Consider the following 103,990-nt stretch of genomic DNA (forward strand, 5'->3'; position numbering starts at 1 on the left):
AATTCAGAACTTCTTCCCTCATGCTATAATAAGTAAAACAACAAGTTCTTCTTGACTAGCTCAAATAAAGTAAATTTAATATGGAAAACATATATTTATTCATTCATACAGACATATATCTATTTACTCATTTGGTCAAATATTCAGTAATTCAACAGGAAAGAGAATAAATAAAAGCCATCAAAAATAAACAAAAAGTCGACTAATGGATAAAACTTTATATATATTATATATAATATACTTAGAACTTTATGATACACTATGTTATTCACTAATTTTGCTGTGTCACTTATGTGACACATCCATCCCAGTTATACAGCATTTCTAGAAAATTGTTTCTTTTTAAAAAAAATATTTATGTATTGGCTGCGTCAAGTCCTAGTTACGGCACGCATGCTCAGTAGTTGTGGTTCACGGGCTTAGTTGCCCTGCAGCATGTGGGATCTTCGTTCCCTGACCAGGGATCGAACCCATGTCCCCTGCACTGGAAGGTGGTTTTTTAACCAAACCCAGGGAAGTCCCAGAAAACTAGTTCTTAAAACTCAAATTGACTGATGCTGCCCAGTACTGGTTAGATGGACTGGCTGGGAATTAGAAAGGAGAGATGTTCAAAGTCTCTCCTAGACTGGGCTGGTGACAGAAGAAATCCTGGCTTTTGTCCCTTTGTTTACCACAGTGTACCAGTGAGCCCTTGGATATGCAAAGGCAGCTAACCAAGGGCTGAAAAGCTAAATTTTTCTTCACCGTAAAGTGTGGGCTTTGAGTTGGTGTAGGAAAGATGAATGGAGAAGGAAATGGCAACTCACTCCAGTATTCCTGCCTAACGAATCCTGTGGACAGAGAAGCCTGGTGGGCTGCTGTACATAGGGTCACATAGAATCAGACACGACTGAAGCGACAGCATGCATGCATGCATTGGAGAAGGAACTGGCAACACACTCCAGTATCCTTGCCTGGAGAATCTCGGACGGAGGAGCCTGGTGGGCTGCCATCTATGGGGTCACACAGAGTCAGACATGACTGAAGCGACTTAGCAGCAGCAGCAGGAAAGGTGAAAGAGAGTCCTGAAAAACAGAGGAGATAGGAGGTTTGAGGAGTTTCTACGAATGCCAAACGACATTTTGGGAACCTGAAGTACAGATATAAAGAGGCTAATGAGAAATTCCCAGAGATAGGGTAGGTGTTTAAGAACAGGGATGCCAAACAAGTAACATTTGTTGTTGGCATTTTTGTGAGGTAAAATCAGCCTATTATTTCAAACAGTTAATAAAATATGCCACATGTTCTGAAGGTGGGAGGATTAAAGGAGGTGATAAGTTCCACTGGTATATGGGCGTGGAGCAAAGGGAAGAAAACAGTATAGGGTGAAGAAATAAGACTCTGCTGCTCTTAATTCTCAATTGTATTGTCACGCTGCCCTCTAATGGTCTGTCAGTACTTCACTATTTAGCAGATTCAATTGTTAGCTTCTGAGCCACCTGACTGACTACCGTCTGCAGACAATTTCCCCATTCAGTTCAGTTCAGTAGCTCAGTCCTGTCCGACTCTTTGCGACCCCATGGATATATTATAATATTACCTCATATTATATTATATTATATATTATACATGCCTGCTCTTTAAATTTTGCCATTAACAAATAAAAAAGACTATGTCCTTTGAGGTCACAAATAAAGGAAAAGCAGTTGCATAGTTGTTGCCCAGGGCACCTTGCCCCTATGAAGCAGTTACTGGTTATGCCCATGGAGCTTCACTGTGAGCCTACCTTCCCCTTTTGTCTGTCTTTTCATCTCAGACAAAATATAGACTGCTCAGAGATAAAGAAGAGACCAAAAGCTCCATCAACAGAATTCTGAGAAACAAAGTGGGTAACATCTGACTGTTATATAATACTATCTTTGGTAGAAAATAAATACTATCTTTGGTCTGCTTTCTGTTTTTGGAATTCTCAAGTTGTTTGTCTCATTTTGACTCTGAAATAAGAAAAAAAAAATAGAAGGAAATGTTCATAAAACTTGATGCCAAAACACCACTAATGGACCTTCAGGTCTTAGCTTAGATGAAATTTAATTCATTTGTTCAGAAGTATTTATTGAGTATCTCTCATGTGTCTTGCTGAACAAATCAAGCATATTCCCCACAGCCAACGTGTATGGGGGGCTTCCCAGGTGGTGCTAGTAGTAAGGAAGTAGTAGTAAAGCCAATGCAAGAGACATAAGAAATGTGGGTTTGATACCTGGGTCGGGAAGATACCCTGGAGGAGGGCATGGCAACCCACTACAGTGTTCTTGCTTGAAAAATCCCATGGACAGAGAAGGCTGGTGGGCTACACTCCATGGGGTCGCAGGGCTGGACACAACTGAAATGACTTAGCACATGATATTGTATGGCTGTGCGGGTGATGGTACTCAGTAAAGCTGTGCAGTGGTCCTTACTTTCAAGGGGGTGGTCCTTACTCTCAAGGAGATTGTACCTAGTAATTTCTAGGAAGTCTTGCTTGAACTTTCACTCCTATCTTGGATTAGAAAAAGGACTCCATAATAAACGCAGTCATAGCACTTCACGCATTTGTCTATTATGGTGTCATCCTCTGTTAGATTGCAAACTCAGAGGATAATGAGTTTGGGACTATCTTGTTTGTCCCTTTCCAGGGGTTAGGGATGCATCAGTGAATTAAACAGTCAAAAATCCCTGGCGTCTACAAGCTGGTAATCTAGAAGAGAGAGATAGTTAACAAGTTCAGTATGTACCATGTTACATGGAGATACACCATGGAAAAAGTCAAGTAGGGGAGGGGTCTTTTTCCTCCCCTACTTTGGCTCTTTGCTCAGATATCACCTTTTTTTATTGTGAGAGAGGAAAGCTTTGGAGGTTCACAGTAGAGGAGAGATACTGTCCATCTAAAAAAGAAAAACATTTAGGAATAAAACAGTAGGCACACTTAGCAAACAGCTAGTAAGGCAGTTATCAGCTTTCCACTTTGCCAGAAATCAGGCCACAGTGAATACATATTTATACAAAATATAGAGAATGAGGGCCCAGCCCTAGCCCTTCTCTTGAAAATCTGGCACTTTCATAGTTTTTCTGAATACATTTTAACATTCTAGAGAGCCCTCGTGTTCTAATCTGAGCTGGTTTTGCATTTTTTGTTGCAGAATAGCACCTCGCATCTTCTAGTATCAGCCTGCATACCATTTGTACTTGGCTGGGGTGTCTGAGGCTACGATTTTTAAGCCTTTCCAACCAGCTCTACTTGACAGTGTCCTTTTCAGGAAATGACGTCCTGGATAATTAACAGACTCCGCTATATTTAACACATATTCCTATCCGAAATTTTCACACTTATTTTGCCTCGCGGACAAATATAAATGTATCTCTTCCTTCTGACTCTCTGGGCCTCGCTCCCTATTCTTTTGACAGCAGCCCAATCCCAAGCATCCTTCCCTCCACGTTGGCGAGCCGCCTGCACGGAACAGCCTTCCGGAAGCTGTAGGCCCGGCGGTCCGCCTCGCCAGAACTACAACTCCCGGCAGCGACTGTTTTCCAGCGCCTCCGTCTTGGCGCATGGCCCGTCGGGAGGGGGCAGGTAGCGGGCGGGGTCCAATGGGTGCCGGCTCCCGAGGAGAGGGCGGGGGAGAGGAGGAAGGAGGCTGACTCTGGGCCCCGGCCCCATTCATTGCCGCGGCCGGCACGGCTGGGGTCTTGTGTGTTACGAGTTATGGAGGCGCTAATTCCTGTTATTAACAAACTCCAGGACGTCTTCAACACGGTGGGCGCCGACATCATCCAGCTGCCTCAGATCGTGGTGGTGGGAACGCAGGTGAGAGAGGAGGGCGGCTTCCGTCCAGGCCGGAGCCTGGGGCGCAGGCCTGGATGAGGCTGCGGCAGCGCTTGCTCCCCGACCGGCCTTCGCGGCCTGTGGGAGGAGGGCGCTGCCGCGCCTGGGCGCCTGGGGCTGCGTTGCACCCGGGCTGGTAGTCCGGGGCCTGGCGGGGAGGCGAGGGGCGGAGCCGGCGCCGCGGTCCCGCGGGTCCCGGGGGCGGGGTGGGAGAGGGACGGGCGGGCGGAACTGGAGTCCGCGGGGACCGGGCGCGGCTTCGCCCGCGGGCCGCTGCTTCCAAGGGCACCTGGGGGACGCGTGGGGCACGCGGGGCCGGGTAGCCCCTTCTAGGTTGGTTTCAGGGCGGCGGGGTGTTTGTTTCCCTCCTTGCCTTGCTCAGGGGCTGCGGAATCAGTATTGGAACTTCGGTGTCGGGGCCCAGGAGGGCCCCTATTTGGGTGCACCTGAGTGTTTTCCTGCCGTGTGATTCCCGTTTCGAAAACACCGAAGCAGTTAAAAACAAACAAAAAAACCCAGACCAACTTGTACTTGGAGTTTGTGGATATAAGGAAGAGATAGTCAATTTTTCTGCGTAGGCAGTGGTTTTTGACTTCCATCTAAATTGGGCATCAAGGTTCTCTGATCTTTTCATGTTGACATCTCTTGTAGATAATACATTTTTACATGTGGAAATGTTGAAGAAGTAACTTAGTATGACAGAGAAGTATACATTTCATTTTTTCTGCCTGCTGCTTTTCTTGGTTGAAGAGAATCAACCACAGGGTTTTTAAAATGATGTTTTCTGTTGGAAAGGGGACGGTTTCCTCACTTTCCATCAGGTTCATCGCTGCTGCTGCTGCTAAGTCGCTTCAGTCGTGTCCGACTCTGTGCGACCCCATAGACGGCAGCCCACCAGGCTCCTCTGTCCATGGGATTCTCCAGGCAAGAATACTGGAGTGGGTTGCCATTTCCTTCTCCAATGCATGAAAGTGAAAAGTGAAAGTGAAGTCACTCAGTTGTGTCCGACTCTTAGCGACCCCATGGACTGCAGCCCACCAGGCTCCTCGGTCCATGGGATTCTCGAGGCAAGAGTATTGGAGTGGGGTGCCATTGCCTTCTCCGAATATAGAGTACAGGGTATAAATATTTTAAGAGGGAACTCAAAATAGAGTATTTCCAGACACTAGTAACCCTGGAAACCATAGACATCCTGTCTAGGGTGGGCGAGAGGGGCTTCTTAGAAATTATTTCAGAAACACATTTCCTTGGTTGATTATAGGATTGATATAGATCCTATACCAATATGTGCTCAATTCTGCCTTCACATATTATGGTACTTGTAACTTAATGTTTGCAATAGCTAGATACTCTGGTTCATTAATATAGTAAATTATGAGAATATTTTTTTTGAGTTTATTTTGTTTACTGCTGTGTTCCTATTCCTAGCTCTTGGTACAGTCTCTGTGTATGTAGTAGATGCTTCAAAGATAAATACTTTGAGTTACTGGATAATATTTTTTAAACACTTGGGCTTTTATTATCAAAATCAATCGGTTTTGTAAATAAAAATAGAGAAGAAATTAAATCTTCTTTGATAGTAATTTGTGTTTCCTAGCTGTAGATCAGAAACTTTGCATATACTTTTAATAGGGTCTCAATGCTTTAAAAAGCCTGAAGCAGTAAAAGAATCAGAGCTATAGGGTGTTAGCATAAATAGTTTAAAATCAAGAAAGATTTTCCTTGCATGAGATAGAATTTATTTCAGTGAGTAAATCTGTTGGCAAAATTAGGGAGGGAACAGGGTAGAAAAGTAAAGATCTCAGCATTGTGAAAGTCATTATTAACATATGTCAGCAAAAACCATCCTAATAGTGATAGTTATATGCTATATATGTGTATGCCATATTTGCATGTTAATGTTTAGGATTAATGCAGGAGTCTAAAAAAATATTCAGTTTTTAGACTTGATTTAATGGGGGTTATCTCCATTCATGCCCTTAATAACTGAAATTCAATCCTTTATTAATCAGTTATAGAAGAACTACATAAGAATAGAAGCAATGTATTTTTTTCTCATATTTTCCTCAATATGTTGGAAAAAAACTTTTCTTGATTTGAATATAAGTACACCATTACTTTGTCATCTAAGCCATTTAATGACTGAAGCGACTTAGCAGTAGCAGCAGCAGCAGCATATATACAGCACCTCACATTCACATTTAATGGAGTAGTGTACAGTGAGTGAGTTACAGATGTAGTAAATGCTCTGTAGTTAGTTCGAGTGGTAAACTTCGCAGTGGCAGTAATGTCTCTGTCTTACACTTTACCTACATGGCAAAGACATTGCTTTGCCAACAAAGGTCCGTCTAGTCAAGGCTATGGTTTTTCCAGTGGTCATGTATGGATGTGAGAGTTGGACTACAAAGAAAGCTGAGCGCCGAAGAATTGAAGCTTTTGAACTGTGGTGTTGGAGAAGACTCTCTTTTTTTTTTTTTTTAATTTTTATTTTATTTAACTTTACAATATTGTATTGGTTTTGCCATATATCAAAATGAATCTGCCACAGGTATACGTGTGTTCCCCATCCTGAACCCTCCTCCTTCGTCCATCCCCATACCATCCCTCTGGGTCGTCCCAGTGCACCAGCCCCAAGCATCCAGTATCATGCATCGAACCTGGACTGGCGACTCGTTTCATATATGATATTATACATATTTCAATGCCATTCTCCCATGGAGAAGACTCTTGAGAGTCCCTTGGACTGCAAGGAGATCCAACCAGTCCATCCTAAAGGAGATCAGTCCTGGGTATTCATTGGAAGGACTGATGTTGAAGCTGAAACTCTAATACTTTGGCCACCTCATGTGAAGAGCTGACTCATTGGAAAAGACCCTGATGCTGGGAGGGATTGGGGGCAGGAGGAGAAGGGGATGACAGAGGATGAGATGGTTGGATGGCATCACCGACTCAGTGGACATGAGTTTGGGTGAACTCCAGTAGTTGGTGATGGACAGGGAAGCCTGGCGTGCTGTGGTTCATGGGGTCGCAAAGAGTTGGACACGACTGAGTGACTGAACTGAACTGTAGAGATGATGGCTTCACTAAGTTTAGTAATTTGGTGCCAAATATTGATCTTAGTTTCATTCCTTCAGTGTTTAATTCCTAAAATGAGTACTCTTAAGTAAACTCATGTTTTTCCCTTTCCGTTTCTTTTTCCCTAGTTTCTCTTTGTAAACCTTAAAAGATCAGATCTCTGTGCTGATTACTTAAAAAAAATGTTTCTTAAATCATTGAGGTGAAATGTGTGTAGCATAAAAATTAGCTATTTTAAAGTGTACAATTCAGTGGCATTTAGTACATTCATAATGTTGTGTAACCACCACCTCTGTCTAGGTCCAAAATATTTTCATCACCCCAAAAGAAAACTTTGTATCCATAGCAGTCATTTTGTAATTCTCTTTCCCCTGAGTCCCTGACAACCACCTTTTTTTTTTTCCCCTTCTTAATAGAGTTACTTTTTCTGGAAATTTTATAGAAAGAGAATCATACAATATGTGGCCATTTAAGTTTAGCTTCTTTCACTTAGTATAACATGATACATTCACATTGTAGCATGTACCAGTGCTTCCCTTTAATTGGTGACTAATCTTCTATTGTGTGTATTTACCATATTTGTTATTATTCATCTATTGATGGATATTTGGAATGTTTCTATCTTTTGGTTGTTGTGAATGGTGCTGCTATGAATATTTGTGTACAAATATTTGAATGCCTGTTTTTAGTTCTTTTTGGTATATATCTACAAATAAAATGAGGTCGTATGGTAATTCTACATTTTAAGTTTCTGAGGAGCCACCAAACTGTTTCTACACTGTGTGTGTGTGTGTGTTAGTCACTCGTTGTGTCTGACTGTTAGCCCACTAGGCTCCTCTGTCCACGGAATTCTCCAGGCAAGAATACTGCAGTGGGTTGCCATTCCCTTCTCTAGTCGATCTTCCCAATCCAGGGATTGAACTTGGGTCTCCTGCATTGCAGGAGGAGTCTTAACAATCTGAGCCACCAGGGAAGCCCCAGATTATTTATGGTAGCAAACTACCAGGGTCCCAATTTGTTTACAAACTTGTCAAAACTTGTTATTGTGTCTTTTTATTATTCTGATGAGAATGTGAAGTGGTATCTCATTGTGGTTTCAATTTGTATTTCCCTAGTGACTAATGAAATATATATCTTTTTAGGTGCTTGTTGGGATTATTTGTCTTCTTATTGTTGAGTTGCCAGAGTTCTTTATGTATTTTGGATACAAGATCATTATCAGTATGTGATTTGCACATATTTTCTCCCATTCTGAAGGTTATCTTTTTACTTTCATGATCATTCTTTTGAGGCACAAAAGTTTTCAATTTTGATAAAGTCTAACTTATCTATTTTTTCTTTTGTTGCGTGTGATTTTAGTGTCATATATAACATTGCCAAGTCCAGAGTAATGAAAATTTATTATTTTATTATTATTTTGTATTTTCTTTTAAGTGTTTTATAGTTTCAGCTCTTACATTTAGGTTTTGATCCATTTTGAGTAAATTTTTGTGTTCAGTATGAAGTATGGGTTCACCACTACAGATGGTGACTGCAGCCATGAAATTAAAAGACACTTACTCCTTGGAAGGAAAGTTATGACCAACCTAGATAGCATATTCAAAAGCAGAGACATTACTTTGCCAACAAAGGTTCTTCTAGTCAAGGCTATGGTTTTTCCTGTGGTCATGTATGGATGTGAGAGTTAGACTGTGAAGAAGGCTGAGCACCGAAGAATTGATGCTTTTGAACTGTGGTGTTGGAGAAGACTCTTAAGAATCCCTTGGACTGCAAGGAGATCTAACCAGTCCATTCTGAAGGAGATCGGCCCTGGGATTTCTTTGGAAGGAATGATGCTAAAGCTGAAACTCCAGTACTTTGGCCACCCCATGCGAAGAGTTGATTCATTGGAAAGGACCCTGATGCTGGGAGGGATTGGGGGCAGGAGGAGAAGGGGACAATAGAGGATGAGATGGCTGGATGGCATCACTGACTCGATGGACGTGAGTCTGAGTGAACTCCGGGAGTTGATGATGGACAGGGAGGCCTGGCCTGCTTCGATTCATGGGGTCACAAAGAGTTGAACACAACTGAGCGACTGATCTGATCTGATCTGATGGGTTCACCTTCATTCCTTTCCATGTGCCTGTCCAGTTGATCCAGGGCTATTTGTTGGAGACTATCCTTGCCCACTTTAGGGCTCAGCACTATTGTTGAAAATCAATTGACTATAGATGTATAGGCTTATTTCTGGACTCTCAATTATTTTCTGTTGGTCTTTAGGTCTCCTCTTAAGTCAGTATCACACACAGTTTTGATTACTGTAACTTTGTAGTATATTTTGAAAACAAAAAGTATGAGCCTCCCAACTTTGTTCTTTTTTTTTTTTTTTTCCCAAGATTGTTTTGCAGTGAGGAGTCCCTTGCCATTCATTCCATAGAAGTTTTAGAACTGGTATTTCCATTTCTGCAGACAAGATTGTTTGGATTTTGATAGGGGTTGTGTTGAATCTGCATTGCTTTGGGGAGTATTGCCCTCAAAGTATTAAATTAGATCTAGAATTCTTGGTTGATGGATTTTTTTGTCTCACATCTTTAAATGTCATACTATTACCTCTGGCATCCAAGATGTCTAGTGATAAATTTATTGTATTATTAATCTTATTGAGGATCCCCTGTATTTGAGTTGATTCTCTGCTTCTCTCTTGGTGCTTTCAATATTTGTCTTTCACCAGTTTGACTATAATTTGTCCCCATGTGGATCTCTTTGTGTTTTATGGTGGAGTTTCACTGAGTTCTTTAATATGTAGATTCATGCCACATTCCCCAAGTTTTCCTGCTTTTATGAAAAAAGTAGGGATTTTTCTGAATATTACTCTTGCTTTTCAGATATCTATATTTCACTCTTACCATTTATGTTCCAGACAGCACTGGGTCTGTATTTTATAACCAGGAAAAAAACTGCTCCCTAAGGTCTTTAGCATTTTAGCAAGTTTGGATCTGGGATAATTGAAGTGGTGTAAATTTTAGATTTATATTTTGCCAGTGTGTGTGTGTGCTGTGTACTTAGTCACTCAGTTGTGTCCGACTTTTTGCGACGTCATCGACTGTAGCCCTCCAGGCTCTTCTGTCCATGGAATTCTCCAGACAAGAATACTGAAGTGGTAATCATTCCCTTCTCCAGGGGATCTTCCTGACCTAGGGATCGAACCTGGGTCTTCTGCATTGCAGGTGAATTCTTTACTGTCTGAAGTACACTGGGGAAGCCCATTTTCTCAATAGGTGGAGTGTTTGAGCTTTGTGGTAAAAACATGTTAGTTTATTTATTTAAATACTCCAAAAGTTAATATTTCTAAGGATACTCAGAAATATTTTATTTAAAATAAATGAGACAGGACTTCCCTGGTGGTTCAGTGCTTAACAATCCGCCTGCCAATCAAAGAACATTAGTTTGATCCCTGGGCAGGGAAGATTCCATATGCCTTGGGGCAGCTAAGCCCATGTGCCGCAACTGAGCCTGCAAGCTGCAAGTGCTGAAGCCTGTGCCTTGGGGTCTATGGTCTGTAACAAGAGAAGCCACTGCAATAAGAAGCCTGCACACTGCAACTGGAGAGTAGCCCCTGCTGGCTGCAACTAGAGAAAGCTTGCATGCAGCAACCAAGACCCAGTGCAGCCCAAAATAAAACATTTAAAAAGAACTCTAAAAATAAACATGAAAAATATTAAGGAAACCTTCTGTAAAACTAAAACTACTTCAAAATAAAAAGTTAAAAACTTAGTAAATGTACATTTTTATCTGTTATATTAATATCAAAATAAACAATTGAGAGGTCTGCTTTATGCAATGAAAAGTAAAAACTTAGAAGTTAAAAACTAAATCAGCTTTGCTTAATGTGGCATGAATGAATATTTACAACAATTCTATTTTCAGTTGCATGAAAAGAATACAACTTCCTGTTCCCAGTTGATGATAGTTATCAGAAAGAGCTAAAGCTATGACAAAACGTTAAGGGTCCGTCTCAAAATATAAATCCAGGACATTATAAATCTCAATACAGTGCAGTTTGGAAGAAACTAAAAATTACACTGAGACCATATACACAAATTTTTAGCCCCTAAGTATACAGGATATTGAGTCAGTTTGGGGACTATGAGAGATGTAAAGAGCAGAAGACACTGCAGTGCCAAGTGAGCCCTATTTTCACAGCAAGCTGGCTGTGGCTTTTGCCACTTTGAAGCTCCCGTAGCTGCTTACCTTTGTGGAGGAAAGAGGGCAGACTTGGGAGTGTTTATATCACCAGGGGGAAACAAGCCCTGATCTAACCAATTGTTGAAGAAACTGATGGCATTTAGAATACTGAGGTAAAAATTGGGAGTGCCCAGACATGTTTTGTTCTGTGTATGTGTGTTGACACATAAATTTTTAAAAATTGTGATATGATTGACATGTAAACATTATATTAATTTCAGTTGTGTAACATATGATCTGACATGTGTATACATTGGGAAACAATCACTCCAATAATTCTAGTTAACATGTCACCACACAGTTACAATTCTTTATTATGATGAGAACTATTAAGATTTCCTATTAAGATTTTTTCCATTCCCTGGAGAAGGGAATGGCAACCCACTCCAGTATTCTTGCCTGGAGAATCCCATGGACAGAGGAGCCTGGCGAGCTACAGTCCAGGGGATTGCAAAGAGTCAACACAACTGAGCAGCTAACACTTTCTTTCACTTAGTAACCCTCACACTCTATAAATATACACTATAGTATATTATTACCTATAATCACTGTGTTGTACTTAACATCCCCGTGATTGATTTTTAACTGGAAGTTTGTACCTTTTGATCACATTTACCGATTTCACCTACCCCCCATCACTGGTCTGTTTTCTATGACTTGTTTGTTTTTGTTTTAGATTCCACATACAAATGAGATCATGCGCTGTTTGCTTTTTCTCTGACTTATTTTACTTAGTAAAGTTCATTCATGTTGTTGCAAATAGCAGGATTTCCTTCTTTTTTTTAATGGCTAAATTTCTGTGTGTGTGTGTACGTGTGTATACATACACACATTTATTTTATCTGTTCATACACTTGTGGGCATTTAGGTTATTTCCATTTCTTGGCTGTTTGAAATAATGCTGCAGTGAACAGGGTGATGCATATATCTTCTCAGTTCAGTGTTTTTGTTTCCTTTAGATAAATACCCAGAAGTAGAATTGCTGGATCATAGCTCTATTTTTAACTTCTAGAGGAATTTCCATACTGTTTTTTAAAATAGTGGCTGCACTCATTTATGGAGAAGGCAATGGCACCCTACTCCAGTACTCTTGCCTGGAAAATCCCATGGGTGGAGGAACCTGGTAGGCTGCAGTCCATGGGGTCGCTAGGAGTTGGACACGACTGAGAGACTTCGGTTTTCACTTTCATGCATTGGAGAAGGAAATGGCAACACACTCCAGTATTCTTGCCTGGAGAATCCCAGGGATGGGGGAGCCTGGTGGGCTGCCGTCTCTGGGGTCGCACAGAGTCGGACACGACTGAAGCGACTTAGCAGCAGCAGCAGCCAGTGTTGCTGCCCATGAGGTCATAGAGAGTCAGACACTACTAAGCACACACAAGACACTGATTAGTGATGTTGAGCCTTTTTTCATGTCCTTATTGTCCATTTGTATGTCTTCTTTGGAAAAATGTCTACTTGGCTTCTAAGTTCATTTTTATTTATTTTTGTTCATGTCATGTGGCTTGTGGGATCTTAGTTGCCCCACGAGGAATGAGACCTGGCCCTTGGCAGTGTACGCCTGGAGTCTTAATCATTTGACTGCCAGGGAATCCCCCAAAGTTCATTTTTAAATCAGGTTATTTGTGTGTGTGTGTGTGTGTCTTTCTTTTGTTGTTTGTTATTGAGTTGTCTGAGTTCTTTGTATATTTTGTATGTTAGCCTCTTATTGGTTAAGTGGTTTGAAAATATATTTTCCCATTCCATAGGTTCCTTTTTCACTTTATTGATGGTTTCCTTTGCAGTGCAGAAGCTTTTTAGTTTTTTTGTACTCCTCCTTGTTTATTTTTGTTTTAGTTGGCTTTGATTTGGTGTCAAATCCAAAAAAAATCATCACCCATACCAGTGTCAAGGAGCTTACAGCCTATGTGTTTTCTTCTAGGAGTTTTACATTTTCAGGGCTTATATTCAAGTCTTTAACCCATTTTTCTGCTGATTTTTGTTTGTTTGTTTAGTGTAAGATAGTAGTCCAGTTTCATGCTTTTGCATGTGGCTGTTGTGTTTCCCAACACCATTTATTGAAGAGACTATCCTTTCCTCATTATATATTCTTGTTGTCTTTGTAAATTAATTGTTCATATATGCGTAAGTTTATTTCTGAGCTCTCTGTTCCATTTATCTGTGTGTCTGTTTTTAAAACAGTGGCTGCACCAATTTACATTCCCACCAACAGCATATGAGGGTTTCCTTTCTTCTACATCCTGCACAACATTTATTTCTTCCCTTTTTGGTAATAGCCATTCTAAGAGGTATGAGGTGGTATCTTTTATGGCATCATCTTATTGTGACTTGAAGGATCTCAGTTGCTCCTTGACCATGGGGATTGAACCAGGGCCATGGTGGTGAAAGCTCAGAATCCTAATCACTAGGCTGCCTGGGAACTCCCAGATTATTACAACTTTTAAACATAGTTGGAAATCAGGAAGCATGTTATGATGACTCTCCTGTAGTTTTGTTCTTTGTCACGATTGCTTTGGCTATCCTATTTATAAATTTTAGGATTATTTACTCTGTTTCTTTGAAAAATGTTATTGGAATTTTGATAGGGATTGTATTGAATTTGTAGATTACTTTGGGTAGTATGGATATTTTAGCAATCTTGATTCTTTTAATCCATGAGCACAGAATATCTTTCTATTTGTATCTTCAATTATTTCATCAGTGTTCTATAGTTTTTAATGTACAGGTCTTTTAAATAAACTTCTTGGTTAAGTTTATTCTTAGGTATTTTATTCTTTTGAAGCAATTGTAAATGGGATTTTTTTCTTAATTTCTCTTTCTGATAGTTCATTATTATGGTATAGAAACAAAACCTATTTTGCATATTGACTTTGTATCCTACAACTTTACTGAATTCATTGATTAGTTCTAACAATTCTTTGTGGAGTCTTTAGGGTTTCTACATAAATATCATGGCAAATAGTAACAGTTTTACTTTACTTTCTGACTTAGATGCCTTTTTCTTACCTAATGGTCTGGCTGGAACTTCCAATACTTTGTCGAGTAGAAGTGTCAGGAGTAGGCACCCTTGTCTTGTTTCTGATCTTAGAGGGAAAGCTTTTAGCATTTTACCATCAAGTATGTTAGTTGTGAGCTTATCATATATGGCCTTTATTAAGTTGAGGTATGCTCCCTCTTTTATTCACTTTGTTGAGTTTTTTTTTTTTAATCATGAATGGATATTGAATTTGGTCAAATGTATTGCATGTATTGAGATAGTCATCTGATTTTTATCCTTCATTTTGTTAATGCGTTGTGTGTAACAGAGCCGTCCTTGCATCCCTGGAATAAATCCCATTGATCATGGTATATGATCCTTTTAATGAATTACAGAATTCAGTTTGCTGTAATTTTGTTGAGGATTTTTGCATCTCTGATTTTGTGGGATAAAGGCCTGCAATTTTCTTCTCTTGTGGTGGTCCTGCCTTGGTTTTGGTATCAGGTAATGCTGGCCTTATAACATGAATTTTGAATTATTCCCTCCTCTTCTTTCTTCAAAGGGTTTGGGAAATTCAGTTCAGTCGCTCAGTCGTGTCCAACAACTCTTTGTGACCCCATGAACCTCAGCACGCCAGGCCTTCCTGTCCATCACCAACTCCCGGTGTTTACCCAAACTCATGTCCATTGAGTCGGTGATGCCATCCAACCATCTCATCCTCTGTCGTCCCCTTCTCTTCCTGCCTTCAATCTTTCCCAGCATCAGGATTTTTCAAATGAGTCAGCTCTTTGCATCAGGTGGCCAAAGTATTGGAGTTTTAGCTTCTGCATCAGTCCTTCCAGTGAACACCCAGGACTGATCTCTTTTGGGATGGGCTGGTTGGATCTCCTTGCAGTCCAAGGGACTCACAAGAGTCTTCTCCAACACCACAGTTCAAAAGCATCAATTCTTCGGCCCTTACCTTTCTTCACAGTTCAACTCTCACATCCATACATGACCACTGGAAAAACTATAGCCTTGACTAGACACACCTTTGTTGACAAAGTAATGTCTCTGCTTTTTAATATGCTGTCTAGGTTGGTCATAACTTTCCTTCCAACAACATTCAAGAGGCTCTTTAGTTCTTCTTCACTATCTGCCATAAGGGTGGTGTCATCTGCATATCTGAGGTTATTGATATTTCTCCCAGCAATCTTGATTCCAGCTTGTGCTTCCTCCAGCCCAGCATTTCTCATGACGTACTCTGCATATAAGTTAAATAATCAGGGTGACAATATACAGCCTTGATGTACTCCTTTTCCTATTTGGAACCGGTCTGTTGTTCCATGTCCAGTTCTAACTGTTGCTTCCTGACCTGCATTCAGGTTTCTCAAGAGGCAGGACAGGTGGTCTGGTATTCCCATCTCTTTCAGAATTTTCCACAATTTATTGCGATCCACACAGTCAAATATAGCTTTGGCATAGTCAGTGAAGCAGAAATATATGTTTTTTTTGAACTCTTTTGCTTTTTCGATGATCCAGCGGATGTTGGCAATTTGATCTCTGGTTCCTCTGCCTTTTCTAAATCCAGCTTGAACATCTGGAAGTTCACGGTTCACGTACTGTTGAAGGCTGGCTTCTAGAATTTTGAGCATTACTTTGCTAGCATGTGGAATGAGTGCAATTATATGGTAGTTTGAGCATTCTTTGGCATTGCCTTTCTTTGGGATTGGAATGAAAACTGACCTTTTCCAGTCCTGTGGCCACTGCTGAGTTTTCCAAATTTGCTGACATATTGAGGGCAGCACTTTCACAGCGTCATCTTTCAGGATTTGAAATAGCTCAGCTGGAATTCTATCACCTTCCACTAGCTTTGTTTGTAGTGATGCTTCCTAAGGCCCACTTGACTTCACATTCCAGGATGTCTGGCTCTAGTTTGAGAAGGAGGAGTGTTAATTCTTTGATTGTTTGGATTCACCGGTGAAGCTCTCAGCACCTAGACTTTTGTTGGGTGGTTTTAATTATTGATTCAGTCTCCTTACTAGTAACTGATACGTTTAGGTTTTCTTTTTCTTTATGAATCAATCTCGTTAGATTTTTGATAGGAATTTGTCTGTTTCTTCTGGAATGTTCAACTTTTTCATGTATAATTGTTTATACTAATCTCTCATGATCTTATATCTCTGTGATATTCATTGTGACCTCTCTATCATTTCTCATTTATTTGAGTCCTCTCTCTGTTTTCCTTGGTGAGGCTAGCTAAATGTGTGTCCATTTTGTTTATCATTTTAAAGAGCTGGCTGTTAGTTTTTCTTTTCTTTTTTTTTTTTGTTAGTCCCTATTTCATTATCTGATTTGATCTTTGATAAATCCTTCCCTTTACTACTAACTTTGGGCTTTGTTTTTTAATAGTTCCTTGAGGTGTAAAATTAGATTTTTTTATTAGAGATCCTTATTGTTTCTAAATAACAGATATTTATTGCTGTGAACTACCCTCTAAAAACTGCTTTTGCTGCATTCTAAGAGGTCTGGTATCCATATTTCTATTTTCATTTGTCTCAACATATTCTTTGATTTCTCTTGACTTTTTTCATCTGTTAGCTGTTCAGTAGTGAAGTGAAGTAAAAGTAGTTCAGTTGTGTCCAACTCTTTGCAACCTCATGGACTGTGTCCATGGAATTCTCCAGGCCAGAATATTGGAGTGGGTAGCCTTGGAGAAGGAAATGGCAACCTACTCCAGTGTTCTTGCCTGGAGAACCCCAGGGATGGGGGAGCCTAGTGGGCTGCCGTCTCTGGGGTCGCATAGAGTCATAACGACTAAAGCAACTTAGCAGCAGGAGGAGCAGCAGCCTTTCCCTTCTCCAGGAATCTTCCCAACCCAGGTCTCCTGCGTTGCAGGTGAATTCTTTACCAGCTGAGCCACAAGGGAAGCCCAGTACAGTTGTTCAGTAGCATATTTAATCTCCACGATTTGTGAATTTTCCAATTTTCTTCTTAAAATTGATTTCTAGTTTTATACCATGATCATTGGGAAAGACACTTTATATAATTTCAGTTTTTAAAAATTTATTTTTAAGACTTGTCCTGTGGCCTATCCTGAAGAATATTCCTTATGTGCTTGAGAAGAATGTGTATTCTGTTGTTTTCTATATGTGTATAGTCCACATGGAGAAGGCAATGGCACCCCAACCCACTCCAGTACTCTTGCCTGGAAAATCCCACGGACGGAGGAGCCTGGTAGGCTGCAGTCGATGGGGTCTCGAAGAGTTGGACACGACTGAGCAACTTCACTTTCACCTTTCACTTTCATGCATTGGAGAAGGAAATGGCAACCCACTCCAGTGTTCTTGCCTGGAGAATCCCATGGGCAGAGAAGCCTGGTGGGCTACAGTCCATGGGGTTGCAAAGAGTCGGACAGGACTTAAGTGACTACCACACAATACTGAACAGGAGTACCAGAAACTGGCTCATTGGAAACAAGAACTATTCACATTAAATAAAAACCCAGTTGCAGGCTGCAGCTGCACATTTACAGCATGGTGAAGCACACTGTGACCAACCATGGAGACAGCTTCTGGCACTCACATCATAGGGGCACGTTTGCCACGTGAGAGTAAAACAAGGGTAGAACGAGGGAATGAGAGGGGAGGAGGGAGTAAGAGGGGAGGAGAGAAGACTATAGCTCATTTCTGGTTCTGGAGCTGATTGGACAGCCAGTCCAGTCCCTCATAGACCCATCCCCACTGGAGACACAGGTGGCCTGAATGTACCAATTCCTGTGGCGCAGAGTGTGCAGACCTAGCGTGTCTGTGATCTTGGCTGCATCGTGGCATTGGGAAGGTCCTATTTGTTAGCAAACACGAGCAGAACAGTGTCCCTGAGCTTGTCTTCTGCTAGCATCCTCATGAGCTCCTTGTGGACCTCATTCACATGCTCTGTGTCACTGCTGTCGACCACAAAGATGAGACGTTGTGTGATTTGGAAGTAGTGGTACCACAGAGGCCAGGTCTTGTCCTGGCCCCCCATGTCCCATGCAGTGAAGCTGATGTTCTTGTATTCCACGGTCTCCACATTGAAGCCTATTAGTGGGAATGGTGGTCACCATTTAACCCAGCTTTAGTTTGTACAGGATGGTGGTCTTTCCGGCAGCATCTAGGCCCACCATGAGAATGCACATTTCTTTTTTGCCAAAAAGGCCCTTAAATAGGTTTGCAAAGATATTCCCCGTGCTGTAGACTGGTGGGAGCAACACTGGCCAGAGAAACCCTCCTCGGCTGCAGGGCAGCTGCTGCTTGGAGGTGTTGGTTTCACTCACATGGGCTTCTCTTTGTGCTGGCTTTTCTTGTTGCTTAGCACAGGCTCTAGTGTGTGGGTATCAGTTGGTGTGGCACACAGGCTTAGTAGTTGTGGCTCATGGGCTCAAGAGCACGGGCTGAGTAGTTGTGGTGCAGGGACTTAGCTGGTCTCAGCATGTGGGATCTTGCCAGGCCAGGGATAGAATCCATGTCCCCTGCATTGGCAGACGGATTCTAATCCACTGTGCCACCAGGGAAGCCCCTTGTGGCATTTCTAAAAGAGCTTCCTGCAAAGATCCACCTTGTCAACTACCAGGTAAAATAAAAGAATGTATTCTAGAGGAAATAATACCTACAGGACTGAGGAAAAAAATGCCGCCAGAAAGTGTAGAGTCTGCTCTTTCAGGGCAAGATGCAGTGAACCATGGTGTATTTGTACTGGGTGTTCTGTTCCCCTGCACAGAGGTGCCTGCTATATGTGCCTGCTATACTGCCTATCACACTCTAATGAAATACTAAAATGCTTTAGTGAGGCACTTCAGTTCAGTTCAGTTCAGTCGCTCAGTCGTGTCCGACTCTTTGCGACCCCATGAATCGAAGTACACCAGGCCTTCCTGTCCATCACCAACTCCCGGAGTTCACTCAGACTCACGTCCATCGAGTCAGTGATGCCATCCAGCCATCTCATCCTCTGTCGTCCCCTTCTCCTCCTGCCCCCAATCCCTCCCAGCATCAGAGTCTTTTCCAATGAGTCAACTCTTCGCACGAGGTGGCCAAAGTACTGGAGTTTCAGCTTTAGCATCATTCCTTCCAAAGAAATCCCAGGGCTGATCTTCAGAATGGACTGGTTGGATCTCCTTGCAGTCCAAGGGACTCTCAAGAGTCTTCTCCAACACCACAGTTCAAAAGCATCAATTCTTCGGTGCTCAGCCTTCTTCACAACTCTTACACCCATACATGACCACAGGAAAAACCATAGCCTTGACTAGACGAACCTTTGTTGGCAAAGTAATGTCTCTGCTTTTGAATATGCTATCTAGGTTGGTCATAACTTTCCTTCCAAGGAGTAAGCGTCTTTTAATTTCATGGCTGCAGTCACCATCTGCAGTGATTTTTGGAGCCCCCCAAAATAGTCTGACCCTGTTTCCACTGTTTCCCCATCTATTTCCCATGAAGTGATGGGACTGGATGCCATGATCTTCGTTTTCTGAATGTTGAGCTTTCAGCCAACTTTTTCACTCTCCTCTTTCACCTTCATCAAGAGGCTTTTTAGTTCCTCTTCACTTTCTGCCATAAGGGTGGTGTCATCTGCATATCTGAGGTTATTGATATTTCTCCCGGCAATCTTGATTCCAGCTTGTGTTTCTTCCAGTCCAGCGTTTCTCAGGCTTCAAATAAGTACATGAAGTACAATAAAAGTTGGTGATATTTACTCAAATGGAGATGTTTCAATATTCTCTTACATAACAAATCATGGGCCACGGACTTTAGTTTCTACCAAAATCCCCCAGTGAATCATGTGTTAAAGTCTATTTTGTCTGATATAAGTATGGCCACCCCAGCTTTCTTTGGTTTCCATTTGAATGTGAATATCTCTTTCCATCCTTTCACTTTCAGTGTGTGTTATGTTACATCTGAAGTGAGTCTCTTATAGGCTGTGTATAGATGGGTCCTTTTTTTTTTTTAAATGCCTCTAGGCACTCTTTTATTTGGAGAATTTAGCCCATTTAACATTTAAAGTAACTTTTTTTTCATTGAAAGTAATTTTTGATAGATAATGTACTTGTTGACATTTTGTTAATTGTTTTCTGACTTTAATCATTCCTTTTCTTTTTTCCTTTTCTTATTCTCATCCTGTGTGATTTGATGATTTTTCTATAGTGGTATGTTTAGATGCCTTTTCTTTATCTTTTACATTTCTACTATAAGTTTTTGATTTGTGGTTACCAAGAAGCTTATTTAAAACTTATTTATAAGTCTGTTTTAAATTGATAATATGGTCTGTTTTAAATTGATAACATCAGTATAGTGTATTCTATTCTAAAACTCTTATATAAAGCTTTGACTCCCCTCCCTTGCTAATTATTTTTATTTCTTTTGTCTTTTACCCTAGATTTACAAGTGATTAATCTACCATCTTTACATTAGATTATTCTGAATTTTACTATATATTTATTTTTATCATTGAAATTCATACTTTGTTTCCCTGTTACTAACTCACTCCTTTTTGTTTCAACTTGCAGGAATCCCTTTAACATTTAAGGCCAGTCTAGTGGTGATGAACTCTTTCAACTTATCCTTGTCTGGAAACTCTTACCTCTTCTTCCATAATGAAAGACAGCTTTGCTGGGTAGAGATTTCTTGGTTGGCAGTTGTTTTCTTTCAGCACTTTGAATATGTTGTGCCACTCACTCCTTTCTGACCTGCAGTGTTTCTATTCAAAAATCTACTGATTTTGTGGGAGATTTTCCTTATACATAATAAGTCATTTTGTACTGCTATTTTGAAAATTCTCTCCTTGTCTTTTAACTTTTGACATTTTAATTATAAATGGTTTGGGTCTCTTTCGGTTCATCTTATACAAACTCTCTGAACTTCTTGGATCTGAATGTCTCTTATCGTCCCCAGTTTAGTTGCAGTGATTATCAGCCGTTATTTTTTCAAGTTTTTTGCCCCTTTCTCTCTTTTTCTTCTGAGTCTCCTATAATGTGAATGTTGGTCCACTTAATGTTGCCCTATAAGTCCCTTAAATTGTCTTTTTGCTGCTGATTAGAGTCAGACACGACTGAGCAACTTCACTTTCACTTTTCACTTTCATGCATTGGAAAAGGAAATGGCAACCCACTCCAGTATTCTTGCTTGGAGAATCCCAGGGACGGCAGAGCCTAGTGGGCTGCCATCTGTGGGGTCGCACAGAGTCGGACACGACTAAAGCAACTTAGCAGCAGCAGCAGATGAGTTCCACTGCTCTTTGTTCAAGTTTACTGATTCTTCTGCTTCATGTAGTCTGTTGTTGAACTCTGTTTGGTACTTTCTTGTATTTTCTTTCTGTTGAAAATCTCTTTGTTCATCTTAGCTATTTTAGCATTTTTATGACTGTTAATTTGAACTTTATCAGCTATATCACTGATCTCCATCTCAGTAAGGCTATTTTCCTGACGTTTTATCTTGTTCTTTTGTTTGGAACATACTCCTCTGTTTCTTTGTTTTCCTTGAGTCTCTGTGGTGGTTTGGGTGCATTAGAATAAACAGCAACCTCTCCAAGTCTTGAAGAGTGGCCTTGTGTAGGAGATGCATCTTATTGTTCAACCTTGCCCTAGATCTTGGTTGTCTCTCGAACCTTTGTGATTGTCCAAATAGCCTACCTTATTCTTAGTGGGTCCCATTAGTTTAGGTTGTCTAAGATCTATCAGTATCCCTAGAGGAGGTTCTTAGTATTTAGGTTCAGCCCAGTTGGAAGCTGGAGGCTCAGGGAGCAGCTTTTGAAGTTCATGCAAAAATACCTTTTTCAAGGGGAAACTGGAACATAGGTATTTTTTTCTGCTCGCTCTGCACTGTAACCTGGGAGGTTAGCCACAGTGAACCTGTACAATCCCTTCAAGAACTCTTAGTTCACTCTGCCTTGTTCTCATGAATACAAGCCCTGTTTGCTTTAAAGCTAGATGTTTTGGTGGCCTGTCTTGCAGGTGCAGCTCTTAGAAGCTGGGGCTGCCAGAAGTAGGGCCCAAACCCTTTGCTCCTCACAGAGAAGCTGAATGTTGTGAGTTCCCTCACAGCTGTGGGTCACTACCCCTGGGTGAGGTTTATGGTGAGACTGTGTCTCAGCCTCTCCAGCCTGTTTCAGTGTGGGTTTTTGTCATTTGCCTGATATGTAGGAGTTGCTCATCTAATTTTTTAGTTTCTTTCAGAGGGAATTGTTCTATCTGTGTCTGTAAATTCCGTGTGCCCATGATAGGAGGTGAGTTCAGGATCCTCCCATGTTGCTGTCTTGAATTGATATATACAACATACAGAAAGCGAAGAAGAACTAAAGAGCCTCTTGATGAAAGTGAAAGAGGAGAGTGAAAAAGTTGGGTTAAAACAAACATTCAGAAAACTAAGATCATGGCATCTGGTCCCATCACTTCATGGCAAATAAATGGGGAAATTGTGGAAACAGTGACAGACTTTATTATCTTGGGCTCCAAAATCAGTGCAGATGGTGATTGCAGCCATGAAATTAAAAGACACTTGCTCTTTGGAAGGAAAGTTATGACCAACCCAGACAGCATAGTAAAAAGCAGAGACATTACTTTGCCAACAAAGGCCCGTCTAGTCAAAGCTATGGTTTTTCTAGTAGTCATGTATGGATGTGAGAGGTGGACTATAAAGAAAGCTGAGTGCTGAAGAATTGATGCTTTTGAACTGTGGTGTTGGAGAAGACTCTTGAGAGTCCCTTGGACTGCAAGGAGATCCAACCAGTCCATCCTAATGGAAATCAGTCCTGAATATTCATTGGAAGGACTGATGCTGAATCTGAAACTCCAATACTTTGGCCACCTGACATGAAGAACTGACTCTTTGGAAAAGACCTTGATGCTGGGAAAAATTGAAGGCAGGAGGAGAAGGGGACAATAGAGGATGAGATGGTTGGATGGCATCACTGACTCAATGGACATGAGTTTGAGTAAGCTCCAGGAGTTGGTGATGGACAGGGAGGCCTGGCTTGCCGCAGTCCATGGGGTTGCAAAGAGTCGGACACGACTGAGCAACTGAACTGAACTGAAAAAAAAAAAAGTTGGCAATGTTTAAAATTTGGTAGATTTGGTAGAAAAGCAGTAGCCGCAAAGGAGGAGACTAAAGTAGATAATCAGAGTAACAAAATGAGTTTGATACAGAATTTAGGAGAGACATTAAAGAAGTATTTTTTGTGACATATTTAAGAAGGAAGAATAAAATGGCATAGTGGGTGATGGGGAACAACAGTCACATTGATATTGTTGAGAATCTAATTTATGAAATAGAAAAATAACTTTAGAAATTCTATTAAAAGACAAATCAAAATCATATATTATGAAATTAATTAGAGAAGAGACTTGTTGGTGAGAGCTAAGAGAGCCAAAATCCTTGTCATAGTTAATTGAGAAAGAACACTTGGAACAGAGGGACAAAGAATAATCAAACAGTAAGCCAAAGTTCCCCACATCTTCATATTTCAGTTGCTGGGCACAAATATTGAAAGGATTGACATAACCTGGGTAAATTTCTGAAATTTAAACTTTTACAAAACCCTAGAATTCTCCCAAGTGTCAAAATAGAAGAAAGGAGGACAAAAAGATTTCCTGAAAGGGAAACAGACTCAGATTGGCATCATACTTTCAATCTGCATCAGTAAATAATATTAGATGATGTGGAGAAATCTTTAAAATTTAGAGTTCCTGGGGGAATTAATTGTGATTATAAAATTCTGTATCCATTTCTACTATAACCATTCATCAAATGTAGTGAAGCATAAATATCTGGACAATAAGAACAGAAAAAAATTTTAAAAATTCTTTTATTTCCCATCTATGATATTGTGACATAAAATTGGAATATTACTTGAATTGCTTCCAGGTATCTGTTGTAGCTTGACTAATACTTTGTACTTTCTAGCAGAGTTAGGCACTTAAGCTAGTATAGATCACTTGCACAGAAGGACATAGTGGACAAAGGGACTAGTCTGTGACCTATATCCAAGCTGTGTGTGGCTGTACCAAATATCTGCTTAAGGTATGGGAGGGAGGTGGAAATGTAACTTCTTTAATTTCCTTATCAGTATAAAATCATGTGCCACATTTGAAAGATTAAAAAATTGTTTCAAAATACTGAAAACATCAAAAAGATACAAAGAATATTAGGACACCATTGTGTCTACTTCCAGTTAAATAAATAAAATATTAACTACCCAGATGAATGTTCATTTTTCCCACAGAGACATAAACAATTTTTTGTATTCGGGGATTCTGGGAGCATGACAGCAATGGTAGAATAGTTTCTTAATCTTGTATGACTTTACCATAAAAACAGAACATATAGGAAAACCCCAGATCCATGAACATTGATGAGAAAATTAATTGACCTTGTTTCTCTCTACAAACCCTCACATGCTAGTGGTTTGGGAGTAGACCACTAAAAGCTCCAAGACCTGTGTATTAATTTCTACTTAAGAAGAAGAAGAAGGAAGCCATGGAATATCAAATGAATGTGAGAATCAAAAAATAGCCAATCACTGGAAAGTCTGGAGGACCTTTTAAGAATACCAGCTGAAACTGGGAGGTGTTTTGCACACACTGACAGAACAAATTAACAGTATTAAAAATAAATAATAATTACAAAGTGAAATCAAAAAAATACAGATTTGATGCAAAAAATCAATGTCATAGTCAACTGGGAAATTTGGTCAGAAAAAAGAACATAAAGGTAAAATATTAGAAAGAAATGAACAGTTTAAGTAGCTACATTAAGATTTTTAGTTGGAGTTTCAATGTCAGACTCTCAAAAATTAATAGAATGAATATACAGAGAAGTAGAAGGATATAGTAGACCTGAAAATCATGGTGAACCAATTCAACATAATAAAGATTTATATAGTTTTGTCACAACGCAAATTCCTATTCACCTTCCCATAGACTGTAAACTAGGAGACACTGAAACATATCCAGGAACGTAAAACAAGGTGCAAAAATTTTGTGGTCTAAAGGTATTGAATAGAGATAGTGAAGGACAGGGAAGCCTGGTGTGCTGCTTCCATGGGGTCACAGAGTCAGAAATGACTTAGTGACTAAACAACAAAGGTATTGAGATCATACAGAGTCTGTTCCCTTATCATTGTGGCATTATGTTAGAGATCAGTATCAAAAGATAGTTGAAAATGACACGCACATTTTCAAGTGCAATGTGACATTTACCAGGAGAGATTTTTGACTTAGCCATCGAAAACCATCACATTTTAAATTGGACCCACTTTATACACTCAACATTACTGTTCTCCATCATAGGGAACCTTTCTGGACAACAGGAATGGGCCCTTAACATTTTCTTACTTTTGATTGGATTTGGAAATGGGGAGCCTCGACAGGACTTGGGAAAAGGAGGGGACTAAAGTCTGGGTATATTCTCCCCTGACTCGACTTCCTATGTGTAGGTGTTGGCTCTCCCTGAAAATCCTCATCCTTCTCTTGGAGCTTGTGGGTGGTAGGAGCTGCTGTGTTGCTACTAGCCTGGGTTATTCCACTATCTCTTGTGATCCCCCTCATCCAAAACTTTGTAAATAGTCTGCTTGTAAATAAACTGTCCTTAAATTAATCTAACTTGAGTGGGCCATCTGTTTCCTAAAAACCCTTTCTGATACAGTAGATGAGCTTAGGGTTTTTGCCTTTGTAGAGAATAAGAAATTAGAAGATGTACTGGTTTTGATTAAGAAAAAATACAGTACAGAAAAATACTGTTACAGAAAAACATATGAATTGCCAAGTTGAAAAAATAGCAATTTTTTCAAATTTATGTATTATATAAAAATGTATAATAGAGACAATGGAGATAATTTATTGTTCATTAGTATTGTGTTGGTTAAATTTCCTCAGTGAGATCATTATAGTGTGATTATATAGAAGAATGCTGTTTTCTTAGAGCTATGCCACAATATTTAGGGATGAAATGTCAAGACATATTAACTAACACAAAAGAGACAGCAAAAGAAAAAAGTATGTGCATGTGTAAGAAGAGATATAAAGCAAATATGTCAAAATGTTAATAATTGGTTAAGATATAGGGTATCTTTGTTAAGATATATGAGTATTCACTGTTAGCTATTCTTCCAACTCTTGTGGCTTTGAAATTTTCAAAATAAAAAGTTAAGGGAAATTATTCAACATAACAAAAGATATATACTTATATGGGTAAAGATCTTTAATGAGAAACATAATATACCAACATTTGAACAAGCAGATCACCAAAGGAGATACACAAAAGGTCCTTAAAGAAAGTGATACTTGACTGAATAATAAATAAATGCAAATATAAATAAACTGTCAGTGTTTATCCAAAAAAAGTAGTTAAGATTCAAAAAAGTGGTAATGCCCAGTGTTGATGTGGATGTAGCAGATTGAATATGAAGCACAGCGTGGTGCCTCCTATCTTGTAGTGTGTAGTCAGTCTGGCAGTATCTGTGGAAGTATAAAATCTGTATGTTCTTTAATCACAGCAGTTTCACTTAATGAGCTAAATAAATAAGTCTAAGGAAAGAATAAGTGAGTATGGTTGTATGTACAAATCATGTTCATTGCAACATTGTAGCAAGGCCCATTTACATGTCCATCGGTTAGAGTTTGGTTTACATGCAGAATACTATTTAACTGTTAAGCACAGAAGTTAATATATTGATATGGAATGATATCCCTGATTGTTACAATAAAAATAAAAGTGAGTTAGAGAAAAATACACATAATACTACCTCATTTAGAGTAAAATATCTCCATGTTATGGGCATAATTTATGTATACCAATATTATATGGGTTTTGAAAATACTTTATATATACACACATACACATACACACACACACACACACACACACATATATATATATATATATACACACCAATACTATATGGTTGGGAGAGTATCAGAAAAGGTAGGAAAATTATGGGCAAGTGGAACTTTTATATTCTTCTTTTTTGAATTACAGATTTTATTTTGTACTAGCATTTATATTCTTTTTGTACCTTTCTATTTTAAAGAAATAAAGATCATGTAATCGAAAATACAACTAATTTTATTTCATTTTAAAAGACTTTGCAATAATTTTTAAAAATTATATAGTATAGTCTTACTGAGTTGCAAAAAAAATCTGTTAAGAAACTCATTTTGCTCTTGTGTATTCCATTTTCAGAGCAGTGGAAAGAGCTCAGTGCTAGAAAGCCTAGTGGGGAGGGACCTGCTTCCCAGAGGCACTGGTATTGTCACCCGGAGACCTCTCATTCTGCAGCTAGTCCATGTTGCACCTGAAGATAAACGAAAAACAACAGGAGAAGAAAATGGTAAATTTTAGAATTGGAATAAAAATTATTTAAAGTTCCTTCATTTTTGGTCAATCTTAAAAAGATATGAGTTAATTAGAAATTAGTGGCTATAGCGAAGTCAGAAGTCCTGTAAAGAAAGTGATATATGTCTTTTCTCATGTAAAAAGGGAGTAATTTTCTTCTTTGTTTTTGAGGACTATGAGTCAACTTTTTTGAAAGAATCTCTTTGGTAATGTAGTTCAGTAAACCTGTTAACACTATTTAGTGGAGGATCTAGTGAGATACTTAGTAAACAGAATCAATTATTTTGAAAAGTTTTTGTATCTTTTGGAATGTTTTAAACTTTTTTCCTAGTGTTTAAAGCAATGTTTTTTTCACTTTGTTTCAGAATTTAAATATTTTAGATTCTAGTTTATTTTAGATTATTTAAGTTTATTTTAGTTTATTTAAGATTTTATTTAAATAAAATGATTCAGCTTTTCAGCATAACAGTGCTATCTCACCTTCACTTTTCTGTCTCGCCATGTGCCTGTGAATTTTGAATCTTTGGCCCTTCGATCCAAGATAAATATTATTTGTAGAAATAATTTTTTGAAAAAAAAATTATTATTATTTTTGCCACACTGCACAGCATGTGCAATCTTATTTAGTTCCCTGACTAGGGATCCAACCTGTGTCCCCTACAGTGGAAGCATGGAGTCTTTTTAACCACTGGACTGCCAAGAAAGTTCCTAATTATTATTATTATTTTTACTATGCTTATTTTGCTAAGACTTACATATAGCACGTATTACTTTGGTTCTTTAGATTCCTCCCTCACCCAAATAGTAAATGTGGAGTATCAGGATTAGAAGACATGCATCATCCTTTCTTCTTTGGTTACACTGAAAATATTTTAAGAAATGCTCTCTTTATCAACATATTTGAGTTTGTTTATTAAATATGTACCCTATTATATACTGTACATTTACATTAGTGAAGTTTGGAATGTTTGATGAGAGTAATATATTTGATCTTCAGTGTTTGGCTCAGACTCTGTCTTATTTGTGCATTAGTTGTGTCATGTCCAACTCTTTGTGACCCCATGGACTGTAGCCCACCAGGCTCCTCTGTCTGTGGAATTCTCCAGGCAAGAATACTGAAGTGGGTTGCCATTCCCTTCTCCAGGGAATCTTCCCAACCCAGGGGTTGAACCCTTATCTCTCATATTGTGGGCAGCTTCTTTTACTGTCTGAGCCATCAGGGAAGCCATCTGTCTTACTTAGAAAAGCCTGTAGAATGTTCTAGTTATTAAATAACATTTGCAGCAGAGTAACACGATTGTTTCTCATTCTGCCAGAGATCTGTTTTAAATGCAGTTTCATTGCTGCTGCTGCCGCCGCTAAGTTGGTTCAGTTGTGTCTGACTCTGTGCGACCCCATAGATGGCAGCCCACCAGGCTCTTCTGTCCCTGGAGTTTTCCAGGCAAGAATTCTGGAGTGGGTTGCTATTTCCTTCTCCAATGCATGAAAGTGAAAAGTGAAAATGAAGTTGCTCAGTGGTGTCCGACTCTTTGCGACCCCATGGACTGTACCCTACCAGGCCCCTCCGTCCATGGGATTTTCCAGGCAAGAGTACTGGACTGGGTTGCCATGTCCTTCTCCAGCAGTTTCATTAGTTTGATGCAGTGAAGTTACTTTAATTTCTGCATCTGATCGTTTCCTTCACTTTCTGGGTGGTGATAGCTTGATTTTTATTTTAAAGGGATTTTAAAAAAGACATGTCATGAGCATCTACAAGGACTATAGAAAGTTAATCACTAAAGCAGATTAATGAAGTTGTAGATGTTACAAGTAATATTTTTGGATAGGATGTCAGAGGATATGTAAAAGTCATTTGATTATATTAGCTAGCTTCTTGGTATGTTACTTATCATTTTGCATTTCTGTAATATTTCTTTATTATTGAAATTCTGAATCTTGAATTTAATCATTTTGGGCTAATTTGTGGTCCAATTTCAAATGTATAGAATAATTATTCAAAAATTTCAATCTTGTTAATATCATCAAATTTACCAAATACCTTAAACTAAAACTTCAAGAAACTGTATGATGATGTCTGTTTCTTTCAACTCTTAATTTTCTTCAGTCACCTTGGAGAGGGCAGATGATATCTTTTCTCTCAGAGTACGTGGGCAGTATTTCTAGAAAGGGTGTACATTTCACAACTGTAGAGGTGTCGGTTCTTGTTATCTGTCTGTATTGTTCACTTTGTTTTGTTGACGTCTCTTATTGGTGGTGGTGGGTCAGTAAATCTGCATGTCTTTACCTATATATATATATATATTTTCCCCCTCAAGCTTAATGCTTATTTTTTATATTAAAAAACATAATACTTAAAATGACAACTTAGCCACCCAGAACACAAAATAGATTCTGTAAATTTTGAGTACTAAATATCATGTATGTTGTTAATAGGATAGTTCTTTAACTTATCATTAAAGCCTGTTTATCCTCAGGATAAACAATTCTACCTTAACACAAATCACTCTATTCTAGAGGAAATTAGAAACAATGAAGCAAGAGATAGCCAGAAAAGTATGAACTTTTGCCAGTTGGCAGCCTGGCAACCATAGAGGAGAAAGGGGAGGAAAACAGGAGAATTTCAAAAAAGAAAAAATTAGTCTCTAACCATTTCGTATAGGGATTTGTAGTCTATACATAAATGGCTTTATTATGTAACGAAGACCAAAGTTACCATTGATAGGTAAGTTTAAGAGCAGTGGATTCTAACATAACATGGATAGGTCCATCAAAACTGGCTAAACTCTTATAAAATATTTACATATTTACCATGTATAATTTAATTATCAGGAAAATTTATTTAACATGAGCTCATTCTGCCAACTACATAATATAATTTAGGTGTCAGTATATAGATTTATAGTATTTCTCATCTTGCTCCCCACTTCTGCCAATGTAAAAGAATTTTCTGATAAAATCTTATTAAAAACAAAAACTGTTTTCAAGTGGTTTAATTTGAACTTCATGAATACCTTTCATATATGTCCTCAGATCTCCTTTTAGACTAAATCCAAAGGTGGCATGCTGACTGAATACCAAAACTATTGTTAAATTTATTATATATTTCAAAAAAAATAAACCCCTATTAAATTCAGTCTTAGCAATTAGGGTAAAAACTTTCAAGGTTTTATTACTTTCAAGATGTATTTGATATATTTTGTAGTTTTTTTTTATTAGGTAATTTATCTTTTCCTGTAGTTATCAGATAGCAAATTTCTGAATAGTAAATTAATTTCAATCCACTTATATTAGAATTAGAAACCAGAGGTGATAAAATTAATGTAGTGGAAAATAAAAATAAATATGACACTCAATATACTTCATTTATGCCATTTAAAATATACACATCCCTCTAATTATAACTAATTGCAATGGACAATTTACAGTTGTAAATTTGGAATAACTGAATGCATTTGGAATGTGCATTTGAAATGTGTTCAGGTTCTTGCACATTTGATTTTTTAGAAAGGTTTGAAATATTAGGGATAAGCACTAAACTTCTCACTCTGTGCTATTTCTCTTTGACTACAGACCCTGCTACATGGAAAAACTCAAGACACCTTTCTAAAGGTTTCCTTTATCCATTTGTTTTGGCCCTTCTTTTCCTATTATGCCTGCATGTGTGCTTTTGTACTCGTACAGGCTGTGTGCATTTTTTTCCTTCCATTTTTATTTGCTTATCCACATTGACTGATTGCAGGTGTTAGTGGTTCTTGTTACTTTTTGGCATTGCATCACAATGCAGGCTTTTTTTGGTGAATGTAATTTATTTTATTTTTATTTTAAAAAACATGCTTGTGAAGCCAGACCTCTTCTATATGATAATGTAAATTAAAAAAAAAACCCTTTGGTATATAGTACTTGCCTCTGAGTTCTGTTCACTTAGATTATTCCAATCCTCCAATGAGACTTCTTGGAAGAAGGTACTAAGCTTCAAGTAGGTGAGCATTTTATGTGCAAAAAGGATCCAGTTTTGTTACCGTTATCCACCAAAGAAACTGCTCCACCTTTTCCTCTGTATTATTTGAATATCTTACAGTCATTTTTATTTTGATAACAGGTAGCTGATATGTGTTAATCATTAAGACATTTAAAACTGTGAATTTGACAAAAGCAGAATAGCTATGCTTGGAGAAGGCGAAGTTAATTTTTCTACATTCTAGCTTGTCTGGAAAAATTAGAGCAAAACTTGCTCTCCAAGTCTTAGGCCACTCAAAATAGTACCTAAAATGAATAATTTTTTCCTTTTTTCAGCAAGTGCAAGAGGAACAGACCTATTATTGGAAACCACTGGCGAGTAGCAATTCCATACAGTATACATGCCAGGTTCCCCCAGCCTCCCACCCCTTGCCATTTCACTTCTTTCCTACCTTCAATTCCAAGGCAAAACATAATCTTGTTCCTAGAGGAAAAAATCACCTTGAAAATGCATACAGAATACCTTCATGCTACTGAGAGCACTTTAAAGTAACAGCAAATTGTGACTTTATGGGTTGCCAACAGTAAACTGAATTAAAATGAAAAATGAGAAAACAGAACAAAAAGTTAGCTATTTTGTTGACATATTGCAAATTTTTACCTTGAGTTATGTGTGTAAGTCTACAATATATGCTTTTTGCATTATTATTCAGTATGATTCATAAGTGTTCTTTTAGCCACTAGCTTGAGTATTTTCATCAGATAAAATTGCTTTTATATGTAAGATATTTAAAAATAAAGTATACAGTATATGTATGGCTGAGTCCCTTTTCTCTTTACCTGAAAACATCACAACATTGTTAACCGGCTGTACTCTAATACAAAATAAAAAGTTCAAAAGAAAAAACGACAAGTCCCAGATTGGATGAAAATGAATAGTTAAATATAATCTAATACTTAATTGGCCATTGCTCTAAATTATACTAAATACAGAACCAGGGACTATTGAACTACATATGAAGGATTCTTGGAAGGAACAATTTTAACTAAACACATGGTGGATTAGAAGGAGTTATTCACTTTATATAATTGTAGTGAGTCATTTAATACATAGTTAAGGTCTTTTTAAAATACCCATTATATCTACTTGCTCAAATACAAAGTTTTAGATACCAAAAAAAAAAATACATATTTTATTATAATATGAGGAGAGGTGAACAGTTTTATTAGTTAAAATCTAGATTTCAAATATAAGTTAGCTTATAGTTAGTGGCAAAGTAGGAACAAATAATATTGTACTGTCTTTTTGAATTCCTAATTTCCATAGTTTTCAATAAGTGAAGTTTCTCTTTTTCCAGGGGTTGAAGCAGAAGAATGGGGTAAATTTCTTCACACCAAAAATAAGGTAATCATACAAAAATATGTTGAAGAAGTAACATGTTGAAAACTTTTTTTTTTGGTACAGGTAACTGATAATTTAGTTTTCTTATGATTGGCAATGTAGCACTGTTATCTTGAAGCAGTTGTTCTTATAAAATAAAACTTATCTTAGTAACATTTCTAACCATAGTAGTTTATTTAGAAAACATTTTAAATTGAGCCTTATTCTCTCTAATTTGGAGACTCTTAACTGTTGTAGACTCAAGCAGCTTTGAAAACTCATATAAACTGACTCTCTGGCTCAGAATGATGTTTGTGTATATTAGAATTTGTTTATTAATTCTCTGAAGCAGATCCATAGACATCTGTGAAATTTATCAAAGCCCTCTTAGGAACTTTTTAAATCTTATTTTGAATACTTTTTTTTGTTTCAATAATTTTTAGCTTTACACAGATTTTGATGAAATTCGACAAGAAATTGAAAATGAAACAGAAAGGATTTCAGGAAATAATAAGGTAGGCATCTTTTTAGAGCTGAAAAGTATAACCGTCAGTAAATTTATCATTAAGAGTATTCTGGTCTTTTAAACTAATGGAGTATTTTCTCAAATATATAAAAACTTCATATAAAACCACTTTTGTTTCTTAGAGCTTTCATATACAAACAGGTATTTCATTTAGATGTTTATTCTTGATCTTGTATATATCACTTTATTATATAGCTTTTCTATTTAATACTTCTTACAGTGTTATTTTTTCCAGTGAATTGATTGTACTGTAACTCAAGAAGCAATATATAACTTACAAGATACATTTATTTTGAAGAGCTCTTTTTCTTACCTGAGTAAATTGAGATTTACTTATGAAAGCAAAGAGAGGCAAAGCAAGGTGGTTTTTTTCTTTTTCAGTGAAAATGAAAAGTAATGTTAACAACTGAATTGTTTTCTAAGATTCTGAGAATTTAAATTAGAGGTCTCAGATACCATTATATGGTAAAGGAGGCATATTTAAAGGAGGTACTGTCACCGCCTTCTTTAAATGCTACTATTTTCTGTGTCTTCTTTCTTTATTCTTACTACCTTTCTGTTCCCTTCCCTTTGTGTTGTTACCTCCATTCTTGAATGGATACATTTAATTGCACAACTGGGCCTGAGCTGAGTACTAATATTTAAAAAAATATATTTATTGAATCCTTTTATCTGCTGGGTACTGTGTTGGAAAGGTTTTCCTGACCCAAAGGCATTTTTGGAGCCATGTTAATTTCTTTATGCCTATTCAAAATATTTGTCTCTGTTAGAGTGATTGACTAAGATTTATTATTGAACTCTGGGTAGGTCACCTTTTAGTTACTGCTGCCCTATTTCCCTGATTGGGATTACTTGTTACTTATGTCTCACTCTGAATTCAAGAACCTCATAAATTTGGAAGTGATACATTGTTCTTTTGTTCAGCACTGAGTCTATTAAACATATTTAAGAAATGTTATCTGCTGAGAATCAGGAGAAAAGAATGTGAAATAACAGGTAATAAATTGTGTATATTAATAGTATAAGGTTGGATAGGATTATAACCTATGGCAGGCTGCCTTATTTTCTGTATGTTTCATTAGGTTTTGATTATTGAAATGTTTTAGAGATTATGGGTTAACATTTAAAAGCATCTAATGTATAATACTTGAAATGAGGTTTTACTTTAGCATTTTTATTTCATTGACATTTTAATGTGATTTTAATATAATATTTTAAAATTTATTTTTAGGGAGTAAGCCCTGAACCAATTCATCTTAAGATTTTTTCACCCAATGTTGTCAATCTGACACTTGTGGATTTGCCAGGAATGACCAAGGTAAAACTAGTTGTTACTCATTGTGGATGTGGTCATGTTTGTTTTTACTTGAACAAACAACATAGTTTTTCCTTAACCTCATATGGAATGATCAGCCTTTTTTTTTTTTCAATTATCTTGATCTTTTAGCAACATTTGACATAGTAGAGCCCTACTTTCTCCTTGAAACACTTTTCTTTACTCAGCTTCCAGGACACCACACTCTAGAGGATTATTTCTGATCTTACCAGCCACTCCTTCTCAGTCTCTTTTGCTGATTACTTATCTTCTCAATGTCTAAACAGTGAGTATCCCATAGCTCAATTTTTGGACCTCTTGTCAAGGGGGTACACTTAACCTCTTGATTTCATCCAGTCTTATGACTTATAAATATGAGTATCTGTATGCTGACAACATTCAGATATTTCCAGACTTATATATTCATCTTGTATGTCGACTTGACATATACACGTCCAACTTAAACCATGATGTGTCTAATACCAAATGCCTGATGTGTCCCTCAACCTGACTTGGTCTTTCTATAGTCTCCCCATCTCAATAAATGGCAACTCTGTTGTACCAGTTGCTTAGCCAAAAAGTTTGTAGTCATCTTTGACATTTCTTATCCTACACTCTACTTTCCATTCAGTTCAGTTCAGTCGCTCAGTCGTGTCCGACTCTTTGTGACCCCATGAATCACAGCACACCAGGCCTCCCTGTCCATCACCAGCTCCTGGAGTTCACCCAGACTCATGTCCTTCGAGTCAGTGATGCCATCCAGCCATCTCATCCTCTGTCATCCCCTTCTTCTCCTGCCCCCAATCCCTCCCAGCATCAGAGTCTTTTCCAATGAGTCAACTCTTCACATGAGGTGGCCAAAGTACTGGAGTTTCAGCTTTAGCATCATTCCTTCCAAAGAAATCCCAGGGCTGATCTCCTTCAGAATGGACTGGTTGGATCTCCTTGCAATCCAAGGGACTCTGAAGAGTCTTCTCCAACACCACAGTTCAAAAGCATCAATTCTTCGGTGCTCAGCTTTCTTCACAGTCCAACTCTCACATCCATACATGACCACCGGAAAAACCATAGCATTGACTAGATGGACCTTTGTTGGCAAAGTAATGTCTCTGCTTTTCAATATGCTATCTAGGTTGGTCATAACTTTCCTTCCAAGGAGTAAGCGTCTTTTAATTTCATGGCTGCAATTACCATCTGCAGTGATTTTGGAGCCACCAAAAATAAAATCTGACACTGTTTCCAGTGTTTCCCCATTTACTTCCCATGAAGTGGTGGGACTGGATGCCAGGATCTTTGTTTTCTGAATGTTGAGCTTTAAGCCAACTTTTTCACTGTCCTGTTTCACTTTCATCAAGAGGCTTTTTAGTTCCTCTTCACTTTTTGCCATAAGGGTGGTGTCATCTGCACATCTGAGGTTCTTGATATTTCTCCCGGCAATCTTGATTCCAGCTCTTGCTTCTTCTAGCCCAGTGTTTCTCATGATGTACTCAGCATATAAGTTAAATAAGCAGGGTGACAATATACATCCTTGACGTACTCCTTTTCCTATTTGGAACCAGTCCGTTGTTCCATGTCCAGTTCTAACTATTGCTTCCTGACCTGCATATAGGTTTCTCAAGAGGCAGGTCAGGTGGTGTGATATTCCCATCTATTGAAGAATTTTCCACAGTTTATTGTGATCCACACAGTCAAAGGCTTTGGCATAGTCAATACCTGTTAGCACATCCTGTTAGCTTTTCTTAACTTAAAATATGGACATACATTGTGAAATTTCAAATATGGTTCCAGACCATCCCAGTAAGTGAATATTGCAGTGAAGTAAGTATCACAGTAAAAGAAATATACAAATTTTTTTGTTTAGTGCATATAAAAGTTATGTTTATACTATACAATTAACCCTTGAACGAGGGTTTGAACTACATGGGTCTACTTATATGTGATATGTGAATTTTTTTTTAATAAATATATTGGAAAATTTTTTGAAGATTTGTAACAATTTGAAAAAACTTGCAGATACTTGCATAGCCTAGAACAACTGAAAAAGATTAAAAAAAATTAATAAACAAATCTAGTGTAAAAAGTTAAAATTTATCAAAATCTACACACACAGACTGTACATTGTACTTTAAGTAGAAAGAAATGTAAACAAATGTGAAGATGCAGCATTTAATCATAACTGCATAAGATTGGCTGTAGTACATACTGTACTAATGTAATAATTTCACAGCCGCCTTCTATTCCTGTTGCACTGAGCTCAAGTGTTGTTGAGTCTCCCAAAATGTTGTGTGACACAAATCATTTCTGAGTAGTTCATCGCTCCAGTAAATTGCATATCACAGTAAAATGTGATCTCTTGAGGTTCTTGCATGTTTTTTATCATGTTTAGTGTAATACTGTAAAATGCTTGCCTAGAGCCAGATATCCTGGAGTCTGAAGTCAAGTGGGCCTTAGGAAGAAGAAGCATCACTGAGAACAAAGCTACTGGAGGTGATGGAATTCCAGTTGAGCTATTTGAAATCCTAAAAGATGATGCTGTGATGCTGTGATATTGCACTGCACTCAATATGCCAGTGAATTTGGAAAACTCAGCAGTGGCCACAGGACTGGAAAAAGTCAGTTTCCATTCCAATCCCAAAGAAAGGCAATGTCAAAGAAAGCTCAAACTACCACACAATTGTAGTCATCTCACATGCTAGTAAAGTAATGCTCAAAATTCTCCAAGCTAGGCTTCAACAACACGTAAACCATGAACTTCCAGATGTTCAAGCTGGTTTTAGAAAAGGCAGAGGAACCAGAGACCAAATTGCCAACATCCATTGGATAACAGAAAAAAGCAAGAGTTACAAAAAAACATCTGCTTTATTGACTATGCCAAAGCCTTTGACTGTGTGGATCACAATAAACTGTGGAAAATTCTGAAAGAGATGGGAATACCAGACCACCTGACCTGCCTCCTGAGACATTTGTGTGCAGGTCAAGAAGCAACAGTGAGAACCAGACATGGAACAATGGATTGGTTCAAAATCGGGAAAGGAGGATGTCAAGGCTGTATACAGTCACCCTGCTTATTTAACTCATATGCAGAGTACATTATGTGAAATGCTGGGCTGGATGAAGCACAAGCTGGGATAAAGATTGCTGGGAGAAATACCGATAACCTCAGATATGCAGATGACACCACCCTTATGGTAGAAAGTGAAGAGAAACTGAAGAGTCTCTTGATGAAAGTGAGAAGGGAGTGAAAACACTGGCTTAAAACTCAACATTCAAAAAACTAAGATCGTGGCTTCCAGTCCCATCACTTCATGGCAGATAGATGAGGAAACAATGGAAACAGTGACAGACTTTATTTTCTTGGGCTCCAGAATCACTGCAGATAGTGACTGCAGCCATGAAATTAAAAAATGCTTGTTCCTTGGAAGAAAAATCTATGACCAACCTAGACAGCATATAAAAAGCAGAGACATTACTGTGCCGACAAAGGTCCGTTTAGTCAAAGCTATGATTTTTCCAGTAGTCATGTATGGATGTGAGAGTTGGATTATAAAGAAAGCTGAGCACCGAAGAATTGATTCTTTTGAACTGTGGTGTTGTAGAGGACTCTTGAGAGTCCCTTGGACTGCCAGGGGATCAAATCAGTCAATCCTAAAGGAAATCAGTCCTGAATATTCATTTAAAGTACTGATGCTGAAGCTGAAACTCTAATACTTTGGCCACCTGATGCAAAGAACTGACTCCTTGGAAAAGACCCTGATGCTGGAAAGATTGAAGGCAGGAGGAGAAGGGAACAACAGAGGGTATGATCATTGGATACTATCACTGACTCGAAGGACGTAAGTTTGAGCAAGCTCTGGGAGTTGGTAATGGACAGGGAAGCCTGGGGTGCTGCAGTCCATGGGGTCACAAGTCGGACGTCACTGAGTGACTGAACTGAACTGAACTGAATTGGGGTTCTTGCATTTTTTCATTGTGTTTAGTGTAATACTGTAAACCCTGAATAACACCATGAGACCCATATGAAGTGCCACTAGTGATGTTGGAAGTGCTTCCAACAAGCAGAGAGAAGTCATGACATTACAGGAAGTTAAAATGCTTAATCTACTCTGTCTGTAGATTGAGGCCTGCAGCTGTGGTTGCCCACCATTTCAAGATGAATGAATCCAGCTTAAGAAGCATTCTGAAAAAGGAAATTCATGAAGGCAATGCTGCAGCTATGCCAGGAAGCATGAAAACCTTGCACTTTATGTTAAATGCCTTTTTATTGAAATTTCAGCTTTTATCTGAGTATAGGATTTCTATAGGAAAGGCATATCTGTAGACTAACATGATTTGAGAAAAAACATATTCAGTATATGACAACTTAAAGCAACAGGAAGGTGAATGATCTAAAGCTGGATTATATATTGCCAGCAAAGGATATGCTCAACATCACTCATTATCAGAGAAATGCAAATCAAAACCACTATGAGGTACTATTTCATACCAGTCAGAATGGCTGCAATCCAAACGTCTACAAGCAATAAATGCTGGAGAGGGTGTGGAGAAAAGGGAACCCTCTTACACTGTTGGTGGGAATGTAAACTAGTACAGCCACTATGGAGAACAGTGTGGAGATTCCTTAAAAAACTGGAAATAGAACTGCCTCATGATCCAGCAATCCCACTGCTGGGCATACACACTGAGGAAACCAGAAGGGAAAGAGACACATGTACCCCAATGTTCATCGCAGCACTGTTTATAATAGCCAGGACATGGAAGCAACCTAGATGTCCATTAGCAGATGAATGGATAAGAAAGCTGTGGTACATATACACAATGGAGTATTACTCAGCCATTAAAAAGAATACATTTGAATCAGTTCTAATGAGGTGGATGAAACTGGAGCCTATTATACAGAGTGAAGTAAGCCAGAAGGAAAAACACCAATACAGTATACTAACGCATAGATATGGAATTTAGAAAGGTGGTAACAATAACCCTGTGTACGAGACAGCGAAAGAGACAGTGATGTATAGAACAGTCTTATGGACTCTGTGGGAGAGGGAGAGGGTGGGAAGATTTGAGAGAATGGCATTGAAACATGTAAAATATCATGTATGAAATGAGATGCCAGTCCAGGTTCAATGCACGATACTGGATGCTTGGGGCTAGTGCACTGGGACGACCCAGAGGGATGGTATGGGGAGGGAGGAGGGAGGAGGGTTCAGGATGGGGAACACATGTATACCTGTGGTGGATTCATTTTGATATTTGGCAAAACTAATACAATTATGTAAAGTTTAAAAATTAAATAAAATTAAAAAAAAAGAAAGTTTTGCTTTAAAAAAGTCAAGTTAATAGGAGGCAGCAGATGAGGTCTCAGATCCTATTAAGAAAATCATTAAGGAGAAAGGATATCTGCCTGAATAGGTTTTTAATGTTAATGCAGATGAAAGTGCCCTATTCTGGAAAAAAATGCCACAAAGGACATTTATTAGTAAGGAAGAGAAGCGAACACCAGAATTCAAGGAAGGAAGGGATAGGCCAGCTCTACTATTCTGTGCAAATGCAGGGGGTTTATGATTGGGACTGCCCTTATCTATAAAGCTGCTAACCCTCGATCCTTGAAGGCAAAAGATTAAACACCAGCTGCCAGTCTTTTGGTTGCTCAACAAGAAGGCCTGGACACAGATAACCCTTTTTCTGGATTGGTTCCATCAGTGCTTTGTCCCTGAAGGCAGGAGGTATCTTTCTAGTAATGGACTGACTTAAAGTTCTTTTGGTATTAGACAGTGCTCCAGGGCACAGGTGTTGAAGTGGTCTACTTGCCCCCAAACACAGTGTCCCTTATTCACCCTCTAAATCAGGGGTCATATGGACCTTTAAGGCTCATTACATACGGAACTGTATAGAAAGGATTGTCATTCCTGTGGAAGAGAACCCTGATAGAACATCATGAAAGTCTGGAAAGGATTACACTATTGAAGATGTTATTGAAAAAGCCATGAAAGTCATGAAGCCTGAAATAATAAATTCCTGCTGGAGAAAACTGTGTCCAGATGCTATGTATGACTTCAGGATTTACAACAGAACCAATCAAGGAAATCATAAAAGCAACTGTGGAGATGACCAAAAAAGAAACAGTGGGTTAGATGGGTGAAGGCTTTCAAGATATGGATCTCATAGAAATCCAAGAGCTAAAGCAGACACTATGTGAGAGGAATTAACAGAGGGCGACTTGATGGAGATGAGTGCTTCTGAAACAGTGCCAGATGAGGGGGGTGCATGTGTGGTCAGTCACTTCAGTCGTGTCCAACTCTTTGTGATCTTATAGACTGTAGCCTACCAGGCTCCTTTGTCCATAGGATACTTCAGGCAAGGATACTGGAGTGGGTTTCCATTCCCTCCTCCAGTGCATCTTCCTGACTGAGGGATCGAACCAGCGTCTCCTGCATTGCAAGCAGATTCTTTAATGCTAAGCCACCTGAGAAGCCCAGATGATGGGAAAGAAGATTTAAAAAACTGTACCGGAAAACATAACATTAGGCACTTTGTGAGAAAAGTTACAGTTATTCAAGACTACTTTTGATTTGGTTGAAGAAGGAATGGAACCATACAGAAACATTTTTGGAGTGAAAAAAAAGTATCAGACAGAAATTATGATGTATTTCCATCAAGTTACACTGATTGTGCCTACCTCCCCTGCCTCCCCTTTGGCCTCCTCCACTTCTGCCTCTGCTACTCCTGAGACAGCAAGACCAGCTCCTCCTCTTCTTTTATCTACTTGATGTGAAGACGAGGGTGATCCACTTCCACTTAACAAATAGCAAATAATCATGAGTTCTGTTGTATGTGTCTTCTTGTGAAATGTAGTAACTATATGGGAAGAACTGTGTTTTTATGTCATCTGTGTCATCATTGCCTAAGTACTCATGTAGAACATTATGTACAAGACTTGTATTGAAGTGAATAGCGTATCCTTACATAGGCATGTGCTTAGTCGCTCAGTTGCATCTGACTCTTTGCAACCCCATGGACTGTAGCCCGCGAGGCTCCTCTCTCCATGGGGATTCTCCAGGCAAGGATGCTAAAGTGGGTTGCCATGCCCTTCACCAGGTGTCCGAACCCAGGGATCAAACCAGGTCTCCTGCATTGCAGGTGGATTCTTTACTGTCTGAACCACCAGGAAAGCCCTACATAGGCATAATGGAGTGATATTTTAATATAAAATAATGTTAGGCGTTTTTTTTTTTTTTTTTACTATTTTGTAACTTTGCTTTCAAAGAATTATATTACTGTACAGTATGCCTTCACTTACAATTGGAGAAACTGCATATCAGCCTATCATCACAGGTAATTGGTTTCTGTGTGGTATTATGAATATGACTTCAACATTGGAATCTATAAACATTTTATAATGATTCATTCTTTGCTGCATATTCTAGGCTACTGTGAAGCAATCATTTCAATTATACTAGGCTATCATAAAGCCATCTTATTGCTACTTCATTATCAATGCATGAATTGTTATATCTTTAAATAAATATGAATTTCTCTTTCACATTATCTTTTCATTTTTTGTATTTAGTGTCAGTAATGTATAACAACTAACAGTGTTTTGTATCATAAGACAGTATTGATGTAGGTACTCATAGATGAGATATCTTGTAAACAGATGACATAAACTTAAGCATTGACAGAGTACATACTGTAAATGTATTTTCCTTACAATTTTCTTACCAACATTTTCTTTATTGTAAGAATACAGTATATAATACATATAAAAAATATATATATTGCCTATGTTGGTATAAGGCTTCTAGTCAACAAGAAGATATTTGTAGTTAAGTTTTTGGGGAGTCAGAAGCAGATTTTCAAGTATGTGAAGGGGTCAGTGCTCCTTAACCCTGTGTTATTCAAGGATCAACTGTAGTCTGTTAGGTGTGTAACAGCATTATGTCTAATAAAGCAATGTACATACCTTAGTTAAAAAAATACTTTATTTCTAAAAAAAATGCTAACCATCTGAACCTTCAGTGAGTTGGATGTCATCTTTCTGATGGTGGAGGGTTTGAAATATTTCAAGAACTACTAAAATGTGATACAGAGGCACAGAGTGAGCAAATGCTATTGGAAAAATTGGCTCCAATAGACTTTCTCGTTGACACAAACTTCAACATGTAAAAAATGAAAAATCTGAAAAATGAAATAAAACAAAGTGTGCCTGTATATCTGGAACTCTGTCATGTCTTACAAATTTATAGCTACCATCCTGAGCTAGCCACTGTCATCTCAGCTGGATTACCACCATAGTCTCCTAAAATATCTTCCTCATAATTTATTAACTAAGCAGCCAGAGTGATACTGTTAAAGTGAAAATAAGACTGTGTCATTCTTTGGCTCAGAATCTTTCTAGAGGCTTCCCATTTCACTCAGAGTAAAAGCTTATGTTCTTAAAGAGATCTAAAGTATCTCCTTGACCTCTCTCTTATTACTCTTCTAATTCCTTTTGCTCCAGTCAGTCTTCTGCCATTGTGTTCAAGTGCTCATCCCCCAGATAGCTGCCTGTACCTCTCCCTTATCTCTTTCAGTTTGCAGTCATTCTCTTAAATGTCATTGCCTTGGTGAGGTCTCCCTGATTACTCAATTTAAAAGCATAATCCAATTTAAAATAATAGTTTAAAGTATAAGCTTTAACCTAAGTATTCCTTAGCCTCTTGTTCTTTATTTTTTCCATAGTCTTACCACCACCTAAATACTATGTATATAAGTGTTTATTACCTCTTTGGTATCACTAAAACTCAGTGAAGGCAGGAAATTTGGTCTTTGTCTTATTCACTACTGTGATATAATCTGATATATGGAATAGTACCTGAAATATAGTAGGTTGTCAATAAATATTTGCTAATTGAGTGAATGAATGAATTTGTCTCTAGACAGTTAACACTGACCAATCCTTAACATGGCAGATATTTAATATTTGCAGGAGTTACATTTTTGAGACTTATACATATTACCAAATTCGTATGTACATTGAAGTATATAAATTCATTTTAATTATCTGTAAATGGAGTAACACCTATATTCTCTGCATTAAATGGGGGAAAAAAGCTGAGTTGATTTTTATTACCTGTTCCTTGATCATCTGTGTTTTGTTCAGGTGCCTGTAGGTGATCAACCTAAAGATATTGAGCTTCAAATCAGAGAGCTCATCCTTCGGTTCATCAGTAATCCAAATTCCATTATCCTCGCTGTCACTGCTGCTAATACAGATATGGCAACATCAGAGGCACTTAAAATTTCAAGAGAGGTAGATCCAGATGGTAAGGATGGATATTAATTTTTAATGAGGTGTTTGGTTAACAGAGGTGAATCTGCCCTCAAGAGAGGAGTTTATAATTTTTAAAAGGAGTATCTCTAGCTAATAATGCTTTTCTATTTTACTTACAGTATCAAATAGAAATTTTGATGGAAATGGATAAATTGCTATACAGGCTAGGCAAAAATAGCTAATAAAAATTATATGTGAAAAAGTTTTAAAATTAAACATGATTAAAATTAGTTTAGAAAAGTATTTGTAAGCAAAGGTTAGAAAAACATTACCAAAATGATGGCAGAGGTAATGTTAGGTGGGATTATAGAGTAGGATTTTCCTTTATTAATACTTAAAAGCTTAATTTAATGGGTCATTTCTTTTCATTTTTGCATTTACCAGGTCGCAGAACCCTAGCTGTAATCACTAAACTTGATCTCATGGATGCAGGTACTGATGCCATGGATGTATTGATGGGAAGGGTTATACCGGTCAAACTGGGAATAATTGGAGTAGTTAACAGGTGAGCAATCAAGATCACAGCGTTCTCATTTCAAAGCAAACCTAAAGTTTTTGACTGAGTCTGAAATGTGATACTATCCCTATATTTTCCCATTTTACTATAATCTTGGTATTGTTAAAGAATTCATTGCTCTAAAGGAAGAAAAGAGATTCACTAAAACCCCCTGTAGATAGTTTTAAACAGAAAATGTTTATGAAGTAAGCAGTGCCACAAAATGGAAAAAATTTAATGGCTAGGCTTAAAAAAAAAAATCCCTATTATGTTATGTATGATGAGCGCACTGTATTAGAAAAAAGTATTATTTAGTTTACATCCAGTCAAGAAAGAGTTTTTTAAGGTGGTAGTATTTTAATAGATCGATGTAACCCCTAGCATTAATGATTCTATGCAATTGCCGGGATGTGACTTGGGAGACATTTTATTAAAGGTATCCTAATAATACCTAAAGGTAGCTGAAATTAAAAATTATGGACAGGAAACTGATTACTATTGAGTGTCGACTTATGTTTTAGACACTCTACTGTGAGAAATTTGCAAATAGTATCTCTTTGAACCTTCCCAACCTACCTGAGAGCTATTATATTAGTCTGTTTTACAGTCAGGAAACTTACTAAGTGATACATTTACCAAAGTCACATGGCTGGTGAAAGCAGAGCCAGATTCAAATGAAGATCTTAGTCCAAAACCTTTATAAAATAGGAAGCACTGAAACTGTCATGAGGTCAAGGTTCTACTCCCAGTTCATCCACAAACTAGGTGTAATGTGGGTTTAAATGATTCCTAACATCTTTGGTCTCAAACTGTTTAAAATGAAAATGTTACTAATTGTTGTCTTTATACTTGTCTGCTTCTAATCACATGTCTTTCTCCCTCACCCGTACTCTGCTTTTTTTTTTTTTAATTCCCATTATCTCTTTTCAAGGCAAGCAAGTGTTATAAAAGTGTTGTATTTGTAGATGGCTGCTCTCCAATTTAGTTTCTTGTCCATGGATAAAATACACAGTTGATTAAGACACATGTATTTTTACCTGTTACTTAAGAGTACTGCTTTTGACTGTGGTTAATGGTAATAACGTGGCCTATGTTATTCAAACATTGCTTACTTAAAAGTCACACAGTTTGACTCTTGGCTGAATTACTTAATATGTGACCTTGGGTAAATTAATCTCTCTGGGCCTTCCTTACTTTGTTATAAAATGAGACAATACCTATTGCATGGAATTGTTTGGAGAATTAAATAAAACAGATCACGTCAAGCATTATAGACAGTTCCTGGTGCCATCATCATCAATTTTAGGCTATCATTGTCATCCTCCTCACCACCCGAACTACTTCAGTCCAGTTCAGTTGCTCAGTTGTGTCCGACTCTGCGACCCCATAGACTACAGCACGCCAGGCCTTCCTGTCCATCACCAACTCCCAGAGTTCACCCAAACTCATGTCCATTGAGTCAGTGATGCCATCCAACCATCTCATCCTCTGTCATCCCCTTCTCTTCCTGCCTTCAATCTTTTCCAACATCAGGGTCTTTTCAAATGAATCAGCTCTTCGCATGAGGTGGCCAAAGTATTGGAGTTGCAGCTTCTGCATCAGTCCTTCCAATGAACTCAGGACTGATCTCCTTTAGATGGACTGGTTGGATCTCCTTGCAGTCCAAGGGGCTCTCAAGAGTCTTCTCCAACACCACAGTTGAAAAGCATCAATTCTTCGGTGCTGAGCTTTCTTTATAGTCCAACACTCATATCCATACATGACTACTGGAAAAACCATAGCCTTGACTAGGCGGACCTTTGTTGGCAAAGTAATGTCTTTGCTTTTTAATATGCTGTCCAGGCTGGTCATAACTTTCTTCCTTAGGAGTAAGTGTCTTTTAATGTCATGTCTGCAGTCACCATCTGCAGTGATTTTGGAGCTCAAAAAAACAAAGTCAGACACTGTTTCTACTGTTTCCCCATCTATTTGCCATGAAGTGATGGGACTGGATGCCATGATCTTAGTTTTCTGAATGTTGAGCTTTAAGCCAACTTTTTTACTCTCCTCTTTCACTTTCATTAAGAGGCTCTTTAATTCTTCACTTTCTGCCATAGGAGTGGTGTCATCTGCATATCTGAGGTTATTGATATTTCTTCTGGCAATCTTGATTCCAGCTTGTGCTTCATCCAGCACGTTTCTCATGATGTACTCTGCATATAAGTTAAATAATCAGGGTGACAATATACAGCCTTGACATACTCCTTTTCCTATCTGGAGCCAGTTTGTTGTTCCACGTCCAGTTCTGACAGTTGCTTCCTGACCTGCATATAGATTTCTCAAGAGGTCAGGTGGTCTGATATTCCCATCTGTTTAAGAATTTTCCACAGTTTGTGGTGATCCACACAGTCAAAGGCTTTGGAATAGTCAGTAAAGCAGAAACATGTTCTTCTGGAACTTTTTGCTTTTTTCCATGATCCAGCAGGTGTTGCCAAAGTACTTAATACCACAGTTTACTTTAGTTGAAACAGTTTTGTTATTTTTCAACCTTAGGAGTCAGCTAGATATTAACAATAAGAAGAGTGTAACTGATTCAATCCGCGATGAATATGCTTTCCTTCAAAAGAAATACCCATCTCTGGCTAATAGAAATGGAACAAAGTATCTTGCCCGGACTTTAAACAGGTAACATTTTTTTACCTTTTGGAAAATGAGATGTTTTTGGTTTGCCAGTAGGTATCTGAGACCTTTGATGATCAGTTCCTTACATTTTTATAATGTGCTTGTCTATAAAATTTCACTTTTTGTTTCTTGTACAGTAGGTTCTTATAATGTATTTATTTTTATTGAGGTGTGTTCAGGTATGTCTGACTCATTGCAGCCCCATGGACTGTAGCCTGCCTGGCTCCTCTGTCCAGGAATTTTCCCAGCAGGAATATTGGAGGGGGTTGCCATTCCTTACTCCATGTGTTCTTCCCAACCCAGGGATCAAACTTCCATCTCTTGCGTTGGCAGGTGGTTTCTTTACCACTAGTGTGCCACCTGGGAAACCCTTTTATTGAGGTAGTCAGGATTAAATCATCATGTATTCTAGGAATGTGCAAGTGATTTTTAAAATACATTAATCATGAAATTATTTACAGTCATTGTACTTAATGATAGAAATAGATGGCAGTTGACTTCAGTTCCATTTTGTATTTCAGGAACTGAATTAAAATTTATAATTTTCACATAATCATGTCCTAATTAGGATGTCTTCTAGTCCTGTTCATAAAAAGGATGTAAGCTGTATACCTTGAATTCTTAATACCCACTGATGGTATTAGATCATTCAAGGGATTAGAAGAGCTTTCTAGATGATTTATAAACAACTTAAGTGAAAGCTATTTCCTTCTACTGTTGTCATTCAGTTGCTAAATCGTGTCTGTGTCTTTGCTTATTCCCTAAATAAATTAAAGGTGGATGGACATGGATCTTAACAAGATTGATTTTCACTGTGCTGGGTACCTATTGTAAAAGATAAGTCAGAAACCAAAATAATGTAGGTATAATTAGATTGTGTAGCTTACTTTCTTTAAGGTAATTGTAGTAATAGAGAAAAATTTTTTTTAATTTATATTTCTCTATCAGTTGTTACCATTTATTGGATTGAAGGTAAATTTAAAAGGTATTTTAACAAGACAGTTTCCTTCATGTCATTTTTTTTTTCAGACTAAATATATATGTCTAGTCTAAAATTGCATTATTTCCTGCCAAGACAACTTGTTTGACAGGGTTCCCCATTATTTGCATTTTTAAAATTTGAGCTGCTTGGATCTTCAAAATACACAATTTTACTTTAAAATTCTTCCTTTCTAACCTTTGTTAGGTTACTGATGCATCACATCAGAGATTGCTTACCAGAGTTGAAAACGAGAATAAATGTTCTAGCTGCTCAATATCAGTCTCTTCTAAATAGCTATGGTGAACCTGTGGATGATAAAAGTGCTACTTTACTCCAGCTTATTACCAAATTTGCCACAGAATATTGTAATACTATTGAAGGAACTGCAAAATATATTGAAACGTCAGAGCTGTAAGTAAGAAATTTCTCTATGGATTTGGCTACCTGGATTGCTAGGTTAGATAAAGAAGAAAGATACAGATCTTTTGTTACAGTGACTTTGAGATTATCTGATTATGATTTATTATCTGTAAAACAGGAATATCATTTTGTAGAAATTATGAACGATATCTGATAGGTATGTAAAATGCTTTATAAAATATGTAAAAATATGTAAAACATGGTAAAGTTTCAGGTTTTTTTTAAAAAACAAGACTTTAATTGATAAGTATAACATTTTCTAATTTAAAAAAGTTTGTTTCTTTAATATGGACAACAACATGGTTCATGAAAAAATAAAAAAATGCAGATAAGTAAAAAGTGTAAAGTGTAAGGATAAATTCCTTTAAATTCCATCATCCAGAAATAATCCCTGTTACTTTGGCATTAATCTAGACATTTTTCTATGTATTTATAAAACATAAATGCCTATAATACACATCTTTAAAAATCAGATGCTACAGAATCATTTCTTTAAATCAACTTGTCACAAACAACTAGTAGAAATTGCATATTTGTATTTTCAACCTTAAGATTTACATAGTAGTTTACTTTTTAGACTTGTTCAATGAGTCCCCTACTCTTGATAGTTTGCTTTCAGTTATACACAAATATATACAATGTTGTGATGGACTATCTTTGGAGCATGTATCCAAGTAAATTCTTAGGGTAAATTTCTAGAAGTAGAATTACTAGATCAAAAGATATATCACATCCTCAAAGTCTTTTATCATTGCTGTATTAGTAGTGCATGCTAAGTTGCTTCAGTCGTGTCTTGCTCTTTGCGACTCTGGACTGTAGTCCACCAGGCTCCTCTGTCCAGGGGATTTTCCAGGCAACAATACTGGAGTGGGTTGCCATGCCTACCTCCAGGAGATCATCCTGACCCAGGGATCAAACCTAGATCTCTAACGTCCTCCAACATGTTAGGAGGTCTCTAACATCCTCCTGCATTGGCAGGCAGGTTCTTTACTACTAGTGCCACCTGGGATATTAGTAGTAGATTGTATTGTTTTACTAGTAGCAATATATAAGAATATATTTCTCTGAACTCTCACCTTTAAAAAGCCTTTTAATTTTGAAAAATAACTAGATTTCTAGCAAGTTACAGATTAATGTACAGAGAGGTCCCATTCACCCTTCACCCCACCTCCCCCAGCACTGACATCCTGCATATCTGTAGTACAATAACAAAGCAAGAAAATGGACATTGGTACAATCCACAAAGTTTATTCAGATTTCACCAATTACACTTCATGTGTGTGTGTGGGTGTACAGTTCTGTGTACTTTATGTGACCCTGGTAGCCTTCTGTGTGAGTTAACTCCATAGAATATTTATATCTTTGTAATTATCTAATCAAGCCTCATTAGAACATTGAAGAGAGACCATTTATATCTCTTTCAAGGACTGGAGAGCTCCATAGTTAAGAATGCATTTGGGTTGGGCTGTGAATAGAATATGGGGAAGGCTGTAAGCAGTAAGTAGAAGGGTATTTTAGGCTTTGGAATAGCAAAGAATAGTTCAGGGGGAATTTGGAGAATGGCAGGTACAGTGATGGGATGTAACAGGAAGTAAGGGAGGAAAGATGTCTAATAAGAACAAGACTGTGGAAAGTGTAATATGTCAGAATTTGAAGAGCTTCCTACTATAAAAAAATGAAAACATTTTTGGTCACAGGAGTTCCCCACTTTAGAAGGGTAATTCTGGTCATTATGGAAACTATTTGGAGAAGGTAAAGGTTGGAGGCAGAGCGACTAGTTACTGGTAATTTTAACTATTTTAAAGTATAATACATACTATTAAGTATATTCACAATATTGTACAACCATCAAATAGTATCTATTTCCAAGATTTTTCATCATCCCAAATAGAAACTCTGTATCAAATAAACAGTGATACCTGTCTTCCTCTCTTCTCCTAGCCCATGGTAACCTCTGACTTACTTTCTGCCTATGTGAATTTCCCTATTCTAGTTATTTCATATAAGGAGACTCATACAATATTTGTCCTTTTCTGTCTGGGTTATTTCACTTAGTATAATGTTAGGCTGGTACCTTCTGCCTAGGCTACTGTAAGAAAGTAGTGAATAGTGATGGAAAATAGAGAAGAACAAATGATGTGGGGGGATATATCATATTTGTAAAGTTTCAACTGGACTTGAATGAAAAAAATAAAAGATAATACCAGGATTTCTAGTCATTAAGACAGGAAACACAAGGTATCCAGTATGTAGGCCTAGAGATTTAATTTGTTTAAAGCAGGGATAAGCCCATTGGCTAAGAATCATTTTTACATTTTTTAAATGGTTGAAAAAAAATTTAAAGAATTTTTTATGTAGTGTATATGTAAAGTTCAAATTTTAGTGTGTGTAAGTTTACAGGAACATAGCTATGCTTATTTGTTTACATACAGTCTGTGGTTGCTTTTGTGCTCAATGGCAGAATTGGTGAATTGTGACAAAGGCCTGAAAAGTCTAAAAGTATTTAACTGGCCTTTCATAGAAAAAGTTTGCTGATCTCTACTCTAGATTGTGAATAAATAGAAATTAGTTAGTTCAGTCGCTCAGTTGTGTCTGACTCCTTGAGACCCCATGAACCGCAGCATTCCAAGCCTCCCTGTCCATCACCAGCTCCCGGAGTTCACCCAAACCCATGTCCATTGTGTTGGTGATGCCATCCAACCATCTCATCCTCTGTCGTCTCCTTCTCCTCCTGCCCTCAATCTTTCCCAGCATCAGCGTCTTTTCAAATGAGTCAGCTCTTTGCATCAGGTGGCCAAAGTATTGGAGTTTCAGCTTCAGCATCAGTCCTTCCAGTGAACACCCCGGACTAATCTCCTTTAGATGGACTGGTTGGATCTCCTTGCAGTCCAAGGGACTCTCAAGAGTCTTCTGCAACACCACAGTTCAAAAGCATCAATTCTGCGCTCAGCTTTCCTTATAGTCCAACTCTCACATCCATACATGACCACTGGAAAATATCCTTAAGGAGCGTGTGGTCTAGTTGAAAACTAGAGCAGAGAAAAATGTTTAGTTGTTCTTAGTTAACTGATGTTTTCTGACAGTACAGTTTACTCTGTGTGTGCACGCGTGCATGCATATATGAATGCCTTTTGTGAAATGACTCCCCATTAAAAAGATTAGAGTAATTGGTTCATAATACAGTTGAGAATACATGGAAATGGTCTAAAGGTAGTTGTCTGTCATCTTAATGCTTACAGAAAGACTTCTAGTTTGTAGTGTCTTTCCTTTTAGTAATACTAGAAATCATATATTTCATTGACTTTCAGATGTGGTGGTGCTCGAATATGTTATATTTTCCATGAGACTTTTGGGCGAACCTTAGAATCTGTTGACCCTCTTGGTGGCCTTAACACTATTGACATTTTGACTGCCATTAGAAATGCAACTGTGAGTATGGTTAACTTTTAGAATGTTTTGAAATGAGGTTAAAGATTATTTTTTAATCCATATATATTTTTTAATGAATGGTACAGTTTGTTATTTTGCTCTTATTCTTGAAATTAGGAAGTACTTTTCATGAAAAAATACCAAAAAATGTGATTTATTTTAACCTTAGGGAAGAACCAAAATTATATGTAGCTATAAGAGCTCAAAATCTTATGTTTTTAGGGTCCTCGTCCTGCTTTGTTTGTGCCTGAAGTTTCATTTGAGTTATTGGTCAAACGGCAGATCAAACGTCTGGAAGAGCCCAGCCTCCGTTGTGTGGAACTGGTTCATGAAGAAATGCAAAGGATCATTCAACACTGTAGCAATTACAGTACACAGGTACTGAGAAATGTAACAGGTTTCTATTAGGTAGTAAAAGACATGAGCTGATGATTTCAAGGGGCAGGAGGAAATACAGAAGATGGGCTTAAAGTTAAAATTTTAGTTCCTTATCTAAAAGTGATATTTGAAATAGTATAGTTAAATATAGCTTCCAAATCTGGTTTAGTATTTCAGTGATTAGTTTTCCTTCAAACCAAACAGACTGTTTCTTACTTCCATCATTTATAGGAGTTGTTGCGGTTCCCTAAACTTCATGATGCCATAGTTGAAGTAGTGACTTGTCTTCTTCGTAAACGGTTGCCTGTTACAAATGAAATGGTGAGCTGTTACTTCATAAATCATTGTAATCACTGTTAATAAAATCATTTTGTATACTTCATGAATTTAGGCATAGTTTCCCAGTGTATCAAAAAGAAAAATGAATTTCAGTCTCATTTCGAAGGAAACTTCAGTAGTTCTGGTATAAAAAGCATTTTTCCTCATATTTTAGTCATTGTTAGCCTGCAGCCACATTTTCCTAAAAATAGCCAGCAGAAGTTTATTGTTGAAGATTGTATTCAGGTTAGCTTTATTACATATATGGACTTCCCAGGTAGCGCAGTGGTAAAGAATATGCCTGCCAATGCAGATAGACCCAAGAGACACAGGTTTGATCCCAGGTTGGGAAGATCCCCTGAAGTAAGAATGGCAACCCACTCCAATATTCTTGCCTGGAAATCCTATGGACAGAGAAGCCTGGCAGGCTACAGTCCATGGGGCTGCGATGAGTCAGACATGACTGGGTACAGCTCAATAAAAATAAATACATTATAAGAACCTACTGTACAAGAAACAAAAAGTGAAATTTTATAGACAAGCACATTATAAAAATGTAAGGATTAAAAATGTAATCAAAAGTCTCAGATACCTATTGGCAAACCAAAAACATCTAATTTTCCAAAAGGTAAAAAATGTTACCTGTTTAAAGTCTGGACAAGATATTTTGTTCCATTTCTATTAGCCAGAGAGGGGTACTTCTTTTGAAGGAAAGCATATTCATCATTGAATGAATCAGATACATTCTTCTTGTTGTTAATATCTAGCTGGCTCCTAAGGTTGGAAAAATTAACAAAACTGTTTCAACTAAAGTAAACTGTGGTACTAAGTACTTTGGATGGTGAGAAGGATGACAGTGATAGCCTAAAATTGATGATGATGGCACCAGGAACTGTCTATAATGCTTGATGTGATCTGTTTTATTTAATTCTCAAAACAATTCCATGCAATAGGTATTATCTCATTTTATAACAAAGTAAGGCCCAGGGAGATTAATTTACCCAAGGTCACATATTAAGTAATTCAGCCAAGAGTCAAACTGTGTGACTTTTAAGTAAGCAATGTTTGAATAACGTAGGCCATGTTATTACCATTAACCACAGTCAAAAGCAGTACTCTTAAGTAACAGGTAAAAATACATGTGTCTTAATCAACTGTGTATTTTATCCATGGACAAGAAACTAAATTGCAGAGTAGCCATCCACAAATACAACACTTTTATAACACTTGCTTGCCTTGAAAAGAGATAATGGGAATTAAAAAAAAAAAAAAGCAGAGTACGGGTGAGGGAGAAAGACGTGTGATTAGAAGCAGACAAGTATAAAGACATCAATTAGTAACATTTTCATTTTAAACGGTTTGAGACCAAAGATGTTAGGAATCATTTAAACCCACATTACACCTAGTTTGTGGATGAACTAGGAGTAGAACCTTGACCCCATGACAGTTTCAGTGCTTCCTATTTTATAAAGGTTTTGGACTAAGATCTTCATTTGAATCTGGCTCTGCTTTCACCAGCCATGTGACTTTGGTAAATGTATCACTTAGTAAGTTTCCTGACTGTAAAACAGACTAATATAATAGGTATGTTGGGAAGGTTCAAAGAGATACCATTTGCAAATTTCTCACAGTAGAGTGTCCAACATAAGTAGACAGTCAATAGTAATTAGTTTCCTGTCCATAATTTTTAATTTCAGCTACCTTTAGGTATTATTAGGATACCTTTAATAAAATGTCTCCCAAGTCACATCCTGGCAATTACGTAGAATCACTAATGTTAGGGGTTACATCGATCTATTAAAATACTACCACCTTAAAAAACTCTTTCTTGACTGGATGTAAACTAAATAATACTTTTTTCTAATACAGTGCACTCATCATATGTAACATAATAGACAAAGATTTTTTTTAAGCCTAGCCATTAAATTTTTTCCATTTTGTAGCTCGACTTACTTCACATACACAGAGTTGGATACGACTGAGCACAAATACATATAGCAGCACTGATCTAATGGCAAGTTGGTTTTAATCTTCAGCCTGGTAAACTGAGCCTTTATATAGCAAGTTATTTTTTAACTTTGATGTATGTCAGGATAATTTGGCTGTTTGTACAGCTTGCTTGTTTGATGACCTAATGTCAGAATATCATGGCTGCTGTCCTTAAAAATAAAATCCTGAAATTGGCGTAAATATGAGATAAGCATTTGAAATTGTCCCTATTGCCTCTAATTGTTGACTGTTTCTTTTTTTCCTTTCTGGTCTCTAAAAGTGCATTTGGGTCCTTGGCTCAGGGTGGTGAGCCCCAGTGGACATTTACTTGCATTTACTTTACAAGTACAAAACCGTCCTTGGAGTATAGGATATAAGTGCTGCTGCTTCGCTGTTTCCCTGGCAAGCATAAGCACGAATTGAGATGAGTGAGAACATGATTAGCCTGATCTTGGACTCTACCCACTGATACCAGAGTCATCAGAAATTCATTGAAATAAATCATTTTCACTGGTTTTGATCTTTTAGTGCTGTTCTGATACCTGAGATTTGTTAGGACAGTGAAATGAAGGACTTAGTTTAATCTCTCTATAATGCTAGAGTATAATTAATTCCAACTTTCCTTTTTGATTATTGTCCCAATTAGGGTTTTGAACTACATATATTTAAACTAGGTGCTTCATAATTAAGGCTAATCAATTAGGTTAGCTCAGGCCTTTAAATGTATCCTTTACCCAAGTAAAGTTAACATCTTTACCTTATATCTGAATCTGTAATGTTTTATTATTGAACCTGAACTTTTGACATGGAATAGTGGGTGATCTAAGGTTTGTATATAGGAAAGTTGTTTGGAAGTTAGATACGCATTTACTAGATAACTTTTTCCCCCCTAACAGTATACTTCTATCTGCTTCAATGTCAGAAATGCAGTCTTAGATGCTGAAATGTAAATAATTTAAAAGAGAGAGCAAATTATTATTTGGTATAAGATTTATCAGTTGGAGTATAATTATCAAATATTTATTTAGGCATGTTTCCTGTATGGTCTTTCAGAATTTATCTGTTAAATAAGTTTATATGTTTCCTACATTAAATTAGGTTGGCATAATATTGTATATAGCCTAATTTTATTTTTTTCTAGGTCCATAACTTAGTGGCAATTGAATTGGCTTATATCAACACAAAACATCCAGACTTTGCTGATGCTTGTGGGTTAATGAACAACAATATAGAGGTAAATACAATTTGAATTTGTGTTTTTTAAGAGAGAAAATCTGTTTTAGATCAATTATATCAAATTTACTGAGCAAGGAATAAGTATAAGACATTTATGTACCTTATTATTGTCACATTCCAAGAACTATGCTGAGGGCATTACATTGTTTTCTTAAATTTAATCCTCAACACCACCTGGAGGCATTGTTCTTGTTTTCTGCTTATGAAACTGTAACTCAGAGAGGATCTGGGGCTCATTGATCTAGTATTTGTATTTGAAGGACTGCCTGGTTCCATTTCAGTTAACTGTTGTTGCAGTTTATTAGACTGAAGTATGTAAAACAGTGGATGTTTAAACTTGTTTTTACTTGATTCTGAAAGCTTTGAAGGAAACAATCCAAGAAGTACCTAAATTATAGTGTATTTAGAAAAACAGTACTGTTTCACCACTACTGTGGTTGCTGCATTTCATGGATCCTTTCTTTTTTCCATTTGAGGTTAATGTTGTAGGTTGCATAAGAACTCAGAAGGAGCCAAGGCTGATGGATAGAATGATTTATCTGGATGCATTTTGTTCTCTGCCATTTTTATACAAAACAGTAAAATTTTCTGCTGTTTAATAGTCCAGGAAGACCTGTCTCTCTTCTGTAGCAAATTTTCTCTTATGCACATGGGTGGAGAGAAAATCATAAACATGGAATTTGGGAACTGCAAGGGACCTTTTAGTTAAAAAGATGAAGAACCCAAGACCCACAGCTGATAACAGCTATTACTTTACTGCTTATTTTGCTGGACACTGTTAGAGGGGAAAAGCACCTTCTCTTTAACGGGTACAGGGAACTGTTTTTTAGCTGCATAGTTGAGGTAACTCCTATTGTCAGAAAAAATTCCAGAAAATTGCTGTGGCCCAGCTTCAATCTCTGATTGAAGAACTAAGGTCTTGCAAGGTGGGTAGCATGGCCAGAAAAAATTCCAAAACACGTATAAGTAAGGCACTTTAAAACACTTAAGAAAGTGGATTATAAAACAGTTATCATGTTAAAAATTGGCATGTAGACACTCTAAGATAGAAGTTAGTTCTTGTAACACAGAAACCTTCAAGGAAAATTTGTGCCTGAAACAGTTTTTCTAATACTGACAAGGTCATTTATGATATGATTTCAGATCAGTATTTTTCTTACAAGTGAATGTCTCTGATTTTAATGACTATGCGTCAGAGAACAAACACATAGATACTCTCATTTAATCTTTAGAGCACCCTTATAAAGGTGATGTTAATAGACTAGGAAACTGGGGCTGAGAGTTAGTAACTTGTTAACAAAGCAAGTAAGCCAGCTCTCCGGGGCCAGCTAAGGTCATAACTGGTTGGTAATGGTTGGTAATAGACTAGCTTGAAAATTTCTGGTCTCTTGATTCCTCTGCCTTTTGCTTTGTGTCCTTCTTCAAAATGTACATTTAAATGCTAATTTGTAATTCTGAAAATTGTTAAAAATCCATATATTTTTATCATTTGCTGTATTTTTATTTTTTCCTTTTTTGTTTTTAAATTTTATTTTATTTTTAAACTTTACAACATTGTATTGGTTTTGCCAAATATCGAAATGAATCCACCACAGGTATACATGTGTTCCCCATCCTGAACCCTCCTCCCTCCTCCCTCCCCATACCATCCCTCTGGGTCGTCCCAGTGCACCAGCCCCAAGCATCCAGTATCGTGCATCGACCCTGGACTGGCGACTCGTTTCATATATGATATTATACATGTTTCAATGCCATTCTCCCAAATCTTCCCACCCTCTCCCTCTCCCACAGAGTCCATAAGACTGTTCTATACATCAGTGTCTCTTTTGCTGTCTCGTATACAGGGTTATTGTTACCATCTTTCTAAATTCCATATATATGCGTTAGTATACTGTATTGGTGTTTTTCTTTCTGGCTTACTTCACTCTGTATAATAGGCTCCAGTTTCATCCACCTCATTAGAAGTGATTCAAATGCATTTTTTTTAATGGCTGAGTAATACTCCATTGTGTATATGTACCATAGCTTTCTTATCCATTCATCTGTTGATGGACATCTAGGTTGCTTCCATGTCCTGGCTATTATAAACAGTGCTTTTTTTATAGTGAAAAAGTTAGTATAATTTGTTACAAAATTTTCTTACCCAAAAACATCATTGTGAAGCTTTGTTAACGTACACCTTTTTTGCAAGTCTGAGTTCATGAAATGCTTTCTGCTCAGGAGCATTTTGACTGCATTTAACTTAAATGCTTTTCTGCTGTATTTGATGCTGCTTATGAGCCAGTATTAACACCTCTGTCCTTCTATATTTTCATAGTCTTGCACCTATTATGGTGCTTGACATACAGTAGGTACTATTGGTTTGAATTTACAGTTTCTTTAGTTTGGTACCAGAATTACATTGATGATATCAACAAATTAGAAGAGTGGCAGGTGATCAGTCTGTTAAACTACCCAGGTTGTAGAACAGACTGTCAGTTTCTAACACTAAGAAAGCAGAACATTCTTATAGATATTTCTTATTGTTTTGTGAGAATTGTGTGAAAGTAACAGAAATGGCAGCAGGTTAGAGTGATTTTTAAAGGCTTTGCTTAAGTTTTCTGTGATCTGTGTACTTCAGATTCTATATGGTATGTTGAAGGCTTATGTACTTTTATGTGGGAAGAGTTTAAATCAGTGATTCTTAACTGAGTGGGAAAGGCAGAGATGATGCTGGTCCACTGCCCCTCCCTTGAGAGTTCTGGTACAGGAAGCCACTATTACTGATGTTGTATTTATCCTTCCGGTATGTTGGGGCAGAAAAAAAGACTGAGAAGCATTAGGTTAAATGATTTCTTGTTTGTTTTAAAATATAATTATGGCATGAGTCTCAACAGTGGGAGGATACACTGTTAGTTATTCCATACTTTTCAGTTAAGCTGCACATTTTTTTTAGTAGCTTACATCTCTTATGTTCTGATAATCATGAATCTTTTGCTTGCTTGTGTTTCATAGGAACAAAGGAGAAACAGGCTAGCAAGAGAATTGCCTTCAGCTGTATCACGAGACAAGGTAAAAAATGTTTTTAAAGCATATTCCTAACAAATATGCAGAGATGGACTGGTGAGCCTCAGAATATTACTGAGTTCTGGGAGTAATTTTTTCTTCTCACTTTAATACTCCATTGGCATATTTGAGTAAAGGTATGCAAGTTTCAGAACAGGCTTTGAGTAATTTAAAGATAAAATATTTTTAATACATTGGAATAAATGCTTAAAGGTGGATTTTAAGTATCAAGGCTTTTTGAAGAATTCAGTGACTGTGAACTTTGTAAAATTAGTTGAAATGACTAATGACTTTATTATAACAAGGGGTTTTTTTGGAGAGGGAAGATGGCAATATGTGCGTACCAGGTTTTAGCTTCCTGTAATAGTTGCATGTATTAGTTTTTGTGTAAAAATCTGTTACCTTGAATTCTTTACCAGAAAAGGTCTTATCATCTTGTAAAAATCAAAATGAAGCTTTTGGATTTGAACTTTTCTTAGGAATTCATCTGAACAGCCTTAAACAAAGGTGACAACAGTGACGGTAGTACAGGAAAGAAGGCAAAATAAACAATACGTCCCATTTTTGTTTTTCATGGGGAAAATTCGTATTTATAGAATGTTTCTGAATGCATTTTTGGCATCCTTGATTTCTTTTTCCCTGAATTTTTTGCCTTTAGTCTTCTAAAGTTCCAAGTGCTTTGGCACCTGCCTCCCAGGAGCCCTCCCCTGCTGCTTCTGCTGAGGCTGATGGCAAGGTCTGTTCTGATTCTTAATCTAAGCCTGCATGCCTAATTTGGTGCAACATAATCATCTGGAAACAATACACTGAATAGCAGAATATTAATATGCGATATTGTGCTAAGACCAAATTTTAGTCTAATAGAAATTTTAAATCTTTTAACAGTGTATACTTCATAACATAAATTTGTTAACATGCTTTTGCTTGCAATATGAAGATGCAGACAGAAAAAGAATTTAAAGAGGAAATTATCCTGCACTTTTTGAATTTCAAGCCATTGGTATTTAAATTTTGGTTGTTAAACTGCATGTTTTAACATATCTTTTAACAGTTAATTCAGGAGAGCAGAAGAGAAACTAAAAATGTGAGTCTTGCTTTTCAGAAACACTTGTCTTCAAAACCATTGAAGAACTTGTTTGTAACAGTGGCATCTATCTCTCATTGTCTTTATGTTTATTGTTTCTCTTATTCAACTAACTTCTAAGATGGTATTAATTCTAGTTTTAACATTGTTTTAAATAATAACAGCTTTTCCTACTGTTTTCTATTACCTTCAAGAATAGTGTGGAATTTAATATTTTGGTAGGAAATTAAAATTCTGGAGATGAAAATTGTACTTTTGGACTTTTCCTCTTTAAAGGTTCTGAGATCTGTCCAGTGCTAATAGATAGTCCTCTTAGGCTTCTTTCTTATGCTTTCTTATGCACTTGTCACTTCTTTCTTATGCACTTGTCACCCTAAATATGTAGCTTAACATGTGCCTCAACAGCTTAAGCAAATTCAGAGCATATAGGGGGACTGAGAGTTTGAGACTGTTGCCAGTTCTTGATAAAATAATCTGTAAGTTATTCAGACCCATTCTTATTTTTATTTTTGCCATTCAGCTCTTTTCCTTATTTATTGTCCAGGTTTAAGATTCTGAGCCTCAGATAAAACCTTATAATTAAATGTCTTATCTTCTCTCAGCCCACTGTACTAAGATCTTAAGAGAACCATTTAAATCACTGCTTTTTATTTTACTCATGGCTTCACCTTGAATTTGCTCACTCTCCTTAAGACTTCATATGTAGGTCTATCACTCATGTATAGTTAACAGGCATTTAGAAATACAGTTACTCATTTAAAAAGTAGTATATAAATATTCCACCTATATATTGATAAACATCATCTTTAATACATATTTTAGAGACAAAGTTTGGGCAGTGTTTTGAATCAGAATGATACAAAAAACATTTAACAATTGCTATAACACTGTTAAACTTTAATATAAAGTCATTTTTATTTCTATAATTCTGAATGCCATTTTATCTTCATTTTAGATTGTAAAATCTTAAAGAATATCTAAAAACATGTCTTAAATATTGATAAATTAGTGTTCCCTGTTACCTTAAACAGTCATTTTTCTTTTATAAATCAAGACTAACAGATATCCTAAAAAAGAAGGTGCAAAAGCACTTGTGATTAATGACAACACTAGATTTCTTTTAGCAGATCCTTTCTCATGGGTATAAACATTGAGGGAACTGATGATGTGTTTGTCATATTCAACATTTTAGGCAGCTTAATGTCATTATTGGGCCTGCAGGTGGCTCAGTGATAATCCACCTGCCAATGCAGGAGACGTGGATTTGATCCCTGGGTCGGGAAGATCCTCTGGAGAAGGAAATGGCAACCCACTCCAGTATTCTTGCCTAGAGAATCCCACAGACAGAGGAGCCTGGTGGGCAACGGTCCATGGGGTCACAAAGAGTTGGACATGACTTAACACACACACAAAAGCATGCATGCAAACTCATAGAATCATGAGTGTGTTCTTTTTTCTCTTAATTAAAGGATTCCTACTTTTATCCTGTGACTATAAGGAACATAAACTGACTTGAGAAATATATAAAGTCTTAACTTTTGGAGACATGTTGAACTTTCAGAGAGATCACAGTTCAACAGTGTTTAAAGTTACTTTGAAGAAATAATGTGAATAGCAGTTTTGGCTTTCCTTGTGCTTTTAATGGTGAGTCTTGTTTTAAAGGCTAGCTCATATTTTCTCCACAATCTCTAGTGTTAGAGGTTGGAGAGGAGGAAAAACTTTGAAAAGTTAGCAAGTAATAAAAGAGGAATTTAAGATATCCTGGCCAAGGCCTTGCCAGCAATTTAGAACAGAACCTCTTACTTAGACAGCTCAGGGTTCCAGTTGCACATGCCAGTCACCATCTCTTTCTGACCCTGCTATCTCTAAATAGATTAAACTCCAGATGGGTACTAGATGGGTATTCTCCTTGACGCCTAACAAAAAAAATTAACTTTGTTTAGATAATGCCAGTTTGATATGGTTGGTACAGGTTTGGAACATGTTTATTTCAGGCTGCATCTGGAGGTGGTGGGGTTGGAGATGCTGTTCAAGAACCAACAACAGGCAACTGGAGAGGAATGCTGAAAACTTCAAAAGCTGAGGAGTTACTAGCTGAGGAAAAATCAAAACCAATTCCAATTATGCCAGCCAGTCCACAAAAAGGCCACGCTGTGAATTTGCTGGATGTGGTAAGCTGTAGAATTTGGTAAGCTGTAGAATGATTGAGGACAAAGAACCAAGTTACCAAGAAAGCATTTTAAAAGACAGAAGGAACTGGTATCTCAAAAACGTACTGTTACGTGTTGTCATTTCAAAATGGCACAACGGTAAATTTGTTCTCCCCTCACCCAATTTAGCCAGTTCCTGTTGCACGAAAACTATCTGCCCGTGAACAGCGAGACTGTGAAGTTATTGAACGACTCATCAAATCATATTTTCTTATTGTCAGAAAGAATATTCAAGACAGGTTAGTATTATGTATATAAATCAGACTAGAATACTGCTGGATAATTTCTTAATCGTTTTGAAAATATATGTATTTTTTAAAATTTAGGTTTTTATTCTCAAATAAATGGATTATTTGATTGCTTTGCAGTGTGCCAAAGGCAGTAATGCATTTTTTGGTTAATCATGTGAAAGATACTCTTCAGAGTGAGTTAGTAGGACAGCTATATAAATCATCCTTACTGGATGATCTTCTGACTGAATCCGAGGACATGGCACAGCGTAGGAAAGAAGCAGCTGATATGCTAAAGGTAAACTGGGAATTTTTAAAAAATGTTCTTATTTGGGTTGTAGGTATAAACATTTATTATTTAAAATGGTTGGAGATATATATACATATATAGTCTTTGTATGATGGCTAAATATTACTCTGTTGGCACTTGATTCGATTCAAATTTCAGAGAAGATATGAATCAACCACATATAAAGTGGAGAGATTATCCCATATTAATTCAGATTCTTTGGTATTATAATTTAAACATTTATAATTTTTATCATCTTCTTTAATGCAGGCATTACAAGGAGCCAGTCAAATTATTGCTGAAATCCGAGAGACTCATCTTTGGTGAAGAGAACTATGTAATCCTGAGATTTTGTTGACTTGTTAGTCCTGCCTACTTGAGTAGAATTTTATTTATGAACTCCTGTGTCTTGCAGTGATATGAATCTGCTCATGTGAAGACTGGCTATAAAATGAAAATTGTACTCTGTATTCCAGAACAAATCACACATTTAATCCAAATAATAAATGGCTATTTCTAAAATTTCCTAGTATATATAAAATACATCAAGTCTGTCTTGTGACAGTTTCATTTGAACTTAAAAGGAACCATTAATAGTTCTAGTTGTACAAGCAGTTTGTCTGTGAATAAGATGACCTGTGTGATCTGCTAGTAGTCTTAAAGCTGCTGCCACAGCCCTTCAAGAAGAATGCACCAAGACACCATTTCATAATGACTATGATGCATGCACTATATAAACCGACCTGGCTTTGAAAGAGATGGGTTGACAAGTTACTCACGTAGTCACTGTTCTAATTATCTTTTGATTTAGTTTTATTGAGCTTCTCTGCAACCTTTGATGTGTCTGTAAGAAAGCTGAACACATGAGAGGATCTGTAACACTGACAGTGATGTGATGTGCATAATATGTAGCTACCGTCTTTCCACTTCTGGGTCCACTTTCCCCTGGTGCATTAAAAATTAAAATACCTTTGATCTTACTTAAACTTGGAAGCATGAATTATGTTTTACTGCATTAAGAACAACCATCTAGCCTTGATTATCTAGCAAGACTTGGTCATGACCATTTCCTTTAGTTTTTAGAAGAACTAGTAAATTCTCCTTGGCTTTCAAATATAATAGTAGTAATCCAGTAATCCATCTGTAAATTGGAGCCCACAGACCACACTTCAAGATTCACCTGGAGGAGGGTCTTAGAACCAAATACTGTACTGATTTTAAGTGTATCTTCTTTCTCTACGTTTCTCTAAGGGTTAGTTGGTAATAGTTATTACTTTTGCTTCACACAAACAAAGTAGATTAGAATAAAGGTACGAAAATAATGATGGGGCTTTATTATTCACAGAAAAACATGCTGACAGACACATACTCCTAAACACTCTCAGAGGGTTGGGAGTGAGGTTTAGAACATGAACACATTTTACCAAAATTCCCCAGATTATTCTTGATGTGAATTACATAATAAATTTTAAGATGAATTATATATTGCAGATATTAAATTTATTTTTATGTTATGGCATTTATGAAAAAATACTGGCAGGAACATATGAATGTGTGTTACCTTTAGCTAATGATACTGTACTGAGAAACAACAGGATCAGCAACTGGTCTCAAACATAACAGATTCAGTCTGGTGATACAGGACTATGAATCTGTTTGCAGTACCATCTTATAGAATACATGCTTCCAAAATGTTTATTAGCATACTTTAAAATCACTCTGCCATTATTAAACATCAGTTTTGAAATTATAGCCATCCATGATTCATGTATTTGAGATAGATCAGATGATTACCATTCTAGTCTAACTTTGTTAATTTGTAAAGGGGACAGAACCTTACAATGCACCTTTTTCCAGCAAACTTGAAATTGAAAACATTACCTGCTATGGTAATGCACTTGTTAGTACTACACACCATGTACAAAGAAAAACAGGCAAGATAGGTACAGAAAGAGGAAACCTCCTTTTGTTGGCCCTTAAACCGAGTGAAGTTCTGAAATGTAGAGATGATCTCTGACTTACAATGGATACCTGTATGTTCTTACTTTGTAAATAAAGTTGCTAGTATGAAGTGACATTAAAAACCTTGTCAATAAGTGAATTCTTCCTAACTGTACTCCCAGAGGAGTACATGCAAATCTACTTTGGAACATAGCAATATAGCTTATACTATATAAAAGTTTAATGATTTTTTTCTATTTAGATTTTTATAATTGACTGAGGTTTTATTATAATACATCTCCAGTTTTTTGCATATGAAGATGACTTGCTCCAAATAGTCCAGGTAGTAAATAGCTAGAATTTGAACTCTAAAGCCATGCTTTGCTGCCTGTAAGATTTTCTAGAACAAATCTGATTGTTAACCATTTTGTGTGTATGTGTGTGTTTTACTTGATCTTCAAGTGATCAAATGAAATTAAGGAAATCAAGAAAAATCAATGATCTGATTTTTTAGATGTTGCAAACAGTTCTGGAGAATCAACTTGCCTAAAGAATGTAGAGCTTAATTTGACTAAATCTTGATTCCAGATCCTTTAAATTTGACCTGAAAACTTCCCTTCCTGGAATATCTTTTGATATTCTCATATGTTTGGATATTTTAGTGTATCCACTATTTTATCTTGTTGCCTCTATTTTATCTTGTTGGTTACTTAACTTTTTGGTTCATCTCAAGCTGTAATCTGCTTGGGGACAGAAGTTGAAACTTAAAGACTAATTTAAAAGTTGATAAATTTATAAGACATTGCTACCTTTTTTACTGAGTTAAAACAAGGCTAATGAGTAAATTTAATTTCATGGAAACACATGAATTTTAAACTTTTAAAATTTTAAACACTGAATTATAAACTTTCTGAAAAGTCACGTACTGATTTTTCTTCAAAAAGAAATGATTTGTACTGTAATTCTAATGCTGTCTATGGCTTCCTCTAACTTTTCTCCTTTTTTATAGAATTTGCTTCCTGAACAACAACAAAAAAAATCCAATGATATATTTACCTGATATAAGAGCAAGGACAGGATAGGAAACTTAGCATTTAGTTTTTCATGAAGCATAATTATTAAAAGAGATTAAACCTAGAAATCATGCTTTTCTGTGTTAGTCTTTAAGGATTAGGAAATAAAATATTCCACAAACTTAACCAACCTGTATGAACAATGTATGAACCTGTATGAACAATGAAATTACTCACACTGAGGCCTAGAATATACTCCAGTCTTTGAGTTGCATAAGTGAAGATATAAGTTTGTATATCTTGATAATGAATGATGGATGTTTCAACACCAGAAGGGTTTTTCATCATAGCCGAAGCCATTTTATAATGTAGAAGTTCCTTTTTCCTATTTTAAGTAATGAAAGTCCATTCTTAAGAATATGTTGTCCAACAACTAAAACACTCTCAGGATTTGTTACTTGTCTGTGATTTATACTGACTCCACCTTCTGTAATCATCCGATACCTAAAAATAGAAATGTTTAGTAACTAGATAAATCTAATCATTGTTGACCACTCCCAACAATACACATATATCATTATTTCATTTAAATTTCAAAGGCTAATTGAAACCATTTAGCACTGAATTGTTACCTTCGTATTTGCTAGATTGTGCCTCCCCTTTAGTTCTTCTAAAGGAACAGATGGAATAAATTCAACTAAAATTTTAAAACAGGCTGAGCAACCCCCCTATGCCCCTCAAATAAGATGATACAGACTGAGTATGAGAGGCTGTGTGAATCTGTATACTTAGGGCCTCTGATCTTGTGATCTTCTCAAACTGACTATCCCTGAGCCAACTGATCCCAGTGTATTTATACAATTGTGGTTCCTTAAACCAATTCTCTAATGCTGGAGAAAAAACTTACCAGGTTGGACTTCATAAGAGAGTACAGTAATACTGTACAGAAAATTTAAGTTATTTTCAGCAATAAGTACTCTCAGTTTTCACTTTATTCTCAGACTAACCTAACATCTATAAGGAATGAGATGCCATTATCAGGAAAACACCATCTCTGGAAACATGCTGTGAAATATAACTTTGAACCTAAAAGTTAAATAACCTTACCCTCGGGGACCATCTGGAATGGCATTTGCTTTGCGGCACGTATCTAGGACGCTTGTTCCAGGGTCAAGAACTAATTCAGAAAATGAAGCTTCTTTAAACAATTCTTTTAACTCTTGATCAGACATGACTTCCAGCGCATCTATGCTGCTGTGATAAAGGGCTTGTGTACACCTGGAAAACATGTTTTGAGAACCACATCATGTTGACAGCTTATACAGACACGTGTTCTACTACCCAATAACCAATTATGAAGTACCCATTATATTCCAGATGGGAAGTTTTTCAAACAGCAACATTCATCTTGTATAATTTATAAGCTTAATTCAGGACAATCTTTTTTCCTAGTAAATGAAGACTAGTATTTTAAACTATTCATTTACTGTCAGTGGTTAACACTGACAGTCCTTGTTAGTGGTAAAAGGTAACTCTAAAACAGTGGCTCCAAATGTTCTGCAGTCTCTTAACTAATTAATCAAGTGATCTTTATTCTACAAGGTCACCTTTTAGCAGAGGCCAGCCCTTCTTGTCCATGAACAAGCTTTGTTACTTCCGCAGCAAGTCGCTTCTGAGGACCCCGCTTTTCTGGCTCTTTGACATGCAGCTGCATGATGTGGTCAATCTCTGGAAGAGGCAGAAAAGTGAAGAGCTTCAGGTATCTTTGGGGTGAAAAAAACAAAAAAAGCCTGTTAGAGTTATATAACATACCTAGTTTTTGTCTCCCCCCTCTATTTTAGATTATGGAATAAACATGCAGAAATGTACCAAAAATATGACAATAATACAACATCACCCTGATTGAAGATTCAATTTTGCCATCTTTGTTTCAGATACTTCCTTTTTAAAAGCAATAGTCTAGATATAGATGACCCCATCCCCATCATATATATTCTTCTTGCTCCAGAGACATCATCAAAAATGCTCAGCTGGATGACTCACAAGCTGGAATCAAGATTGCTGGGAGAAATAACAACCTCAGCTATGCAGATGATACCACCCTAATGGCAGAAAGTGAAGAGGAACTAAAGAGCTTGATGAGGGTGAAAAAGGAGAGTAAAGAAGCTGGCTTAAAACTCAGATTTCAAAAAATGAAGATCATGGCACCTGGTCCCATCAGATAGATGTGGAAACAATGGAAACAGTGATAAACTATCTTCTTGGGCTCCAGAATCACTGCAGATGGTGACTGCAGCCATGAAGTTTAAAAGACACTTGCTCCTTGGAAGAAAAGCTATGATAGTGTATTAAACCTAGATAGCGTATTAAAAAGCAAAGACGTCACTTGCCCACAAAAATCTGTATAGTCAAAGCTGTGGTTTTTCTAGTAGTCATGTATGGCTGTTGAGAGTTGGACCATAAAGAAGGCTAAGCACAGAAGAATTGATACTTTGAAACTGTGGTGCTGGAGAAGACTCTTGAGAGTCCCTTGGACAGAAAGGAGATCAAACCAGTCAATCCTAAAGGAAAACACTGAATATTCATTGGAAGGACTGATGCTGAGGCTCCAATACCTGATGCAAAGAGCAAACTCATTGGAAAAGACCCTGATGTTGGGAAAGATTGAGGGCAGGAGGAGAAGGAGGCAACAGAGGATGAGATGGTAGGATGGCATCACTGACTCAATGGACCTAAGTCTGAGCAAACTCCAGGAGATAGTGAAGGGCAGGAAAGCCTGGCATGCTACATTCAGAGGGCTGCAGAGTCAGACACGACTTTGCAACTGAACAATAACAGATACACAACAGTGCTCCTAGCCAAGGAAGCACAATTGTATCACGTCCCCTCACCCTTCAAGGCAACCACTCTCCCAACTTTGATGGTAGTCACTACCTTGTTTATATTTTTACCATCTCAGTATGCCTCCCTAAACAGCGTCACTTAGTTTTGCCTCTTTTTAGACTTTATATAAACAGAATCACTACTCTGGCACATCAGATTTCCTTGGTGGCTCAGATGGTAAAGTGTTTGCCTACAATGCGGGAGACCTGGGTTTGATCCTTGGGTCAGGAAGATCCTCTGGAGAAAGAAATGGCAACCCACTCCAGTACTCTTGCCTGGAAAATCCCATGGACAGAAGAGCCTGGTAGGCTACAGTCCACGGGGTCGCAAAGAGTTGGACACGACTGAGTGACTTCACTCACTGGCTTGTCATGATGTTGGCAATGCACCCATGTTGCTGTGTGTGCAGCTGCTGAATACAGCATTCCACATTAAAGATAGTTCACAATGTATTTATTTTGGTGTGGATATTTTGTGTTGTTCCTACTCCTGGACAGTAGTTAATGGTGCTGCTATGACTATTCCCATGTATTTCTCTTGGTGCACTAATCTGTCAGGGATGTGCCCAGGGGAGGGACAGCTGGTATTAACACAAGTCATAAATGTATTCTACTGAGTAGGTACAGCTACATATTTTTCCAAGTGGTTCTATATGTATAATGTAAGTGCTTGACGTTAAGCTTCTCACTGCTTAATGCCAAAGTATCCATTTCAAAGACACTGATCTCAAATAAACAACTGCCAATTGTATGTCATCAGTTCAGTCGCTCAGTCGTGTCCGACTTTGCAACCCCGTGAACCACAGCACGCCAGGCCTCCCTGTCCATCACCAATTCCCAGAGTTCACCCACCAACTAGGTAAGGAACTAGGCTACCCCTACTGATGAAAATCCCCTTTAGAAAACCCTGGGTAACTGAGATAACTGACTGCCTGAATGACCCCTCTCCAGCCTTCCCACTCCCTGTTTTCCCTGTTTTAAATTAGCCAGTGAAGAGTGAACCTGCGGAATCCTAGTCACCCCAATAAAGGCAGAGCCCTGGGTGGGTCCTCCCTCCCTTTCTATCCTTGACTCACTGTGTGCCTGTGCCCTTTGGAAACTAAGTAATACATTTTATTTTTTAAGGTTCCCTGATGATTGTTGCTGAGGCGTGTCTTATAGTCATAAGGACCACAAGTCTAGTCTAGTCACAAGTTTGACTCTGGCCAAGGAGAAGGCAGTGGCACCCCACTCCAGTACTCTTGCTTGGAAAATCCCATGGGTGGAGGAGCCTGGTAGGGTACAGTCCATGGGGTCGCTAGGAGTTGGACACGACTGAGCGACTTCACCTTCACTTTTCACTTTCACGCATTGGAGAAGGAAATGGCAACCCACTCCAGTGTTCTTGCCTGGAGAATCCCAGGGATGGCGGAGCCTGGTGGGCTGCCGTCTATGGGGTCGCACAGAGTCAGACACGACTGAAGTGACTTAGCAGTAGCAGCAAGGAAATGTCTGTGGGGGCTCCAACAAGTAGTATGGGCCCAGGTGAGGGCCACCCCCTACCCACTACCAAGCATTTCTAGCTGACGTAACACTACCAACAGGTTGAGGCCCACATAACTGGCAAAGGTATAGTTGGCAGGACTGCATGACTGCCGTTTAGCTTTGACTAGTTTACTAGCTGGCTAACCCAGATGGATAACATGTTTGCAAGGGTAGCAATGTATGCTGGAGGTCCATAATGCTATTACGTCTTTTGCATATTGCCTCATGTTACCTCAGTATTCATCCCAAAATGTCACTGCTGCCACAATTCAACAATATCTGCAGTATTGTGATCAACAATCAAAGTCATATCCTCTAATGAGATGATGAGACCACCAATTATAAAAGCCTTGATTGACTAATGTACATGAAGGTCCTTCACATCTCAGGGTAAGGAGAGCTAAAGAGGGTGGAATGGATCCCAAGGCTATTATCACTGCCCAACCTGAGGCTCTGAGTGCAAGGCAAAGACAAGGATACTCACATATATAAGGAGGAAAGAGACCTGCCCCGTGAGTGGGTCATACTGGGACTACACTTCCTAACTTGGATGAATGGAACAACCCTACAACAGAAAAATAGCAGAGCAAAGAAAGGGAAATACAGCTAAGGCGTGCTGTTCCTCTGTCCCCCAAACCCAATGGGATACCATGGGTTCAGTATCTGGTGTGATGTTGAACAATGGATAAATATAAATGCTCAGAACATCTTGTGCCAATGGCTTGTAAGACCCCTGAGGAGGTACAGCAGCTCCTTGATAGATCAGAACCCCTATGGAGGTTTCCTGGGTGTTGCTTATTGCTGCTATGTACCTATATGCCAAGGCTCTAGTGTTATGCTCCAGAGGCTGAGGGCTTTCCCAAAGACCCTGTGGTAACCTGCCATTGGAGGGAGAGCCCAGTCCTGGGGAGGATGACTGCGACACCCTGAAAAGGGAGGCAGCCACCTATGAAGAAGGCTCATGAGGATGTCTTCCACAAACTTTCTGGTGACGACATGTAAGATTATGAGAATCAGGAAGTAAAAACAGATCAGACATTACACCTTAACTGAAATTCTGTGCATAAGGAAGAAAAGGAAGGAGTTGATTGGCAATTTTAGGTTTTTAGAACCTAAATTGTTACTCATGGCTGCTGAAATGCATCAGCTGGCTGGTATCTAAAGATCCTAAAATCTACAACCTTCTCAGAGATCTATCTGTCCAGGATATATGTTTCCTTCCTCTAAGAAACCAAAGATCTTGAGTCCCCTCAGATTTCCCCTGAATGGGACAGAATAAAGCAACATGCCTCATAAGATACCCCTACCACCACTGGAAAGGCTGACAGGGTTATAGGCTTCCAGTGAGGATGAAGAGGGAGAAGAAAGGAAGGCAGATGATCCTAGACCCACCAGTATTTGTACCAGGGCCCTCCCTTGCCTCATCTGGACATTTACTGCCTGACTGGGCCCATCCTTCCACCACAGTGATTACTGCTAAAGGCCTATCTCCTGCTGTGCAAAACTGGCATGGTCCAATTGGTTTATCATTTCTATGACCAGAGTGACTTAAATGACCCCCTCCTCATTCTAACCTTGAGTCTCTTTGACCCTAAGTCCAGAGAATTCTTTTTACAAGGTGCTCTGTCTAATCATGGCGTAATGCTTGTGCATTTTACTGGGTCTGTCAAAACCATTCAAAGGGCACTGGAAAGCACTGACAGGGTTCCTAGACATGGAGGAAATCACTCATCATTAAACCGCCAGTACACTCAGGTACGTGTACTAGGCCTTTTCATGTTCTGGAGGCAACACATCCCTCACCTCTTACCAATTCTTTGCCACAGTCACATGCAAGGCGCCACCTTTCACTGAGGCGAGCCCAACAATACATTTGGGAAGCTGCCCAGCAGGCAGGCCAATGAGCCTTACCTTTAGTCCCATCTGGCTCCACATTCCAAGTCAGTACTTGACCATATCTGATTATGTCTCCTTGGAGTCTGGACCAAATATAAGTCTACTTGATTTCCTATGGATTTTGGATTAAGTGGCTAACCCCAAAGGATTCTACCAGGATCTTTTAGAAACTGAGGCCCTAAACAGCCCCCAACCAATACAACCACCTAATGCCCTGGGTTAGAGATGCCTCCTTGGTAAAATTAAAATGGTACCTTCAGGAGAGGGCTAACCTGGATATCAAAGCCTTTAAAAATTACAGGAGAATGCAGCTTCCCTCATGATCAGCTTCTTGCCTAACAGTCTTTTGGAGTTGGTAATGGTGCTCCTGCTGCTTGGAGAGTCCCTTGGGACCAACTGTCTGAGATGGACAGGGAGTCCATATTCTTAACCAATGACAGCACCACCACTGTATGTATGCACTGCAGCTAGCTGGAGGACTGCAGCATTCCCCCTGGTCTCAGGGGCCTCTCTAGCTGAAGAAGGCAGTCCTGACTCAGCCCAGCTGGCAGAACTTGTAGCTGTTCACTTAGCCCTTGAAAGTGTAAGTCGCTCAGTCACGTTCAGCTCTTTGCAACCCCATGGACTATGCAGTCCATGGAATTCTCCAAGCCTGAAGACTAGAGCTGTTCCCTTCTCCAGGGGATCTTCCCAACACAGGGATCGAACCCAGGTCTCCTGCATTGCAGGTGTTCTTTACCAGCTGAGCCGCCAGGGAAGCCCTTAGTAAGCCAAAAAAAGAGAATGTTGGCAGATCTACATTTTCATAGACTCCTGGGCTACTGCTAATGACCTCGTGGTTTGGTCTGGCCAATGGCTAAGGGACAATTTTCTCATATAAGACAAGCCCATTTGGCCCAAACCTGGAAGGAGTCCCTAGTTCCTATCATTGCTACTCAGGTTTCTGTTCAGACTACCTGCTCTGTGTGTGAGTGCTAAGTCATTTCAGTAGTGTCTGACTCTTTGCAACCCTATGGACTGTAGCCCACCACTTTCCTCTGTCTAAGGGATTCTCCTGGCAAGAATACTAGCACCACCTGCTCTATGCTGGAAGCCATTTCAACAGTACTGCAGACTGTTGCAGTACTAAGCCCACCACACTCTACCCAGCACACACTACCAGCTCAAAAAAATGGGCTCTCAATTCCTTGGGTCACTAAGGAATTCAGGCCTTAACAGCTTGGGCTCTACTGAGCAGACTCACCATCATCTTCTTAGCAACAGCCAAAGTTGTAACAGATGATTGTAGTCTCTGTTCCCAAACCAATGGAGGATATTCAGATGGGGACATATTCCCTGGGGAGACCAACCATGTTCCCATTGGCAGTTAATTTCACTGACCACTTCCCTTTTCTCCTGGGGCCTCCAGATATGCCTTTACAGTCATGGGACTTCTCTGGATGATGCAAATCTCTTGCCTCAGTAAATTTATTTTTGTTCCCTTTGGATTGCCAGGCATTACTGACTCTGACCCACTTTACCTCTCCAGAGACTAAACAATGGGCTTTCCAACATAATATTTTTTGGAATTTCCATCTAGGTTATAGCCCCAGGCATCTGGCCTCACTGAGCACCATCAACTTCCTTAAAGGGATACTCCTGAAATTACTCTCAGGCAATTGGTCCCCAAAATGGACCAAACTCTTGCTCCAGACCCTCATCTTGCTTAATTCTCACCTCTTGGGCCTTCACATCCTATATACCAACTATTATACACTCACCCAAATCTCACTGTTGGTCCCCTCTGGCAATCCTTAAGATACGCTGAGAGAACTTTGTTTTCCTACTCAATAGTGGTTTTTCATGTTCTGTAGTAAAGTCTTAGATATTTAAAAAATTAAAGAATTATTCCTAAATTATTTTTGGTGATCATTATGTCAGATGGCATTTTTGGGGAAAAATTCATTTTCTTTGTTGCAGGTGTATTTCTCATTAATTTATATTCTTCCAAGAGTTTGACATATTATGAAACAATGAGAAAAATCACTTAAAAAAAGGATCTTCTTTTATGTTAAAAAAAGGAGCTTTAGAGACAATGGTAAAATAAAAGTCACGTTTATGATGAAAGGAGTAAAAAACTAGAATATGAACGCAATAACCCTGCTAGATACAGATCACAAACTTGGCTCTAACCTTTTTAGCACCCACAGTAGTTTTCTGCTTTAACCAACAGTGTTTAACTACAGTGTTACAGTGATGTACTGCCTTAAATAGAATCTATGTTAAAATAAACAAAAAACCCAAAAAACTATGAAGGGATGAAGGGTGCAGAGAGAGTCAATGACTAAAATTGTATCATGAGGTTAATGAACTTAATTTTTCTCAGCACACAATTATTAAGAACTCACCTTTCTACCAAATCATCTTGTTGCCTGAGAAAAAACTGATACAATTCAAATGGAGATGTCTTATCTCTGTTTAGCCAAACAGCATTGCCAGCAGACTTGCCCAGTTTCGCTCCAGTTGTACTTGTAATTAGAGGAACAGAGATTCCAAACACATCTTCTCCAGTCAACCTATGCATAAAGAATAACTTTATTATGTGCTTCAAGCTCAAGTGGTGGCAGGTTCTGCTAATTATTCTGATTTCAGTGTGGTTTTTTTGTTCTAAGAAACCTTCCTTAACCTTCTAAACCAGGATTCTTGTCCATCTTTCTGCTTTCACAGCACCCTATTTTGACATTTGTCATTCTGAACTGCAACTGAACCAGTGACTCTGGGCAAGCCAAGGGGAAATGCCACATAATTGGGGCCTAGAAATTTTTAAAGGTTGGGTGGGAAGAGAAGAGAAAAAACTAGGTAAAGGTGTGGTCAGGTAGAGACACTAAAAGAGGTATTTTAAAGGATTTTTAAAATGAGTAGCATATGAGCTGGCCCTGTATTTCATCTCCCTCTAGAAAATGCCATTAAAGATATATTATTCACAAATATTTGGTGTTGAAAAAATTTTTTTCTCGATGCCAACCGGTGACTAACACTTAGCTTCAAGGAAGGTGCAGAGCAAAAGCAGAAACTATTCAAGGTGGTCCAGTCACGGTCAGGTTACAAACAGTCTTTCAAATTAGAAACACAGAAAAGCTTCTTAGAAGCAGCAAACAGATACAATCTGAATCCTGGCTGCTGCTGCTGCTAAGTCGCTTCAGTCGTGTCCGACTCTGTGCGACCCCATAGACGGCAGCCCACCAGGCTCCCCCGTCCCTGGGATTCTCCAGGCAAGAACACTGGAGTGGGTTGCCATTTCCTTCTCCAATGCATGAAAGTGAAAAGTGAAAGTGAAGTTGTTCAGTAGTGTCTGACTAGTGGGCTCTATTTCCTTCAGAGCTCTAGAATATATCCCATACCTAATATCATTAATTCAGCACTTTAGTTCTCATTAGCCAGTGACATAAAATTAACCCCATCAGACTCTTAGGGGAAATAAAAGGGCTGAAACAAAGGGCGTCACTCCACAATACTGACAGTGCATTACAGGCTATTTGTGTGTAACTTATTTGACCTGAGATTTCTCCCGGCCTACAGGCGCTTACTTGTGGATGAACTCGTATCCAGACATGATATTGCCCAGCTGATCTGATCCACCCAGCTGGACACGGCATCCATAATGCTGGAACAGGTAGTAGAAATCATAGGCCTGGAGCACCTGGTATAAAAACTCGGCCAAACTCATGCCTTCGGAGCTCTTGAGCCGAGTCTGCACACTCAGCCTGCTTAGCAGCGTTCCCATGCGGAAGTGGCCACCCACTGCCGCTAGGAAGTTCACCAGGTCCTGCTTCTGGTACCACGCCGAATTGTCCAGCACGGTGAAGCTGCCCCAGGTCCGCCCATTTGCAAAGAGCTGCTGGTGATTAGCAGCCAGGGCCTTTAGCCCTTGACTCAGGGCACGGGCGTTGCTTTGCACGCGCTCCGCATCCAGCGCCTCGCGCTCCTTGGTACGACCGCTTGGGTCTCCCAGGCGCGCCGTGGCACCTCCCACCAGCGCGATCACGTTGTGGCCCGCTCGCTGGAAATGAAAAAGGCCCAAAAGCGCCAGCAGATGCCCGACATGAAGCGAGTCGGCCGTGGGGTCGAAGCCGCAGTAGATGGTCTGGGGAAATTTCCCTCCCGTGCCGCGGTCGAAGAGCTCTGGGAGCTCTGTCTTTGTACCCTTCTCGGGGAAGAATTCCTTGAACAGACCCCGAGCCTTCTGCACCGCCAGCAACCCCTGAGCGGCCGAGTGGGCCTCACGCAGCCCCAAGGGCAAGACTCCTGACAGGGCCTGGGTACCAAGCCACTGGCTCCGAGAAATGCACCGCAACATGGGCGCCGCCATCTTGGCGGCGGCACGAAAGGAATGCTGGGACCTTAGAGGCCCACCTCACCCCTCAGTTGCCGCCTCTTGAAATTTCTACAGAATTTGTCGGTGTGTTTCTGCGCATGCCCAGCTGAGGCAGTTCTGACTTCCTGGGTGGGGTTTCGGCCAAAAGTCGGGTAACCGTAAGTTCCGTAGAACTTATTTTCCTCCTTGGTAACGTGGAGGTGTTTATAATAGTTCCTACTTCAGAGAGCTGATGAGTATTAAGAATTAAGACTTGAGAGTTCTAAAATATTATTTTTTGTTTAAACTTAAATTACCGTTTTCTTGTCACCTAGGAAAAGTCGTGATGCTTTGAAATCTTGGTCCTATGCAAAAATTTTTTCACAGAGGTTGTGAGAGATTAGGAATCGGTTTAACCTCATGAAGAAATACTGAGGTGGCTTGGAGATGCAATCAGTTTCCTAATGCTGATTCCCAAAAGGATGGGAACACTTCAGTCACCAGTATTTATTAGCTTCTCCAGGAGGTGGCAGTCTCGTCTAAGCTATCAGTTCAGTTCAGTCGCTCAGTCGTGTCCGACTCTTGGGACCCCATTGAATTAAATGCAAAAGGCCCTGTTTAATTCATTTACTTCAATTACAGGTAACCAAGTGGGGCATAGACTTTATTTTTCTGGGTTCCAAAATCACTACAGATGGTGACTGCAGCCATGAAATTAAAAGACGCTTACTCCTTGGAAGGAAAGTTATGAGCAACCTAGATAGCATATTCAAAAGCAGAGACATTACTTTGCCAACAAAGGTTCGTCTAGTCAAGGCTATGGTTTTTCCTGTGGTCATGTATGGATGTGAGAGCTGGACTGTGAAGAAGGCTGAGCGCCGAAGAATTGATGCTTTTGAACTGTGGTGTTGGAGAAGACTCTTGAGAGTCCCTTGGACTGCAAGGAGATCCAACCAGTCCATTCTGAAGGAGATCAGCCCTGGGATTTCTTTGGAAGGAATGATGCTAAAGCTGAAACTCCAGTACTTTGGCCATCTCATTCGAAGAGTTGACTCATTGGAAAAGACTCAGATGCTGGGAGGGATTGGGGGCAGAAGGAGAAGGGGACGACAGAGGATGAGATGGCTGGATGGCATCACTGACTCGATGGCCGTGAGTCTGAGTGAACTCCGGGAGTTGGTGATGGACAGGGAGGCCTGGCGTGCTGCGATTCATGGGGTCGCAAAGAGTCGGACACGACTGAGCGACTGATCTGATCTGAAGTGGGGCACAGCTTTGGCATCTGAGTGCTCAGTCGTGTCAGACTCGTTACAACCCCCATGAACTGTAGCCCGCCAATCTCCTCTGTCCGTGGAATTGGAATGGGTTGCCATTTTCTCCTCCAGGGGATCCTCCAGACCCAGGGATGGAACCCGCTTTTGCTGCATTGCAGGCAGATTCTTTACCACTGAGCCATATGAAATTCAAATTAGTAATCACATTGCCACAGTAATAACCAGGTGCTATCAGTCCTCTCTGGGCTAGGAATGGGCCTCTCACTGGCAGCTGGCTGGCAGAGATCCAAGTCCAAAACTGCCGCATATTTTTTAAAATTTTTATTTGTTTATTATTTTTGGCTGCATTGAGTCTTTGTTGCTGTGTATGGTGTTTCTCTGGGGATTCCCAGGTGGCTTAGTGGTAGAGTCTGCCTGCTGATGCAGGAAATGCCAGTTTGACTCCTGAGTCAGGGAGATTCCCTGGAAGAAGAAATGGCATCCCACTCCAGCTTTCTTGCCTGGAAAATCCCACGGACAGAGGAGCCTGATGGGCTGAAGTCCACGGGGTTGTAGAGTGGGACATGACTAAGCAACTGAACACAGAGCACAGGGGCTTTCTCTAGTTGCTGCAAGTAGGCGCTACACTTCGTTATGGCACGAGGGTTTCTCACTGCGATGGCTTCTCTTGTTGCAGAGCTCTAGAGCTGCCAGGCTTCATTAGTTGCAGGAGCGGGGCACAGTAGTTGCAGTACTTGGTCTCTACAGTATCTGTGGTGTGTGGCCTTAGCTGCTTTGTGGCATGTGGTTCTGAACCTGTGTCCCCTGCTCTGTCAGGTGGACTCTTAAACACGGCCAACAGGGAATTCCCAAACTCCATTTTAGCGTCTTATTTCTGGGACCACTTTCAATGTTAACTCTTAAATCGAGTTACCTGGGAAAGAGACTCCAATGGGAGATTTATGTGCATAATTACTGGGAACAACATCTGTACTGGAAAGATGGAAGCAGAGGGAGAAGCTGATTTGTGAACACATTGCCGTGGAGGCCACAGGCAATCCCCATAGGGGCTCTGGATCTGGGGTTTCCTTTCAGTGTCAACCTGAATATAGGCAAGGGGGCGTGTTTTTGTACCCTGTTTTTGACCATTCCTTAAAGGTGGGATGCCCCTGGGCAAACCTTTGGCAGAGAGTGAGATGCAGAAGAGGACTCAGATATGAGCCGTCAGCAACCAGTACTCTCAGCAGCTGGGAGATGAAGTGCCTTGCTCCTGATACAGGCATGTGGCCATGCTCCAAACCGTTCTTAGAGGACCTTTTGCAGTTCTTAATGTTATAAAGTCATTTAACAAAATGATATCTTATTTTAAAAAATTTGTTTATGTATGTATGTAATTATCAGTGAAGTGAGTTTCATGAGAAATTTCATGAGAAATTTTAAAGAGTAATTTTGATAGGGTTTCATCAGGCTATGTAACATAACCCCAAATCCCATAATTTTCTTCCCCAAAGCACATAAACTGAATGTTTCTATTTAATATTAGCAAGGGCCAAATTGAATCTTGATAATGAAAATGAAGACACAGCAATATTTTCCTCAAGAAAATGAACATTTGAAGAGAAAAACATTTCTTTAAAAAAAGTTTATTTGGAAAAGCCAGTCTAGGTTTTGTATCTATACATTCATTCTGTTACCAGGTTCAAAAAATATTTGCAGTTCCATCTGGTGCTGAAGAAAACAAGCAGAGTGTGTTCTAGCTTTCATGTTGTTATTCAACATATCTTAATATTTGCCATCATAACCAATTTTGCTACATTCCTATTTCATACCACTTTGATCAGGGATATATATTTCAGTATGTGTAGCAGGACATTTTCCTGAGCACATGTCATAGTATATTTTTAGAATTTTTAGTACCTAACACACAGGAAGATTTGAACATTTTCAAAGGAGTGTCTTTCATTCTTGAGGTTTCTGGTTAATATGAAAGATTTGAACTTTTTCAAAGGAGTGTCTTTCATTCTTGAGGTTTCTGGTTAATATGACTTTTACAGGTATGTTAGTAATTTTATATGAGGAAGTATGACTTCATGTTATGGTTAAATTAGTCACTTAAAGAAATCATACTTCTTACAGAACTATGTTCCTATTTCACCTTACTTGATGACATGCTTAAAGGAGAACTTTTGTAGATGGTGAGAAACAGAAAAATCTTATTGGAGGTTAGAATTTATTATCTAATTTATTATTGGGCCTTTATAGATTTGAGTTTTGTATTTTTAAATTGAGTTGTGTTTTATGAACATGTAGTGAAATCTGGTACAGAAGGTAGTATCAGAACAAGTCTATTGAGACTTGACAGTGGCTCAATGACAGCAAGTTATTTCCTTTTATAATTTGTCTTCGTGTAATAGGAAAAGTGAAACTTTGTCCAAAAATGGAAGCAATTGAGGAAGGTGGGACTCTTTAGTCTTTGGAATTATATACATGACTAAAGTTTTATGAAACTGGAACTTGAGCTTGGGATAAGTAAAGGTGCACAAGTTATTTCTTGCTGTTTTTATTAGTTTTGAAAGTGAACGAACAGTGTTAAAAAAAAATTTTAGAAAATATGGTTTATCTCAACTGTGGTAACTTTAGGTTAGCTGACTTTGGATTAGTGGGACATCTATTTCACAATTACTCTTTCCTGAAACAAAATGCCATATAAATATTCATTTTGAAAGAATCTTTGTTTTATATGGTTTGATTTTAAAAATGTAAACAATTATAAATATAAGAGCATTTAAAAAACACAAATAATACAGATTAATCATGTTTAACTAGTCTCTCACAAGTTATGCCCACAGTTTAAAGTTAGGCATGCATGCATGCTAAGTCACTTCAGTTGTGTTTGACTCTTTGCTACCCTGTGGACTATAGCCCACCAGGCACCTCTGTCCAGGGGATTCTCCAGGCAAGAATACTGGAATGGGTTGAGATCCCTCCTCCTGAGGATCTTTCTGACTTAGGGATTGAACCCATGTCTCTTAGGTCTCCTGCATTGGCAGGTGCATTACCACTAGTGCCACTAACTGTAAGGGGAAGCCCTTAAAGTTAGGCAGTCCTACACAATTCTGAAGTGTATGTCTGGAGCATGGTGCAAATTACAGCAGAGACCTGCTTGGGGCTGAAATATGAACTAATCCAGAGGTTACAGGAAAATGATGGCAGAAAGGAGTCTGAGAGTTCTGGTCATTAAAATCACTATAAAATGTTGTTCTTATTTGTGTTTCCATTTTTCTCCTGGAGATTAGAAGTATAGGTTTGTTCTGGAACATACGTGGTAACACAGGATGCAAAGCAGTGATTAGGAATAAGAAATAGAAATTGTAAAGTATTTGGTGATGGTCTTCCTTCCAAATAAATTATTTCCATGGTATTTCTAATTAATGAATCAATCTGCCTCATAATTTCATCCTTTCTCATGGCTTCACTGTTGCTAATCTTGAAACACCATAAATCCTAAAGAACCGTCCTGCTCTGCCCACCCTTACCTACACGCCAATCCTTCCCCTTTCATTCCAAACGAATTCCTTCCACAAAGTTTCTTTGCATTAGTGGGATAAGAGAGAGATGTTTTTACTATCCAAGTTTCCATGTCTCTTAAAATATATTAAAATGTGAAATTAATAATGCTCATTGTCCTCACAAAAAGGCCATTAAACTTAATTAAAAGTACAAATTTATGTAGGTCAAGTGCCTTGAAAGCTAGTCTATATCCTTTTATTGAAGTAGCTCTGATGCTTTTTGAGTTGGTGGTTGTCTTAACATCCATACATTTTCCAGAAGAGATTAGTTTCTTTATGCTGTTCATTGAAGAAGGATATTAGACCAAAAAACAAACCCGAAGAACCTGTTACTGAATGTGAAGTTTCTTTCTGTACTTGAGTTTAAAGAAGGACACAAACAACTGTTCATTCTTTGTTTTATGCTACTTTTGTAGTCAGTGGATTAACCTGTAGGACTTACAGTTGCTCTAAGTATATGCACCTGGTCCCATACCAATGTGGCTGGATAGTATTTTGAGATATTTATGTTGGTTTTTTTTTAATCCTTCATTTTCCACTTTCCATTTTATCCATTTAACCTGATAGAAGTTTGTGTGTGTTAGTACCTGGGGAAGTCAGGGAGGAATGCAAAATAAATCTGGAATTTTTGTGGCTTTTATTTCCAAAAGTCAGAAACCTAGAGATAGGCTATTGTTTAAGGAAATAAACTTAGAGAAACAGATAGGAATCTTCATATTAAGGAGGGCCTCCATCCTGGGTGGGAGAGCCCAGCTGGTTGGCCCTGTTTGCAAGAGGAACTGTGCATTTCTTCTTGACCTCAAAGAGATGGTCTTGATGTACCTTCAGGCCTGAGGTTCCTGGCAGGGTAGTGCCTTACCACTGACTGGACGCCTCAGAGAGCCACTGTGGGCTTGGCCAACAAGGTTGGCTAGCGTGATCAGAATAGGTAATAAATTATCATCTCCTGGGAATCATTAAGGATGATCGAATTTTGACAAAAACCTGGAAGGAGGAAGAAGGGAGCCCAGTGATGATGGAAAAGCAATTTCCCACTATTTTAATGGGTTAAGGACTAAGAAGTTAGTTCATTCACTTAATACATTTTTATTAAAAGTACTCACTGTTCTAATGGCTTAGACACATTTGTGAACCAAAGGAGGTTCCCTGCTCTAATGGAGATAAAACTGCTTATGGAGTTACATTTCTCTGAGCAGTGCTTTTCTTCAGCAACACCCTTTGTCTGACACAGAATCCTTTTCCAGCTATGAATCTTGGAGCACAGAGGGACAGAGAATGTTGTCGTTGTTGTTCGTTGTGTCCAACTCTTTGCGACCCCCATGGACGATAGCATGCCAGGCTCCTTTGTCCTCCACTAAGGAGAGGGACTGACTGCCAGGTTGTTTCAGGAGCATTTGGGTTACGATGGGGCTGCGAGAGAGAAGCATTATGGATAATATGACAGGAGAAGGACATCCCCGGTGGAAGATTGGTGATAAAAGGCATAGAGTTAAAGGGACTTGCGGCTGACGAATTCAAACTTTTCTTCCCCTTTTGATCTGCAATGATGTCTTCCTTCACAATTGCTGCACTAAATTTTTTTCCCCCAGGAAACTCTTTCCCCACCACCCTTCTTTTCTGCTGTGAGTTTGGTGGTAGCTGGTGCTATCACCAAATGTTCACATCAATATTTTGCTTCTTCAGGCTTGATTAGCAAGCCATCAGTTCAGTTCAATTCAGTTCAGTTGCTCAGTTGTGTCCGACTCTTTGTGACCCCACGAATTGCAGCATGCCAGGCCTCCCTGTCCATCACCAACTTCCGGAGTTCACTCAAACTCACGTCCATCGAGTCGGTGATGCCCTCCAGCCATCGCATCCTTTGTCATCCCCTTTTCCTCCTGCCCTCAATCTCTCCCAGCATCAGAGTCTTTTCCAATGAGTCAACTCTTCGCATGAGGTGGCCATAGGAGCTGCTTATTTGTTTGACAATGTGGTGAGCAAAATGAGTTTGGCTCCTAGAAACGGAATCTTGGAGATACCAGTTATGATTGTATTTTGATGAGCTTATGCAAAAAAGAAAGTCTTCAGGCAAGATAATTGTAGAATTTTCCTGTTTCTCAGTTTACCTTAGTAATTTTCTGATCTCTCCTACATAGTGTACAAATGAGTAAAATCAACTCATCATTGTCTTTCCATCATGATCAACTGAATTTTTTTCTCCATTGGAGAAGAAGTAAAACAATAAACAATCAGTCTACATTTTGTAGAGCATTTGCAATTTGATTCAATCTATTGTTTGTTTGTTTGTTTTCTTTTCAGAGTCTTCAGTATGGTATAGGCTTTATTGCTTCTATTGTAAGCATTATGGTCAATTACCTAATGAGAAGCAAGACTGGAAACATTTTCTAACTATTCTATAATGAGGGCAAATATTTTACATTTACTTGCCTCAAACAGAAAAGTTAAACATCACTTCCTTCATGCTCACAACTACAACAAAATGTGGTTCTAATTTGTAATACAGGGACTAGGAGTCATAGACTTGGGTAGTAGTCTCACTACCCAATCTCCACTAGTTGTATTCCTTAGGTAAACCACTTAGCACTATGTGCCATAGTGTCATCATTTTACAGATAAAGGGACTGGATTAGGTTATCACTAAAATTCCATTCAGCTCTAAAATTCTGAGACCTTTTTAGATTAGATTAGTTAAAGTTCTCATTTACTATTTCTAAATTTTATTTTCATTATTTAAGCTGCTTCGCTAAAGAGGAGATTCATCTGTCTTCTTTCTTACTGGTTTACTTCAGTGATAGAAGCCAGTTTAAGTCAATGTGAGTGCATTCATGCTTAGTCGCTAAATCATGTCTGACTCTTTATGATGGCATGGACTATAGCCCACCAGTCTCCTCTGTCCATGGGATTTCCCAGGTAAGAATACTGGAGTGCGTTGCCATTTCTTTCTTTAGGGGATCTTCTGACCTAGAGGATCAAATTCATATCTCCTGCATTGCAGGTGGATTCTTTAGCACTGAGCCACCTGGGAAACCCCCTACATAGCTGTAATTAGAGTCTAACTGTTTTATAATAACATTTGAAAAATGAAGATTTATGAAGGGACAGTTAACCAATGAAACATGAATCACATTTGCAAAAATGTTTAGTTTTAGTATCCAGTGATCTCATTCAGAGCTGTCCATGACTGACAGACCAAACTGGAAGGGTCTTACTAACAGACAATGAGCAAATGAGAATGACTCCTCTATATGGTCAGAGCTGTTTTCCCTGAAAACAGAGGAAATGTTAGGTACCCAGGCCTCTCTTCCCATTATGCATTTTATGAAACTTTACTCCAAGCATGGAGTTTAAGGAAGATTTAAGGTAGTGGGAATCAGGGACACTTTGGTATCAGACTGTGACCAAATACATATACATTGAGACACCTACCCTGTGAACTCTATATTTATTTTATACTATGCACTTGAGAATGCACCCTGTAAGTAGGTGACCGTAAGCCTCAGTTTAGAGACCTCTTGTCTCAGCTTAATTCTGTCTCTCTTTCCTTCCAACATTTTTTTTTTTGACATACAATTGAGGAGGTATTACATATAGCTGTGAAAGAAGAGAAGTGAAAAACAAAAGAGAAAATGAAAGATATACCCATTTGAATGCAGAGTTCCAAAGAATAGCAAGAGGAGATAAGAAAGCCTTCCTTAGCAATCAATGCAAAGAAATAAAGGAAAACAACAGAATGGAAGAGAACAGAGATCTCTTCAAGAAAATTAGAGATACCAAGGGAACATTTCATGCAAAGATGGGCTCAATAAAGGACAGAAATGGTATGGACCTAACAGAAGCAGAAGATATTAAGAAGAGGTGGCAAGTATATATAGAAGAACTGTACAGAACGATCTTCACAACCCATATGATCACGATGGTGTGATCACTCACCTAGAGCCAGACATCCTGGAATATGAAGTCAAGTGGGCCCTGGGAAGCATCACTACAAAGAAAGCTAGTGGAGGTGATGGAATTCCAGCCGAGCTATTTCAAATCCTAAAAGATGATGCGGTGAAAGTGCTGCACTCAATGTGTCAGCAAATTTGGAAAACTCAGCAGTGGCCACAGAACTGGAAAAGGTCAATTTTCATTCCAACCCCAAAGAAAGTCAAACATGCCAAAGAATGTTCAAACTACTGCACAATTGCACTCATCTCACACGCTAGTAAAGTGATGCTCAAAATTCTCCAAGCCAGGTTTCAGCAATATGTGAACCATGAACTTCCAGATGTTCAAGCTGGTTTTAGAAAAGTCAGAGGAACCAGAGATCAAATTGCCAACATCCTCTGGATCATTGAAAAAGCAAGAGAGTTCCAGAAAAACATCTGTTTCTGCTTTATTGACTATGCCAAAGCCTTTGACTGTGTGGATCACAATAAACTGTGGAAAATTCTGAAAGAGATGGGAATACCAGACCACCTGACCTGCCTCTTGAGAAACCTGTATGCAGGTCAGGAAGCAACAGTTAGAACTGGACATGAAACAACAGACTGGTTCCAAATAGGAAAAGGAGTATGTCAAGGCTGTATATTGTCCCCCTGCTTATTTGACTTATTATTGTTATTTTTTAATTTTATTTTATTTTTAAACTTTACAATATTGTATTAGTTTTGCCAAATATCGAAATGAATCTGCCACAGGTATACCTGTGTTCCCCATCCTGAACCCTCTTCCCTCCTCCCTCCTCATATCCTCCCTCTGGGTCATCCCAGTGCACCAACCCCAAGCATCCAGTATCGTGCAACGAACCTGGACTGGCAACTCGTTTCATACATGATATTATACATGTTTCAATGCCATTCTCCCAAATCTCCCCACCCTCTCCCTCTCCCACAGACTCCATAAGACTGATCTATACATCAGTGCCTTTTTTGCTGTCTTGTACACAGGGTTATTGTTACCATCTTTCTAAATTCCATATATATGCGTTAGTATACTGTATTGGTGTTTTTCTTTCTGGCTTACTTCACTCTGTATAATAGGCTCCAGTTTCATCCATCTCATTAGAACTGATTCAAATGTATTCTTTTTAATGGCTGAGTAATACTCCATTGTGTATATGTACCACAGCTTTCTTTTCCATTCATCTGCTGATGGACATCTAGGTTGCTTCCATGTCCTGGCTATTATAAACAGTGCTGTGATGAACATTGGGGTACACGTGTCTCTTTCCCTTCTGGTTTCCTCAGTGTGTATGCCCGGCAGTGGGATTGCTGGATCATAAGGCAGTTCTATTTCCAGTTTTTTAAGGAATCTCCACACTGTTCTCCATTGTGGCTGTACTAGTTTGCATTCCCACCAACAGTGTAAGAGGGTTCCCTTTTCTCCACACCCTCCCCAGCATTTATTGCTTGTAGACTTTTGGATCGCAGCCATTCTGACTGGCGTGAAATGTACCTCATAGTGGTTTTGATTTGCATCTCTCTGATAATGGGTGATGTTGAGCATCTTTTCATGTGTTTGTTAGCCATCTGTATGTCTTCTTTGGAGAAATGTCTATTTAGTTCTTTGGTCCATTTTTTGATTGGGTCATTTATTTTTCTGGAGTTGAACTGTAGGAGTTGCTTGTATATTTTTGAGATTAGTTGTTTGTCAGTTGCTTCATTTGCTATTATTTTCTCCCATTCTGAAGGCTGCCTTTTCACCTTGCTAATAGTTTCCTTTGTTGTGCAGAAGCTTTTAAGTTTAATTAGGCCCCATTTGTTTATTTTTGCTTTTATTTCCAATATTCTGGGAGGTGGGTCATAGAGGATCCTGCTGTGCTGTATGTCAGAGAGTGTTTTGCCTATGCTCTCCTCTAGGAGTTTTATAGTTTCTGGTCTTACGTTGAGATCTTTAATCCATTTTGAGTTTATTTTTGTGTATGGTGTTAGAAAGTGCTCTAGTTTCATTCTTTTACAAGTGGTTGACCAGTTTTCCCAGCACCACTTGTTAAAGAGATTGTCTTAATTCATTGTATATTTTTGCCCCCTTTGTCAAAGATAAGGTGTCCATATGTGCATGGATTTATCTCTGGGCTTTCTATTTTGTTCCATTGATCAATATTTCTGTCTTTGTGCCAGTACCATACTGTCTTGATGACTGTGGCTTTGTAGTAGAGACTGAAGTCAGGTAGGTTGATTCCTCCAGTTCCATTCTTCTTTTTCAAGATAGCTTTGGCTATTCGAGGTTTTTTCTATTTCCTTACAAATTATGAAATTATTTGTTCTAGCTCTGTGAAGAATATCGTTGGTAGCTTGATAGGGATTGTACTGAATCTATAAATTGCTTTGGGTAGTATAATCATTTTCACTATATTGATTCTTCCAATCCATGAACATGGTATATGTCTCCATCTATTAGTGTCCTCTTTGATTTCTTTCACCAGTGTTTTATAGTTTTCTATATATAGGTCTTTAGTTTCTTTAGGTAGATATATTCCTAAGTATTTTATTCTTTCCGTTGCAATGATGAATGGAATTGTTTCCTTAATTTCTCTTTCTGTTTTCTCATTATTAGTGTATAGGAATGCAAGGGATTTCTATGTGTTGATTTTATGTCCTGCAACTTTACTATAATCATTGATTAGTTCTAGTAATTTTCTGGGGGAGTCTTTAGGGTTTTCTATGTAGAGGATTATGTCATCTGCAAACAGTGAGAGTTTTACTTCTTCTTTTCCAATTTGGATTCCTTTTATTTCTTTTTCTGATCTGATTGCTGTGGCCAAAACTTCCAAAACTATGTTGAATAGTAATGGTGAAAGTGGGCACCCTTGTCTTGTTCCTGACTTTAGAGGAAATGCTTTCAATTTTTCACCATTGAGGATAATGTTTGCTGTGGGTTTGTCATATATAGCTTTTATTATGTTGAGGTATGTTCCTTCTATTCCTGCTTTCTGGAGAGTTTTTATCATAAATGGGTGTTGAATTTTGTCAAAGGCTTTCTCTGCATCTATTGATATCATCATATGGTTTTTATTTTTCAATTTGTTAATGTGTATTACATTGATTGATTTGCAGATATTGAAGAATCCTTGCATCCCTGGGATAAAGCCCACTTGGTCATGGTGTATATTCTTTTTAATGTGTTGTTGGATTCTGATTGCTAGAATTTTGTTAAGGATTTTTGCATCTATGTTCATCAGTGATATTGGCCTGTAGTTTTGTTTTTTTGTGGGATCTTTGTCAGGTTTTGGTATTAGGGTGATGGTGGCCTCATAGAATGAGTTTGGAAGTTTACCTTCCTCTGCAATTTTCTGGAAGAGTTTGAGTAGGATAGGTGTTAGCTCTTCTCTAAACTTTTGGTAGAATTCAGCTGTGAAGCCGTCTGGACCTGGGCTTTTGTTTGCTGGAAGATTTTTGATTACAGTTTCAATTTCCGTGCTTGTGATGGGTCTGTTAAGATTTTCTATTTCTTCCTGGTCCAGTTTTGAAAAGTTGTACTTTTCTAAGAATTTGTCCATTTCTTCCACGTTGTCCATTTTATTGGCATATAATTGTTGATAGTAGTCTCTTATGATCCTTTGTATTTCTGTGTTGTCTGTTGTGATCTCTCCACTTTCATTTCTAATTTTATTGATTTGATTTTTCTCCCTTTGTTTCTTGATGAGTCTGGCTAATGGTTTGTCAATTTTATTTATCCTTTCAAAGAACCAGCTTTTGGCTTTGTTGATTTTTGCTATGGTCTCTTCTGTTTCTTTTGCATTTATTTCTGCCCTAATTTTTAAGATTTCTTTCCTTCTACTAACCCTGGGGTTCTTCATTTCTTTCTTTTCTAGTTGCTTTAGGTGTAGAGTTAGGTTATTTATTTGACTTTTTTTTTGTTTCTTGAGGTATGCCTGTATTGCTATTAACTTTCCCCTTAGGACTGCTTTTACAGCGTCCCACAGGTTTTGGGTTGTTGTGTTTTCATTTTAATTCATTTCTATGCATATTTTGATTTCTTTTTTGATTTCTTCTGTGATTTGTTGGTTATTCAGCAGCGTGTTGTTCAGCCTCCATATGTTGGAATTTTTAATAGTTTTGCTTCTTTAATTAAGATCTAATCTTACTGCATTGTGGTCAGAAACAATGCTTGGAATGATTTCAGTTTTTTTGAATTTACCAAGACTAGATTTATGGCCTAGGATGTGATCTATCCTGGAGAAGGTTCCATGTGCGCTTGAGAAAAAGGTAAAATTCATTGTTTTGGGATGAAATGTCCTATAGATATCAATTAGGTCTAACTGGTCTATTGTATCGTTTAAACTTTGAGTTTCCTTGTTAATTTTCTGTTTAGTTGATCTCTCCATAGGTGTGAGTGGGGTATTAAAGTTTCTCACTATTATTGTGTTATTTTTAATTTCTCCTTTCATACTTGATAGCATTTGTCTTACATACTGTGGTGCTTCCGTGTTGGGTGCATATATATTTATAATTGTTATATCTTCTTCTTGGATTGATCCTTTGATCATTATGTAGTGACCTTCTTTGTCTCTTTTCACAGCCTTTGTTTTAAAGTCTATTTTATCTGATATGAGTATTGCTACTCCTGCTTTCTTTTGGTCCCTATTTGCATGGAAAATCTTTTTCCAGCCCTTCACTTTCAGTCTGTATGCGTCCCCTGTTTTGAGGTGGGTCTCTAGTAGACAGCATATGTAGGGGTCTTGTTTTTGTATCCATTCAGCCAATCTTTGTCTTTTGGTTGGGGCATTCAACCCATTTACGTTTAAGGTAATTATTGATAAGTATGATCCCGTTGCCATTTACTGTATTGTTTTGGGTTTGAATTTATACACTGTTTTTGTGTTTCCTGTCTAGAGAATATCCTTTAGTATTTGTTGGAGAGCTGGTTTGGTGGTGCTGAATTCTCTCAGCTTTTGCTTGTCTGTAAAGCTTTTGATTTCTCCTTCATATTTGAATGAGATCCTTGCTGGGTACAATAATCTGGGCTGTAGGTTATTTTCTTTCATCACTTTAAGTATGTCTTGCCATTCCCTCCTGGCTTGAAGAGTTTCTATTGAAAGATTAGCTGTTATCCTTATGGGAATTCCCTTGTGTGTTATTTGTTGTTTTTCCCTTGCTGCTTTTAATATTTGTTCTTTGTGTTTGATCTTTGTTAATTTGATTAATATGTGTCTTGGGGTGTTTCGCCTTGGGTTTATCCTGTTTGGGGTCTCTGGTTTTCTTGGACTTGGGTGATTATTTCCTTCCCCATTTTAGGGAAGTTTTCAACTATTATCTCCTCAAGTATTTTCTCATGGTCTTTCTTTTTGTCTTCTTCTTCTGGGACCCCTATGATTCGAATGTTGTAGCGTTTAATATTGTCCCGGAGGTCTCTGAGATTGTCCTCATTTATTTTAATTCGTTTTTCTTTTTTCCTCTCTGATTCATTTATTTCTACCATTCTATCTTCTAATTCACTAATCCTGTCTTCTGCCTCTGTTATTCTACTATTTGTTGCTTCCAAAGTGTTTTTGATTTCATTTATTGCATTATTCATTATATATTGACTCTTTTTTATTTCTTCTAGTCCTTGTTAAACCTTTCTTGCATTTTCTCAATCCTTGTCTCCAGGCTATTTATCTGTGATTCCATTTTGATTTCAAGATTTTGGATCAATTTCACTATCATTATTCGGAATTCTTTATCAGGTAGATTCCCTATCTCTTCCTCTTTTGTTTGGTTTGGTGGGCATTTATCCTGTTCCTTTATCTGCTGGGTATTCCTCTGTCTCTTCATCTTATTTAAATTGCTGAGTTTGGGGTGTCCTTTCTGTATTCTGGCAGTTTGTGGAGTTCTCTTTATTGTGGCGTTTCCTCACTGTGTGTGGGTTTGTACAGGTGGCTTGTCAAGGTTTCCTGGTTAGGGAAGCTTGTGTCGGAGTTCTGGTGGGTGGATTTGGATTTCTTCTCTCTGGAGTGCAATGGAGTGTCCAGTAGTGAATTATGAGATGTCTATGGTTTTGGGGTGACTTTGGGCAGCCTGTGTCTTGGAGCTCAGGGCTGTGTTCCCGCGTTGCTGGAGAATTTGCTTGGTATGTCTTTCCCTGGAACTTGTTGGCTCTTTTGTGGTGCTTGGTTTCAGTGTATGTATGGAGGCATTTGATGAGCTCCTGTCAATTAATGATCCCTGGAGTCAGGAGTTCCCTGGAGTCAGGGTTTGTACTTAAGCCTCCTGCTTCCAGTTATCGGTCTTATTTTTACAGTAGTTTCAAAACTTCTCCTTCTATACAGCACCATTGATAAAACATCTCCTTTCAAAGACTTGGGTTGCTTTTCTGGGTGCCTGATGTCCTCTGCCGGTATTCAGAAGTTGTTTTGTGGAATTTACTTGGCGTTTAAATGTTCTTTTGATGAATTTGTGGGGGAGAAAGTGTTCTCCCCGTCCTACTCCTCCACCATCTTAGCTTCTCCCCCGGCCCAGCTTGTGTTTCTTCCAGTCCAGCGTTTCTCATGATGTACTCTGCATATAAGTTAAATAAACAGGGTGCCAATATACAGCCTTGACATACTCCTTTTCCTATTTGGAACCAGTCTGTTGTTCCATGTCCAGTTCTAACGGTTGCTTCCTGACCTGCATACAAATTTCTCAAGAGGCAGGTCAGGTGGTCTGGTATTCCCATCTCTTTCAGAATTTTTCACAGTTTATTGTGATCCACACAGTTAAAGGCTTTGGCATAGTCAATAAAGCAGAAATAGATGTTTTTCTGGAACTCTCTTGCTTTTTCCATGATCCAGCAGATGTTGGCAATTTGATCTCTGGTTCCTCTGCCTTTTCTAAAACCAGCTTGAACTTCCATATTATTTTCCATAGTGATTGCACCAATTTATATTCCCACCAACAGTGTACAAGGATTCACTTTTCTTCACAGGCTCACCAGCACTTGTTATTTCTTGTCATTTGGATAATAACCATTTCGACTAGTGTGAGGTGATATCTCATGTTTTGCATTTCCTTAGTGATTAGTGATGTTGAGCATCTTTCTATGTGTTTATTGGCCATCTGTATTTTTTTTTTTTTTTTTTTGGAAAAATGTCTATTCATGTCCTTTTCCCAATTTTCATCAAGGTTTTTTTTTTTTTGATGTTGAGTTGTATGAGTCCTTTGTATATTTTGGATGTTAATCCCTTATCAGATCAGATTAATCCCTTATCAATTTGCAAATATCTTCTCCCATTCAGTAGGCAGTCTTTTTGTTTTGTTGGTAGTTTCCTCCACTGTACAAGAGCTTTTAAGTTTGATATAATCCTATTTGTTTATTTTTACTTTTGTTTCCCTTGAAACAAAATGAAGAGACATTTCCAAAAAATCATCACAGACCAGTGTCAAGGAGCGTACAGCCTATGTTTTCTTCTAGGTCTTTCATTAAATCTTTAATCCATTTAAAGTTTGTTTTTCTGCATGGTGGGAGAGAGTAGTCAATTTGATTCTTTTGCACATAGCTGTTCAGTTTTCCCAATCCCATTTATTGTAGAAACTGTTTCTTGTTGTATAGTCTTACCTCCTTTAATGTAGGTTAATTGCCCGTCTAAATGTGGGTTCATTTTTGGGCTGTCTTTTCTGTTCCATTGATCTATGTGTCTGTAAAAACACTAGTGACAGTACCATACTATTTTGATTACTGTAGCATTGTAGAGTAGTTTTAAGTCATTGAGCATGATACCTCTGGCTTTATTGTTCTATCTCAAGATTGTTTTGATTACTGGGGGTCTTTTGTGTTTCCATACACATTTTAGGATTATTTTTTCTAGTTTTATGAAAAATGCCATTGGTACTTTGATAGGAATAGCATTGAATTTGTAGATTGCTTTAAATAGTGTGATCATTTTAACAATAATAATTATTCCAATCCACGAGTATGGTATATCTTTCCATTTGTTTGAGTCATCTTCAATTTCTTTTCTTAATGTCATATGTGATTTATTCCTAAGTATTTTATTCTTTTGATACAATTATAAATGGGATTGTCTTGTAAATGAGACTTTCTGTGCTTCTTGGATCTGGATGTCTGTTTCTTTTCCCTGGTTAGGAAAATTTTCAGTTAATATTTCTTCAAGTAAGTTCTCTGCCCTTTTTTCTCTTCTCCTTCTGGGACCCCTATGATGTAAATGTTAGTATGTTTGGTCTTGTCTCAGAGGTCTCTTAAACTGCCCTCATTAAAAAAAAAAAAAAAAAAAAAAAACTTTATTTTTTTCTCATCAACTTGGATGAGGTCTAAATCTGTCTTCCAGTTTGCTGAGATGTTCCTGTGCATCATCTAGTCAACTATCATCTAATCTTTTTTCAAATTATTACCTTTGTGCTGGGTCTTGAGTATGTGGGAATTTCAAGCAAGTTTTTGCACCTGCCCAGTAAGAGTGGAGTCTCTGTTTCTAGGGGGCTTCCCTCATAGCTCAGTTGGTAAAGAATCCGCCTGCAATGCAGGAGACCCCTGTTTCGATTCAGGGTCAAGAAGATCCACTGGAGAAGGGATAGGCTACCCACTCCAGTATTCTTGGGCTTCCCTTGTGGCTCAACTAGTAAAGAATCCGCCTGCAATGCAGGAGACCCCTGTTTTGATTCAGGGTCAAGAAGATCCACTGCAGAAGGGAAAGGCTACCCACTCCAGTATTTTAGCCTGGAGAATTCCATGGACAGTCCATGGGGTTGAAAAGAGTCAGACACGACTGAGCAACTTTCACTTTCACTTCACTTCACTTCTGTTTTATAGAGCTGTAAGCTCCAAACCCTGGCTTCAAAGCCAGCTTTCAAGGGAACAGGGGCTCATCTTCCTAATGCAAATCCCCAAGGATAGGGAGCCTGATATGAAGCTTGGACCCCTCACTCCTTAGGGATAACCTGTGAAATTGTGATTATCCTCTCATTTGTAGGTCAGCTACCCTGGGGGTGTGGGTCTGAACCATACCATGTCTCTGCCTTTCCTAACTGTCTTGTGATTCCTTCTTTCTGTCTTTAGTTGTGGAAAATTTTTTTCCTGCTAGTCTTTTGGTCGTTTCAGTACAGTTAAGTTCTCTCAGTCATATCTGACTCTTTGTGGTCCCATAGACTGCAGCACGCCAGGCTTTCCTTCTATCATCAACTCCCAGAGCTTACTCAGACTCATGTCCCTTGAGTCGGTGATACTATCCAACCATCTCATCCTCTGTTGTCCCCTTCTCCTCCTGCCTTCAATCTTTCCCAGCATCAGGGTCTTTTCCAATGAGTCAGTTCTTCACATCAGGTGGCCAAAGGATTGGAGTTTGAGCTTCAGCATCAGTCCTTCCAATGATTTCCTTTAGGATGGACTGGTTGGATCTTCTGGCAGTCCAAGGGACTCTCAAGAGTCTTCTCCAACACCACAGTTCAAAAGCATCAATTCTTTGGCTCTCAGCTTTCTTTATAGTCCAACTTTCATATCCATACATGACTACTGGAAAAACCATAGCTTTGACTAGATGGACCTTTGTTGGCAAAGTAACGTCTGTGCTTTTTAAAATCCCCAATTCCCGTCCATTTGAGTTCACTGATTCATAAGATGTCGATGTTCACTTTTGCTATCTTCTGCTTGACCATGTTCAATTTACCTTGATTCATGGACCTAATATTCTAGGTTCCTATACAATAGTTTTCTTTACAGTGTTGGACTTTACTTTCATCCCCAGGTACACCCACAGCTGAGCGTTTGTTCCCACTTTGGCCTAGCGCTTCATTCTTATGGAGCTTTTAGTAATTGCCTTCTGCTCTTTCCCTTAGCATATTGGATTCCTTCTGACCCAGGGAGCCCATCTTCCAATGTCATATCTTTTTATTTTTTCCTGCTATTCATGAGGTTCTCCAGGCAAGAATACTGGATTGGGTTGCAATTTCCCCCTGCAGTGTACCATGTTTTGTCAGAACTCTTCACTATGACCCATTTGTCTTGAGTGACTCTGCAGAACATGGCTCATAGCTTCATTGAATTATGGAAGCCATTTCACTACAACAAGGCTGTGATCTATGAAAAGGATAAAGAGAAAAAATTAATATCTAAAAATCCTCCACAATATATATTAAGAAATTCTAACTAAATGTTAAGGGCTTCCTTCATGGCTCAGTTAAATCATTCAAAAATGAAAATCAGACAGCTTTCCAATCATTGGTGCTAGATTGCTCTTTATATAATGTGTTTAACTGCAACTAAAAACAAAATAGAGGAATCAGAAGCTACTCTTCTAAAAATGAATTAGTATTGTGTGGATAAAAATCATTCTTCTAAGAGTGTGTCTGTGTGCAAGTGTATAAATGTGTGTATATTTATGGAATCTGTTATATCTACTACTGTGGGCAAGAATCCCTCATAGTCAACAAAAGAGTCCACAATGCAGTGCTTGGGTGCAATCTCAAAAATGACAGAGTGGTCTTAGTTCATTTCCAAGCAAACAATTCAACATCACAGTAGTTCAAGTCTGTTGTCCAACTACTGATGTTGAAGAAGCTGAAGTTGACCAGTTCTATGAAGACCTACAGCAAGTTCTAGAATGAACACCAAAAAAAAAAAAAAAAGAAAGAAAAGAAAAGAAAAAAAAGAGATGTCCCTTTCATTGTAGGGGATTGGAATGCAAAAGTAGGAAGTCAAAAGATACCCAGGATAATAGCCTAGTTTGGCCTTGGAATACAAAATGAAGCTAACAGAGTTTTGTCAAGAGAATACTCTGGTCATAGAAAACACCCCTTTCCAACAAAACAAGAGATAGCTCCTTCCCTGGAGGAGGAAATGGCAACCCACTCCAGTATTCTTGCCTGGAAAATCCCATGGACAGAGGAGACTGGTGGGCTACATCCATGGGGTTGCAATGAGTCAGACATGACTTAGCATCTAAAAACAAAAACAAAAAAAGCAGAGAACTTTAGTAATTCTCACTTAGCCACAGGGTCAGGAAGATCCTCTGGAAAAGGGAGTGGTTACCCACTCCACTCCAGTATTCCAGCCTGGAGAATTCTATTCAAACATTGAATGTTGTGTGTTAGGTCTTGTGGTAAGTGCTTTACATATATTATTTAATTCTCACCAACATTTTTGAGAGAAATTTCATTTTTGTTTTTAGTTGAGAGACGATGAGACACCAGTACTTGAATGCAGATTTTTCTGACAACAAAAAACATTTTAAAGTAGTTTTTCCTTCAAGAAATATGTATTAAACCCTGTAATAGGTTATGAGAATTTAACAGATAGGAGGACATGTGACTCTTATTCTTATAGAGTTTTAATCCATTTAAAGTTGATTTTCTGTATGGTATAAGAGAATGTCCACTTTAGTTCTTTTTTTTTTAAAATTGGGACATAATTGCTTTATAATGTTGTGTTAGTTTCTGTTGTACAACGAAGTGAATCAGCTGTATGTATATATCTTCCTCTTGGACCTCCCTCTCACCCTACCCCCTCATCAGACTCCTCTAGGTCATCACAGCACCAAGCTGAGCTCCCTGTGCTTTAGAGCAGGTTCTCATTAGCCATCTATTTTACACATGGTAGTGTATATATATCAATCCTAATCTCCTAGTTTGTCCCACGCTCCTCTTCTGCCCTGTGTCCACATGTCCATTTTTGACATCTGAGTCTTTATTTGTGTCCTGGAAATAGGTTCATCTGTACCGTATTTCTAAATTCCTCATATGCGTTAACATTTGTTTTTCTCTTTCTGACTTACTTCACTTTGTATGACAGGCTCTAGGTCCCACCACATCTCTACAAGTGACTCAAATTCATTCCTTTATATGGCTGAGTAATACTCCATTGTATATACGTACCACATTTTCTTTATCCATGCATCTATCATTGGATGTTTAGATTGTTTCCATGTCCTGGCTACTGTAAAGAGTACTGCAGTGAACATTGGGGTACATGTGTCATTTTGAATTATGGTTTTCTCAGGGGATTTGGCCAGAAATGGGATTGGTGGGTTATATGATAATTTTTAGTTTTTTAAGGAACTTCCATACTGTTCTGTCCAGTGGCTGTATCAATTTACATTCCCAGCAACAGTGCAAGAATGTACCTTTTTCTCCACATCCTCTCCAGCATTCATTGTTCGTAGATTTTTCAGTTATGGCCATTCTAATTGATGTGCGGTGATAACTCATTGTAGTTTAGATTGGCATTTCTCTAATAATTAATGATCAATATCTCTTCCTGTGTCTTTTGGCCATCTTTATATCTTCTTTGGAGAGATGTCTATTTAGATCTTTCACCCATTTTTTTTTTTTTTTACTGATGCAAAATATTTATTCCAAGTTAGTTATTTTATGCAATAGTTTTCCCCCTCAACAGACTTGTGATAACCACATCTTTTAAATCTGTAAATAATGTTATCAAAATAATCTTAATCTTTGAAATCTCACAAAAATTTATATTTTACAATCCACCCTGAATATCAAGGCTGCAAGAATAACACAACATTTCCTATATCCAAATATTTTACAGCTGTACCCAGAAAGAAAAAAAAAATGGAAAAAAACCACATGTGCTTGGTTAAGGGCTAACATTACCCGAGCAGCCAGAAATAAAATAAAATATCCAAATTATTAGCATTAATTTAATACAATTATAACTTCAACAGTCACTTTGTCATTGACGATGATTGCTTGAGCACAGGGGTGAGTGCCCCAAGGGCTGGTAGTAGAAGCTGCTGCTGCAGACCAGTGTCTCCTCCTCTCTGCACTGCCAGCTCCCACCTGTGCATTGCCCCATATATACTGTGTGTATGTGTGTTTTAAAAATCTTTCCCACCACACAAAATTCTTTCTATTAAGCAGATAACAGGGAAGAACAACAACAAAAGCTAAACAAGCCAATCGCTCGCTCTCTCTTTGGGATATGATTATTTCCCTTGTGCATGAAGTATTCAACAATAAAATAAGAAAAGGAAAAGGTGAAGAACGATTTCTTCTGTATAACCCCTAAACACACAAGCTGAGTTTACTGGGTCAGATTTAACTGTGAGCATTTATACGCCTACTTCCAGGCATCGTCATCAGATGTCTCACTGCTACTTGTCTCCATGTCTGAGTCCCATTTTTTGATTGGGTTTTTTGTTTTTTTGATATTGAGCCTCATGTGCTGTTTGTATATTTTGGAGATTAATCTTTTGTCAGTTGTTTTGTTTGCAAATATTTTCTTCTATTCTGAGGATTGTTTTTTCATCTTCTTTATGATTTCCTTTGCTGTGCAAATTCTTTTAAGTTTAATTAGGCCCCACTTGTTTATTTTTATTTTGTTTAGGAGTTGGATCTAAAAAGATCTTGCTATGATTTATGTCAAAGAGTATTCTGTGTGTTTTCTCTAAGAGTACTGTAGTGTTCAGTCTTCCATTTAGGTCTGTAATCCATTTTGAATTTATTTTTCTGTATGGTGTTAGGGTGTGTTCTAATTTCATTCTTTTACATATAGCTGTGCAGTTTTCCCAGTACCTCTTACTGAAGAAACTGTCTTTTCTCCATGGAATATTCTTGCCTCCTTTGTCATAGATTAGGTGACCATCAGTGTGTGTGGGTTTATCTTTGGGCTTTCTATCCTGTACCATTGATCGATATTTCTGTTTTTTTGTGACAGTGCCATTCTGTCATGATTACTGTAGCATTGTAGTATAGGCTGAAACTGGGGAGCCTGATTCCTCTAGCTCAATTTTTCTTTCTTGAGATTGCTTTGCCTATTTGGGGTCTTTTGTTTCCATACCAATTGTAAAATTTTTTGTTTTAATTCTGTGAAGCATGCCATTGGTAATTTGATAAAGATTGCACTGAATTTGTAGATTGTTTTGGGTGGCATAGTCATTTTCACAGTATTGGTTCTTCCAATCCAAGAATATGGTATATTTCTCCATCTATTTGTGTCATCATTGATTTCTTTCATCAATATTTTGTAATTTTCTGAGTACAGGTCTTTTGCCTTCTTAGGTAGGTTTATTCCTAGATATTTCATTCTTTTAGTTGTGATGGTATATGGGGTTGCTTTCTTAATTTCTCTTTCTAATTTTTCATTGTTAGTGTATAGGAATGCAAGAGCCTTCTGTGCATTAATTTTGTATCCTGCAACTTTACCAAATTCATTGATTAACTCTAGCAGTTTTCTCATGTCATCTTTAGGATTTTCTATGTATAGTATCATAAATGCACACAGACAGTTTTACTTCTTTTCCAATTTGCATTCTTTTTACTTCTTTTTCTTCCCTGATTGCCATGCTAGGACTTCCAAAACTATGTTGAATAATAGTGGCAAGAGTGGACACCCTTGTCTTATTCCCGATCTTAGAGGATATGCTTATAGTTTTTCACTATTGATAATGATGTTGTGGGTTTGTCATATTTGTCCTTTATTATGTTGAGATAGGTTCCCTCTATGCCCAATTTCTGGTGAGCTTTTAATCATAAATAGGTGTTGAATTTTATCAAAAGTTTTTTCAGCATCTATTGAGATGATCACATGGTTTTTATTCTTCAGTTTGTTAATATTGGTTGATTTTCACGTATTGAAGAATCCTTGCATCCCTGAGATAAATCCCACTTAATCATCATATATGATCCTTTTAATGTGTTGTTGGATTCTGTTTGTTTGTACTTTGTTGAGAATTGTTGCATCTGTGTTTGAGTGATATTGGCCTGTAGTTGTCTTTAGTGTGTATGTGTGATGTTTGTCTGGTTTTCATATCAGGTAGCCTTGTAGAATGAATTTGGGAGTGTTTTTCCCTCTGCAATTTTTTATAAGAGTTTAAGAAGGATGGATGTTAGCTCTTTTCTAAATACTTGATAGAATTTGCCTGTGAATCTGTGTAGTCCTGGACTTTTGCTTGTTGAAAGATTTTTAATTACAGTTTCAACTTCATTACTTGTGATTGGCCTGTTTATATTTTCTAACTCTTCCTGATTCAGTCTTGGAAAGTTGTACATTTCCAAGAATTTTTCCATTCCCTCCAAGTTGTCCATTTTGTTAGCACGTAGTTGCTTGTGAAAATGAAAGTGACAGTTGTTTAGTCGTGTCCTACTCTTTGCAACCCCGTAGACTGTACCCCACCAGGCTCCTCTGTCTGTGGAATTTTCCAGGCAAGAATACTGGAGTGGCTTGCCATTTCCTTCTCCAGGAGATCTTCCTGACCCAGGGATTGAACCTAGGTCTCCTGCATTGCAGGCAGCTTCTTTACCATCTGAGCCACCAGCGTAATACTCATAGTTGTCTGTAGTAGTCTTTTATGATCCTTTGTATTTCTGCAGCATCAGTTGTAATTTCTCCAAATCAATTTTATTGATATGAGTTCTCCTTTTTTTTTTCTTGATGAGTCTGGCTCATCAAAATTGATGAGACTTATCAATTTTATCTTCTCAAACAACCAACTTTTAATTTTATTGATCTTTGCTATTGTTTTCTTCATTTCTTTCTCTTCAGATCTTTATGATTTCTTTCCTTCTACTGATTTTCAGTTGTCTTTAGTCTTGTTTCTCTAGTTGCTTTAGGTGTAAGGCTAGACAGTTTATTTGAGATTTTTATTATTTCCTGAGGTGAGATTTCAGAAGACTGTTGTAGTTTCTTTTTCCCTATCCTCACGTTCAGTCTGTAAGTGTCCCTAGTATTGTTGTTAAGCTGTTTTGGTGGTGCTGAATTCTCTTAGTTTCCAGCTCACTTATTCTGTAAAACTTTTGGTTTCTCTGTCAAATCTGGAAGAGATCCTTGCTTTATAGAATAATCTTGATTGTAGTTTTTTTTTCCCCTTTCATCACTTTAAATACATCATGCCACTGCCTTCTGGCCTGCAGAGTTTCTGCTGAAAAATCAATTGATAACTTGATGGGGATTCCCTTGTATGCTATTTATTGCTTTCCCTTGCTGCTCTTAATATTTTTTCTTTGAATTTAAGTTTTGCTTGTTTGATTAATATCTGTGTTTTTCTCCTAGGGTTTATCTTGTATGGAACTCTCTGTCCTTCCTGAACTTGTGTGAATGTTCCTTTCCCATGTTAGGGAAGTTTTCAACTATAATCTCTTAAATATTTTATTACACCCTTTTTCTTTCTCTTCTTCTTCTGGGACCCCTATAATTCAAATATTGGTGCATATAATGTTGTCCCAGGGTATCTGAGACTGTCCTCAATTCTTTTCAAATTTTCCCCCCTTATTCTGCTCCTTGGCAGTTATTTCCATCATTCTATCTTCCAGCTCACTTATTCATTCTTTTGCCTCAGCTATTCTGTTATTGATTCCTTCTAGTGTATTTTTCTTTTTTATTTCAATTTTTGTGTTGTTCATCTGTTTGTTCTTTAGTTCTTCTAGGTCTTTGTTAAATATTTCATATATATTTTTAATCTGTTCCTCCATTCTATTTCTGAGATTTTGGATCATCTTTATTATAATTATCCTGAATTCACTTTCAGGTAGATTGTGTATTTCCATTTATTTAGTCTTGTACATTTTTACCTTCCTTCTTCATCTGTAACATATTATTGTTGTTGTTGTTTCATTCTTTTGATGGGTGGGAACATGTTCCTGTCTTACTGGTTATATGGCCTGAGGCTTTCAGCACTGGACTTTGCAGACAATTGGGTAGAGCCAGGTCTTGGTGCGGAGATGAGGATCTCTGGGAGACCTCACTCTGATAAACATTTTTGGAGGTCTGAGGTTCTCTGTTAGTCTAGTGGTTTCAGGTTGATGCTCCCACCACAGGAGCTCAGGCCTGACCCTTGGCCTTTGAACCAAGATCCTGCAAACTGTATGACACCACAAAGGAAAAAAAAATGGAGAATAATAACAAAGAATAAAAAATAAAATTAGAAAAATAACAGATATATTAGAAAAAATAAAAATAGAAATGAAACAAAATAACATCAAGATAAAACAGAACCACAATGGCAAAAAATAAAACCCCCCAAAACTCTGGAAAAGGCCTTGGTGGTGGTGGGGCTGGAGCTTAGGTGTGTGTATGGATTAGGTGGGGCTCATGTTTGGTGGGGGCGGGGCCTAGGTTCTGGACCCAGGGGTCTGGAAAAGGCCCTAGGGGTGGGGGCAGGGTGCAGCCTCGCATTTCCAAGTGTGGAGGATGAGGACCAGGACCACTGCAGGCTTGCTGGGGCCCAAGTGGATTGGGGAAACACTGGCTGTGTTCCCCTTTGATCCTCCTATCCCTAAGGGTCCCTCCCTGTCACCCCATTTACCTCTACTCTTCCTCTCCTCCTCCTCCCTCCCATGCTCCCAGGACCTGAAGGGGGCATTGGAGGGAGCATCAGAGGGTGGAGGACCAGGCTTGGAACCCAGTAGGCTCTCTGGGGCTCAAGTGGACAGGAGAAATGTTGGCCACATTCCCCTCCCATCCCCCAATGCCCTGAGGGTCCCTTCCTGTCTCTGTTGCTCTCCTCATGGTGAGTGGACTCCTCCAGTAGTGGGACCCCCCTTCTCTCTCCTAGTTCCCTCTCAAGGGTACCTGTCCCTTCCTGCCTCCATCTCTCCCCACTCCCTGCTCGCCCCCACCCCTACATTCTATGTAGTAGCTTGGGCATTCCTCTCATTCTCTTAGGTGTCCATATCTATCCCCCACCAACGTCAAGTAGGTGCCCTAGTTGTGAGGAGACATGAACTTCACACCGTAACACTCCACCATTTTGACTTCACCCCCTCCATTTTAGCTCTTGCATGTGGCTGTCTGGTTTTCCCAATACCATTTTTTAAAGAGAGTATCCTTTCCCTATTGCATAGTCTTTGAACATGTCTTTCTGATGCTATTTCTCCTGGCAAGCAAGTCATGGAAATGTGTCAAGAGTTTGAAAGGGTGACTATAAGGAGCCAGACTGTGTTCTGGCATCTAGTGTCCAGCTTCATGGGTGTTGTGAAGGAATTATAGAAATAGTAGAAGCAGCTATGGTTTTCTGGCTCTAGCTTTCTGATCTTCCTTATTACTAGACCACAGAAATTCCAGTGGCAGCCCCTACACTCCTACTCCTTTGTTCCTTCCAACAGTAATGATTCCTTATTGAATCCCTTGCCCATAAATTTTCTGGAGTTATTTGTTTCCTGCACTGAGTCTTGACTGACAGCTCAATTCTCATTTGATTTATTTCACTCTCATGGTTCTAGTTTCACACTCCCTAGGCAGCCATCCTATCATGACTTGATAGACAGTCTGTGTAATGGATAAGAGTATAATCTCTGGAATCAGGTTTGGTATCAAATTTTCTTCAATTACCATAGGAAAGCCATTTAACCTTTAGGAGTCTCAGTTTCCTTACTGTAAAATATTAATAGTGATGATAATACACCTCACAGGATTGTCATGGAGATTAAATGCCACCTTGTGTAAGTGCTGTATACATAATGAAAGTTGATAAATGACAGTTATGTTATTCCTATTGTTATCATTGTTGCTATTACTACTGTGTGTCTGACTTTCACACTCTTTCTTTGGATTCTCAAAGCAGGTCCTCATGACCTACCTAATCAAAGCCCTGTTCTTAGACATCACTGTTACTATATATGATAAGATGATATATTCTGTATTCATTAAAATAATCTTTTAGAACAACTTTTCACAACATGCATAATGATTGACATTTGCATGCATGAAAACCACATGACCTGAGGGTATAATCTATGCTTTTACCTTGCATTCCAGAAAGCATATTAGAATTCACATGAGTAAAAATGATATTGTTATTGCAATACATCTATGTATATATGTATTTGTTTATGCTATAACTTGTTAAATAACAGCAAAATGATTCACAAAATTTTATACATTTCTATTTTCTCACTGCTTGACTGATGATGACATTTTCAAACTTTCTGAATAATTTTCTCCCTTTACTTGTTGGCAACTGCTCTTCTCTGGTTGGATCCTTCCTCCCTATGCTATGGATTGGAAAATGCCTCCAGGCAGAAA

General features: G+C 38.3%; 2 protein-coding genes and 1 pseudogene across 10 annotated transcripts; 1 reads left to right on the forward strand and 2 right to left on the reverse strand.

Moving 5' to 3' along the window:
• The first annotated feature begins 3,585 nt into the window (after positions 1–3,585).
• On the forward strand, positions 3,586–63,696 carry DNM1L (dynamin 1 like). 8 transcript variants are annotated; one of them, XM_027541699.1, is made up of 21 exons: positions 3,586–3,820; positions 27,302–27,449; positions 31,025–31,063; positions 32,770–32,816; positions 33,236–33,307; positions 34,550–34,636; positions 43,773–43,935; positions 44,328–44,448; positions 46,972–47,103; positions 48,287–48,493; positions 51,811–51,931; positions 52,154–52,309; positions 52,541–52,630; positions 55,758–55,850; positions 58,847–58,903; positions 59,556–59,633; positions 59,949–59,981; positions 61,976–62,152; positions 62,321–62,430; positions 62,560–62,719; positions 62,981–63,696. In XM_027541699.1, exons 1-21 carry the CDS (start codon positions 3,719–3,721, stop codon positions 63,035–63,037), a joined length of 2,250 nt encoding a protein of 749 aa, XP_027397500.1. In that variant the 5' UTR covers positions 3,586–3,718; the 3' UTR covers positions 63,038–63,696. The 8 variants fall into 8 exon arrangements, with proteins under 8 accessions (XP_027397500.1, XP_027397493.1, XP_027397492.1 ...); XM_027541692.1 differs by lacking the exon at positions 31,025–31,063 and having other exon boundaries at positions 3,587–3,820; XM_027541691.1 differs by lacking the exon at positions 59,949–59,981 and having other exon boundaries at positions 3,603–3,820.
• Positions 17,780–21,528, reverse strand: LOC113892957 (annotated as a pseudogene).
• YARS2 (tyrosyl-tRNA synthetase 2) lies at positions 60,770–76,398 on the reverse strand. Of its 2 annotated transcripts, XR_003511090.1 has the most exons (6): positions 75,533–76,398; positions 74,354–74,521; positions 67,272–67,427; positions 66,772–66,942; positions 65,902–66,168; positions 60,770–62,174 (listed from the first exon to the last, which is right to left on the reverse strand). XR_003511090.1 is itself a non-coding variant. In XM_027541700.1 (5 exons), exons 1-5 carry the CDS (start codon positions 76,312–76,314, stop codon positions 66,009–66,011), a joined length of 1,437 nt encoding a protein of 478 aa, XP_027397501.1. In that variant the 5' UTR covers positions 76,315–76,398; the 3' UTR covers positions 64,022–66,008. The 2 variants fall into 2 exon arrangements, 1 of the variants encoding a protein (XP_027397501.1); XM_027541700.1 differs by lacking the exon at positions 60,770–62,174 and having other exon boundaries at positions 64,022–66,168.
• Positions 76,399–103,990: the final 27,592 nt, after the last annotated feature.

The sequence above is a fragment of the Bos indicus x Bos taurus genome, chromosome 5 (assembly GCF_003369695.1).
Source record: "Bos indicus x Bos taurus breed Angus x Brahman F1 hybrid chromosome 5, Bos_hybrid_MaternalHap_v2.0, whole genome shotgun sequence".
Taxonomy (NCBI): Eukaryota; Metazoa; Chordata; class Mammalia; order Artiodactyla; family Bovidae; genus Bos; species Bos indicus x Bos taurus.

Excerpts from the sequence above, each read along its gene's own strand:
- YARS2 (XM_027541700.1), bottom strand. The coding sequence starts at position 76,314 with ATGGCGGCGCCCATGTTGCGGTGCATTTCTCGGAGCCAGTGGCTTGGT. Across the intron at positions 67,428-74,353 it reads CAAGATGATTTGGTAGAAAG|ATACCTGAAGCTCTTCACTT; the intron begins GTGAGTTCTTAA and ends TTCACCCCAAAG. Across the intron at positions 66,943-67,271 it reads GGGCTGGCCTCTGCTAAAAG|GTGTACACAAGCCCTTTATC; the intron begins GTGACCTTGTAG and ends CATGTTTTCCAG.
- DNM1L (XM_027541699.1), top strand. The coding sequence starts at position 3,719 with ATGGAGGCGCTAATTCCTGTTATTAACAAACTCCAGGACGTCTTCAAC. Across the intron at positions 31,064-32,769 it reads CTCAAGACACCTTTCTAAAG|GGGTTGAAGCAGAAGAATGG; the intron begins GTTTCCTTTATC and ends CTCTTTTTCCAG. Across the intron at positions 59,982-61,975 it reads GCAGAAGAGAAACTAAAAAT|GCTGCATCTGGAGGTGGTGG; the intron begins GTGAGTCTTGCT and ends TGTTTATTTCAG.